This window comes from Amblyomma mixtum, chromosome 5, assembly GCF_055824585.1.
Source record: "Amblyomma mixtum isolate Tamu chromosome 5, ASM5582458v1, whole genome shotgun sequence".
Lineage (NCBI taxonomy): Eukaryota > Metazoa > Arthropoda > Arachnida > Ixodida > Ixodidae > Amblyomma > Amblyomma mixtum.
Window position 1 is genome coordinate 9,227,734 of NC_143016.1, and position 101,103 is coordinate 9,328,836.

The 101,103-nt window shown below is 49.3% G+C and overlaps 2 protein-coding genes across 7 annotated transcripts; one reads left to right on the top strand and one right to left on the bottom strand.

The window, feature by feature from the left end:
• The first annotated feature begins 1,439 nt into the window (after nucleotides 1–1,439).
• On the top strand, nucleotides 1,440–92,827 carry LOC149341289 (band 4.1-like protein 4). 6 transcript variants are annotated; one of them, XM_089543314.1, is made up of 27 exons: nucleotides 1,440–2,024; nucleotides 38,749–38,853; nucleotides 50,108–50,150; nucleotides 57,316–57,394; nucleotides 70,196–70,293; nucleotides 70,853–70,973; nucleotides 72,829–72,916; nucleotides 73,019–73,107; nucleotides 73,823–73,886; nucleotides 74,308–74,399; nucleotides 74,467–74,535; nucleotides 75,508–75,629; nucleotides 75,897–75,975; nucleotides 76,085–76,198; nucleotides 78,100–78,213; nucleotides 79,366–79,473; nucleotides 80,197–80,277; nucleotides 82,012–82,131; nucleotides 82,620–82,685; nucleotides 83,426–83,494; nucleotides 83,675–83,743; nucleotides 83,923–84,003; nucleotides 84,829–85,137; nucleotides 85,864–85,957; nucleotides 86,648–86,721; nucleotides 88,197–88,335; nucleotides 91,520–92,827. In XM_089543314.1, exons 1-26 carry the CDS (start codon nucleotides 1,938–1,940, stop codon nucleotides 88,324–88,326), a joined length of 2,565 nt encoding a protein of 854 aa, XP_089399440.1. In that variant the 5' UTR covers nucleotides 1,440–1,937; the 3' UTR covers nucleotides 88,327–88,335; nucleotides 91,520–92,827. The 6 variants fall into 6 exon arrangements, with proteins under 6 accessions (XP_089399440.1, XP_089399441.1, XP_089399436.1 ...); XM_089543315.1 differs by having other exon boundaries at nucleotides 78,103–78,213; nucleotides 85,864–85,961; nucleotides 86,619–86,721; nucleotides 88,197–88,311; XM_089543310.1 differs by having other exon boundaries at nucleotides 1,441–2,024; nucleotides 88,197–88,311.
• Nucleotides 91,821–94,063, bottom strand: Polr2F (RNA polymerase II subunit RpII18). The gene has a single exon (XM_089543316.1). The coding sequence runs from the start codon at nucleotides 93,871–93,873 to the stop codon at nucleotides 93,484–93,486; it is 390 nt and encodes a 129-aa protein (XP_089399442.1). The 5' UTR covers nucleotides 93,874–94,063; the 3' UTR covers nucleotides 91,821–93,483.
• Between the last annotated feature and the right edge of the window lie 7,040 nt (nucleotides 94,064–101,103).

Consider the following 101,103-nt stretch of genomic DNA (forward strand, 5'->3'; position numbering starts at 1 on the left):
AAGACAGTTGGAAAACTCTCTGCGGGTATGCGGCCCCTTTCTGTCGCCGATTTCATCTCAAAGAGATGCGAGCGCCATCTCTTGGGTGGTGTGAGTACCGCGTTTGTTTTCTATGGCCTCCGTGACCAGCTCGAGCATCGGTACGTTAACACCTCGCTTGATCTCAGAGGCCACGATTTCTCTTCACCGCCACGGCGCCCATTGACTGCGCTTGGTCACTGTTTGCTGCGCGAATGATTAGCGTTAGTTCGCGCCTCGCATCGTCTGCGCCGGGGGCAGCTGCTTCTAGCCGCGCTCATCTATGAATTGCGAAGTCCGTGTGCGCTCCACGTCTCGGGTACGTGAGGGCAGGATGCTCGAGGTTGAGCTTTTGGCTGTAAATATCGGAGAAAACTGGAAGCCCTTCTTTCCGCGGTTTAGAGAAACATGACGTACCGCTTGTCTCCTCGTAGTTTATGTTGATAATATTCCTCGGGTGGGTAATATTCCTTAAATACGTTGTTTTTTTTAACGGACGCGAGCTATCTCCTTCCGACGCTCCTCAAGCTGGGAGTAGCAGACGACGCGCTCATCCTAAAGCGACCGCAGCGACACCGCCTAGACGGCGATCGCGTGGGGCCGCTCTGCTCCCTGGCTCGCCGGCGCAGTTTCCCAACTGTCTTTATCTAGAAACGTTGATGGTGGCTGGAGTGCAGCGCCGCCAGCTTTCCCTCTAGGTAACAGTAAGAAACTCTATGCCATGCAAACTCCCATAGACGGGTTGCCAGCTTTCCCTCTAGGCAATAGTAAGAAACTCTATGCTTGCAACAAAAAACGGACAAGGAGAGATGGAAACTTGATACGCCCAGTCGTCCGTTGTGTGTGTGTGTGTGCGTAAGTGCCGCGCTGATGCACGTCCCATCAACGTTACTCTGCAGGCACAGGAAGGCTGAGGAAGGCGCAGTGCGGTCGATATCAGAAATAAGGAATGACCTTTGAAGTGGTACAATAAAATCTTTCTACTTGAGCTCATTTAGTTATTTCTACCAAGCTTCTCAACCGGTGAACCATACTTATGCACTTCAAATTGGCCGCTTTTCAATCGCTGAAGCAGGTGCTGCTTTCTGGCGGCATTAATACGAAACGCCAACATTGGTGTGAGCGAGAATAAAAAATAATACGTCGGATGAATAACAATAAAACTTAAACAATATTTTAAGTATTATTTAACTACTTTTTGAGCAGAACAAAGGCCAAAAATGTTAATAAAGAATCATTACTTTTTAGATTTGGTACATAATGGCGCTACAAACTCACTTCGAATACTCTAACTTCGAAGGGCGAAACACCTTTAGCATTTGTCTAGCGCTGCATTGTCGCTTCAAGGGCTACAGACGTTTAATAGTACGTCTATGAGCCCGCAATCTGTGCGCGGCGCTTCTGAAAACAGGTATGGCAGCCTTTCTCAGCCTTTGTACGTTCCGTCGGTAAAAAGTAGAAATACGAACAAGAGGCGAGTGGAGAAGAGAGAGAGCGAACGCGGAGGAGAATACTGTTGTCGCTGCCGACACGCCGCTCAGTGGCAAAGGCACCACCGCACCACTTCAGGAAAGGTGTGCAACAGGTTCGCGGAGCGTCTGATTGTCTCCGCCGGTCGTTGCTTCTTTTCTGGCTCTTGGATTCTTGGCCGCTTCTCGGAGCAAGCGCCCGAAGTCATGCCAGAAGAAGCGTTGACGGCTCCGCAGCTTCTGCTGCTGCCGCTGCCTTGAGCTTGGATTTCGCCGCTCGGCCCGTGCAGGGAGATAGCCCGTCCGAGGAGGCGTTGTCGCATTCTTGCCGGGGTTCTGCCCGGGGGAATCTGCTTTTCGGTGCCAACACCATCGCCGCCGCGCCAAGATCCTGTTTTTAGCCGGAGCCGGCGAGTGACCAACCCGCCGTGAGCGCGACCGTGTTTCGCCATGAGGTGCTGTTTCGGAGAAAAGCCCAAGACCTTCCACTGCAAGGTGGTCCTCCTGGACGAAACCGAGCTCATCCAGGAGATCCAGGTACGTCTTTTCTTGTGCCACGCGCGTCACGCTTGCAGACATCGCCCCCAATATTACTGACGCGATGTGGACCTGTCAAACTTGTGTTAAGATTGAGACTTCTTCAATGCTGAACTTGAAATGCTGCGTCGCAATTTTGGGGGATGCAAATCCATCGGCATACTTCTGGGAGATGGACATATAACGCCGTTCTAATAAGCCGCTTACAGAAACTTTGTGATACTGTAATATCGAGAAGCAGACGCTTGTGTATTTTGTTGTCAAAATAGTCACCGTGACATTTCTTAATCTATATACAAATATAGTCATCAGCCTCAGTTATATACTGTGTGGTACGAACCATGGGTCTCGGCACGTTTTGCGATCAGCGATGCGAAAGCCGAAACAACGCTTCGTTCTTGGCTTCCTGCGCATCTATCGACCTATTGAATGACAGTGGGGATGGTTACTAAGATCATTTCGAGAATTAGCGCAGGCAGCCGTCAGAAGTTGACACGCCATGATGACAGAGGTGTGGGCGCAACGGCGTAAGGCAAAACAACAACAAAAACAAGAAACTAACGGATATTATCAGCGGCGTGATATCTACTGGCAGCACGTGCGTTTCTTGGCACTCGAGATGGTCTATGGACTGTGGAGGTTTAACGTCCCAAAGCGACTTAGGCTATGAGGGACGCCGTAGTGAAGGGCTCCGGAAATTTCGACCGCCTGAGGTTCTTTAACGTGCACTGACGTCGCACAGTACACGGGCCTCTAGAATTTCGCCTCCATCGAAATTCGACCGCGATGTCACGTCGCCGCTGCCCTCTCAGCACCCGTCACGACGGCGCCATACTTCTCAGATACATTTTTTTTTTCTCGCGCTTAGCTCTAATCACGCGTGATCCATGTGGCGCGCCCATTGTCCATACTGTTTGCTGCTCGAGCGTCGCTGTAATCGTCACCTCCTTCGCGCGCGCCCCCTGCCCCACGCTCCAGCCTCCTTGATCGAAGGTGCAAATTGCGCATTATAGATGCAGGATACGGTGAGCGATAAATCATCGGTGCTTTACTGCGCTATAGACAGGTTCGCGCGCTCCGTTGTGCGGCGAAGAAAGGTCTTCCAGCTCGCTCTGGTCGAGCTCGCCTTTCAGACGAGGCGCCTGAGCACCGCCGCCTACGGCTGGGCGTCTTCCTTTGTTTCTGGTAAATTACCTCGAAGAGCACATTGCTAGTATTCTCGGAAATGGTGTTCAATACAGTATAACTTAGAACGACGGAAGGCTGGGCAAGTTAGCGGTTATTATTAATCATAGTGAGAGAAGAACGTGGGTGACGTACACTAAAGTGAGCTGTACAATTTGGCAAATATAAATTACGGAATAGTGAAACAATAAGCACGGTGTACAAGCAGGCAGCATGAGTTCTTTCGTATGTGTGCATGCAATGTCTCCAGTTACCGAGGTTATCTTTTGCATATAGAGAAATGATGAGAGTTTATTTTTATAATACGGGATAGGCTTGCGTAAAACAGGGAAAATTTAGCGGTATAGTTTCGCTTTTGAAGGCAGTAAAGCGAAGGTAAAGGCACAACTAAGGAAAGTCGACGGGCTGTACAAGTGTTTGGCTCGGAAGCTCAGCTCGAAGATGCGACGTAGAAGGCCAGTATTGCACGGTGTGTGTGTGTGTGTGTGTGTGTGTGTGTGCGTGCGTGCGTGTGTGTGTGTGTGTGTGTGTGTGTGTGTGTGTGTGTGTGTGTGTGTGTGTGTGTGTGTGTGTGTGTGTGTGTGTGTGTGTGTGTGTGTGTGTGTGCGTGTGCGTGTGTGTCATACTTCACGGTACGTATAGCCTCGATATTCTTCGCACCATTTTAGTAAAAGTTAGAGCAGCGTATCGACAAGTTCATCAAGTAAAGAATACAGAGGTGCAGCAAGAGTGCAGAAATTAACGGCGGTACATTCCCGCCTGCTGGCACTGAGATTGGTTTATGGTTTATGGGTGTTTTTAACGTCCCAAATCAACTTAGGCTATGAGAGACGCCGCAGTGAAGGGCTCCGGAAATTTCGACCGTCTGGGGTTCTTTAACGTGCACTGACATCGCACAGTACACGGGCCTCTAGAATTTCGCCTCCATTGAAATTCGACCGCCACGCCGGGATCGAACCCGCGTCTTTCGGGTCAGCAGCCGAGTACCATAACCCCTGAGCCATCGCGGCGGCTGCTGGAACTTAGAGGTAGCCGTCTAAGATAGGCATTTTACTATACCGGGCGCAATCATTTGACATTTGTCGGTATCACATGCAAGTGTGTGCTTTCTCTGAAGGCGTGAGCCTGCGTATAACACGGATATACCATGAAACAAGTCTGCGCGAAGCTTGCGGCAAAACACCCGTCGCGAGATCCAGACAGTGTTCCCCAAGTATATTCGCTACCACCTTCAGAAATATAGACCGCCGGGTTCATTTGGGTTTGGACTCTCAGGGACGCCACTTAAAACAAATGTTTTTGTCTCCTAATCGCCGTACACACGGCGTAAGATAAACCCATCGGGTGTTTCATTTTGGCATGTCTTCCTGTTTCGAAATTTGAACCGACAGTTTTCACCGTTATACCTTCGAGTGGGACACCTTTGTGGAGTGTCCTGTATCTTACACATGCCGAATCGTCTCGAGGCATCTGGTTGTATCCCATACACCCACTACAAGCCTGTCCTGCTCAGCTTAAAGGCGAGTCTCTAATGCAGGCAGCTGTAGCTTCATCGAGTGGACTCGGATATGTACTGCGGTCACGAAGCGGGCTTTGTATACCTCCGCGACTGGGGTACACGCGCTTGTCCGAGAACTACAAGTGGCCCCAGCTAATTCCAGACCTTTCGCATCCTCAATCACTGAAGAAGCGTCGCTTTTGTTCGTAAAGTACTCACAAATCGCCAGTAACAAGAAGAAACAAACATATGTGAAACTTTAATTGGTAGGTACTGTTGTTTGATGTCGAGACTGATTCTCTATGACTGCGCAAATGCGTGGCGTCATAGCTTTCAAAGCTGCCTGTCATGCCATATTTTCCGAACAGCCGTCAGCACTAGAAATTTAGTCAGTGGAGGCCAGTTCCACCTGAAGAGAAGAAGATTTACCTAAATATGCGCACACTACACATCGTATAATCGATTCACATTGAGAGCTCATTAACAAGAAAGTAATTAGATACTGTCATAATACTCTCAAAAACTGTTGTCGTGCTGTCGAAGCCTTCATCTTCGGGTGGAGGACCAGTGTAAACCAGCGCAATTTGTCACTCGCACAAATCCTCTTCCGTAATACCAAACGGCAGGTAGTCAATTTTTTACTAATTTATTACTTGAAGTGCTCACCTGTGCCTCAGACAAGCTACTGTACGCACCCTTGGATTGACCGCATAGCGATAAATTTAAACTCTTAAAAATCTACCGTACGAACGCGGGGTTCTTTTTTAGATTGATATGTTTCTTTCGCCCAATTTCGCCACCGAATTCTGACTTTAAGCATAGTTTTTAGCAAAGTCGCTGTGCGGTCATGGCGTCTTCCTTTCCTTGCTCTTGTAGTTGAAAGGTTGGGATAGTCTATGCGCTAAAATTGCGGTGTATCGAACAGGACCTAACGACCGCTGGGAGTGCAGCATGATATGCGTTATTTACACGCCGTCTTGGTGCACCGTGTAGCCAGACCCATACTTATGGAAATTACAGCTGTGTCTCGAGCCTCTTCTCCTCTTCTTTTTCACCCTTCCAAGCGCCAAGGACGCATTTAAAGCCTCAAAACGTTGTTTTGCAAGAAGGAGGACACAACGGCGAAGGAAGTAATGGCAGTCACTAGTAGTCTGCATTTGCAACCATTGTCGTCGACTGGTTTGCATCGTTTATCTGCTCCATCAGACAAGAGAATTGATACGTGTGCGTTCGTTAATTAACGGAAGGCGAGATTTTCCCGCTGTCTGCGGCCTTTGTCTTCTATCATAGTATTAGGTTAGCGTGCTTTGTGCTTTTCTTCTGCAACTTTTTTTTTGTTTTTGGCTTGCCAGTTGCTTCGTTTCGAATGAAACTGGCTAAAGCGCCGCTTCGTTTGTGTTGGCTTTTGCACCATCGAAGTGATGCGAGGCGATATTCCATGTGGCAGCTGTCTAGAAAAAAATCTTCTCTCGTTAATATAATTTTCATTTACTGCGTAGTTACGTGGTCGATGATCACATGTCTTAACTGGTTCCTGTACTGTCTATAGTGTAGGGTTATCACCCCGCGTTTTTCCTTCCACTAATAGGGCGCACGGTTCTCTGCGACGTTGCTGAAATTAATCAAAATGAAATCAACGCCTTGGATCGAAGAGATAGATGAATGAATGGTTGCTGATGAAGTAAGGTTCCTCAGTCGGGTACTTGGCGCTAACGAGGAAAGGGAAAAAAATGAATTTAAAAAAAGTATGAGCTCTGTGCAGTGTGTTGCGCTCGGCGTAGATATGAGCGACGAGCTGGCCGCTGTCGGGACACTTTTAACGCAAAGTAGGTCCTCCACTACGACTTCCCCGTTGGCTCATGCATGCGGCCGTTCGATTACGCCGGTGAGGTGGTGACTGCGAACGACTAATTTCCTTCAGCCTCGTTTATCAAGGAAACGAATGGTAATCCGCGCCCGCGGACCGCCGAACTTTGTGCCGAAAAAAAAAAAGAAACGTGTCCCCTTTCTGCGTGCTTTCCTTGTGCGTAGGCGACTCTCATACATCTTATTCCACAGTTCTAATTACGTTGTCAGAGTTACAGCACCCTGTACGCTTGGCTGACAAAAGCAGGAAGTATCTTCCGCCCATTGAGAAGTTTGGGAAGAAAACAAAAACGGTAACGCAGGGTACACACAGGCGACATTATAACTGGCAGAATAAGGCCTCCGCAGAGCCGCGAAGAAAACAAAGCGGAAAGGGAACGAGAGAAAAGTCGGGCGGCGACGACGCGTGTTTAGCTAGGTGACCGCGTCTTCCCGTCTGTCCGTCCCATGAAGTTGATTACACGCCCGGCGCGTTTCTACGCGTTGTAAGTGGCCGTAATGCGGGGAGCCCTGTTACCGGTTGCACACGCATGCATTGCGTGTGTCGGCCGGCTTCTTCTTCGCCGCCAGGCTTCCTGCGCAGAGGCAAACAAAGCGCACGCGGCGCCATTGATCTGTGCACACGCTGCACGAGCAGTGCACGGAATGGGGCCGCGCGCATCGGTCGAAGACGATGCAACGCGCCGCGCGGCCGAGCATTATGATGTCACGTCTGCGCGGCGTCCGCTTTATTCGCGGGGACGCTTTCTTCACGCCCCGAGGCGATGCCGGCGCGGAAACGCGCTCTTCAGTTGTGCTAGGGCAGCGCTCGCGCGGAGGTCGCCGATCGCGACCGACGTCCGTTCACGCGTCGTCCGTCTGCTGAGCATCCAGCATTGGCTGTGCTCCAGATATCTTAGTCGCCGTGCAGCAACTGCAGAACGTGGTGTACGTACTAATACAAACCGAGCCCTCTGTGCTTCTGCAAGAGCAACAAGCGGCGAAGCCGTGAAGGTCGTCCTTTCGGCGAGTTGTCCACTGCGGATGAGCCGGGGAGCCGAGTGGATGAGCCGAGGGGCCGAGTGGTCCCCGAGAACAGTCGAACAATACCGAAAAGTACCCGCTTCCCGTCGGCGCGGCATGCTGCGGCCATGGCTGCGGCCGAGGCTATTCGAAAATGCGGGCTTCCTTCGACTCTGCTTCCATGCTCCTTTGTTTACCGGGGTTGTCTGTGCGTTTCTTTCTCCTTGCTACGATTGTGGTTCCCGTGCGCCGCTCCAGGGCGCAATGTGTTAGCGTCTGCGACAGCCTGATGGGTTTTTCTTTGCGTTTATATTTCCGCTCCGTTTTTTTTTCGTTCTCCGCTGATGGTTGCGGCTATCCAGACGCTTGTCTCCGCTGCCCGCCTCGCGGCGGACTCGGCAGAACGTCACTGACGTCGTGGAGAACGGTGATTTTCTTCTCCGCTGTCGGTAAGCGAGAGGGGGCATCGGTCACTCCCCCTGCGGTAGCGCTCCGTCGTTTGCTGCCTGTTTTTTCTTCTTTCTCTTTATTGTTCCTTTTTGTCTTTTTCGAGCCGTTGGTCTCGCGACTGCTTTGCCCTTCAAGCATCGCAAAATGCCTCTTGCACTTCTGCTGCCTTTCTTTGCGTTTTCACGTGGCTGCAGCCATGCGGCAGCCAAACGGCCCGACTGGTTGGTCCCGCAGTGTCTGGTCACTGACACGCGCGGAACGAAAAGATTTCGCTCGCAAAAGTTGGCCTTCTGGTTGCCTGTCTGCGTCCGCCTGTGTTTGATGTGCGCTTACGTGTCCGTCTGTTTGAAATGCTGAAATAGGTCTGTTACCCGGACGATGATTTTGCAAAAGGCGACGGCGTTACGGCCACTGGTATTTCGCCGCCCTGACTTGTTTCACAGTTCAGATGGACGGAAAGAGCGGTTGCGTGCCGCACCGATGTTGCAATTGAATCGTTCTTTCCGTAGGGTACAACCGGGGTCACTGATGTAGCCCGTCGCATGGCGGCAGTTTCTATGGTTGGGTCGAAGCATCTTGTTCTGCGCATCCTCTTCTCGCGTGCTTGCCAAATGAGCTTGCCTTCGAAACAGTTGGACTCAATTCAAGGATGATGCGCGGTCGAGTGCAGCGATTAACCCCGCGTGACGTTGTGCATTAGTCGCAGTATCGGGCATTCTGAACTACAGCACAAGGACAGATCCTTCCGCTCCCGTCGTGAGTACGGTGGTACGAACAGCACCTCGTGACAACGCCAGTGACGTGTGCGCTTGTTGCTTTTACACGTGAGGTTACGATTCGAATCGCTCAACCTCTCTAGCGGAGCATTGTGAAGGAATGTGCTTAGCTGAGACCGCATGTGCGCGTGTGTAATAACACACTTTCCTGCAGCATGCTGAATTAATAGGTTAAGTTCCGAAAAATATTCTAGCTCTACATATGCACCACCTAGCGCTCCATCTCCTTGCACAAGAACTGTCTCGTCTCTTGCTGTCAAATGCCTCCAGAAGCAGTGTAACGCTTCTGAATCTCTGGAAGGCGGCCCAGCAATCGCTACGTTCAAACGCGAACTGGCCTGGCAACGTCTGACAAAACCTTCCATTTGCTTAGTTTAGGCTTCAAGAATCGTTACAGTGCAGCGCTTTGCTTTATCTGAATACGCACGCTCCATCAGAAGTCTGAATTAGCCCAGAGATTCGAGATCGGTGTGAGATCTGAATGTGTTGAGATCATGAACAGTATGCGTGGACTCGGGCACCTTATGGCGATGCATCACGTCGTAGGCTCCCGTTCTGGCTCGTGCACAGAGCCGCCGCCCGCATCCCTCGCTCGTGGCTCATTACGGCGCCGCCGCTCGTCCTGGCGGCCAGCGTCCCTCGAGGAGGTATGCGCTGCAGTACGGATCCGCGAAGCAATCAAGGACAACCCTTCGGACGACGCTGACACCGCAGCCGCCAAATGGGGAGGCGGGGGGTAGGCAATTTGCGCCTACGCTGGTCCCGTGGGAAGCAAATGACCGCAGCGGAAGGTCTCCGTTGCTTGACCGCAGCCCGCGGGCTCAAGTTACGACCTTAGAGAACGCACCGCGCGCCGCCGCTGCACATATTGCCGCCCGGCTATATCACGCTTCCAAGGCCACGAAGGCGTGCTAAAATAGCTGTTCACCGCCCGCTATGACTCCACGAAAGTGGTAATACGTCCTACCTCTCCGCTTCCATGTAGCTCGCCTGCTTTCTTTCTTTTTTTTTTTTTCAGCTAGTTTTCATCGAGTGCGTCGCTTAATAACTTCGCCGGGTGACAGACCGTACGGTGTCTTCATTGTGGTGCTGAGCGGGTGTATATATGTACGGGCTGGTACGAGGGCATACCTTCGCTTGTAGTCGTTTGTGTATGTATTCGTCCGGGCTGTGACGGTGGCAAGTATACGTACAGTCTTTGTCAAAAGTAACCAGGCTGCATGGTTTGCTTCTAGCTCGTACAGTGGAGCCTTTACAGCTTTCCTGAAACTGAAATGGTCATTAGGGGTAAGGACTGGGGGTCTTCTTACCTTCCAACACGTTTTGATCTTTAGGAAAGCCACAAGGGCTCCACTATACAAGCTAGAGGCAAACCGTGCAGCCTGGTTACTTTTGGCAAAGACTGTACGAGCCGTTTGCTCACAGTTGTTGCTTCCGCTCGCCACTGAAACTTCGACACGTAAAGAATATATGTTTTTCTCGACTGTCCAGTCAAACGCGGTTGTCGATTTAGCGAGTGATGTACGCCATTTCACGAGGCGGTTCTAGCTCTACCAATAAGCGCCGCGAATCCTCACGCACTGCCGCTACGACGAAGAGAGCATCTTATCCGATCGGGGCTACGTGCACTGTTCGAAAGGATGCGAATGCATGCCTTGCCCGCTGGGAGTGGGGCACTGTGAAGTCTCACTTTCGCGCGAAGACTTGCATTTAGGAAAAAGGGCTCCAGAACATCCTTCCAGTGCTGCACTGAGTAAAACGATGTGTCTAATGGACAACACTGAGAGCTTTTTGTAGCTCTATCGGAAATCATCAGAGCGAAGAAGTGTGTAGCAACTGAAGTTTCGCGTTTTCTCCGCTACTCCTTATGAAGCGTCCCAAAAAAGTACCGTTGTTCTGTCTCTTTTTTTTTCAGAAGCTTGTGTGTGGCAGTGATAGTGATTTTTTTTTTTTTAGAAGCTTGTGTGTGGCAGTGATAGTGAGACATATTTAGAGATTCCTGTATACTGCGAGTTGCTCAGTTTCCACTGTATCAAGCGCAACACCACGTATACGAAAGAGAAATAGCGGATGAGATCTGCCGCTGGTTTATCGACTGCCTTTGTTTCGCCTTTTACATAAGGCGACAAAAGAATCGGCATTAGCCTCGCAGTCTTTTTCCTGGGGAGCTCGGCTGCGGAAATTTTCCAGTACGCACTGAGTCTTTGTGGAACTTTTCCGCGTCTCTCCGCATTCAGAGGGTGGCCGTGTGACGAGAGGTGTCACGTGCGCCATGCTTGAGCGCAGAACATTACCGCCACAGTGCGGGCCGGAGAAGGTGGCGACAAGCGGATTATAAAAATGTGCAGGTCCTCACCGCCCATCTGGTGTCCAACGCAGAGTCATAATGACACTGGTGCTAGCTATGTTAGCTGAGGTCTAGCTCCTTTTACTGTTCCGTCTGCGTTACAGTGTCCCGAACAAAGGGATGACGCTGCGTTTACTCGTTGAACGGGACATGTTGTATTTAGTCCCCCCCCCCCCCCCCTTCCCCGGGCCATCTACCGTTTGCATAGGCGTATGGTGTGCTCAGACAACAGGGACCCGAACACGAGGAAGTCAGTAATAGTACAATCGCGCATGCCGTGGACTGCGCGTGGAATGTACAGTAGGTACGTGCTGTATATGTGTACAGCCGGCCCAAATCTTTAGCTGGCGTGCGTGACGGCCGCTTTTTCTGCGCTCCTGCGCTTTGTGACGAAGCAAACTTGGGGAAGGCTCAATATTAAGGAGGGGTTTAGTGATCCTTTGCTTAGATTTGAAATGTTAGCAAGTTTGCGCCGTCATAAGCTGCAGGAGCACGGAAAACGCGCCGTCACGCACGCCAGCTATTGATTTGGCCAACTGTACACTGTTTACGGTGCTTGGCTGCTGACCCGAAAGACGCGGGTTCGATCCCGGCCGCGGCGGTCGCATTTCAGTGGAAGCGAGATGCTAGAAGCCGGTGTACTGTGCAATGTCAGTGCACGCTAAAGAGCTTTGCAGGTGGTCGGAATTATCCCGAGACCTCCTCTACGACGTCCCTCATAGTCCGAGTCGCTTTAAACTGAAAACCAAAACTGTACCTTCGCTTCTAACCCTCATTCCTCCTTTTCACCCTTTTCATCCCTGCATTCACAGCGTGGTTCAGGCTTTCGTTGAGAATGGGACAGTTACCGCAACATTACTTTCCTTATAACTGCCTAACCTCCTCACGATAGTAGTTCGCTCTGTGTCGAAAACTGCTAACGCCAAAGAGGCCCCAAGGTTTAGTTTGTATACTCTTACTTCAAACTACAGTGCCAGAAAACGAAACAGAAAGGATGACAACAAGACTCCCTCTTTGCTTTTATTTTCTTTTTCAGTACATCCCTTTCTGGATGAACGTCCACAAACTACTTCAGTTCTCTCTTGCTTATACTCTGACGCGCATTATGTGGCGACACAGACCCTGATACGCACTGCATCAACAGTCGCTTAGGCACAGCGTCATTAAAAACCTTCAGAATTTTATTATTTATGTTATATCCCGCATGCCACGACATAACTGCCCTGAATTCTAGGCTGCAGCTATGAGGAGGAAACGGCGCCCCAACTCGTTGGCAAATCACGTGAAATGCAGAATCCTTTGTTGCTTTTCATTTCAGGCCGCTTACTTGTTTCCACACGCTGTTCAGTCTATGCAGCCATGCGGGCTGCCGTCGATCGGCCTGGCTTCGTCGATGTCGGCTAAACGCAAAGAGAAGGGAGACGGGCGCCACTGTAGGGGCACCGCCGCGCGAGGCGGAAACCGTTCGACGCCCACTGAATCGCTACCCCGCAAGGCGGTCAGCGCTGGCGGCGGCAGCACTGCGGAGGCTTTCATATGCACGCACGCGCCAGCCGCTCACCGAATGACGGCTGTCGGACGTGTTACGATCGCCGCCTCCGCGCGCTGTCCTTGCGTGGTCGCCCCACGGCGGACAGCCGTGCTGGCACCCGCAGCCCAAGGCGAGCGGTCATCTGCGGTGGTTGCGCAATCATAACAGCTGGCTGGCTGGCACGGCGCGCCGCACCCTTCGGTGTTCGGCCCGTTCGGTTTGCGAAAGAAAGGCGCGCCTTGTGATCCTGTCGACGATGAGGAGACTTTCCGTCGACGACTGGAGACCTTGCCTTCGAGTGGATGCATGCACCAGCATTTGTGTACGGGCGACATCTCAAGCTGCAGACCGAGACCCTTCTAGAAGCAAGTGGTTTGGACTGAACGGTGTTGGCAGCCGCGTGTACGAATACCGCTTTGCATAGGTGTCAAGCTTGGGTCCTGTCCAAGTTTACTTCGTGAAAAGAAGAAAAGAGATGCATGGAGAAAAATACAAGGTCTTGCGGTCAACGGGCACTCTAAACACTGAAGGCCGATTTCTCAGCCTCTTCAAGACAGCACTCAGCAGAAGGATCTGTGGCCTTGGTTCAGACAGGGAGTGTCTGTCCGCGGAAATTGAAGACTTGCGCGGGAGGCATCAAGTGATGTGTGTATACTTTGAAGTGTTAAAGGGAGCGCTGGGAGACGTGGGGTCGTCGATGGTTAGCCCATTCTACAGTGTCGCGTACAAAGCTTAAAAAAAAAAAAACGCGAAGACGGGGCATTGTTCTTTCGCGACGGACATCACATCCGCCTGCCGTATCGCACGAACCATAGCTTGCGTGTAGACACAAGGCAGCGCGGACAAGACTGATCGCCACGGTTCGTGTGCGCACCTCCGACCAAACGCGAAAAAGGGAAGGGGGGGGGGGGGGGGGGGGTTGTCCTCAGGCAGCGGTGCTGCATGTGTATCATCTAGATCTTCGGCGTGCGCGGGGGGAGTGCTCGTCCGGTATGCGCCGCAGCCGGGCGCGCGCCAGGGCGGGGTCAAGGGTCGAGGCGGTGGCACGCGCGATACCTGCGTGACCTCCCGTCGTGACCCCGTCGGCAGGGTCGCCGCCTCCGCCTGCGGGGAAGAAAAAGCGGCGCACTGCCCCTCCCACGCCCTCAAGGTCGCCCTGTAATCTTCGCCGACTCTCGGGTCTCGCTCGGGGCTTAACTCCCAGGTTTCGGGGGAGGCGCAGTTGTTTTAGACGGAGTGGGCTCTTATTTACCAATACCTCTGTGCTGTCCGTGCCTGTACTATACCGTCCGCCTCAATCGTTTGTTCTGCTATGGAACGATATATAGCTACTGAGCTGCGGGGTCGAACCCTGTGCCGTAGGGGTCAAACCCTGAGCATTGCAGTTGATATGTCATCACATCGGAAAGATCGCGACATCATCGCACTAGTGTTTACGTGACATTGTAGTGAAGCAGTGTAGCTGCTATATGCAACACATAAATGCTGCGCAGTTTTGCCAGTGTAGGCCGGATATTTATTGCAGAAAGATGACCGCGTGGGGTTTCCCCCACTGAAGCTATGTGCTCTCTAAACAGCTGGACATGCGCACCAGAGTTCTGCTAAACTTTGGGACGCGGCGTTACGGCGAGTTTGCGGGGTAATGTTCTCTTATGTGCAACGTGTTAATAAGTATTTCTTAACACTCTGGCGTGGTGCTGTTTTCTACCTCCTCCTCCCCCCCCCCCCCCCCTCCCCGCCTTCCTAGACACCGCCCCGGAAGTATGTGCCCTAAGGGAAGGCCGTGGTCTGGCGATTGTCACTATGGCACGATGTCCTTCACGAATGCAGCAGCGCTGTAATAAATCAATGTAGTATCCAGAAGGACACTTGTGTCCAAACAAATGTGTAAAAACAGTGTGCTGATGCGGTTGCTTTAGCGTATTTATAAGGTTGTGCGTAACAAGCAAAGCAAAGCAGGTCACAACCTCCCCACCTGCCTGGCCTCGAAAATATTTGAGCCCAATTTGCTCTTTCCCTTGTCCGGAAATCCGGAATGCCGCTGGGGCCGCTCCCATGCCGCTGTTGCCGAGAGGGAGGTCGGAGAGAGAAGCCGGGGGGCAAGTGTTGGGAAGGGGGACACGTGTAGGTGAACAGGTGAAAGTCGGGGCAGAAACTGTGGCGGTCCGACGCCGCAACGAACGGTCTCGCACGGTGCCCAGCTTGGCTGCGCATTACTAGAATTTTGGACGAAACTCCTACAGAGACAGAGCAAGAGAAAAGTAAACGGGCGAAGAGAAGGGAAGCACCTTGAGAGCTTTCGAAGGCGCCTAAAGTACCGGCAATGGTTCCGAGAAGCGCGCGTAATTACACCTGGCCAGTATGCCACCCTCCCCTCAGGGCCCTGCGTCGGTCCACTCTCGCTGCGTCCGCCCTTTTGTGTTGCGCGTGCGGCGATACCCGAGCGAAAGCCACTCCACTAGTTGGCTCTCCCGGCGCCTTTTATTTACGCTGCTGCTTTTGGTGGCGGAGGTCGCCGTTTGGGATCGCCCTGGGAGAACACGGCGGGAAGCCGCACGCACGGGGAAGCCGGGGCACGCTGAAATAGGCTTTTGCAGAAAGTCGTCTCGTCTTCGTGCCTGTCTGGCTAAAACTGTGCAGCATTGTGAAAGGTGAAGTTGCTGTATCAGCCAGTGAGGTGCGTATAGCGCAAAAAGTTTTCACGTCGCGACTAAGGACGGTTCAATGACTGGACGGCTAACCGTGAATCACCATAGTAGTGCAGTGCTGCAGCCGAGGCGTCGACTAATCGGGAGCTGTGATTTCGGCCGCTGATAAGCTGACGTCAGTTCCGGCTTCGACAGCGCTGCTTAGTTTTAGTGAGGCAGACGTATGGCTGTTTTACGGTCAATCCACCTCATTGTCCTCCCTTCTTCCTTTTTTAGAGCTGCGAAGCCGTTGGGTGCCATTCAGGGAGAGATAAGGGAGACTTCGCGTGAGAGGTGCACAAAGGCGCATTTTCTTCTTTTTCTTCGGACTAGAGGGCCTCGATGGCCAGTCAGGAGCCGAGCGGGCGTCAGGCACCCTACCTAAGCACGACGTTCTGGCCCCGCAGCGGTCTATGCGCAGAAACCCAGGCAGTGCCGTCTTTCACCGTGTTCGCCTAGTTGGCTTGCGCTCAACTCTGTGAAGAGCTCGCGAGCCTCTCCTGGTCTTCAGTCAGGCCGAGTGGTCGTGCAGCTGCAGCGCGTTTTTATTTCGACGTCAGTCGCCGGTCGTTATTTATAAACACGGGGGAGCTACGGCTGCAACCGATTGCGTCGCACTCAGCTGTAACCGCGACAGGCGGTCGGTAAACCGGGGCAGCATGTATGACTGGTCAGACGACGGAAACGAAACTCCGTGACTACAGGGTTTCGCCGGCATGTCGGCTAGACTTGCTTCCACATATGTGCGCTTACTCTATAGCAGCGGCTTCATCCTTTTTAATCTTTTACACATATTGCCCTGTCTGGACGACGATACTCTTCTTAAGCCGTGCTGGTAGGAAGCTCGGTGCTTGATAACCTTCTGGTAATCACCGGGTTCGGCGTCAGCTAATATCGTTAATCGGATGCGGAGGCCACAGCTGGCGCAGACCGGAGCTCATTGTCAAGCAATTGGACGTAATTGGACGTATAAAAATGGTCTAATTGACTTCCTATAAATATTGCTTTTTGTCTATTCATAGTCTATAGACTGTCTGTAGACAAAAGTCTACTAAAAGTGTATGGTTATAAGTCAATAGACTGTCTATAGACTGCCTATGGCATTTGTAGACTTTATAGACAGAAGTCTATAGACACTCTAACGCTGGTCTGCAGGAAGAGAGGCCGCTCAGCGGTCAGGGTTGTGTAGCTGCACACTCTGAAAGCGAATATACGCCTATATGGGAGTAAGTTTTCCTAAAGCGCAATCCCCTTTTATAAAAGGGGTGTGCGCTAGAGGACACATTACTCCCTTTTTACTCCTTTCTGTTCAAAGTGGCCGCACTGAGGCATTGCGATGGACAGCGGAAGCACTTCACCCCAAGTCCTCTTTGTGCTGCTACGACTTACCCGTGGCGCGCGCTCTGCCCGCTGTCTCAATTACGTCCGCTCGGCGGCGCGCTCGGACGCGGCGTCGTCCCGCGGGGTTTTCGTTACCCGCTATGCTCTCACCTTCGTTTTTGCCCGCGGAAGCGGCGCGCACGGGCTATAGATTTTCGGCGGCGTGGAGAAGTCGTTTCAACAGCGACGCCTACGTCGCACGCACTGGGCAGTGCGTGTGTGTATTATGCAGCAGCGGCGGCGCGTTATCGCCGGCGCGCAGCACGGGCGTTATTCGATCGGCGCGGCATATGCGCGCGGCGGGGCCGCCGTTCCAGATTGCCCCGTTAACAAGGCGTCGGAAGTCGTGACTGCGCTTTCCTTGTCCGACTTGCCCGCGAGTCTCCCCTCTGGGAATCGCGGCAGCTTCGTCCCGATCACGAGGTTTTTGCACGTGGTCGCCCCCCACTCACTCGAGGCGAGCTTTGGGCTCCGCGTGGCGTGCGCGGGCGAAGGCCTCGCAGGTACCACACGGTAGACAGAGAGATAGAGAGCCGAAACCCTGCTGCCGCGTGCACCAATTAGGCTGGATGAATGATTTTTATGACGTACCCTGAAGCGAAAATAAAAAAAAAACGAGAGAAGGAGGGAGGATGTTGCGTGTGGCTTTGTACCGGTGAAAATATAGCGCACGCGCGTGCGTTATTTGGCCTCACGCTTGCTTCTGTGTCATGGGCGACGACAGATAATGCTCAGAGATAAAACGGCGCGTATCCTAACGGTTAGGTGGGTTGGGCTTTACTCGTTGAGGCTTGTCTTTTCCTTTATTCGGCTCTGGTTTGGTTGTGGTGTATACACGTTGCTGATGCTGTGGTGTATTGTTGGGGGTTCCGTGCGGGAGCCCTTGAGTCTCTTTCAAACGCAAAAATAAATAAAAATATCGCTGTGGAAGCAGCTGCTTCGGTGTTTGAAATACCGTCTGTGTAGTGAGTGCACTTGGGCATAAAAAACGGCCGATGTACAGGACTTGGTGAGGAGGAATGTGTGCAAGAGAATGATGCGCGCACATGAGGGGCGCGTTGTCGAGAGCACGAGGCTAGAAGTATACTTCTAGCATCGTGGTCTCGGGCATCGCGGTGTTCACAACGAACCAGCCCCTACTCGGTTATCAATGCCTGTTATATATGATCCGAAAACGGCGAATAAATCCATTTCCTGCTACTCTCTCTTGTCCTTGCCAACTCACAAGCTGTTCGGCCTCTCCAAGTTCAAGCCGGTCACGTATAGCATGTCCAAGATTCTTAGACATCAATTTTAATTGTGAGAAAATTTTAAGGTACTGTTATGGAAATATTGAAGGTAATGGTCCACAATTCCTCCAATGCGTTGCAAAATCTTTCTTTTAAAGTTTTTCCATCGCTCGCATCGATTAGTTAGGACTGCCATAGAAAACTCATGGGGGCCGTTTTAGCAAAAATGCTAATGGCAAAAAAATGCAAGTCTGCCGAGGCGCGATCTGCGGATATATTGATTGTTAGTGAAATCTTCCGCTATAGGAAACAGTTCCGTTCATACACAATTTTTCGGTGTAAAACGCGCTTGTTCAGAATTTCGGTGTATGTTAGGCTGGTCGCGTAGGGTGCCGCTGTACCGCTCCTATGGGGTGATAGTGATGATAGTGTGGCCTTCCCTTTGAAACGGGTGGGCGCTAAAGAAGTGTTCTGGCCGGATACAGTATACACCCAGAGAAAAAGTACACGGCTCCGGTATGCTAAATCTCTCTGGTATCTCGCAGTGCCTCTTTATCACCCGCCCTGTCACCAGCATCACTTGCTTGGGGCCTGCTCCTTTTGCGCTGCGCGTTTGGCACCTGACTTCTCCTCAATCAATGCACTTCGCACCTTCGCGTGGCGGCTCTATTTCTGACCGAAGTGTAACGTAATGGACACCATGCACAACCTTCGGGCGTGACGAGCGGGCGTCCGGAGGAGGTGACAGCCGATAGCGCCGCAACGACTCTGTGAGTGGCCGCTCACGATCCGGTCCTGGGCATTATTCTCCACTATAGCTCGCTCCGAATACAACATGCATGGGCATTGTTACTCCGAAAGACGCCGAAACAAAGCGGCTGCATTGAGGCGACGCGAGCCCCCTGCCGTAGGCGTCCCGCGAAGGCTTCGAGACCGCTGTCGTGGCGCCTCCATCCATCACGCTTGCGACTGCTTTCTTACGCCCGCTTCATTTAGCGCACGTGACGCGCGAACGGTTTCTCTGCTGCTGCTGCATGCTGCCGAGCTTTGCGCGGCCGCCGGTGTTTATATGCGGAATGCGCTCAACGTGCGGCCTGCCGGTCCGCGCGTGGGCATTGGCGGAGTGGATACAGTCATACGCGGCCGAAACGGATTCTATTATGCATGATGGATGTGAGTGGCTTCGCGCCCCACACCCATGGCGAACACCGCGGGGCGAGAGCGCACTTTTACCGCGCGTTTTCTCGCCCGGAACCACGACGTTACTCGCCTGTGGGTCCGGGCCGGCCTTGATTGAAGGACGGACCCACCGCCGAGGGATAATAAGGTTCTCCGGGGCGGATTAGGAGCGCGTTTTATGCGAGCCGTGTGGCGAATTTCGCCTCGGGAGTAAAAAAAAAGAAGGATGTGAGAACCTGTGTGCAGCGTGTATGCGGTGAGCTGGGGAATATACGTCGTCAAAAGATGGATAGGGGACAAGGACGTCCGTTGTTTTCAGCCGGCCGTTCACAACGTCCTGCTTTAACTGCCCAACCCCTTAAGGTGATTCGGAGACGCAGCTCGGTAAACTGTGAGCAGTTGGGAGCTGCCTGTCACAGCGAATGCAAGAAATCGACGGTGCGGAGAAAAACAGCTTTCGGGGTGCGCTGCACCGGTGTTGTGGTCTCTCAGTTTCAGTGGTGCTTAACTCGTCAGGGTTATGAGTCCTGGGCGCGGACATAGCGTGACAGTCGCTTCTGAAGGCCAAAGCTTAATCCGCTACCGTTACACCGATCCCCGGCGCACTTTTTCGAGACTAATTAATGCCCGCTATTATGACCGGCGTGGCAAATATATTAATCCTTTTCTCGGCCGAGCTGATCTGTGTAAAGAGCGAAAAAGTCTCCGCCACTCGCTCACTCCCGTGTGTGCTCAGTGCCGAACCCCGACAGCTCTGTCCATTTCATGCTTCGCGATGCGTGCCTTTCGAGAGGGGGCAGCGAATATACACACACGCGCGCTCGCTTGCGCGAACTCCCGTCGCATAAGAGTTGCATCATTCAGGCCGCGAAGGCTCTTTCTTTTCTCTGATTCGATTAACGGCGCTCAGGCTCGCGGACTCTCGACCGCGCCGCCGAGAATCGCCCCGAGGCAGACCGAGAACAATCGGGGGAGCCCCCGCGCCTGCGGCGAAGAGGCGGAACGTGTACGGGGCCACATCACAAGAGGCTCAGTTCGCGGCCCCGCATTTGTTGTATAATAATCTTCTCCTGGTTGACGGGGACCGAGTGAGTCGACCGTCTTGCAGCCGCTTATCACCATCGTAGACGGTACAGCCATCGCTCAAAGCGTGCGCAGAGACGAAAAAAACAATAAAATAAACTGAGTGCATTGCGAGCGGACATGTCTCGCTGTTAATCGTGCCGTAATCGTCGTCGTCAAAGCTCTGGCTCTCTTCTTTTTCCCGGCCGGGAGCTCGCGGGGCGAGGCGCTCGTTATCGCGCGCTTGCATACACCTGTGCCATTCCCGTGCGCCGCTGTCCCGGTCGTGGCGCGGACACCTGGCGTCGCCAACTTCTCTCCCGCGGCGTGGTCCAATCTTTACGGCGCGGATGCGACAGGAGGCACAACGCGCGTACGCGTTTTGTTGTTGCTGCTGCTGCTATAATAGTCGAGGTGTGTGTCCGCTGGTGTGTGCGCCCGTTTCCTCTCCCCATCGTGTCCGCGCGAGGAGAGAGGGGGGAGGCGGCCGCATCCGTGCCTCGGAGCTTTGGGTGACCCGCTTCTCGCGTTGCGCGCTATCCCCCCTTGTCTGATGAGGGAGAAGTGGCGTCGGCTTCGTCCGCTACTAGTCGCCCTGGCGTCCAGCGCCGAGCCGATCTCGCCATGGCTCCACTAAAAACGTGCAGCGTTGCTAACGCTGCGGAAATCTGGCTTCGGCAAGTCGGGAGACCCAGCGCAGAATATGTACAGCAAGATGTGTATAGTTCCGCGACGTGCTCATTCGGGCTTGCAGTATTTCTTAAGCGTGCCACCGGAGGCTTACGACTCCAAATCCGAACGTCTCTCGCAGTCAGGTTTGAGCTCCAAGACAAAAGGCGGCGCCGCCTCTGCTGGCAGCGGCATTAGACTTTGCATCGGACCACAACCGGGCCGACCGGTGGACCACCAAAGTTCCTTAGAGGCCCCAGTTCTTGCCTCCTCCTCCTCCTATTCCATCATTTGAGTATTCCAGAGCAATCATTTCAATCGCCATGTGCGACATATTAAATGACGCATCTGCGGAATTCAGACCTGTCAGCGTGCTGCGTATTAAGGCAAGGTGACTGCGGGTAGCTTCGCTGCTGGCATGATTAAAGAGCCCTGATCATAACTTATTTATGAAGTTCGCTCTTCGGCACACTGTGCAGCAAGGGCCCAGCACGAGATGGAAGGGATCCGTCCAGATTCCTAATGCTTTATTGTCGAAGCCCGGATCTATTTTCGCAGCGCGCTCTCAGTCTGACTCCCGATTTGTCGGCGCTGACATGGTAGTTCAACCTGGCTAACATGGCGTCAGCAAATCAAGGGCCGGGTTCTCAAAGTTGTTCCCGCGTTAAGGACGTCTGCGAAAAAATTGGTTTTGAGGAAAGGAAAGGCGCAGTAATCATCTCACTTCTCGGTGGACACCTCACCCGCGCCGTGGGAAAGGGACGAAGGGGGAGTGAAATAAGGAAGAGAGAGAGAGAGGCGCCGTGTGGAGAGCTCAAGATTAATTTCTACCAGGTGTTGTAACGTATGCTGACATCTTCGTTGGTACGCACACCACACGGCTGTCTCTGGTATTGTGCTTTGGAGGAGGAGGTCGTCAAGAAAATAAATTGGCTATGGTTTCTGTCTCTTTCGAGGTCTGCACCCAGATGAAGCGAGGCTGTCACGATTTACAACGGGTGCAAAAGGACCCTTCTTACCAGCGGGATGCGTCGATATAGTTGGGACCCTTATTTCCCCGTGACGGCTGTGCCTAGCTTCCACCTCACTGGCAACAACACAGGGTGCAGTGGCCGGCCCAGGGCGGCTCGAGTAGCTTTCGCGTTGCTGAACAGTTTTAGCCGGACCGAGTGCAGCTCTCATCTGCTCGGCGTCGGTCCATCACGATACGGCGAGCGAGACAAAGAAGAGAGGCCGCTTTTAGAATATCTGGCAGGGGGACGAGGAACGTCGGAGGAGCTGGGCCGAGCTGTCGCGCCCAGTCAAAGGATGAAGGAAAAGAAGAACCAGTTGGCGCAGTTGGTATATATCGCGCGATAACCTGAACTCGCTCCGCAGAGACTGCCCTGCTCGAATGAAGAAGTATATATGTAGGAGACACGGTGCTCTCCGTTCTGGCTTGCATATAGCTGCCCTTCGTCCGCCTCTCTGGGCCAAGTTCGCCCGTCGACCCCCCTTAGGCGCCGTGCTGCGCCCGAGACGGTTGCTGCTGCCGCCGTCGGTGCTACCAGGCGCGATATATAGACATACGCTCCAGGAGGTTTACCACCACTTATAACTAGTTCGCTCGTTTATATACGCTGGGTGAGTACATGAGAGGCCGATACACAGCAATCGGGAGAATATTTTCGGGAGCAGGGTGTTGTCCCCGAGAACCTGTCTTCTAGAAAAGTCTAGCGCTGTGTTCGTTCTCATTGTTCGTCCCCTGTGTCTCAGATTTGCGCTGTTCATTTCATGATGCTTCGTAACCAACTAGCCTGACACAACGTCTTAACGCAGTTCTGTAAAGGTGTATGCGTCCTTTAGTTCGCCGCAAGCAGGCGTGCTATCGCTGGAGGCTTTAATTATACAACGGCCTCGTGCACACCTAATATTCAATTTCTTTTTTTTTTTCGAAGTTAGCGTGCAAGGTGGTATCCAAGAAAGTACACATGTGAGCCTGCACGTCAGCGGCATTCGTGCATAGCTACCTACGTTCGTGGTGAAGTGTTACCTCTGAATGCACGACGGCTTCCTCCGTCAGAGTTAGCTGTTTGGGTCGGTAGGATAAGTGTTGCTTCGCAGCTTCGATCCAAAACGACATGCATAGGAACTCTGAAGTTTTGTGCTGGGGCAATATGTGCCTCTAAATCACTAATTAGACGCCTAGAAAAGAAACAACAGTAACAAAAGTTTACAGAGACACCTAATTTCGTTATGTGCTGGCAACACGATAGCTTTAGAACCTGTTGATACATTTGCATCGAGTTTTGCGTCAGTCTTTCATGGCTGTGTTTACGGACCCCTAAACATCTGTCCGCACAAAACCAGACAACTCTAGCTGGTGGTTAGATATGTTTCCCCGAAGGTGTATAAAGGTAGCGACTCAGGCGCAACGAAGCTACATAGAAAAGTAGAAGTGGCGCTTCCTGTCTGGTGACGTCACTTCCGGTCCTGGGAATTATGTGATCGACGACTTATGTTTTTTTTTCCCTAGTGAGACTTAATTCTAATGCCATATCGAATTAAAAAAGGCTGTTATGGCAGAGTCCACATGCGAGTCTTTCTACCGGAGCGTATTGTTTGAGAAAGTTAGTACGTCATTATGGACGTAATAGAACATATATGTATAGCTTTGTGTATCTTCTTTCTACTTGATTTGTATCTCGGTTGATTATAAATGCGTTTCCTGTACATAAAAAATTTTAGCAGTTTCTTTTGTCAAATAATGTCGAGTGATAATAGAGGCATAACATCATGCAAATGTTAATTTATATATTTTGTGGCTGTATTTCTTTTGTGCTTGTGAGTGCGCTCTTCCACTGCTGTTGTGATTAGCTGCTAGGCTATACCGCCGGCAGAGGGCGCAGGGTGGCCCTCAAGCTGCACCAACGCAGCTTTTTGCCTTGCGTCCTCACTCCTCTGTTACTAATGTAACCTTGTGTGAGTTAATAAAGATGTATGTATGTTTAGTTTAGTTTATGGGGCTTAACGTCCCAAAGCGACTAAGGCTATGAGAGACGCCGTAGTGAAGGGCTCCGGAAATTTCGACCACCTGGGGTTCTTTAACGTGCACTGACATCGCACAGTACACGGGCCTCTAGAATTTCTCCCCCAAAGAAATTCCAGCCGCCGGGGCCGGGATCGAACCCGCGTCTTTCGGGTCAGCAGCCGAGCACCATAACCGCTGAGCCACCGCGGCGGCGATGTATGTATGTAAATAATTTCCTGGGCTCTACGTTCGGGTGACAGCTCCAAATTTCAATGAGCTGAATTAACGTACGGGTGTTACGGTATATTTTATGATGGCCTGGAAGCCATGCATGACTGCAAAATCAGAGTTAGTACGTTGCAGCTAGTTGGTTAGTACCCGTCTTCAAACGTGTTAAATGCACGCTTTCAGTATTACGACCTCGCTGCTTGTCGTGAACAGGTAAAGAAGAACGCACCTCTAGAACAACGCGCTTCGACGAGAAAAGCAAAACAAAAACATTCGGTCAAAGCGCGCGCGCGCACACACCAGCACGGCGTCTGACTAAATCGTAACGCAACAAATACTCATCGAAATGAGCAAGCGCACGCATGCATGTTTCCCGCATCGACCTTGCGTTAAAATTTTCGCTCTACACTTATTCTTTTCGCTGCCGTTGTTTGGCTTTCTTTGCTCCATTCTCGGCGAAGCTATCATCACGGCCGATCTTCGGCGCTCGGGTGATCCATTATCGATCAGCATTCCTCGGTGGGCGCACCTCCTCGCCACCCTTCGTTCCCTCCCCTCTCTTCCTCGCATGCTAATGGGGGCCACATTATCGGCGCACGCACGCACACCCCAGCGGCGCGGACGCGTTGTGTATCTGCGGCCGATCGGACGCAGCGGGATCAATACACGGCCGCGCGCTCTGCGTGCGCATACCGCTCCGAGTCGTGCACGATTTGATGGATCCAGCACGCGGTCGCTTTCCGGTTTCGCTTTCCTCGCCTATCGGCGGCGTGGGCGATTGGCCCACGCTGCGAGCGCGACCGGCAACCCTGGTCTCGGGGTGCTGATATAATTCGATCCAGAGTATCGATCGCAGGCCACAGAGCGTTGCATATCAACGCCACAAAAAAATCGCCTTATCCGAACGATGGCAACGGCGGCATTAATAATTAGACTGTGTGTAGCGCTATCATGCTGCGGGATGACAACACTATCTGATAGCTGTGCCTCATCTGCGAATTGATCGGAGAGAGGGCCGATAATTCACTATATATAGGCACAAGTTGCAACTTTTGTAACGAGCGACGTAAAATTAGGCTTTCAGGCCCTCAATTGGGTAACCTGCGTTGCAGCACTTAATTACCTTCTAGCTTTAATTCGAGCGTGTGCTGTCCCGGTTATGTGTCGATTTGCCGGCCGGTTTCGTCGGTGGTCATGAAGCCGTGAAGCATCGCGTGAGAGCGTCGGCATTGCTCGAAGGGTTTCAACTGTAAACAGCGCCATTAACCCGTCCTGATTGCTTGCCTAGACCGGAGGCGGAGGAAGAAGAAAAGCCTCGCGGTGGTCGCGGCTGAGACGTGCGCATCGACAGCTCGTTGCCCTGGAGCCACGGTGGGAATAGGCGGAAGCTCGGCGACGTTGAGGAGCCCTCGCCGCGGGGTTCCCTCACGGAATCGGGACGCGGAAACGCGTCTTCGACCACCGTGTGAACCTGTAACTGCCGCCCTCTGGCAATGTGGTCTTAATCGGCCTCTCCGTCGGTCTTCGCTTGCGGCTAAAACATTGTAACGCGCTGTCTCTGTGTTCGGCACGTCCCGTCTCCCTGCTTGCTTGATATGCACATCGTGCTGTTGCGTTGCGTGCGGCTTTACGTAATCGCAGGACGGGACCGCAATGGCCGAACCTCCGTGCACGCGCAGTAAAGGTCGCCGGAACGCACCCGTACATGGGGCAAGGACGGGTTTGCTATCGTGCTCTGTGAGATAACTTTTTTTATTTAATTTTTGGGCGTGTCCAGGTTGAGATAATCGATACCAATCGCAGCTTATCTATGCGCCATGCACGATCAATTTGCAGAAAGACAGAGAACAGTGCTTGCTTCACCGCGGCACAGCGAGTGACAGCGTCGTAATCATCAGCGTGATAACGTTCACCGCTGGACGTAATGCCTGTCCCAATGATTTCCAGTTGTGCGTGTCTAATATACAAGAATTGGTCATGAATTTGGAAGCAACACAGATGACGGGACAAGGCAAGAATTATCTGTACTTATCTGTGCTGGTTCTTTTTCACGATCATGCACCAAGTGTCCCACATTATAGATCTCTCTTCCCACGTTCCCGTGTTTAAGGCCCTTTTAAAAGAAAATAAACGAAACAATAAAATTGGAAGGAGCGCCCGCGCCCGAAACCGAGTCATCGCGGGCTTAAGCGAATGAAGTATAGAAGAATTAGTGCCTCAAACTGGGCAAAGCGGAAAATTTATAGAAAAAGCCGGTGCGAATAAAGGTAAACTGGGGCACGACAAGAGAGGTTCGTAAGGCGATGTCAAGGAGGGTAGATGACCCTTAGTGCGAAACTGTGATGAAAACCACAGGGGAGTAAACAAAGATGGTGACGGAGTGCATAAGAGCTCGGTGGCGCCTACGGAACAAGGAAGACATAGCGTTGTCCCGGCAAGGACGTCCGACCTGCGAAAATGAACGGTTCTTAGCGGTAAAGATTAACGAAACGCAGATGTCGTCGCCACCGTACTAACCCCGCGAACCACCTGTGCCCCTTTCTCGCTCTTAACCGTCGACCACCGGTGTCTGCGTCACTTGGCTTCGGAGAAATACCGTCCGACGCCACTTTCTTCATGAACTCCCAGCTCGTAACGGCTTCAGCCATTAAACGAAGTCGGCAAGTGGAAAGTGGGGTCGGCGGGGCCGCATCGGAAGAGCCTCTTTCCGAGGTTCGTGGAGGAACGAGTAGCCTCTTACGCTCAGGGTGCCTATCCGACCGCATAGCTTTCACGCAAAGTGCGCGGCAAACATTCGGCGAGGACAAACATTTACTTCCGCCACAAAGGAGAAACGAGGGCGCGCGTACGCGAGCCTTGAAGGAGCGAAGCTGTGTGCTCTTCGCGAGGACGCGGCACGCGCCCCTGCATCACCAGGTGCGTCTTCGAGCTGGCGCAACAAAAGGACATCTCGGCGTGAGCGGTGGCTCTGCGAAGCGGGGAAACGACGGAAAACGGAAGAAGGGAGAAGAGGTCGCAAAAGAAGTCGACGGCCAAGCCTTCGAGAGGCCAGAGGGAACGCTGTCCTCCGCGAAGAAGAAGGGCCGTCGAGAGAGCCTTCTCCGCTCTGCGTAGACGCGTCCTCGGCTGGGTTCGCAGTGTGCGTCTGGAGTAAAAGCCGGAGCATCAGTAACCCCTCCACGGGTCGCGAGGAGACCGCGTCGCCGCTCCGGACAATGGCCCTTTTACGAAACAGCCGTGTCTCTTTTCCTCCCCTCCGCATCCTCCTCTTCCTGTCCCTCGCTATGGTCGCTCTAAGGAGCCTTTTTGTCCCGGAGGTAATCGGCACGGTTTTATTCTCCGTCTAAACTCTCTCTCTCCCTCACCCCCCTTTTCTCCGCGTCCGGCTCGGCCGCATCTTTAGAAGCGCCCCAACGCTCGTCACCCCCCCCCCCCCCCCCCCCCCCCCCCGACGCTCGTCACCCTAACCCCGTGTTGCCTGTTGTATATGCGCCGGGCATAGGCCGCCTCTTTCGCTGCGCCGCTATGCCTTCTTCTCGGTGGACCGCCGGCGTTCCACAAAGGCGGCGCGTTTAGCTGCGTGCGTTGTCCGTGTTTTACTAAGAAGATCGCTTTGAGAAAGCCGTGTATTGTGTGTGCCCTCTTGGGTCGAAAACTTCGTTCGGTGAGCCGCGCGGGAGCGGTGCACGGGCTTCCTTACAGCCAAAAGCGGGTACCAGCGGAGCAGGGGCATCACGAGTGACCCTTATTTTGCTTTTGTCAGCCCACTCATTAGGCGAAGAGAGGTTGAGGGGGCTTGTGTGCGTTTTTCGCGAACCGTGTCTTCCTCTCTTTTTTTCTTTTTTTGTGCCATTGTCTGATAAGCGTAACGAGGGAAGTTGTAGTTACTTTCTCTTACGAGTGTTTAAAGCTGTTTAGATGACGAAGCTTTAGCTCTTTGCGTTTTTGTACGCGAGCTGTTACGTATCTCAGTCACGCACGTTAGGACTGCTCTTCCGTGGCGACCCTTGGTTTCAGACTACAACCGCCAGGTGGGGACCGGATAAAGTCAGTGACATATGCGTTTCTTCCGTAGTAAATCGGCTTCGGAACAGTGACTGCTTAGAGTCTGGTTAACGACTTCTTGCGTTGGTTAGCATGTTGAACCCATTTTTACCTCCACTACAACTCGCAGCAAACAAATGAGAAGGCGAGGTTTCCTTTCTCCTTGGAGAGAGAAATAACTTTTATTTGCACCTGTCAGAAATGGCGAGGGAGAAGGCTTTAGCCTAAACATAAAGAAGGGAATTGCGCTAAAAGGACACGGACGAGAAAGGGCATGGACGGGCACGGACGAGAAAGGGCATGGACGGGCGCCCGTCCGTGTCCTTTTAGCGCAATTCCCTTCTTTAAGTATGTACGACCGACTCGCCCAACAACGTGCTCTCTTGATTTAGCCTAAACCCCCTTTCATTCCCCTACTTGGACGTTCATTTTTAGGGGTAACCAGTGTGAACCGTTGAGGCGAGCAAGAAGCCGCGGCTTCGAGGCAAAGACGCCCGCATGTGCCGAGGTCTCGGGGCATGTACGAGGCTCAGCACGCGTATCAGAAACACAACTCATACGTGAGGTAACAGACACCGCCTTTATCGTTAACGATAGCAGTGCATGTGCGCACCTCACGTTCGCGACGAATCATGACGATGAGACTACGTTTCTGTGCGCACATCGAGTTAATTTTGAGTGACAGAGTGTAATTTCTGCGTATTGCTCTAGCAAAAAAAAAAAAGAAAGTACATCGATAAAGCCTGTCTTGACCATACCTGCTTTAAATGCTGTTTGTTTAGTTCGCATAGAAAATATCACGTTTGCATATTCCTTGGAAGCATTCGGAGGTCGCGTCGGGCATTCTTCTTGCGTCTCGACTCCAAACTGCCCTTTCTGCGTCCAAGCTTAAACCTTTCGTCGTTGAGCACGAAACGGATTGGATCGACGCATGCACCCGTACTGCCGTAACGCATCGTTCAGGCGCTCACGGACGCGGTTTCAGCGCCCCAGCAGGGCCATGGAACCAAGGAGGCCGCGGCGCTGCAAACCGGAGCAGCGACGGCTTTGCCGGAGGGCAACGGCAAATAACAATTGCCCGCTCGTCGTTCATCAGGGCTGGGTGGGGGCCGTCCTCTCCGCGGCTTCCTCTCTGCCTCCAGTTCGTGTGTACGCTCGCTCATCGCGGCAGCCGGCCGGACGAGCTTGGGGGGCCTCCCTCGAATTACGCTGGATGCTGCGTCCACGACGGAGGGGCGCCCTACGGGGGACCCCGTCGCAGGGACGTACTGGTCGCGAAATCTCCCTCCGAGTGTGGCGCACATGGCTGTACGCTCGTGCCCGCTGGTCAGGGCGAATGTGTGCTGCGCTCGGGGGTCAATGCACAGTGCGCACACGGCACGCACCGTGCCCCTCTCTGTCACGATCACTGGGACTCCCGAGACGGGGCATCGCGTGCAGCCTTGGCACTGAGACAACAGGTGCTCGAGTGCAAAGAAAGCCGTCGGTGGAGCCCTTGCTTGTGGCCCCCGTTCTGAGCAATGTTTAATACTTCGCTCGAAGACTAGGATATAGCACGTATGTTTTCAGATATGACGAAGTGCGCTTCCGCGAGGAAGTTTCGTGCTGTTTTTGATTTCCGCGCCCCCGCCCAGTCCCATACGTGACGCGACTGCGAAAACATTTCCTATTCTCTGACACGGGCCTAATAGCGGCCGAGCACTACTGCATAGCGGTGGAAGTGTTGCCCGAGGCTTTGCTAAACACCTGTAGTACTTCTAATCACCTCGATGAGCGCCGACTTAAAGCCGGCGGCCAAGCCCAGCCTCTCCCGGATCGGACGCTATACTGCGTGCGGAGGGCTGCTTGACCTCCCGAGAATGGATGTAAGGGGGTCATTCATGCATACATGCAACGCCTCATTTTTTCACCACGGTGCGTTCGACCGACTCCCACCGAGGGCGTTCTCTGGTTGCACGCGCGCGAGCCCGGCGGAGACTCAGAGCCTTTTTGTTGCCCTTGAACCTGCAGCGGTGTGTGCCCGTTGCTTCGCCCCGATTAGCCGTCGTCAAAGCTTCCCTCGATTGCAGCTTAATCGTTTGCGGTCATTCCGCACGTCGCGCGGTTGAAACCATGGCGTACTACGCGACGAGCGCGCACGCGTATGGAGCAGGGGAAAACGAATAGGCGGCTGCTCCGCTTATAACTAGCACGCTCCACTCAAAAGAGGCAAAAAGACGATGCAGAAGTTCGCTTCCCGCACGAATTAAGCTGGTTCATATGTAAACGTGATGATCGTTCCAGATAAAATGTTTGAGACAGATTTTAAGAGTAGCGTTGTACACCCTTATAATATAGTCACCGTTCCACACAGGCTTCATTGGCATCATGTAAGTTCCAGCCAAATAGATGGAACTTAAATGGAACCAATCAAGCCTGTGTGGAAACGCGATTAAGTGCGAGCGCTTCTCTCACGGCCTGCTGTCTTGAGTGAGTTGAGTTTGTTCCATGCAGGAGCAGTAGCCATATGTTACACGTTGCGGTCATCGGTCTTTCAACAGCGTGCCAGACGTTCTCGCTTTCATTGTTCGTGGTGCTATAGGCTGTTCATACTGAAAACTGCGCAAAAAACGAAGACACAGAACGAGAAGGCACGACACGGGCGCCCGTGTCGTGCCTTCTCGTTCTGTGTCTTCGTTTTTTGCGCAGTTTCCAGTATGAATTCCTACCAACTAGCCCAGTTTACCGTTCTTATTAACTGTAGGCTGTCACGGTTTCTACGGTAATAACCTTTCTACCGTCTTTATATATTGTCATTGTGTTCTGAGGATGCTGCATTTGCTCCCGAGAAAATGTGTTCTGCTGTGTCGGTGTGCTACGGGTCAAGCTGAACTGAAAACGACGTGTCATCAGCACCTAAATGACAGTGCTTTCAATGGCAGGCTTCATAATGGGTGTGGAAGCTGCAGAGTGAACTGGCGCGTCAAATGTCGATCACTCACCGCAGTCACGCATCTTTGGCGCGCATCTTTGCTCTTTCGTTCCCAAGCTATTTTCGCACACAAGACGCGCCTGTCTGTCGTGACCCCTCGTCCCCTACCATATACACTCAGTGCATTCCGTTCGTACGGAACTGCGGCTCTAAATGGCAAAACCTTGCTTAGCCCGAAGGTTCTTGCTTGTGCTCCTCCAAGTGCAGCTATTTACTCGATACTCCGAGAGAAAGCTACTAAAAGTACTGCATAACACCAGCTCAAGCCCGTCACAGAGCCCCTGCAACTGCGGCCGCAGCAGTGCAGACACACTCGACGGCTGTGCGCGCCTGGCTCCAAACAAAAGACGAGAGAGGAAGCAGCAACCCATGACATGGCCTCCGAGATTACCCGCGCGCAACGAGTGCCTGCGGGTGATCTCGGAGGCCAGGCCCATGAACGAAGAGTTCGCGCGGAGTTCACCAGAGCAGCATGCGCTGTGCTACCTCTGGACTCGCATACGGCACACCGGCGAGCGCGCGCGATCGTGACTCTTCTCGGAGAGTGAGCCCGCGCTAGCAACTCGTGGGCTTCCCGGGACCGAGGTCCCCCTCTCTTTTTTTCATTTCTTTCCCTGCCGTTAATCTTTCTTTCTGCACCGCTCGATCGTTCATATAAGCACCCTTGCACGTGTGCCGTGAGTCGTCGTCCTCTCGCTCCTCTTTTACTTGTGCGTTGTTGTTTCTGCCGGCACTTCTTTCCTTTTGAAGCCTGGGCGTCTCGCAGCAGAGCCGGGCGTCCAGGGGACGTCAGCTGGGGCGCAGCAGCAGCGCAGGTGTTCCGTTGATGAGTTGCTCCGGGGAGGCTTGTCGGGGAAGCAGTCGCGGGAAGTGCGCGCGTGCGCGAAACTGGATTCCACTGCGCGTAGCACATGCGCCCGCGATGAACGGGTTACGGGACGCCGAAAAGCAACCGAGGCCAGGCACGATCTCTTCGCGTCTTTCCGGGAACGGCGAAAGCGACGCGGCTTGCGCTGCTATACCGCATCAAAACTCTTTTCGTCGCTGAGAGAGAAGAGGCACCGGGTTCGGGTGCGTGCGGCTGTGCGGTTACGGGAAGTGATCCTGCTCCGTGAGGGACACAGCGAAACTTCACTGTAACTAAACCGGATAAAACGAATGTAAAAATAAGAAACTACTATAGCTTTCGTTCATGCCTAAGCTCTCCGGCATTTTATACGGCTGGTTCAGCGTACAGGGGTTAAAATTAAAGGTCATCCGATTCTGCCCGACGTAAAATTGGCTTCACGTTTGTCGCATTTCCTGGACGCTCGCTTTTCGTTTGTGAATGCTAAGGAATGTCTTATACTGCAGATATATCCGCTGGTGCGGCTTTTGATTCGCGCGATTTGTAGTGTGCCATATAGAGTGGACCAACATGAAAGCCGAGGCAAGTTTAGTGCGCGTGCTATTTACTGCCAGCGCAGCAGTGAAACTTTGAAACTGCGTCGTAGCCGCAGGTGGAGCTTAAGTATGCGATGGCGAAGTATATACATCACGCGAGCCACATTCTACCCTTCGAGTTCATTGCCGCTAAGCGTCTATACATTCAGGCGTTTCGGAAGGGGCGAATAGGCGACAGCTTGTGAACGTTCTCCTGTGCGAGGGCAAGCCTTAATCCTTTTCCACTCCTCTATCGAAGATACCGAACAACACACGCGATGTTACGGTAGTTTCACTTTAAAAACTCGCTGCTGGAGGCTTTGCGCGCTCTCTGAGTTGAATTGGAATGCGGTACATCATAGTAAAAGAGCTGCCAGAAGATTTAATCCGCATCTGGGCGCGAGCCGCTGACGGCCCGCCAGTTCCTGTCACCGGACGGAACCGTTATTAACTGGCCGACAGTAAGCAAATGAATACACATTGGCTGTTATTAAGCCCCAGGTTAAGTTTATTGTATGTTCCTGGAGAACAGCGCTCAAAGACGCGGCATTAAGTATAAGCAAACAGCCCGTAATAACGCGCTGATCAGCATTTAGGGATGAATTCCCGGATCTGCGCTTTCCTCGTTTACTTGGTGCTGGGGTGCATTACGGTGTGCCAGTTTGGGCTGCATCGCGTTCCTTTATTGCATGCCGCGACAGAAAATAGCATGCATACGTCGCAAAACATTTACCTGTACTTTTGCCTGTCCACTATTGTCATCAAACACACGGCTGTAACCTATAGAAAATAAAAGCAAGCTTCCCTCAGAGTTGAAAAAAAAGATATTTCGATTTCGACTTTAGTATAGTCATTTACAGATCTCCAACGTCGGGTCATCCAGCGTTTTATTTCCGCGCTAAATCTGTTCTGAATCGCCCTCCGCCATAAGCCCATACTACTGATCGTATACTTATACAGCAGAGTTGTCTGGCCAAACCATTTTCTGTCAGTCCTAAACCAAAAATGATCCGCACAGATAATTTTTGGTAGCGTTATGGCAGCGGCTTTCAATGACGTTGGTTTATTCAATGTTATTGTGCTTTCTTTCTTCTTCTCTCGTTTCACCGATATTTCAGCCGCAAAAAAGCCATCGCAGAAAAATCATCGCGCGGTTACTGGTTCTTGCGAGTAGTCGGGATTGCGCTGGAGCTCAGAAGAGAATGCGCACACTCACGGAGAGGGAGAACGCAATGAACAGGAAGCCGAGAAAAGTTGGAGGAAAACGAACGGAAGCACTGCAGAAATAGCACTCCGCAGCTCACTCTACACTCGTTTAAACCAGTAAGAAACCGCTGGGTGCAATCTGTATACAAGAGACGAGGCTTGCAAGGCGGCTTCGTTTCAGCGCATTCCACCGCGATTGGGCGCGCGGTTTCGGCTTTCATAGAAACGACGAGCGTTTATAAAATGAAATGTGAATTATGGGTCTTAACGTACCAAACGTGTGCGTGAGCTGTGAGCGACGCCTAGTGGAGGACTAAAGATGAGTTTAGCCCACCCGGGTTCAAAAACGCGTGCTGGCAGCGCACAGCACGCGGGCCCCTTTTTTATTTCCCCTCTATCGAAACACGGCCGTCGCAGCCGGGATGTTTATAAGATGAAAACATCCAGGGGCGAACATTTTAATTCGCTTACCCATATATGGAGAGGCGAACGAACAAATCAGGGCATGAACTGCATTTACCGTCACGAGCTCTGTCGGTATACTCCGCCGGGCAGCCACGCACGGAGCATCAGCACCAGTCTCGCATACGTGTAGCGTACACTTACTGCTTGGACGTAAAGTGGACGTCGGTCCGTGCATCCATTTTTCTCTTCACCGTGGAGGTTCACTACAGCGTTTAGTGGCGGTAATGGACTGCTCAATGGGGTACGCATAAACACCGCGGCCACGCGCGCCCCCTGACAGCTTCCCGAAAATAGGCCCCGCACAGGGCTCATGCAGGCACGCGACAGGCAGGCATAGCTAGCAGCGACCCCGGGTACAGTGAACCGCGGGAGATCACGCCTGCCCCGCCCCCCTCGGCGGTTGTGTACGCACTACGCTCCGCGTTCCCTCGTGCGACCCGCGTGCGTTCCAGCTGTACAGCGGGCCCCCACTGCTCTCTGCGTGGCCATTATTATCGGCGTGCGTGCGCAAGGTTATCGGGGTGGTCGATCGGTCCATCACCGATCGCGCACTGCCGGCCGCCTTCTTCGCCCGTCATCGCGCGAGCGTGCGAGTGGCTCTGCCGCCGCGTCAGCGGCGTCGTCATCGTCACCGTGTCGTGAGCGTCGCTTCTTCCTCCTCCTCGATGACCGCGGCGCCGTCAGCGTTGGGCCCCCCTTTTGTTCTCGCCCTTGTCGACGTTTAATCACGGCCTGACCGGGCTTCCCTCCCCGCATCCGCCTCCTCTCCGCTGGCAGCGCTCGACGCCCGAGCACGGAGCCAAGTGATCGTCTCGGGATGCTCGGTGCGACGCTTCGGCGAATGCCGGCTCTGTGAGGAGGAGCAGCAGGTGTAATTACGGCGCTGGCGACCCGGAGGAGTCGCGCGGGTCGGTGCTAAACGCTCGGCAGGTGCGCGGCTTATGCCGCGATCCTGATGGAGCGAGAGGCTAATAACGCACGACTTCTTTCGTTCGGGAACTAAATTCGTGGGGTGTCTGAAGATGCGTACTCCAAGTGCGGGCCGCGCGCGGTGACGTCGGCCTCCCTGACCGTGAGCTGATGAGGCGGGATGCCATTTAGGTGCTCCAGATTGCCATCTATCGTAAGTGGAACGCACGTTAGACTTTTCTTCCTGCGGCTCCAGTGTAGATGCGACCTCTGTTCTGACGCGTGTTCGTCGGTATTTTGCTGCTCTCGCCGGAGACTGCACTGCGCGAGCTGAAGGGCACAGCAGTCGGCTCCTATCGGGTCGTGATGCAGTCTATTCTCGGAGGACAAGGGCATTGCGGCATGTTCTGTCTCCCGCGTGCGCGCGGCTTGTATCGGAGGTGACGCTCGGTCACGAACAATGCGAGAAGTCGCGAGACCGGTCACGCGTCTCCTTATTCGCCGCTCCCGTTAATTCGCTTCTTCTGTTTCTTTCCTCTCCCTCTTGTTCGCGCTCCTTTTCTCCTCGTTCCAAAGGGTGTTGACGATGCGCGCCGCTATGATGCATGTATAGGACGTGCACTTGTCCACTGCCCTGACATGAGATATGCTCTGAGGTAGCGTGCCGAGCGGGCGCCGCGAAGGTTCGAAGCACCGTCGCTCCAAATTTATATACCCGGAAGCCCCCGCTGGATATTGATCCCGTGCCTGATCTAAGGAGGTTAAAAAAAAAATGGTTTTTATCTCTTCCGCTTTTCTGTTCGAGGGGGCATCGTAGTAGGAATATCAAGCGAAAGAGTAGCATGCCACATAATGTCATTTAAATCCCGCCGCGGTGGCTCATTAACTTCGCCGTTTAGCTCTTGATCCAAGAGTTGCGAGATCGAATACCGGCTGCGGGCGACCGCATTTCGATGAGGGTGAAATGAAAAGACGCTTGCGCGCTGTGCGGTGTCAGCACACGTTGATGAAGCCTGAAATTAATCCTGAGCCTTTCACTGTAGAGCGTTTCTCAAAGCCACGTTCACCTGGGGACGTTAAACCCCACGTACCGGCCTCTTCCCTTAACTCTGCACATGCCGTACACCCCGTCGTATGCCGTGCCGTATCGTGACACATCGTGCAGAATAATTCCTTTGCTATGTCACTTCGCGCGCATTATTAACTCAAATGTTTGCAAATGGAGCTACTTTTACTTCGGCCGCGAGAAAACGCTGTACATTGAAAAGAATCGCGCTGGATCCAAATCCCGATGTGATCGCTGAATTTTTTCGGTCTTGGCTAATTTCCTTTTCTGCTGCTGTCTGTTTGTGTGATATACACAAATGGGCTCCCTATGCTTCTATTGGCTTTCTATGCGCCGTGTACTGTGGGAACAGGTGCTATGGCTGCCTGTATTTCTTTTTTTAATTTTCTGAGGCAGAGATGCATACTCGGGCTCGCATGTGACATTTTTTGCTAACCCACTTTTGCGCCTTCACAACAGAATTGCCAAACAATCGAGGGATTTAGGATAATTAAAGCTCGTCTGTTCTCCAAGCAAGCTCGCAGATTGAGCTGTTGTTTCAACTCTTACCGCACAACAAACGAGCATTTGTCAAGACACTGGGCACTTCGGGTGCCCTACAATTTCCACTGCCTTGACTGCAGTGTTCGAAAGCATAGATTTATTTCGCCCCGCCACTTCGCCAGTGCCTATAGCCAGCCCTTTCGACCGCGCATGTCGTGGTGTTACTGTTGCTTTCTTTCAAATGGCAAGCTCGCAGGCGCACGCGTGATGTACGGGGCATTGTTTTTCGGCCTGCACCGAAAGCTGTTTGCGCCTTTTCGAAAGCGCGCGGTGCACGAGCGCGGCGAATGGCTGTGCACACCGTATGGTGGCAGCACGCTTAGCTGAAGGTGCCAACGGCGTGCCAAAGTTCGCGATTCTTTCACGCTGGTTTTGTTTGCCTCCCACTATCTTTACTTGCATGTACTATAGCCGCGCGATTATGTTCGCGGTGCTGTCACCTCACCATTTGTTTTTCTTTACCTTTTAACGCCCTACATGCGTACCAGGCTGAAAAATTCTACATAATTTGCGAGTTCATCTTCTTTTTTTTTTCATTATTGAGCGTGACAATGGACTGCTACAATTAAGGAAAAGGTTGTTATATGGCACGGCGGAGCAATCTGCCTTAGTGCCTTTCTCACCATTAGGTTCGCTCTCCCTTCTTTTTCTCTGCAATTCGCCTCAGTGCTGTATGGGTAGGGTTATGGTGCGGGTGACGTGGTGGACACCCACTGGTTTGCACATTATTTAATTCAAAGCCCGTGAAAAGACCAACAAGTTTACCTTTAAAAAAAAAAAAATGCTCCCTCATGATTGGCGCAGCAGCGGAATTGTTGCAGTCGCAACCTCGAGAGCCTAGGCGCGCCCGACTAAATAGCGAAATTGGTTGAATTGAGTTATTTACCACATTATTTACCACAGCGATTTATTTACTTACCACAGCGATTACAGCGTAAGGCTTTTCGGACAAACGGCTGCTTCTAGATTTACGGTCCCCGCTATTGTCAAGCGAGAATTTTTTGGCAGCTCATGTTATATGAAGAAAATAAACAGTAGACGCCGTGCACAAAAAGGAGGAGGTATCTGCCGAAAAGTAGGCCCAGTAAAATGTTGCGGCAACAAAATCCAACGTAGAACAGACAAATTGTAAAGAGCATGGAAAACAATTATGCACAGTGCAAGTAAATGAGGCTGCACAGATCTCCCGAGTCTTCGCACTTGAAGATAAAATCAATCTTACTTGGATGGCGCGATTGTAAACGCTATTGTTCCCCTTTTAGAAACCGAAACCAATCTTTGGAGGCTCGTCCAAACACTTACCTCGCTATGTACACCTTTCCAGTTTTTTAACGGTATCACGCGAGCATCGGCCGTTCGCTTGATCAACGCCCTATGACGGAACGAATGGGCAAACTCGCCGAGATTTGCCGCATGCGCACGAAGCTCAGGACGCGGCTGCCGTCATCCGCCAGGCTATTCCTGGAGCTATTCCAACCCCTTCCTTCGCTTATCGCACGACCTGGCAGTTTTTATCTCCCGCTTATCAAAATTGTGGGCCACAGCCATATCCACATAGAACTGCAAACAAAATAAGAGCGAACGAAAGCTTCATAACAAGGTCCATTTGAGAAACGCTGAGCAAAGCTGTTAGCAGCTGGGCGGCACGTGGCTTCAGTGTAACGATCGAAGGAAAGGGTCGGGGGCGCGCGCAGCTCCTGGAACAGCCTATAGCAGACGACGGCCACCGTGAGCTGGTCTTCGTGCGCATGCAGCAACTCTCGGCGAGTTGGCCGATTTGTTCCGTCAGGGCGCTGATCAAGCGAACGGTCGATGCTCGCGTGATACCGTTAAAAAATTGGAAGGGTGTTCTTGCGCTTTTGGCTACTTCTTGAATACAGTGCATTGGGTCACGACTGATGCAGGTGATACACATATGGCGCTAATAGTATTGCCAGTGCGCTTGCGCTCCTCTCTGCCTGACGTGGTCGTGTCCTTTCCCCGTCCTCCTCATTCGCAGAACACATCCCGTGGGCAGGACCTTCTGGACGTGGTCTACAAGCACCTCAACCTGCTGGAGACGGCCTACTTCGGGCTGCGCTTCGTCGACAACCTCGCGCAGACGGTGAGTATAGTTCCTTGCAGCATTGCTAAAGCTGCTATGAGTGCACAGGCAACGTTCTGACGTTGCGGAATGCAGTGCCAATTTAAAGAAGGCATACAGGCATACGGGTTAGCGTACCTTAAAGTGCGCATGAGCCAAACGCTCTTTCATATCGAGCCTTCACGTACGATCGCTTTACGTCGATTCTTGCGTGCTCTAAAATATTTATTCCAAAATGGCGGCCCCCTTCGAAGCAGGACCCCTCGCCTCGGCCTGAATTCGTCGCTGTTAAGCCGTTTTCAGTACGTTCACTGACCATGAATGGTGGGGCACCAGGCTTTCGCTTCGGCTCATGAGCGATAAACTTATGTTTTTCGTTTGGAGAGATGATTCTACCGCTTCTAGTCCTAACTAGGGCCGTCGGTTTGTTTATAAAAATGCTTCCCGTTCTAACAATCACATGACGCCACTAGGCTGAGCTCATCATCATATCGTTGCGTCTCCGTTTTCATACGCTTTACTAAAAGTGCCATTGTGATAAACGGCGTAACGTCCAGCAAATGCTTGCGTTTAGCGTACGTAAACGTAGTAGATACGCTTATGTTGCACAGCGTCGATTTATATCCTTTTCTAACCATATCTGTGTGCGCCGCGAGCAGAAGACACGCAGATGACTGTGCGCGGAGGAACACGTTTAACGTGCTCGCCTAGTTGGCTAAGGGGGTCGCTGCCTTTGGCATTGCTGCAAGTTATGGGATGGAGTGTACACTATGCGACTCTCTCCTGCTATTGTGACGTCATGCGACGCAATCGGTCGACACACAATATGAACATAAACGCGGTAAGCTAGAAACTTTTAGCTAAGTTATATGTGAGTGCCTATCGTTATAGGTTTCAAAAGGTACACAGCTTTCATTATAAACGTACAACCCACCGGAGTTTATTCGGGGCCATACGTTTTGACTTCGTTTGCATCGTCAGCATTCCAAATCTCCAGAAGGCGGCAAGAGCACTTCGAAGCTCACGACATCCAGGAATTCTAGAGTCCAGCTGCACGGCTTAGAAGAAAATCTCCTGGACTGCATGCACGTGCCAGACCTTGTTATGTTCTGGTCGGATCGAACGAGCATGTGCAGAGCTGTCATCGTTCGTGGGCCATTGTACAGCATCGACATATGGCCGTGTTTTCATCAGTGCCCATAAGCGCGCGCTGCAATCTCTTCTTACTTTTTTTTTTACGTGTGACATCACACCTGCGGAAGAGAGCACACAACTCGTAATTTTACGATTACCGCTACCTAAGGTCCGCACACGTCGGTGTCCTGCTGATTTGCTCGTGTGGATAGACTCGCCCTACGTGCATGGTCACTGCAGTTTCTTTTTTATTTATTGACGGATGGCCGCTGGACTAACGGCACAGTGTTTTGTGGAAACCCGGGCTCAGCCTCGATGGTTGGGAGAATGGGACGAAAGAAGAGACTGCTGAGAGCACGCAGGACAGGTCCGCGTGTTTGCTTTTTCCTGCCCATTTGCTGGCGATCGAAGTTTGGTCCCGTTACGCCAACCCCCTACGCGTAACTTAAATCTCCGCCTGTAATCTGTCCCTTCCTTTAAAGCTGCCACTGTAATAACAGGAAAGAAAAATGATTGTTTCGACAAGTGATGAAAGATCTGCCTCGTGGCGCTTTCCTTCGAACATTCGCTTGACAAGTCGCTCGTTCGTCGGTGAGGAAAACCGCCGACTCCTTCCTTCGCGTTCGCGTGTGCGAAACTCCGCCTCAGTTCCTTGCCATTGAGTCGGGCTGTGAGGAGCGTCGTTTCCGGCTGGATGTTTCCGAAGCGACAAGGGGGCGAAACGAAGCGCCAAGTCGCGCATCGCTGCCCCGCGTAGTGAGTGTGTGTGTGCGCAGCCTTCGAGGCGCGACCGATCGCCGAAGCTGCCTAGCGGCCCCATTTGCTCTCTTTTCTCTCCGAGCGTGACGCTGCGCTGTCGTCGCCGGCGGTTGCTTCACACGGGCACGGGGTGGTGCGTCCATTGGTTCACTATTATTGAGAACAGAGAGAGAGAGAGAAAGATTATCTAATGCGCGTTCTTCCGTCTTCTCTGTCGCAATCGAAAACCACCGCGTTCCCCTGTTGGCTCACATAAGTGTTGCTCAGATAGAACTGGGCCATAATGGCCAAGCCTTGGCCAATGACGTCACCCCTGACCAATGTATCCGATCCAGGACTGTGGTGTGTCCAATGAGAGTGTTCCTTAATCTGGATGAAGTACCATCTGGGGTCATGCGGTTCGAGTGGCCTAGGTCGGGGCTGTGCGCTCTAAGGAGCAGAGCTGCTGACGTCACTTCATCCCGGAAGCGGGCGAGAGTAGGGGAATTTTCGCTTGAGTAGCAATTGTTTGCTTTCTTTGGGGGAACTGGAGATGGATGTGTTTTGAGGAAATGGTAGCGATTTTCAGAACTATCCTTTGCATTGGTTGTGGTAGCGAAAGCAAGGTGCACGACGAGGCAACAGTGAGCTAAGTTTAGTTTTGGGCGAGTATGGATAAGGCAACATCAGGCGGAAACCTGGACACCTGCCTGGACGTCATTAGGATCATAAAAACCGACGGATCTGTATTGAAGACGCCGTTATCATGGTAAACAATCGCTTGTGCGCGCTACCTGAGGTAAATATACGGTCGGGCTTCGCGCTTTCCACAGGATATTCGTGAGATAGGAGCCGCGATACGGACGTGACGGGAACGCGTCGTTCTCGACGGGCCCATGCAACAAAGGCGCGAAAGAATCCGAATCCGCGCCACGGTGATGACTTCGCGCGCCGGCCATGGTTCAGAGCTTGAAATGTAGCTGCCCCCCTCTCTCCCTCTCACTCTTTCCTTCATAGATGGACAATGCCGACAACTCTCGGCGCGGCGGTGAAGACGCGAGGCGCAGGTCGCGTTGTGTTTACCGTGCGAACGCAAACCAGAAAGCCGCGCGCTCGAAGGCCACGCGTTGTTCAACACTTTGGGCGTCGAGGCCGCCTCTGCGGATTTCAAGAGGAGGCCGAGTGACGAAATGGGTCCCAACACCGACGGAGCGGACTGCCAGGCGCTTCCGCGGCAACGGCCTCGCTTGTCAGCCCTCGTGGAGACGGCCGCAATGGACAGCGGTCGTACGTGGGCCATGCACTTGCACATACATCGCTTGTGGCTGGAACGCGGAGTGCTGCGACAGGGACCTTACCCGTTTGGGCAATGACTATATCAAGACCTATCAAGACGCGCGGCAAGCAAATCGAGCTGTATACTACCTCTCGTCATTTATTGCAATAATCAGCAGTGTAAATGGAACTTGCTGGAGCACTTAGTACCCCCAACGTACGATTAGTCCTCAGGGAGAGTAATTCTGGCTGATGGTCCCTTCGTAGCTTGTTTCTGAGGGAGAGGTGTTTAGCCTGGGAACTATGCAGCGTTGGCCTTGGGGTAAATCATCCGTCTTGCGTGCAAGAGGGCCGCGGTTCGAATACCATTGCCGCCGCAATTCTCCTCCAGATTTCCACCAGAAAACTTTCGGGGCGATCAGATATATGATGCAGCAATTCTGCGAAGAACTTTCATGGATATACCCTTGATAGTTACTTTGATGCTTTTACTTATATTGAATGCTTCTACTCTGAACGGAGGCTTCACACACGTGACAGAATTTTTTCTGAAGGGGGAGGGGGGTTGCCGTCAGAGGTGTGGTGGGGAGGTGGCGGCGGGCGGTGCTACTGGGTAGAATTGGGTAGGTGACTGGTGGATGGCGGTACTGTAGGCTAAAGGTGGGCGGCGGTGGGGTGGAGGGAGGCATTTGTCCTGCAATGTACGAAGTGAGGCTGCTGATGATTATGATGACTAGTGGCCGCGAGAATGCATCTACTCCCCTAAATGAATCCATACACCCCTTTTTTTTCTCCCGTCTGGCTACTATTTCTCTGCGTGTATCGACAGGGGTGTTTGACAGACTTCCAAGAAAGTCGTATACGTATACCCCGCAAACAGCAGGACATAGGCGCGTTTTCCGCCTCTCGTGACTCGAGATAGGAGCGGTTGACCGTGCTCTCTGCGGGGGCTCCAGTGGAACCCGGAAGAACGCCCTCCCCCTTGGCCCTTTCCTATACCGTTTCGATGAAGTGAACGGCAACAACGCTACCTCGCCTCCTCGGCGTTGTCCGTCGGTGCTGAAAGCTCCGGACAGATTCGAGCGACCCGTGCAGCGGGTCGATAATGGACGCCCCGAGAGCGCAGCGCGGAAGCCGCTATCCGCTCACGGCCATACCGAGTGGGGCGTGAGCGTGACATATGCGCGGCACGATCTAGACTTCTGCCGCGCGGCATATGCTCTCGGGTCACAGCGCGCTCGGCGCGTAGCAGCGCAATGCAGCTGATGGCTCAGCGTTCCCCGCATACTGGCGCAGTATATTCGCCTTTACTGCGGCCGTGTGGGCGCACCATTTTCATGGAACCACTTCACGCCTACTGCAGCCGTGTGGTCCGTTCCCGCACGCGTTATTTGGAGTGAACGAGAACAGTGCATACGCTGTGTGGCGAGCGCGGTAAAAAATTAAAGCGCATGAGTCCGCATAGCCGAAGATTTGCGGGAAGCACGGGTAGAATCCGTGTCATTATGCGAAGTGTGTACGATGATTTCCACAGGTACGTGCCAGCGGTCTTTTCTTTGCCGGTGCCTGTTTGAGGGCGCAGTGAGCGGGAGAGAAAGGGAAGGGCAGCGAGATGCAGAGAGGTGCAGAGAGAGAGAGAAAAGAAGTTGCGGGAACTATCCGCCTGTGGATCGTTCCGTTGCTCCTGCCGCGATCATTGGCCTTTGTATATAGCCGAGAGCACCGAAGGCAAAGCCCGAGGCCGTCGCTTTTCTTCTATCCCTACAACCTCGCGGCGCCGTCACTCTCTACATGTGATGCAATACGGATGAGCTCACGCCGTCGAAAGGAACCAAGCCACTTTAAGGCAATTTGCCGTAGTTATGTTTTAATTTTTTTTCCTCCTTATCATTGCCCTCTCGCCCTCACATTTTTATTTTATTGCTAGCGTAGAGTTTTATGAGACTGAAAAGAAATTCCATCAATAGTCATCGCACCTACGCTTATAAAACCCTTCCGTCCGACCTGCAGGAAGCGAATACGATGCTTTTACGAGTATTAAAGCTCGAGCCTTGCTGCGTGCCATGAGGATTTTCGCTCGCACGAAGTTCTTGACGCCATAGGTTCTCAGACGAGAGCGTGTGTGTTACGGTCAAAGAGGAGATTGCTAGAGAGCTGAAATTATCTGTTTCCTGGGTAAGGCATCTGTAGGAGGTCACCCGTGCTTGCCTTTCGGGTAGCGCGGCGCGAACTCCCATCATCATATGCGGGGCTTCTACTCGGGCTCGCTGAAATCAATCCATACTGCATAGAGCCGCGTACGGGGTTACTGACGCCTCGCATACACACACCGCTGCCTTGTAGCGCTGCGGAATGCCGCTGCGAGGCTCTTCTTCCCCGTCCGTTGCCGCTCGCTGTGCCCCTCCTCTCATAACCGCAGTGGTCAGCAGTGGGAACAGTGGCAGCGGTTCATTGCGTCTGCCCGGAGGAGGGGGAGGAGGAGGATTCAATAGCAAGAAGAGGAGACGGGGAAGAGGAATGAAAGCGACGGCGGGCACGCACCTCCGCAGCGGCGGCCGGTGAAAACCCGGAAAAAGACGGGACCGTAAAGAAGGGAGTGGAATCTCCGAGGGGGAGATCGCGTGGCCGATGGAGCTTGGTGCGGACACGCGCTGCACCGCACGCAGGCCCTGCGTGTGTCGGCGTGTGTGCGGGTACAGGAGCGTCCAGCACGCGTATACGCGGCGTTCCTGGGGCGTCCAAGCCGCTGGGCTCATTTCCACGGCGCTGCCAGCCGCTGTCCTCTGCGGGCGCAGAGAAACGGCCCGCATTTGGCGTTCGATTCCAGCGTAGCTGCGGGTATGCGGCGGCCTCTCGGGGAAAGCATCGAGGAGCAGCCAGGCGGGCCCCGGGGTGTCAGAACGGAGATAAAATGCGAGGCAGCGCTCCTCGGACGTGCCTTTCGGGGAAGTGTAATTATCCCCTGGCAACGGGGGCGGGAGCGGCCCGCCTGTGTGTGATCGTATAGAGGCGGTGTTCTTCTGGAACCGAAGGAAGCCAGCCCCTCGTGGGAGCGCTTCTGAGGACCGAACGTTATTTCCCGAGCACCCTGGGGGGCACAGTCGATTTCTTCGCGATTCTCGCGACGTACGTAAAGCCGACCTCGGTATTGTGCACTGCAGCTGCATAAATACAGTCGCATCTCGGTAAATTCGTAGGCCGAAGGGGGTCAAAAATGTGTTCCAAATACGCGGAGCTATCGTCGCGGATACAATTTTAGAAAGAAGCAGTAAATGGCCCTCAAAGGAAGCCCTCCAGGCAATGGCGTCGATCGATTCTCATGACATCCTGGTTAATCCCCTTGGACCTGCTAGAGTGACTTCGCACGGGGTGGCAGATCAAAGGGGATTAGCCACTTCTTAATTGGGTGAAATGCGATGTCGTGAAAGTCGGTCGACGCCATTGCCTGGAGGGCCTTGAGGGACATCTGCCGCTTCGTTCTTCAGTTGTATATCTGACTGAAGTACAGGTCCGGCCATAATATTACGGGGCACGCTCCGGCTATCAGTCTTCTCAAGCCTTACCTAGCGAAAATTAGGAAGCGCTTTGAACATACGTTAGTACATGCCGCTTGTGCGCTCATGCATACGTATGAGCTCAAACAACCACTATAGCTTCTCTATGGAACGCGTGAGTAAACTCTAAACGTCGAAGAGTTCTCCGTAATACTTTAGCCGCACCTGTACGCTATATATTGACGGGACCAAAGAGTCACTTCGAGTAAACCGGGAGTTCGAATTAAGCGACGCCGATGGCTGATATCTGCACTTGAAAGATTGCAGGTCTTAACGCATGTCATTAAATGTAGTACCAGCAGTATGTACCCTAGCGCAATTCGTATAGAGGAAGAGCCACTGGCTATGCTAACAGCCTACGTCGTACGTGTCATCGTACGTGCTCAAATGAAAGTGCGCTCTCCCGCTTTTATTCTCGCTTCTGAGGAATCGAGACACACTTGAGCAGCCCATGTCTCAAGCTGGATCTCCCCGGACAGAAACACACTTGCTCGTGTACAACAGCGCCTAATCCGAGCAATTTTTCAAGCCTTGCGCGAGCAGCGGCACGTCACGCACATCTCGCTGCATCTGCAGCGTCCGTCCTCTTGCGTGCCACGTGTCCGTATAGAGGCCCCAGTGTATGCGCCGTCATTCCAGGACCTTTCATCCGCCGTGCGGCTCCTCCGCGCAGCTTGCTGCTGCTGCTGCGTGGCGTGGCTGGCGTAGCTTACACAGCTCTCGCCGGTGCACGCCACTCGTTGCATCACGTGACCGGTGTGTGCCGATCAATCTCGCTTAGGCGGGCGTGCACGGACGATGGAGGCGGCAGCCACGTCCTTCCCGGTGGCAGCGAGGCCTCCTCGTCTTCCTCGGAGCGCGCTGTGTACCCCTCTCCCTCTCGTCTAGCTGCATCTCTCCTCCTCACTCGCGCGCTCTATTCGTTTTCCGTCGAGACGTGAGAAGTCGAGAAGGCACGTCGCAGTGAGCGCTGCCGATGGAGCGCGAACGCCCGCCCCGAGGGGAGGTCAACGCTGCTCTCCGAAATGCCGACACGCCTGCCTCTGCGGTGCGCGCACGTGTGTGTACAGTTGAGCAAATCATTGCAATTTGCCTTCCTCGCTCCATCGTCCACCTCTGTTTTCCCTTTTTGCTTCTCACTCGCCGAGATATGGCTTTCACTCGTTGCGGCCGTTTAATATTTCTCTTCCTCTCCGTCGTGCCGTGTTCGTGCGCGAATGTGCCGCTTCTAATGGCGTCCATTAAATGCAAATGCGCGCGCCTTGTTTGTCCAGCTGCGGTTGGAGCTCTATACCCCGCGCGTGTTCGTGCAAACACGCGCGATCCCCTGCCGGAGATGTGGAGATGAAAGGCAACCTTCAAGCTGGGAGCTCGCGTCCCGCCGAAAGCTCGGCGTTGCGAGGAGCTGTCTCGACGTCTGCGTAATGTGTATCGCAGGGCGTGTGCACTTTGCAGCGCGTGAAAGATGGCGGCTGAAAGTGACGGCTGCCGATATTGCGACGAACCGTGCTGTAATTGTTCTCAAGGAGATAAGCTGGAACCTTGTGCTACATTTTAGTCTACTAGTGTTGAGGTGAGCCGGGCCCCGGGCGAGACAGATTTTGAGCAAGGGATTGAGTGCGACTAACATTTGCCGCCGACGCGAGGTCCGAGCCCATCATCAGGTCTCAATTTCTCTCCAGCTGAGTCAGCTTAGAAAAGTTAAGCTGCGCTTTCTTTTTTAGTGGTTGCACTCACACCAGTGTTAATTGAAATTATCCAGTTGCGTGCGCAGCAAAACGTGAATGGCAATCTTTTCCTCATTACAGACATGCAGTGCAGTGAAGCTACAAGTGCCGGAAGCCTTTTCTGTATGCACACGGCTTACCGACGCCGCGCTCAGTAATTAAGACACTTGCTGTGCGAGGCAGCGCAGCCGGATTTCATGGCTGGAAAAGTACCTCGTTTGAAAGCTATAAATCTTTGACACCGCTTGTGCAAGTGCCCGGACTAAGCAGTTCCGCCAAGGTCTTCCACTGCTTGCTCGGTCAATCTTTGTTTCCTTCCGGCCGTGACCGGGAGTACTAATTGGCGGCCGGCACTGATGATTCTTATTCCGTCCTTAGCACAGAAGCAAGAAGATCGGACAGCGGAGAAAAACGCGCAGCTCCATTCACGGCGTCGTGCAGGTTCGCCGGGCGAGCAGCTTTGCGCGAAACGAACGCAGTATAATCAACCGCAACTGTGCATGAGCGTGGTACCGAGCTCTTCGCTGTGTAAGCCGTAATCTCAGCTGGTGTACGTACATACTCCTAGCTTGTGTCGTTGGGTTGGCTAGCTTGGATTATTTCTTAACCTTGCCCGTAGTGTGTAATTTGTGTCTACTCGTTAACGAAGAGAAAACGCAACGTATGTTGTCGGCCGCAATGTGTGTGCTTTGGTTGGCAGGCTTTGTCCATGCTGAAGAGTTGGTTGCGATCGAGTATGTCCATGTGTCAGGACTTTTGTTGACGTATCGGAGCAGCCAGTGTTTCGGTGCAAGAACCTGCATTACAAAGGGATAAAGTATGCACTCGCAAAATTAGGAAGGCGTATAGTTCTGATCTCTCCGTTTTCGCACGATCGCTACCGGCTACTTACAAGCTCGTCGATAAAACAGTCGCTCCTATGACGAAAAAAAAAAAAAAAGCCAACAGTCCTCTAAATCGAACAAGACATTCATCAAAAGGAAAATGGGTAGATGGTGGTGGGTGGGGATGCGGAAGTGCCGCTGCTAAATATATAGCTCCACACAAGTCCTTTGCAGTAGTCACGTCAGTCACTTTGCCTTCAGCCCACTGTAGACTCACCGCACGAGAAATATAGCCAGTGCGGTCGGCAAGTACCGTACACCGACCGCACCTTGATCCGGACCTTCTTCGGCGTGTCTTGGCTGGAAATCGCGGTCTCGCAGCTCGTCTTAAGCGGCGGTGTTTCTCAGCGCTCGATACGCGCTGGGTTTCTTTTCTGTTCAGGGCCGTGACCACAGCGTGTCCTTGCCGACCGCACGCTGAGCGCTCTCTGCCTCGCCGCTTCGAGCCAGCACGACCGTTGTTCTTACACAGGGCCGCATCGACGGGCTTCGAGGCGGCGTTTGCGGTCTAGACGGACCGTCTCCTTCCCCGTCTCGACGGCGGTGTCCCCCGATCGCGGAGACAGTTTGGGGTCGCGTCGGCCGCTCGCGCGCTTACAGACCGTCGGTCACGTCTTGCCGCGACGCGGCGGCCGTGTACCCCGCCTCTCTCTATAAGCGTGCAGCTTCGTAAAAGGTAGAACTTTTAATGGGCAGCCGCATGCACAATACAGCTGCTAGACAAACTGAACGGTCCTCGATTATCCGGAGCGCCTGCACTTGCCGAACGTTTGAACCGACGACGCGACGGCCAAGAACCATGGTCTGTTCTAATACGCGAAAAGCTCCGCGAATTCAGTCGGCGGCGATCACTGGCTGGCGCCTGCCGTCCTGCTCCCACGACGCTGCACGATTCTAGCGGGACCGAGTGCGTGTCGTCATCCCACGCGCTCTTCGCAGGCTGAGCTGACGCCCTGCGCTGCGTCTGCGCCGCCGCGGTGTCTCCAGTTGCACGAACTACTAGGACTACAGTGAACTAGTACACGCACGGTGTCGAGTCCGTGTTTCCGGACACGCTGCGGGGCAGTGGCCATCGCGGCTCGTTATCGAGCCACGCTGGACAACGACTGCCCGCCGCCGCCAAGCGCGTCATCTCTCCATCTGCTCGATGAGCGCGACGCCGCCGCTTTAGCTTGGTGACGCGTGACAGGGACGACACGGCGGTGCGTAGCGCGCGCGGTGTGAATTGATATGGCGTTGCACTTGCGCGCACACTGCGGAGATGATTCGATTACTGGATGTCAACCGGACGAGTTGCACCGCCGTTGTTTGCTTTGCTCGGCGACTGACGTGAGCGGTTGCATCAGCGCTCATCTTATAGGTAGACCCGATGCCAATGGTCATATTAAAGAATACCGACGGATGTATACAGCACGGCCCGCGGAGCAGTAAATTAAAATGTGCAGGAATGTAAAAGCCTCTGTATACAGGAGCACGTTACCGTGTTGTATATTATGAAGGCGCTTTTTATCAACTTATAACAGCGAAGCGTGGCAAAGTCGACTCGGTGATCATTGAGGTATAGTTAAGAAACTAAAGTTTTGCTCGCACCTCTTGAGAAGTGCGACTTGTTGTACCGTTGTCCGAACGAAGCTGATGCATTTCACACTGCCAGCGTTGGTAACTTCATTGACCTTCGTGTGGAAGAGTGCGTGACCATTACTGTGCTTCACAAGTAAACGATGTTCTGTAAGCTCCTGAGCATGAAGGCAAAAGCTTTCATTTCTGTTCGCGATCACCTCATTGAATGCATTACGTGGACTCGAGTGATGACACATTAGAGAGATTTAGCATACCGGAGACGTCTACGCTAGTATACATCTTCGCTACGCTAAACCTCTATTCTCTAGCCTGAGGGATCTCACGTGCTACTTATGTCTCTGTTGCACCAGCGTCCTCACCCTAGCCTTTCTTCGTTTTCCAGCACTGGCTTGACCCGAACAAGAAAATTCACAGACAAGTAAAAGGTGAGTCTTCATTCCTTATGCCTCGTTGTTTGTATGTGTGTGTGTGCATGCTCTTTTTGTGTGTTAGTTCGGCTATGCTCATTCAACCCTTCATCTAATATTGTGGGCTAAGCACAATCCGCGAAGGAGGGAATGGAGCCAAACAGGGAAAATATCGCCCTACGCTAGTGTTAGATTAATGTGCACGACATAAACAGTGTCGGCATGCGGTACACACAGAAAAAGAAAGGGGATAGAAACTCCGAGGGTGGAGACAGCAGAAGCACATTGCGCATACGAGAAGCAGTTAGCGGAGAGAATATAAGAGGCAAAGCATTCCAGTCAGCCTCGGCGCTTGTAGCGGTTGCTGATGGAGCAAGGAGACAACTGCACTAGTTTTTCGAATTTTAGATAAATTTCTGTATTTTTATATATTTTGAAATACAGAAAGATATTCTGTATTTGCTCGAATATTCTATATTTTTCTCTATAATTCAAGGAGGTTATAGCCGCCGCGGTGGCTCAGTGGCTATGGTGCTCGGCTGCTGTCCCAAAAGACGCGGGTTCGATCCCGGCCGCGGCGGCTGGAATTTCTTTGGAGGAGAAATTCTAGAGGCCCGTGTACTGTGCGATGTCAGTGCACGTTAAAGAACCCCAGGTGGTCGAAATTTCCGGAGCCCTCCACTACGGCGTCTCTCATAGCCTCAGTCGCTTTGGGACGTTAAACCCCATAAACCATAAACCATCAAGGAGGTTATACACGTCTTCGAAATAGTCACTGTTGTCGAATGTCGTCCGACGACAGGGTGGGGCGTAAAACACCGCATAAGAGGCAAGGACAATGTTCGGACTAACACAAGGAGTTAAGAATAAATGTTCCCGCCTGTGCCACAATGCCGAGAAATAGAAAAGAAAAACGACCGGGGTGGACAGAGGTTGGATGGAGAAGACACCACTGGTATTTGTCATGTTTGTTTAATTCCATGTATGATTGTCTTGTATGATTGTTTCTACGTACACATGGATGGCTGATATTAGATGTCCTGAAACCTTTCACCTGCTCACAAAGGGGATGCGCGCGTCCTGAAATTCTTTACATTTGTGGAAGTAACCTTTTTGTGCGCTCATTATGTCGATAACTGCAACCTTTCTTGCTTTGCTCTCCAGTCCATATTTCTGTCGCAGATGGGCTAGGCAGCCTGCTATGGGAAAGCATTAGGAGGGCCATGACTGCGAAAACAAATGTCTGGTATCGGTGTTGGCATCTGTTTAAAGCCTCCACCAGCCGTGGCTAGTGGCGTGGCAGGTGACGTTTAGGGCAAGTTCCTGCTCTCCACCTGCCGCCTGTAACACCGCCTATAGAACGAAACACCGGCTATAATGACACACCGGCTCTAATGAAACACCTGCAATAGCAACTTGGTAAGGACACTTCAGTGACAGATGATAGTTAGTGGGTTCTGTTGATGATAGTGGCTTAGTGGAGTTACAAATAGCGGTCCTGGTCGTCGTGGCGCACTCCAGGCCGCAGGACGATAGCTCAAAGTAAAAGAAGACAGAAGTGGACTGCTCTCACATTTCGTCCGCATCAGTCCAATTGATCGACACTCAATTTGTTGTGTACGGGCATCTTTGGATCCCATCCGAGTCGTAACTGCCGCCGCGGTGCGCGTTCTAACTCGCGACATCTAGTGCCCGCGGAGCCAGCATCTGCGTGCACTGAACCATACAGTGTCAATACGTGAGCCTGCTCGAACCGGCGCCTGCGTGGATTACATGCGTGGTAAGCTCGGTAGTGACGCTTTAACAGCTGAGGGACTGGACGTTTGGTCCACGCCCCTCCCTGAGTCCGTCAAACGCTGTCGGAGGCCGAAGAGCTTCTGACTAAACATGAGCAGACATGAACTAAACATGAACTAAACATGACTGGGCGGCACTCGTTCATATTCACGTTGCAGTATAGTTGCTGTCTCGGCCGTACACGTCGCAACAGCGTGCTGCTCTAGCTCGCTTCATATCTCCGCATAGTTTGGCTTATATCAAAAATGGAACTATTCCGGCTTGTGTATACGTGGCCACTGAAGGATGGTACAGGCCCCTTGACCCAATTCTTTCATTCGTTCCGCATTGGGTTCAATCCGTCTGTGTGATCTGCGGCTTCCAGACGCAAGGGCTCAGGGCTGTTCATACCTGCCGACTGCCACGTCTTACAGCGACCGAGGTGAAAATAAATAAAAGAAAAAGGAAAGAAACGATACCGAACGCATTTCTATTACAGGTTCGTCGCTCCCACTGCGCCTGCGTCTTCAATCGCTGAGCGAAGCCCGCACGAAAACGTCGTTTGAGTTCGCCAGCGACATGCTCGCCGTGCCCTTATCGCGCTGGTGTATCGGCGCAGAGGATCACGCCTTCTCGTTTCCATCTTCACTCATTCACCGAGCCCCGATCGACGCAGTGTCTGCCTTTTCTCAAGGCTCACTGCACGAGGAGCACTGCGCTGGGTTCCCGAATCGACCGCGCCACGGGCCTCTGGATGGATGCGAGGCGCGGTCGTGAGCAGAGGCGTTATCCCGCAGATCTGCCGAAGCGCGCTCGCCTCTCTTGTGGTGCTGCCCCAGAGATGCGTGGACACAACCGTTCGTTTCCGATGTCTGCGGGGAAGAGGGCCTCCGAGACGCCCACAGTACTGTCGCCTAACCTTCACGGAGAGAGGCGCGCAGACAAAAACAGACGCCTGCTGTTGATAGAGGTGTAATGGTACGGAGGCTGGCTACATTATATATTCTACGCGCACCGCGCTTGCCCCGCCTATCCGTTATCTCCACCGTGGCCCGCGAGTGCGGGGAGCGATAAGACGATGCGAGAGGAACGCTCGTGGCGCATCGCTGAGAGCGTCCAGGGGACTTCGGTGCGCCCGAAATGGACCGCCCGTGATCGCGTGCTGGGCACGCCTTTGCTCTGCATTGATGCGCGTGGTACGGACGACTCTTGAGGAGCATTCCGTGCCTACATTGCATTCCTCTGCTCCACTCCCACATGCGCGCAGTATCGATATGCGCGTCCGATTGTGAGGCACACACGCAGCCTTATTGTGTGCCACGGACCCTGCGGATTCTTACGGCGCACGTCCACTACAACTGATCGGTGAAGAGCAGGCGCTTTCGTTGCACATGTACCCTTTACTTATACTGTCCTTGCCAGCTGCTATATGCTAATCGTGGGTGGCTAGGCCAGTTTTAATTCTTTAAATTGCTCACCGAACCTCTGCCTATTAAAACCTCGCTTTGCAGAAAGGGTATTTCTGTCTTCTCTGTAATAACTATCCCTTGTGCGACGTAGCGGAGACCGCCGAAAATGTTTTAGTATATGCAAAGGTGCAAGTTTGCTTTGCAGCGTCCTGCAAAGGACACTGAAGAATGATTTTAGCTCCCACAGCGTGCGTCGTTGCACGCAAATTTTTTGTTACGGCACGAAGTCCGCTGACGGACTGTTTTTCGCCTGTACTACGGATATTCTACGAGACTTCACGAGTCGCCAAATCATCTGAGGTCCAGGAGAGGTGAAAAGGAACGGTTCCAAACCGAAAGGAACGACCACGGAAAGAAACTACGGTCGAGCAAGCACGGACAAACGAGTGCCCTGTCGCGGCTAGCCGGACAGGCGCGCCGTGCACGTTCCTTCGTGGCCGGACCGGATGAATGACCAACGACGCTGTCGCCGCGCCCCAATGCGGCTGCTGTCCCCGTCCTCGTCACGCTGGCCTGGCCACGGCCTTTCGTTTTCGGAGCTGCAGAGGGGAGTCCACGCGCGCATTCGTTCCGTGTCGTTGTCTTTGCGTGAGAAAAACGCAGGCGCCGAGCTCGTTAGCGTATCAAAGCTCGAGAGAGTTTCATAGACCCGGCTTGTTGGGACTTCGCTCCTCATTAGTGAATTCGGCGGCTTGTCCTCCGCGACTGGTCATTCCTTCATAAACGGATGTACGACAGTTCCTTACGACGCGGGGCTCCGTGGAGGCACTTGACCTTTGGACAGCATTGACGCATTTCCCCTTGAGTTGGTGTTATTCGTCCATCAGATGATTGAAACGCATTCGTCTTGGCCAACTTTGCAAATGGACTTCCGTTCTTGAGCACACTGCGCCGCCGGCCGTAACGGCGTCTCGTGGTCAGAGAAACGTGCCGAGGAGCCGTTCTTTCGCGTTTGGCCACGGAGTACTCGTTTCTCGCAAAAACTCCACTCAGACGACGCGAACTATTAATCTGGTTTACTTTCCAATAGAAAAAAAAAGAAAATCTCTTCCTAGGTGCTAATTCTCACAAATTTTATAGGTTTCTTTTCTTTTTCTAATGTTTCGAGTTCACTGAGTTGGAGCTCTAGCGAAAGTTTCATGTGGAGGGGTATGTAACTCCTGACTACGTTCACAAAACCTGACGGACGATCTAGTGTGGTTAGGCCGGATGCGAATTAGGCGCGCTAGAATTTCGGTTTTCTCTCTCTCATTGGCCGTTCTCCACTTTACATTCGTAGATCCCTGGGAGTCCTCGCACCCGTACTGCTGCTGGCCGTAAAGCCCGACTCGGCAGTCTGGGTCACATCGGCGTTTGCCGTTCTTCGTATACGTGCCCTGCGGCGTAAGCAATAGTTGATTTCAGGTCGCTGTTGCCAAAACTACACTCGGTGACCATTTGCATTCGCCAAAGCTTGTGATTCGCTCTTCACAACAACCGCAATCACAGATCCAACCCGGCGGACTCGCTAGGCCTAGTCGTCGCGGAAGGGAAGGGAGCCGTCGTCGACTGAAATTAATTTGGCAAGCGCTTATCGCTGGTGAGTGTTCAGGTGTGCACATGTGAAATGTAGCCGTTCGTATCGCTCATTTAGAAGCGCGAACATATTCACACGGCCGCCTCATCATCGTGCTTTCGCTCAGCCGCCGACAAGGCTGACCGTCCGCCGATCGGATTCGTCGGTGTCGTTGGCCTGACAAATCTGTCCCATTACAATGATATTATAGTAAACTAGATATTTCACTATAATGACATGCTGCTGTTGAGCGTGATATATAGTGTCGTTGTCGGACTAGTGTGACCGCCGCCGTCGTCGTCGTTCTACACTGAAAACGAGCTGAGGCTTTCGAATGCGTTTGGAAAGTGTCGTGTAGCACCGCGGGAGTCCGTCGAGTCCGAATGTCATTCCAATTCTCGAATGTCATTCGACTCGGATGTCATTCGAACGTTGCCGTGTAGCACAGGTATTACTGTTCCTGAGCAACCTTTCGCGACTAATCATTATTCAGTCTGCCACCTGCCATGGTGGGCAGTTCGTTCACCATCCGGTGGACAGGTTGTGATGAGAGGAGGGCCTTCGAAGAAATTGAGAGCGTTTCATATCATTCTGTACGGAGCGCTGCTGGCCTGACAGCTTTAGGGTGCCTCGATGCCACGGCGCTGGCATCGAGGCACCCTAGACAGCTTCACTAGGAACACTCTAGTAGGAGCATTTATCGACTCGGTCTCACAGCCCCTTTATGTCTACAAAAAGGTTCGCGCAGTGGGTACTTTGCCACAGACAAAAAATGTATCGATCTTTTGTGTATCAGAAATACTCTGAGGAGCGCCACATGACGACAAACAATGTACCGTTGGTTTCGCTCAGCTGAGGTTTCTAGCTTTTTTTTGCTTACATCGGATGACTTTCGCTAAACGCATGAAGAAAAGAAGAAAATAAGACTAAGTAACAGGTTTATAATTAGGCCGCGGTTTCTTTCAAATGACCTTGGTGAGATATACAGAGTGAAAACAACACATTCCTTTCATGTTGTTGCAGCAATGAGCGTAGCGCGTTGCGCATTCGTGTGCCCAGCCCGCCACAGGCGCTATCGCTGAAGACCGCCGGGCTCGTTCGTTTCACAATTTCGGAATCTAGCCCGTTGTCCAACACAAAAGGGCCCGCGCCGAGGGTCAAAGGACAGCGGCCCACAGTCATTCAAAGCGTGGCTTCGAGCGTCGTCAATGGTAGCGCGCGCAGGTAATCACGCGGAGCCGAGCTATGGCTGGGTTCCGCCGCAGCCGACTGCTGATGGTGACCCAGGGGCCGATTGTCGTCGTCACGGCGGCCACGCCGGGTCGACGACGTTTCTCTTTCGTCACGCCGGCGTGACGAGAGGGTGTCTCTCCCGAGGGAACCGGAGAGGGGCACCGTCTGATCCCGCGGGGACTCGCGGATGCCGCGGTCATCCGCCTTCGCCTCCAAACGCGCGTGCGAAGGCGCCCTCACGGAGCTCAGCACCAGGCACCGTTGTCTGGGCAGTGTTCGGGGACTGTGTCCGCGGTAAGACGGACGGTCGGTCGTTCGGCGCGCAGCCGTTGACCCCGATTCACGCAATGCTCGGGTAATCGATGGCCGACGGCCGATGCTCTCGCGGCGGCGACCGCGAGAGCACGCGTTCGACCGTGAACGAGGAACGGGACGGCGGCGCGCCTTTCCCGCGTCGCAGCGGCTACCGAGGCGGCTCTTCGTGCCGCTCGGGTTTGCGTGCCCCGCGTCTGCCGCATGCACAGCACGCGTCGACTGCCACGCCCGCCTTGTCGGCGCGGGCGGATCCTGTCTTCCTGGCACCTGTGGCGTGTGCTCGCCTTGGCAGGTTATTTGTGCTTTGTGCTCGCGTTTATTCGAGCCACTTCAGTGTAACGTGCAGTTGGACCGGCAGCACTGGAAACAGGATTGCCGAGAGTTCCTGCTTTTTACGGCGATAGCTGTACAGCTGTATAGAGCTACACACAATATAACTGTTATATTATTATTATATGCCGCGGCGCTTTTTTGCTTGAAAACCTGTCCCTCACTTTTAGATTCTGGTTCCGGACTGGACTGGATTGTATTGGATTGGATTTGGTGGCATCACCATTTGTAACCAAAATGTTGATTTGTAACAGACGGGCATAACGTAGTGAAAGTTGTAGCGGGGCCCCTGGCTTCGAAAGCTGATCGATCCTCGCAAGATTACGGCGCCTGTTGGCATTCAGAGTTGCCACAAAAGATCCTCTGCCGCCCGCCAAATCTGAGAATGATCAGGGTCTATATATCTGACGAGGCAGCCAAGATTTTGACTTGTTTCAGATGACATGTGCATGCCCTCCGTGCCCGAATGCGAATAATCACGTGTGCGCGGTCTTACCCGTTGCAGGCATGCAGACTTTCACGTTCTACTTCGGCGTCAAGTTCTACACTCCGGATCCTTGCAAGCTGCTGGAGGAGATCACGAGGTGAGTGCGCGTGCCTGGATTGTTTATGCAAGCGGCAAAGGCAGGTTCAGTGCCTTACGGTCAGGTTGCACACAAAAACACTTTGGGACCACGCAGTTCTTTGGAGAGAATTTATTGTAGGGATCGAATCATACCAAAGACGGGATTGCCAGATGGCGGTGATCGTGTTCCTCTCGTAAAGCAGGCCATTTTGTTCACATTGTTTTGCACTACTTTCAGCTTGGCGTCTATATGTGAACACGTGGTCTGTACGTAATGTATCTGCGTCTTTGCCAGCGTGCAAATATTTGTACCGCAGCTGCAGTGACATTGACAAAACTAGCAAGACATCCTTCAGCCATATTAAGCAGCTATAGGTGCTCCTCTGCGTCTGCCTAGTGTGAGATGTGCTCGATACGTTTGGAAGTGGACGAAGGATTCTTGTACCCTACAAGACCACGTACTTGCTGCTCCGTACGATTCTGCAGCAAGACCTAAAAAAAGCGCCTGGCGCTAGGCAACAAGGATTCGGCCATTTTTACTGGCTGATGGGCCTATCGGCAAGGCATCCTCGTCAAGGGCGTCCGCAGAATTTTTTGCAGGGGGGGGCTCCATTGGTTCTTGACGCCGGAGGGGCGGGGGGCTATGTTCGTAGGAAAAACGCACTATTTGCGGAGTAAATTCATTTATATATATATAAATAAAAAAGAAGGGAAATACACACATGAAAGAAAAATTATAAACAGCAAATTAAAGCGTGGCTAGGAGAGATATATTGGAGTTTATCAAGGGAGAAACAATTAAAATTACTAAAAAATGCAAAAAGGTACTGTCACTTCGTGCAGAAGAGTGCTCAGTCTTGCTGCATACGGGTTCTCGACTCACCCGGATTGATGACCAGCACACAGCACAATATGTTCACAAACACGCAACTACAGTCACTCAGTCAGTCTTCCTTGAACAGCAACTGTAGGCGCCTCGAATTTTTCTGGGCGAATTGCGTAATTACACGGGTGATAAATTCATTTCCGTGCTTCATTACACGCTCTCGGTGCACACTCATCATACACATTGATTGGGAAAACGGTTGAACGCGTACTTTGAAAACAAAAGATGACTATATATACAACGAAAACTTATTTACAAGATAAATGCACGCTCGCCGCTTCAAACACCTCGCTCCATCTTGATCGCGCATCCGCACAGTCGAGCAACCGCACACACACTGCTCGCCGCTCGTCGTTTTCTCGTCCGCTGTCGTGGTTGTTCTCACCTTCGTTGACAACCGGCCACTAAAGACACCGAAGCACGAACACAGAGGCGCGCACACGTGCAAGGGCTTACTTGCCGCAATATCCCCGAATGCGCACTCTTGGGGTGAAAGGAACGCCGCGCGAGACTTCCGAGGGGAATGGACACTCGCCACTCCGGTCGGAAAATTTGTTTTTATTTATTTATTTATTTATAAATACTGCTGTCTCTGAGGAGAGACATAGCAGGAGTGGGTGAATACATGAGTAAAAACAAATAACATGGGTAGCATAGAAATAGATAACACAGAAATATTAAAAACAGATCAACGGGTCAAATTGTCAGGCAACTGAACAACAAAATCTTCAATTGGCAATGAACGAAGTGAGCCGTCCAATCCATTCCAAATTTCAACGGTTAGAGGGAAAAAAGAAAATTTAAAACAATCTATATGCGGTTTGAAGGGAACAATGTTTAATGGGTGGTTCCGTCGGGTTGCACGTGCGCTTGATGACACAAATGTGAAGGGTGCCTGAATGCCAGATGATGTGTGAACGATCTTGTGCAGCATAATGATGCGTTCACGTGTGCGCCTATGTTCTAATGTTTGTAAAGATAAACTGTGCATATGGGAAGAAGGTGAAAACTTGCGATCATACCGGCTGAAGATGAATCTTATTGCTTTTTTTTTGAACTGATTCTAAACGGTCAATGTCGCGCGCGTAATGAGGGGACCAGACAATTGAGGCGTACTCCAGGATGGGTCGAACTAGTGATTTGTAAGCAGTTAATTTACATTCCTTCGTGGCATTTTTTAAGGTTCGTTTGAGATAACCAAGTTTGCGAAGTGCTTTCCCAGATATGTTATTTATGTGAGCATTCCATTTTAAGTTATGCGAAAATATAACGCCCAGATATCTGAACTTTATGGGGTTCAGAGCCCCAAAACGACTCAGGCTATGAGGGACGGAGTAGTACAGAGTTCCGGATAACGTCGACCACCTGGGTCTCTTTACCATGCACTGACATCGCACAGTACATGGGCGCTGTTGGGATTTGAGGCCCAGCCAGAGGTGACAGGCGAGCCAGGCAGGCGCCATCGGGCTGCGTTGACCAAAGGCGCCGGTTTTCGAAGAAGACGCAAGGAACGCTGGTGTGGGGGCGCCTCTGGAGACTGCGTCGCCGTGAACAAAAGCAGCTAATCCCCTTTGCCGAAGATTCTGAAAGCGGCGCTTCTACCGAACTGCGCTCTCCCGTGGATCCGGCGGCGGCGCCAACTCATCGCCCGCTTGCCCCTGAGCAGCCCGACAAAGCGGGGGTGGACATGGCTGATTTGTCCTTCCCTCCTGAAGAGTTCATCGGTGGCCGGCGTAACGAAGGCGAGAACAAGATGCCCTGTGCCCTGTCTGCCTCCGTGTCGCATCTGTCTAGAGATCAAAGAAACAGACACCCATCTCAAGGCGGCTCGAAACACATGCTAGCCGGTGCCGCTGCATGTCTGCAACAAGTCGCCCTTTTGTAGAGCTAACGATGGCTTGGTTTGAAAACGGCGGGACGGCGCGCGCCCGGACGCGGCATTTCGCAGATGTGACCCAAAGCGTGGAAGCGGGGCTGCTTTTACCCTTTTGGCTGAGCGCACCACCGCCCCTGGCGTGCGGCCATCACCCACGGTTCGAGTGAGTGATTTTCCAGGGGGGTGCAGCCGCCCCCCCTTGCCCCCCCCCCTCCGGACGCCCATGATCCTCGTGTGTTGCGAGCCCTCGCCCGCCTATGCATGTCAACAGGAGGAGGTCAAGCCGGCGCCGGCTATCTTAATCATGGGCGCGGACAGGTGTTTGGCAAATGCGATGACTCTTTTTTTTTTTTTTCTGCATGGTGCTTACACTTGGTCGCGGTTAAAACCCAGAAAAACAACACGCTGCTCATGGGACTCTGGTTGATAAATAAGCAAATGGTTTACAATGACCAAGAAAGATACAAAAAAGAGCTGGTTCGAGTACGCGCCCTAAATGGCACTAACACCGCTCAGCAAGCCGGTATTTTTTCGCATTTCTCATTAATCGAAACATGGCCGCCGCGGACGCGATTTTGCCACGCGTCCTTATGCTTAGTTGCCGAATACCACAATATACGTAGGGTTATTCGTTGTCGGGTTTTATATTTTTTCAAATTCGGGGGGTAAAAATCGGGCGTTATTTTTCGGCTTGATAATAGGGGAGAAATCGGGTTTTTTGTGGAAAATCTCCGAAATTCGGGTTTTATCGGGTTAAATTTGCAAACTAATAATTTATTCCATTTGCTCTAACGGGTGGGTAACAATTAGGGCTATATTTTGGGCTACTTTCAAGAAAGTATTGAAAAATTTGGCGTTTCTTTGGTAATTAATTATTACTCGCAGTGAGAGGCAACTGTCAGTTTTGAGAAAAGAAACATTTTATTCATGAGGGCTGGTCATCCACGTTCTACACGTCCTTATTAACATACATAATCATCTGCATGCGCAACATCTCGGTTTCCATCCGAGACCTGTCTGGCTTCTGCAGGTATACCATAGCTGAGAGAACGTTCTCTCAATGTCACAGCTGCCATTAGCTAGCACAAGAATGACAACGCTGCATTTGCTAGCCTGGGGTAACGCACAGTTGCGTCGTTCCAATAGTCCATCACTTCAACACCTTCATTTGTGGGGCTTGCTTCCAGCAAGTAGTGGTTAAACTCCTCGCGAAGCGAGCCTACATCGTCCATCACGGAAATAAAGAGAGGTCGGTATAGTCATCAAACGATCTGACTCAGCAGCCGCTTCTGGAACAGCTCGAGTACGGCTCCCAGTTTCCACAATGTCAACTGCTTTTCTTTGTCTGAGACTGGAGGCACAACAATTCCGTGGGCACAATTGTTTCAGAAATCGGGAAAAATCGTGTTTTACCCGATATTTTAGGAACACGTTCGGGGTGCAAAAATCGGGTAAAATCGGGTTTTACCCGAAAACGAACAACCCTAAATATACGCTGGCAAGCTCAGATATCAAAAGCCTTCGCAGAATTGCTGTACTCGCTTTCATCGGTTAAGCTTTCTTTTCACGTGTTGCGCAAACGATGCGCCATGTGCCATCTTACCATGGGAAATGGCGATAGACGTTGGCTTCACTCTCCTGGCGCATCTTCCAATGTTGGGACGCTCGGTTGCGGAGCCCGAAAACGCTCGTTCGATCCCGGCCGCGGAAACGTTTCCATGGAGATGAATTGCGAGACAGTAGCGTGCTGGGTGGTGTCAGATGCACGCCAAAGAAGTCGAAATTGTTCCGGAACCCTACACCACGGTATCCCCTTCTCTCTCTCCCTTCTTTCACTCCGTCCTTCATCCATTCACTCACGGTGCGGTTGAGGTGTCACCTAGAATTGAGACAGTTACAGGGCCACTTCCTTTTCTGAAAACCAATTTTCCAATTCTTATTTTATGCTTTATGGTTTAATAGGTGTTTAACATTCCAAAGCGACTCAGGCTACGAGATGAGGGACGCCGTAGTGAAGGGCTCCGGAAATTTCTACCATCTGGGGTTCTTTAACGTGCACTGACATCGCACAGTACACGGGCCCCTAGAACTTCGCCTCCATCGAATTCAGCCGCCGCGGCAGGGATAGAACCCGCGTCTTTCGGGTCAGCAGCCAAGCGCCATAACCACTGGGCCACCGCGGCTTTCATTCGTTTGTTGTGCGCAGCGACAAAGATATGCGTACTAGACCAAGCGTTTGTAATCTGAATGAATTCCTCTTAATGCGTGAGCATTAGAACGGCCATGCGAACGAAAGCCCGGCGTCCGTCGGGCACTGATACAGTGGAGTGGAGAGGAGGAAACGAGGAGGCGGTAGAGGTTCCGTGACGTCACGAAGAAGGAAGCGCGCAGATCGCAAAGGTGCGCTACGGGTTGGGGGAGGAGGAGTCAAAGAACTGGAAAAATTGGAATTGAATTCGGTTTGGAATTGAAATTGGAATATGAATTTTAACCGGAATTAAAAGAAATGGAATTGTAAGAATTATAATTGCAGTAAAAAAAATTCAAAAATATGGAATAAGTAATTTGTCGTAGCAAAACTTAAATTGACATTCCTAAGAGTGAATTCGGTTCGTCAACACAAATTGCTCACAATATTGGCAGTGGCTTAGCTCGGCTATGCCAGGATATATGTAGGGAAAGCAGGACTCCGGTCTCTCATCTGGCTGCTGTCGCTGCTGCTAGCGGTCGAGACATCGGACGTTAAACGTGCCCATCTCGCGTTGGCATATTCACGGCGTTTAGCTAGTCGCTCGGCGCGCTGTTGCTCTGTTTCCTGGGCGATTCATTTCCTCTTCATCTCGTTCCGATGTCGATTCCAGGCTCTCCTTCTGCTTAGTAGACTTGTCGCCGTCCATACTGCCGCCTCAACTGTGGTTGCGGGGCACGCGAACTCTCCTTTTCAATTCTCTGACATGTTATCAGGCATGCGACACAGCTGGCGAAGCGAGCGGAGGCGAGCGCAACGACGAGGCATGCGGTGTGACGTCATACCAAACGTCGGCAGCGGCTCCGCGGCGAGACGCGCGGTGTGACGTCATGCCAGATGGCGCGGCGAGCGCGCGGTGTCCGCCAGCTGCGGCGGTTGCTAGGCAACGGCTCAAGGTCGGTCTCTGTGCCTCCTCGTAGAACCGCCACAGCGAAATCGCAAGTTCGTGGCTAATGTTGCTTTCGCTACAAAATCAGAGCCCATATGCTAACGCACTGCTCTCCTCATCAATCTTATTGATCGTCCGCGTTTATCGGAATAAGGATGAATCGGTTGCTTAGTTATTGGGAGTAGGAGGAGGGGCAGGATGATTACATTCAGTGGCAACGTCAGGGCACCAGGCGAAGCTGTCCTTTACTTCTGAGCCGTCGGGCACTTTCATTGGGTGCTGAGTCGCCTGCAATGCCTTGAAAGAAACAGCGTTCACTAAGCGCGTTCAGAGTGGCCTCAGAAAGGAACACATAAAAAGGGAAGTTAACCGAGGAACGGTTGTCGAAAATTCTGCTGGACACCGCGCGAGCTGTCTTTTTACCGCAGGCCTCGCGCAGCGTTTCGTGCAGCTCGCGCGAGTACGGTGCGTGCGTTGCTTGACGACTGCTTTGCGTGGAGCCGCCCGCGGCGATCGTGCCGCTTCGATTTCGCGTGAAAAGAAAAGAGCACGCGAAAGCACACATTGTCCGCCTTTGTTGCCGCAACGCGGCCGCCTATAAAGACGCCATTGAGTGCGGTATATATACCCGGCTGTGCTTGTCGTCCCGCGGCGGTGGTCTGTGCGCCTCCAGGGCCCCGCGTCCACTGACACGTGTGGTCCGGCATCCACTCCGACGCCACACAAAACGCCTGAAGTGCTTTCTCTAATGACGCCCGCTAAACAGCGCTGTTCTTTTATTGAGGCGGCAGTTTGCTCTTTTCGTGACTTGAAATTCACGTGTAGCTCTCCGAAAGGCGAACCTATATGGCCTCTTTAAAGCATCGTCAGGAGTCGAGTACATGAAGACTGGAACTTGTGTGGAAACTGAGTGCACGTTTTTAGTCCATCGATCATTTGGGCAGACAATGACCTCTTTGACTAGAAACAGCACAGGTGCGGTCGGGAAAAAGAAAGAGTACAGGAAGCTGGCCCGTCTTTTAGGGCCTTTAACCTTTGATGGTTGGCGGTTGATTGAAGACTGAATACCGAAGAAAATTTAAAAAAGGACGGACGGTATTACAGTACCAGTGAGCACATCGCCGCGTCACGCCCGCTTCCGCGATGTCGCGGATGTGTCGCACTCGTAGTTGGAAATGGTTGCATATTGTTCTCCGTACGAAGACGATCGAGCGTTTATTCTATGATTCAGATTCGATACGTGCATGTTAAGCACTCCGAGTCGGCGGTCGCACTATGTGTGGCGTAGCGAAAACATAATTTGAAAAAGAAAACATGGAGATAGAGAGGTGAAGAGCAACCACATAGTGGATTAAGTTGTATGTACTCAAGCCCTCTCACAATCCCATATGTGCGTGTTAAGAACCATAATCGCCAGAGGAGTAGAAGGAGCGCGCGGCCATGACGGAACGACAATGCGGCGCAGCTTAACTATAAAGAGTATAGCTGAACAACTAAAAAAAATTTAATAAGCGAAGCGGAGAGCGAGAACACTCGTGAGGGACGTAAGGACGCCGACAGTAGACCAAGCGAAGCGCCAATCAAGACAAAAATCAGCTATTATGCACCTCCGCAAGAGCAGACGACGCGCGCGGAGAAACCGAAACTATGCGAGCGCCGGATCGTGAAGTACGTGGAGCGCTGAGGAAGGCATATTAATACTAGTTATTTCTTTCAACAAGACATAATCGCAAGCAAAATGTTTTTGTAAATCTCAAGAGGTTGCGCCACCTCCCCGTACGCGTCTATTTTCAATGTGGCACGAAATTTCGAACACGCGATCGCCGCCGTACATGTACGGCAGTGACTGTCGAATGTTTAAAAATCAGCCACATATTTGAGCCTGCACGCTACTGAATCATACTGTAGATGCGCTCGTGAAGATAAGAGGAGGAGAGACGGCTGTATTAAAAGAGACCGCTGCTTACATCGTGTGGTCCACTGGTGGCAGCAGGGCTTCCGAGGGTCTGGCAAGCGCAGTGACTATGCTGGCTTCAGGAATAGTGTACGTAGGCCGTGTGGTTTAACGTTGATTTGGCTCTCATGAAAGGAAGTCGGCCTTCAAGGCTCGTGCTGTAGGCCTTCTTCAAACAAGGAAACAATGATATCATATTGACAGCGTTGTCTGGTTGTGAATGGTATGCTTTAGATTGCCTCACTGCTTGTTTATTCATCATGCTGCTGTAATTGGACGCAGAGAACGAAATACGAAGTGAAGTTTATGTGTCTTTCGTTTGAGGTCAGCGCAATAGAAAGTGGCAAGTAAAAACGCAGAAGCTCTTGACGCCTCCGTCTCCCTTTCCTCCTTCCAGCGCCAGCTATCAGCTGTTCAGAAAGGAATAAGAGAATAAACGTCTGGAAGTTAGAGCCAGGCTAGAGACCGTCGACTTCTCTTAATATGGGAGTGAACGAATACACCGTATTCACTAGACGCGCCTTTGTTCATTCCAAACCATCGAGCTGGAATGGCGGAGTGGTTAGCGTGCTCAGCTCGCACTCCGGAGACCCTGGTTCGATTCACCCAACTCGACCAATTTCCTACTAGGTTTCATTTATTTATCTGGTCTGATTAGAAAGATTAATTAGGCTAATTAGTTAATTAACCAAACTCAGTCCCACTTACATGGAGCATCACATACCATCCCTTTAATTGGTTGCATGGCTACTAGCCAAAGTACAATTGGCCCCGTTTGAAATTCACGCACTGTGACGTCACGACCATTTCGACCAATTGAAAAGCGTGACATTTCTGTCGACAACTGCTTACAACGATGAGGCATTAAAGGCTTCCGCCTTAATACATACAACATGTGACACCCCCAGCTTTTTCTTTAACTCACTCACTATATATCCAACACCCCCATCCCCGTCCCGTTGTCCTTGAATGTTACCACGCGCTCAACTTGTATAAAAGACCTATAGCTTTTGCATCAAACTTCCCACTCTACCTGAAAGGGTAAAAAAATTCGGAGTCTTGGATAAACCTTTTTCCGCAAAATTCCTGCCTCTAGGTGTAAGTTTTGAGGAATAACTATAGAGGGCGTAAACTTTACACCCCTTTCCTGAATGAACTCGACAGCGAAATGGTCGTACGAAACTCGCCCATTTTCGAACCCGACCGCGGCGGCCTCGTTTCGATGGAGGCGAAACGCAAAAGGCGCCCCTATGCTGTGCGATGTCAGTGCACGTTAAAGATCCCCAGGGCGAAATTATTCCGTTGTCCTATACTACGGCACCTCTCTCTTTCCTCTCCCACTATAGTAGTATTAGCTATAGTTAGCTATAGTTCACTATGACTCCAACCTCCCTTCCTTGCCTCGCAGCGCGGTTGAGGTGTCCGCCGAGAAGCGAGACAGTTACCACGCCTTTAATTTCCTGATAACCGATATTTTCTTTTTTAAGGCGCCCATTCGCTCGGAGTGGGCCTTTTTTTTTTTCTTTCCTTCTTTGAGTCGCGTATGACGCATCACTGTCACCTTACGACTGCAGTCTGCAATCTGCTCGTTGTCAGTAGTTGTGAGGCGCGGCTCGCGTTTCCCTTCCGCATGGGTGTTGCGCTCATGAGGATGGGTGTCACGGCTTCAGCCAACCTTGAACGTTGCGAGGACGGCGGGCGGCAGTGCCGCATTAGCGGAGCTGTTGTTATCGTTCCCATTGTCTCGCGGAAAACTAGCCGATCATTACGTGCTCTAAGGGCTCCGCCGCCCGCATTTTCTTTTGGAACCTCGCGGTGCTTTTGCACACGTTCGTCTATATACTTGGCGCCTCAATACCTTCCGCTGTTCGCTAGGAACGTACGGATAATTTGCCACGACGGCTCTCCACTTCCGGTTCGCGCGTAAAACACACGCCTATATATATATATATATATATATATATATATATGTGTGTGTGTGTGTGTGTGTCGCCCTAATATCTGGCCTGGCGCCCAACGTGCACCTCTGCTCCTCGCTGAACGAAAGAAAAGAATAGAACGATACGAAGATCGGGACTTCTTTCTTTATGCTTCTGCCTCGCTCGGCCGAGAGGAAACAGCTGGGGTGAGGGATCTCTGCCACGATGCACGTGGGTCCCTCAGAGAAAGCGGAGAGCTCTGTAATTTGGCCCATTCATGGCCAAGGTGTCCGCTGTTGAGGGGTTTGCCGCATGCGTGCAAGGCACCCGGTCTTGGCGAAGCGAGCAAAATGTGGCAAGAAGAGAGGAAGTGCTCGCAGTGCGTCGTTTATTTCTTTCGCTGTTAAGGGGAGAGGGTATGCGTACGCGACGTGACAAAGGGAGACCCTCGAGTGCCGTCGACGACCGCAGAGTCAGCCGAGCGTAAAAGAGAGCGCCGCAATCTTTGCCCTCTCATGGAGGAGGATGTGGCTGCGCGGAGTCATTACTCCGCTTTTGTTTTGACGCGTAACTGGCTAAGTGCCGACTGTATGGACTCCTTGTGGCGTGGCTGGGGAACATATTTCGCTTTCTTTCTTTATTTTTTTTTCATCAAAACTCGTCTCTCTCATCTCTGACGAGATGGAAAGTTCTATGCAGTTTCTCTCTCGACGGTTTGGAGAGAAGAACGCGCACGCAACCTTTGACGCCTGCATCACGACTGTAATATATGTGCCAAGGGAAAGAAAGCGAGTGATGTATAATAGAGAGGGCAAGCGAATTAATGCTACACAATCCATTAACCTCTGCAAGGTGACATGTTGCAAGCCCATGGTCATTCTGACTTGCCAGTGCACTAATTTTACTTTCGTTTTGTGCGCATCCTTTTCTTGTGATCTCTGTCATCCCAGGCAAAAAAAAAAGAGGTCCAATTGGGCATTCCATTTGCATCCAGTTGGAATCAAATGGACCTAATAGGTCATACAGTGGACTGATGAAGAATCCAATTTGGTAGCCCAGTTGGTTTTCTTACTTCCAGGTGAGCAGTCCAGTTGGTTCCATGGTACCAATCAGATCATCCAATCGGGAGGTCCAATTGGAATGTCTAATTGGATATTTCAGTTGGACATTCCGATGGAAGCTTCCAACTGGGACTTACAGTTGGAGAGTACATTTACAAGCCAATGATTGCTCTGTACAAACACAGAACAGCAAACTAATTAGGCTCTTGCAAAAAAGATAATAGCTACTTAACATAGTTGTTTCCATTATTTCCACCGTAACTACAGTCGTGTTTAAATAATTACTTTGCTCAGTGGACAAGCGTAGCTGCGTGCAGCTCTACGACAACAGTACAATTGGAGATTACACTTTGGTGTTGTCACCTCTTCATGCTTGTAGTGTTCCTATTTATTTTATTTATTGAGGTTCTGGTAAATACACTTTTGCCGTGGTACTGAAGCAAAAGGTGATATACAATTAGTCACCTGTCTGGGCCTCGGGCATCGGTTGATATGTGCAACAGAACAAGTCAGCAAGCACGCAGCAGCTACATATATGAAACGGTTTAAATGTGAGGCATTCTTGCCTATGGCCCACTTGGAGCTGTCACTTGAGTTAGGAGCCAATAGTTAACCTCCTTTCAGGTGTTCCAATTGGAATGTACCCGGCCAATTTTTTCACACTATCACGTGACCATCAACCTGACGGCCTGTCAGCACCTTGCCATGACAGGGAACAATGAAACAAGCGAGAATAAGCGGTCGGATTAATTTCCACAAAGGCAGATAGTTGTCATAATTTCGGTTCCTTTGTAAAATTACTGGCATAGGGCAAAGTGTCACCTTCGAAAAATTGGCTGTGGCTTAGCTAAGGTTAAGCCTGGATAAGCGAAAAGCTCTCGCTGCTTTTCAGCCAACTCCCAAGCTACCACTTCTAGATAGGTGTTTCTGCGCCGTCCGACTGTTGCTTCTTCTTTTCCTTCCAGTGTCTGCGCCTGTTCTATGGGCAAGCGCACCTTATATACCCCTCCTTTCAAATGTGCACTGCGCACGGCTGCTGCGAAAGGTCAAACGGTGGCGAGGATGGCCGCCTCTTCTATGGCCGCCGCTGCCGCTCACGCGTTCTCGCAACGCTTTGCGAAAGAACCTTCTCCTCTTGGGATGGCGGCGGCGGCGACCGCGCGGCAGCGGCAAAGGGGAAAACGGTGGCGAGGAGGAGACGCGGCAACGCTCAGATACAGTGCTCAAGAATATTCTAGAGCACTGTAGCTCAGACGACGGAGTCAGCGCGCGGCGGCGACGACGGCTGCGGCAGCAGCGGCCACCTGCGCTCCGCGCGACGTCGCTCGGTTTCGCGCATGCGCAGCTGTGGCTAAAATTGATCACGGCGCACGCCAGACCCGGTGTTGACGAGCCTAGTGAAGCTTTTCGCTTCAAAAATCAGTTTTTATTTTGCACATTAATATGTCTCACACCGTGTATTTTGCACAACTTGATTTGGAGCTGTACATTCTGTGAATGTTTCCTGCCTGCATACGACCTAATGGGTGAAAATGGCAGAGGTCCAGATGGCTTCAATGGCTGCAATTGTGTACTAATTTACAACCGGAAAATTCCAATTAGTTTCAATTGAAAATTACCAGTGGGAACAAATGGCTTTTTTTTTTGCACTGGGATGTGTGGCTGCTTTTGTGTTTGCACATCTAGTGTTGGTTGCTAAATGGGTCACATGACCAAATTAAAATTTTAATGCAGTTTCCAAGAAATTGTGTTATCGTGAAACATATTAACTGGAAGAAAAACAGTGAAAGTCTACGGGATACTTATACAGGATACTTATATAAATCATGCGAGCCGCACATTGCAGCTCCACTGTATGTGATAGTACTGTACAATTCTGCTAATCTCGAACAAAAAATTTTTATTAGTGAGAGAAGGAATTTCATTTTGCTTAGTTTTCTTATTTTACATTTACACATGGTTTCCCTTAATTATGATGCTGCTGCAGGTACCAGTACTTTCTTCAAGTGAAGCAAGATATCTACCACGGCCGGCTGCCCATTAGTTTTGACCTGGCTGCTGAACTTTTTGCCCTGGCCATACAGTGTGAGTCTTAACATCAAAAATAACTGCTGTTGCAGTTTCTGCATAGTACAGCATCTGTGTACTTAGATAATATCATTGTGCATATCAGAGCAGCGGTTTTTATTTTAGGCAGGACAGTGAACACATTTATAATGTTTTTAACTATAAAGCAATGGATGCAGCTGAAATGAGGAGATTGCGAATATCATACAGTATACGGATACAAGGTTCCTGCTCATTGCATCATGGCATTTTAACCACTTATGTGAGCAGCTCCCACAGTCACAATTAAATGAGCTAAAAGCAGGATATTTTTAGTTTAGTTTAGTGTGTCAGAATTATGTTAGATTAGACTATAGTATCTTAGAATTATATTAGAATATAATGATAATGTCTCACCAATGGCTCTTCTTTTGCTGTAGAGTTACATAATCGATGATGTGATAGCAAGATGGCTTCACTCTCCTTTTACTCTCCACCCCAAGAAATTGCCTGTTAGGTGCTAATTAATTCCTCAGAACCCCACCTCCCACATCTGTGGAGCTTTTATTAAAAAGTAATAATTGCATTTATTCAACAGCTGAGCTTGGTGACTATGATCCAAGGAGACATCAACCTGGCTACGCTTCAGAGCTACGTTTTCTGGTGAATCAGACGCCGGAGCTTGAAGAAAAAGTTGCAGAGTTGCACAAAGGACTAAGGTAACTATACATGTTGATAAGATAGCTGCTAGTCCAAGTTGAATGGCGGTCACTTTAAGCATGTTTCTTTTTTAGGGCTTTATTTCTTCATCACTTTCTTACGTCCCAGCAAATGAGGTTAGGTGCAAAGAGATGCATCCTGTTTTTTCAATAAGAAACAGATTGTCTGTATAAACATGTCACTGAAGCCACCAAATGTGGGCACATTATTGAGTATTGTTTCATGCATTTTGAATGTGCTTCCACTGTAATGTTATCAGCACTAAATATGCCAGTTGTGTGCAGATGTACTGATAGTCATATGCAGAATCAAAAGCTACAGAAGCTACTGTGTTGCAAACAGTCTGTTTGTGGCATTTTTCATATGTATTTTGTTGGTAATAGATGAATTTGCACTGAGAACTTAGGCAGTAATTGCGCTTTTCTGTCACATGGGTCAAATATATAAAGGCCACTGACAGGAGCCTTCAGAATTCTATCTAACTCCCCTGTGCCCCTTGGTTTCTGTGGCTGTTGGCTTCTGTCATATTTATAACGAGCCCCTCATTCCCCTTCCCTTGTTTGCTTAATTGCTTAGCGAGGGCCTCGGTTCTGGCAGCCTTGACGCCATAGGAAGCATAAAAGGGTTCTCACGCAGCTTCCACCCTCTCCGTTCGATGACGTTCTACGTCCGCCGCTTATGAACGTGGGTGGCGCTGATGAACACTCTCAAGCTTAGTTTACTTGTAAACATAAATACCCCCGAAAAGCAGAAGATTTGACAGCCGTCGCCGTAGCTCAGAGGTAGAGCACCAGACACGTAATTCGGAGGTCGTGGGTTCGGATCCCACCGGCGGCATATGGTTGTTTTTTCTTCTGCTTTTCTAATCAATTAGCTTTAAGCGATAACATATTCAGTAATATTCTAAATTGATCAACACCACAAAATAAATAAATAAATTAAAAACAATCCCCTGTGCCCCTTGGTTTCTGTGGCTGTTGGCTTCTGTCATATGTTTTTAGTTACTTTGTGTGCTTGCATGTGAGAAACTGAAACTGAGCTTTGGAGGCTGCAAATGTAGAAGCAATACAAGTAATGCATACAAGAATGCTTATTATATATGTATCGTCACATTCAGCTACACCACGTCAATTCCAAAACTCATAAAATATGCATGAACTTACTAAGTGAAATTATCTTTTAAGAGCATCTTCAAAAACAGGAACTCAAAATCGTAAAAAGTTTTTGTTGGAATCTTTATGAACTTTGCTTTATTTTTGGTGCAATTAACAGTACCACCATGGAAACATTATAAGAGGGTTAACTGCTGAGTTAGTTGGTTTTCAGACACAATAAATGATTTTTAGCGCAACGGGGACACAACACAAGAAAGACGACAACACGGGCGCTTCGAATCCCAAGTACCTAGCACGGCATGTCGCAGACACAATGTTTGTCAGGAGCGTGTTGACGTCCTGAAGGTCAGTAGAAGGAAGAAAGGAATGCGAGCTTGATGTAGAAGAAATATACTTTACGAGGGTTAACTACTGAGCTAGTTGGTTTTCAGCCATAATAAATGATTTTTTGCGCAACGGGGACACAACACAAGAAAGTCGACAACACGGGCGCTTCCTTTTAATAGTTGTTGATATCATATCTTGGGACCAGAGAAAGGTGTGCAAATACATGCATTCATTAGTTCTGTTCATTGGCACTAGAGAACGGCTCTGTAAAAAGCTGCTTGCTGCATGACTTTTCATTGATTTTGTTCATTCCCGAAATTCTGTTCTTGCTTCTTTTTTGTGAGTATTGTTTGTGAATTGATTCTGAGATCTAAATTACAAACACAAGCATTCAATTTATTTCATGCACCAGAGGCCAAGTGCCTGCAGTTGCTGAAATGAACTTTCTCGACAAGGTTAAGTGGCTGGATATGTACGGTGTGGACCTCCATCCTGTTATTGTGAGTGAAACTGATTTTCTATTTTTCAGTTCCCTCTTGACTGCATAGTTGGATGGTCCCGTTCCTTTTTTGCATCTAATATGCCTTACATTTTTATTTTAGGGTGAAGACCACACGGAATACTTCCTAGGGCTGACTCCCAGTGGTGTCGTAGTGCTGAGGAATAAATCCAAAGTTAGCAACTATTACTGGTGAGCTTGGCTCTGATGTACAAGAACCGGCTGTGGTACAGGTTGCATATGTCATATTTACCCAGTTAAAAAAAAAAAAGGAAAATACATGTGCAGTTGAAACTTCTGAAAACATTTGGCTTCACTAGGTCTTCATTGGATCCAAGTGTATGTTTTAATAATGTTAATTTATTTCCATCACCATTGCATAATGATGGAGGGGGTAGAATGAAAAGGGATTATCGCTTGTCAGTGTTCCCTTGAACTGCAAGCATTGGCATGCGATGACACTTCTATCACTTTGGCATATACATTTCCAGTGCGCTTTCTCAGTTCTTGAAAAAAGAAAAAAAAGAAGAAAATTGGGACAAAAGGCATAAGTATGACATCAACACAAAGACAAGCATCATTGTTTACTGGAAAAAAAAAATGAACGGGGGAAAAAACCCAAAGAAAGCATGCTTATAAAACGGTTGCTCTACATGCACTGATTTGTAGGTGCATAATAATGGACTAGGAGGGGAGGCTTCATGGAGAAAGCAACGGAGGTTTGAATGGCTACTGGTCTCTCAGACAGTATATGCATCAATTAATTTATTAAGTAGTGATGGAATATAAGTCTGTATGTTAGCATTTTTCCTCCATAGTTTGCTCTTCTAATCCTGATTTTGTGATTAGTTTGGATTTTGCCATTTTGAGAAAGCACACATTGTATTTTTTTTTATTACCGCTGCAGGCCGCGCATCACCAAAGTCTATCACAAGGGATGCTACTTCATGCTTCAAGTTCGTGACAAAACAGTATGTACGACTGCATGTCCAATTTTCTTCATTTGTCCTTCAGTTTGCAGTACATCTATAGAGACCTGCATACTGTGCTGTGTCAGTACATGTCAAAGAACCCCAGGTGGTCGAAATTATCTGGAGCCCTCCACAACGGTGTTCCTCATAGCCTGAGTTGCTTTGGGACACTATACCCCATAAATGAAACCAAACCAAATGAAACCAGTTTGCAGTATATATAACATCTGCACCATGCATCCTTGTATTGATTTCATTATGGTATTTGCAGTATTGGGATTAAACAGTCTTTACTATAACTATTAGCTGCCTTTCTACTTATACAGGATTTACCAGAAAAGACTAGAAGAACTCTTTCATTAGCGGTGTTGGCTACATGGCACGGCCTTTATTCCTATCTCTCTATTGCACCATTTGGCAGAGTGATGACAGCACATATGGATTTGAGCTGGCCACCAAACAGGCATGCAAGCACCTCTGGAGGTGCTGCGTCGACCACCACTCTTTCTTCAGGTACGAATTTTGCCCTCTTCCTGACATTGAAAGGTTTGTGCCTCACCTACTTTCTGTTTTCTCTTAGGCTTACCCAGACATCTGAAAATCCCATAGCATCAAAGTACTTTGGATGGGGAGGAAAACTTCGAGTTAGGTGGGTGCTATTTTTCCTTCTCTTCATAAAATAAGCGCATCACAGTTTGTAGAGCTTGTTTATGCTATGGCTTTTGCATGATGACTAAACAGAGTTTTTCCATTTGTAAATAAAATGTGATTAGATTTACTCATTGGCATGAGTGTATGTTGATGAGGTTCCCTTTTTGCTTCCTATTTAATCTGAACAAAGTATGTCAGTTTAACAGCCAAGCCCTTGCATTTTCATTTAACAGAAACTTTGTATGCACAGATCTCTGCAGTAACAAAAGTATGTTTTCATGGTATTTTCAAGCAACATTAGTGCTAGCAGTTCCTCAGTTTAGGACCATTTTACACCTTCATGGTTTAATGGATGGTAGACCTGTATATTGCCCAGCGTATCATCCTTGGTCTGAATTTTATTTTCTTAAGCATCACCTGTTAGGTGCACAGAATAATCTTTTTGGTGAAAGGCTGATATGGGTTCAGCCCTCTGGGAGGGGCTGAGGTCATCAGGAAACTGTGTGCTTTATATTCAGTCAGACACATATTTCAAGAACCACTTTAGCTCTGTGTTAGTCCTGGCTTCTCAGCATTAGTGTTCCGTAAAATGAAGGAAATAATTAATTTTGTTGCCGCTTATGTCTATGAGGTCATTTTGGGACGTGAAAATCTATATACCATCAGTGTTTATTTAGGATGCAAGCATCTGCAATACACATGGCATTGTAAATGGCTAGTATCTACATCTTCATTACACTGGTTAACTTATTCATTAGCCCACTTCCAACTGGTAGCGCAACTTTTCTACTGGATATTACTGCTGCTGTTTCAGGAGTAATTGTAATCCACTTTTTGCTAGCAGGCTTCAGGTGTTTTCACCTGAAAGCCAAACAGTGATCCATCATCACATCATTTCATTATCCAATGATTAGCAAGTCATTTTCGTCTCTTATGAATTAAGTTTTCATCTTCTACATTTTGTGTCCAGCACTCGGAGAGATCGGCCAAACCCAGCCTCTTTCAAGGTACAACCTCGGCCACAACCAACATTTGTACGAGTGCCAAGTAGGCGGTATCAGCGACGACTTGGACAGCCTGACGGTGCTGATGGTATTACCACCTCATATACTGATTGTTCAATACTTTGAAATGAAACATCTCTTTACTTGGTGTGAAATCTCGGCTTTGGGCAAATGCAGGACGCAATGAATTTTTTGGGAAGCTCTAGTATTAATGATGCATTGAGTGTTACCACGTTATGTAGGCAAGTCAGCGGTGAACCAGCAGTGTAGAGTGGCAAATTTCACAGTGCAGCAGAAAAACCAGCGAACAGTTTGCTTTGCACCTTGCTGATATTGCATACTCCTTACTTTGCAGCAGGAACTCAGCTGAAGGAACACGAAAAGCATGTGACTGATCACAGGAATGGAAGCCATTGGGCACACTCAGCTCTCCTGTATGTCTGCGAACACTCGGCTTCTTTTTCTAATTACTTGCAGCATGATAACAGTCAGCATTTCAGTCATAAAAGGTTGCATAAAAGACATTGCTGGGTTTTTGCACAGGTCACCGTCATCTACGTCACTTCATCACAGTTCTCCTGTGCCAGCCACTTCAACGCCAGTGACTTCTGGTAACCAGTCATCTTCAGTGCCACCTTGGGAAGATCCAAAGCAAAGGTATGAATACATTGCATGCGGTAGCTGTTCCTATAATAGTAGCCATTTATACTTGCATGAGTGTAAAGTTAGCTGGCAGAAAACATGAAAATAATTTCTTTATAGCATCAATAATTTTGTGAATGAGTGATGATTTGTGATTTTGTGAATGAGTTTAGACACAGTTTCTGCCTTGTGATCTTCCTGTATATGAAGGTCACGCGTGAACTGGGTGTCACATCCTTGGCAACGTGCCTGTAGAGGAGAAAAGTAGAGGATGAGGCAGCTTTCTCACAGACAAATCTTAGATCTTGATCTTACTTTCGGCTTGCTGGTGTATTTTTAGGTATACTAATACACATACAATATATAGACTCTCATTATTCAAACTTCAAGGAATCAGAGATTTTCATTTAAATTATCAGAAGTTTTGTTTATCAGAAGTGCACCTTAATATGATCCAAGACTAAATTTGATTTACTTTATGGGCATCTATGCACACAAATAGTCCATGGTAGAGAGAGGGTGTGGTAGATGGTCCTTGGCGATCACAAAATGAACAAGGGAGGGGAAAACCTCAGGTTGCTTGAGCCAACATTACGACAAGGGGACTTGTTTTCGTCTGGCCAAAGCGTTCATGAACGCTTTGCCCAGACGAAGACAAGTCCCCTTGTCGAAACGTTAGCTCAAGCAACCTGAGGTTTTCCCCTCCCTTGTTCATTTTGTGATGCACACAAATACCTAGTAATTTATAACTATTTCACTATGCAAACGTAACTAAATACTTTAGGACAATATAAAATATGGGTGAGAAATAGGCTCCAACGGGTGGTATGGTTGAAAAAAGTTGGTGATTGGTTTTCCTATAGAGGAGCGCCACATTAATGGGGATATCATGGGACTGAAAAAAAAAAAAAGGTATATGATGTTCTGTGAGTGGAATTGGCTACAAAAAACGTTTGTGAAAGCAGTTTTACAACACAGCAAATTTAACTAATGAAAAGATAAGCAGTAATCGTCTGCTTGTAAGTGAAAATTGCGCAACGCCGATTTTTCGTAATTCCACCATGGTGTATACTGCATGCCCACTGTCATGAATTTCAAAGCACAACTGCTCCATAATAGTAGCCTTCCGCGGCCTCCTTCACAGGTGCGCATTTTTGGCACTCACGACCTGCAGATGGAAGTGAGGGGACGCACATTGCCAGGAACAACGAGATTTCTAAAAAGAAATAAAAAAAACAGCAACGCGTCAGCCACCGTCTGAAACGGTGTGCAGCTGACCCTGGCTCCCCAGCTGATGCGCGGCTGATAGCGGATATCGTCACAGGCTGGTAGTGAAGCTTAGAAAACGAAACTATGTGGCAGTGTGGAAACTGCGACTGACACGCCCCTGCATCGGCCCACATCTGAGTTAACCGGTTGGAGGGGGCCGAATTTCCAGCTTACGCGGCACTGCGAATTGAACATGTTCGATCTTGGCCGCCAGTTTTTTATGCATCAGGAATTAGCTGAAAAGTGTAAATTTAAGCAAATTTAAGAGAATCCACGGTACTAATTAAGCGCCTTTAAAATGCATTGAAAATATATGACAAGGCAACCAAAATTTTGAAATTCGTTTGAATTAACCGAAAGTTCGAATTATCCAAGTTTGAATTGTCGCAAGTCTACTGTACTTTTTCAGCAGTTTTCAAGGCTGCAAAGAGTTTCCACAAAGTAGAACTGTAATCATTTTGCACAGAATATGATGGGTATATATGGTTTTACATTTACGGATCCTTAGGTAGTTATGAGTTACTGTAATGCTGCTCATATATGAAGCATTGAAACACATGTCATCAGAGCCATTTGCTTCTGCTTGCTGCCCCATGTGTCTTTGTACCTGTTTCCATAAGCTGATGATGCGCAATGGTTTTTCCCAGCAGGGGTCTTTACTCAAGTTCAACAAATCCTTCTCCACGATCTGTTCGAAGCTCTGGGTCCAGGCATTCCCACTGTCGCTCATCATCTAATGAGGGCGACTGCAGAAGACGCCGGTAGGTGGAACATGCTTCTTTGCACATCATCATCATCATCACCATCATGAGATTCTTCAGCTTTGACAAAATACATGTCCTGAACAAGAACAACTGGCTCAGGAGAAAGGAAAATGGCTACGAAATTCTTCAACTGATAAGCTATTGTTCTGTTGTACAGTCATCCACAGGCCAGTCTAGAGTGCTCGAACTCTGTGCCGTCTGTGCTTCACAGAGCGCAGAGCGATAGCGCACCTCCAAGCATAGTGTGAGCATCAGACATGCATTATCTCGAACCATGCGCTGCCGCTAGATGTCGCTCTGTGCGCTGCGGAGCACAGACAGCACGAGGTTCGAGCACTCTAGACATGCTTGTGGACAACTGTACTATTGCTTTAGAGACACACTGCAGATCAGCTCTGTTGAATTACTATTGCCAGTAAAATGCTTTTCCCTGGCTCTTTATGGCTATGTTCACATTTGTCCAGCAGCAAAAGATGCACATTGTCGTAGAGAAAATAAGTTGTTAAAATATTCCCACCAGTCAATTTAAGCTTGCAACTTTCTTAACGAAGAAGACTGGTTGCCACTATTTTGTAGTGAATGGCAGTGAAACTTATGTACCCGTCAGGTTTTGTAGAGAAAAAAAAAGTGCGATGATGACAGCTGTATCTGCTTTTTTGTTTTTTCTATCTTATAAAAGCTCTGTTTTGCGGTGCCCTTCTGATACAGGCCTACTGCTATCTGTTGTGAATGTTCCTTTGAAGTTATGTTCACACTGCTAGGCAACTTGCAAACCAAAAGGACATGAAACTTACAACGCCCAAAACACAAGAACTTCTAATTAATGTTCTTTGAAACACAAAAAAATGCTTTTGAAGTTCACAGCACCATGCATGCCAGAAAAGTACTAATGAAGTAGTTTTGATTTGGTTATTGTTCACTTGCATAGAACTAAATAAACCCCCTTCACATAAACTGACTGAATATATTTGAACCTGCCGCATACCTACAAACTGTGGGAACAAAATGAATGGACAGCCTTCATTTAAAGGCTTCAGGACAGGCACGTGTACCTACCATAAACCTAACAACATACAGTGCTTGTGACTGCAGAATCCATGTGTAAAGGTCTGTGGTAACCCTACAGTTTCAACTCGTCTGCTTGTGCAGGCACCGTAGCCGACGAGGTTCAGACAATGAAAGCGAAGTGTCCAAGTCATCTCGAGGGTCCCGAGCATCCAAGTGTTCAAGAGCAAGCAGTGGAGGCTGTCGTCACAGGTGTGTGGCTTGTAACTGGTTCTTCTGGTTCTTGCATGCCATTCAGTGACATGAAGTTTGGGTCAGTTAACCGTTTCGACTCTGGAAAGTGTAGTAAACCACCTTAACCTCCACCGTAGACAGAGGGCTGGAAGACGGGTTTCTTGATAGCACAAATTGAACAAGCAGTGAAGACAAATCTTCTTCTCGAAATATTAGCTAGTCGACTGCGGCTTCCCTTTTGCCTCTTGTTCATTTTTGTGTTCTTAATTAACTTATTCTAGTGTAATACTTTCACACCGAAGTTAACGACCACCAAGTTTGACTCCTACTTTTCTGAAATGTACAGTGGAAGTACAGTTTTGGTAATTACAATGAAAAATGAACCAATCTTGAATGCAATGTGTTTTTTTTTTACCTATGCTGCATATGTGGTAACTGCCACAGCGTTTCATTTATTTGTATAGTTAACAAAATGCAGATGTGGACACAGCAGGCGTTCTTCTTCTGCCTTAATTTCCACTTAATGCCGAGCTTTGTAGCTATATTAATTATTTTTTTTTAGGGTATGTGGATGCGTATCCACAGCAGCAGAGAGGAAAATGAATGCTAGAACAAAGGGTTGCAGAGGAGAGCCTCAGGCAGAGATCGAGCCGTGATCTTTGCTGTTGACGTTCAAGACCTTAGAATAGGCTAATGCTGGTGCACAATTTTAATGCGATGATGCTGACTGATTTCTTTCAGCTGCCATTCGAGAGACAGCGGCAGCGAATCTGATCACCATCATCACCATCGGCACAAGCACCGGCATCACCGGAGACACAGGTGAAGTTTTTTTGCGGTGATGCAAACAGAGGCAGCTGATTGGAGGCCAATGGCTGAGGTTTTTGTTGTCCCGTAGTGGACTTTACGTGGCTTACAATGCTGAGGATGACCTTTCCCCATCAGTGATGGAGATAGTGAAAATTTGTGTTTTGTTGGGCAAGGAGTGATGACGTGGCATGCAGAGAGGTTTGGAACCAAAACCTTGGTGTCTTTCGAACAATGCCTAGATAGAGCTCTATGACTTATTCTGATAGTCGCTTGTTATTCCAGAAACATTACAACTTGTACTCAATACAGACGAGAATCCCAAAGTCTGACGAGTGTACCAGGACCCTCGACAGAACATCACAACTTAAACAAATAATAAAAGGAAAATCAGTGGATTAGCTACTACACACAAGAAGCAAGATATGAGTAATGACATGCAGAAAAGCAGTCACACTTTATAATGACACTGGTAATAAAATTATACAGAAGCAAAAAAAAAAGTCAGTTTTGCAACAGAATGACCTTCAGATTATTCTTGGGAACGTGTAAAGATAATCAGGTTTTCAATCAAAATGACATTTTGTTCTAAAATGAAATGGCTGCAAAAGATGGTGTCATTTTTTCCATAATTAGGATGGACTTTAGAAGTCGAAAATTATTTACAGTTGCAAATATAGTATATTTGGAGTCAGCGCACAAGATGGAATTGATAAATTGGAAATGTGGGGTGTTCAGATAAATTTGGCAGCACTGAGGACACTGCAGTGCAACGCTGCAGTGGAGACTGAGTATGTTCTTTTTCAAGTTGCATTATTTTTTACAATAAGCCATATGGTAAGCATTCTGACACCTGCCATGGCAAGCATCACATCTCTTGTAAGGCATGTTGTTTCAGGACAATATCAGTGGTAAAAGGGTAAAAGCAGCATTAGAAAGCTATTAAGAGTAGTTCTTGTGATGTGTTTCTTTGCAGCAAGGATGTTAACAGCTCTGGCTGGCTACATACCAGCCTTATTGAGATCACTGTGTCTTAAGTAAGAGGTTCCAGTTAATTATGTGTATTTTTGAATGCAAAATCATTCCTCTGGATACCTCCCCTCATTTTGCATGGACCTATTGCAGTTGCTCAGTGGCTTTGGCATTCGGCTGCTGATCCCAAGGTTGTGGGTTCAATCTTGGCTGTGGCTGCCATATTTCGATGGAGGCGAAACACAGAATGCCCATGTGCTGTGCAATGTTGGCGCACATTACAGAACCCCACGTGGTCTAAATGATTTTTCGGGGCCCTCCACTCTGGCATCTCTATTAACCTGAGTCACTTCAGGATGTTGAAACCTCACAATCCAGAATCATTTTGTATGGCTATGCCACATGGGGTGGGTGAAGTATCCGTCTCCATGTTTTCACCTGAGCAACGACATGATCTCTTGGTATATGAAGTCGGTGCATATTGGAAGTATCTACTGGTTACAGAGATGTCTCTACCAATGTCGTCTTATACAGTGCAGCTGGATATAAGAAAAAATGCACATATTTGTTATTCGCAGTGCAGTTAGCTGATGGCTATGCTTGCCTACTGTACTCAGAATAGCAAATACATTGAATCAGTGTATAAAGTGAGTGTTTTGTGCTAAAGTTACAGCTGCATTATCAGCCATGTTAATGCTGGAAAAGCATCGGTACTGCTGATTTTGGGTGCTTTGTTAGTTTTGCATCACAGGTCTTATATTTCTTCATTTCCTGTAGGTCATATGAGCTCGTCGATTCTGAAGCCCAGTGGAAAGAAGTTCAGAAGCAGCAGCAGACTGCCGCTATTAAGCAGCCACAGAGTGCCGTTGTGCGGGACTTGTCAGGAAGGAAAAGCGGGTAAGAAAGCTGAAAAATAAAAGTGCGCTCTGCTACTTTGCTGAGAAAGGCTTTCAGCATCTGTAATGATTACTGATGTTGTGTGGTGCACAATGTGTGCTCTTCGTACTAAATATTCTTAGTTGTGAAAGTCCCCAAGCCAAACCAACTATGCCTCATGTGAGTGTGGGGCCTGTGGCAGCACAGTGATCACTGCCCCTGGCTTATTTTGGAACTAAAAGTGTCAAGGATTACCCCGCAATTGCTGTCAATCTTAGACAAATCAATGGGCATGCCTACCTAAGAACGTTCGCAAGTAGTGGCACCTCCCTTTCAGAGTTTTCTTTCTTACAGAAAGGAGTTAAAGCATGATGCCTTGCATTCTGTGGACTGTGCTCTGCAGAAAGCAGAGTTGTTCACTTGTGCAAACACTACTGCAAGCTATGGTCACATGAGAGACCATTTTTCAGACAAGGGGCGCATTATTTTGTTTTCGTTTCTGTCTTCAGGTACATTCAGTCAGGCATGGAAACGGAGTCAGAGGCCCAGTATGCTCTGAGGAAGAAGCATAGAAGGTAAGGCAAAGAAATTCTTACGTTTTTGGTTTTAGGTCCTGCAACATTGATCAACTCTCGCTTATCCTCTTTGAATTTCTACATGCTCCATTGTAGCAGTGCAAAACTTCAAGAAACCAGAAGTGTTCAGCGGGAGTGATTGCAACGCAGTGTTGTTGTAAGCCATCTCACACAAAAAGCAGTAACCTTTGTCTCATAATTTACTAGTGACAATATGTATAAGCAGTCAGTCTTTAATCTCTTTAACTTTTACTCATGCCCACTGCTTCAGGTGCAGGCTTAAGTTTAATTATTAAATTGTAAAGAGTTAAAAAAGAAAGACCAAGTATTGGTGCCTTTTCTAAGAAAAAAAAAATGGCTTAAAATATCTTATCTTTGCCCAAAGTTTTTACTGTTGAAGAAAACACACAATTAGCTTTTTAATATTTTTCTTTTAAATATTAAACTTCTAATATATTTTTACTATTTTTTAATTTGCTGCGTGCCGCTATTACCTGCTATTTACTGCTGCCATGGCGTGCTCAAGTCGTGCAGTTACAGTCACACACAGTGCGCATGTGCACAGTGCCTCCACTGGCAGGTGGCATGTCACAAAGACTCGCAAAGCTGCCAACATGTCAGAATGACTTAACCTTGTCAAAACTTTACCAAATTGCATTTTAGCTGCTAATGAGTGAGGTGCAGCAGTGGTGGTTTGCACAGTTGAACTGCAGGGCGCCTTGGCTTCTTTCTTTTCACAGGACTCGGTCTCGTTCCAAATCTCCGGATGTCAAGAGAGCTATACCAGAAGACGTAAAAAAGCATATTGAGTGAGTGCCACAAAGCACCCAGTGCTCTTTTTAAAAGCATAAAGACCTCATTCTTTAACTTACCTGCGCTGATCTTCCATTTTATAAACTCAAAACTATACAGCTGTGAATGCATGAGCGTAAAACAACTGTGAGCAGTTGTTATGAACAAGTTTTTGCCTATATTCCTCCCATACACAGATATCATTTGGTTGATCCAGTTACACTTACTGAGGAGGAGAGAAAAGACATCAAGTACACCAAAGTGGAGTAAGCTTTGCCTTGTTTTTTCTCTTTTTTTTTGCAAAAAACTTTTAACAAGTATTGTACATGTTTACACAGTAAACTTGCACTTTGTTGCAGACACTGTGAACCATCTTGGTACCATAAATGAATTCCTGAAGTTAAATATGTTCATATATCTTTTTTTGTCATACCTTGCAAAACAGAACGGACTCACGACTGTTCAAGATTCGTTACTCACCAACAGCAGGCCGTCCAAACTACAGAATGGCCAAGATCTCTTCAAGGTAGTCATTTAAACTTGCCGATATGTTTTTGATCATTTTCAATGTATTTTCATTTAATTTTTGCTGTAAAATATCAACATAAGTAAGCATGTGAAGCAAGGAGTGCTTTATATCTTAGATGTAGATTATACAATGCGGGAAGTGCCAAAAATTTTGGTTATACAGAACTCATTCTTCAGTGTTCTTACTGACACCTAATTCATTACTTTCCAGTTTCAATGTACTATCGTTGTCTAAAGTTTATTGTACAAGTGTTCTCAAGAAAAATGCTTATTGTACATAGCCAGTGGATAGAACCTGCATTTTCCCTCATAAGTTGACACATTTCAGGCAACTGGATTATGTGACTGTTCCAAAACAAATTTTTTTTCTGCACACTCATGCCCTTTAAACTTTTGATCCTGATAGTACTGTTAGATTTAGCTTCTATGAGTGAACTGCAGAAAATGGCAGTTGAAAGACAATGCACATTGGATGAAGTATGTGAATAATAATAAGTGCTGATTAAAAGCAAAATGGCCATGCATAAATGCACATTCCCAAGCTTGCACGAATTTTTATCTTTTTTTCATGAAATAGCATGAAAAAGACAGGTACACACAGACTAGAAGAAGCACACAGCCGGCTGTGGTTCAGTGCTTTATTTTTGCTTTCACAAGGGAACAGATGAATTTCTTCCAGAAAATAAATCTTGCTATTTCTGGAATTAACAACGTAATTCTTGATTCCTGCATGCTATTTTTCTGCTCTCTTTCTTGTGAAATGAATGCATTTCAACTTGCCCAACTGTCTACGCTTCTGCAAGGCTGCTCTTTTCTTGCTCAGTCGTGCAGCCAAGGAGACCAAGAATGGCCAGGAGGAAGAAGATGGGCCCCCTCCACCTTACTCCACTCTGCACACATCACCAGCAACACGGTCAACAGCCGTCACGTCCACCAAGTGTGCCGCACCACTTGACCTGCCCCCAGCGACGGGACCCTACGAGCCATCACCCAAGATGACAAGGGACACATTTCCACGACCCTTACTGACTCCAGTGTCAACGTCGAATGGTTGTGGGTCACCAGTCGTGGTCTCCAGCGGGGGCATCAAAACTCCTGCTAGCAATGGGAAGCTGCCAGTCTTCACATCTAGGTTCTTACCTTTGTTTCTGACCTTCTTAGTTTCTGAGTAATTTTTCACTCTTGTCTTCTGTGCATTTTTATTCAGGCATCATATACTGAGAGCAATGCATGCGACTGCTGACATAATTGTGGACTGAAAGTGTAAAAATTGTTATTTAAAGAAAATAATATTTCGACAAACATTGCTCAAGCCTTTTGGGCGCATCTCTATTACACCACAATCATCAACTGTGTATTACCACTGTCCTGACTAGTTGCTCTTTCTTGTAAAAAGCATCACATACCTACCTTTGAATGCTGGTAGTCCGGCAGTATTTTTGTCGCATCTTTCAGCTAATTTTTCATGCATGCATGCTGCCTGCACAGTCCACTGAGGGGCTTTGGTTTAGGTTTATTGGTTTATTGTGGTTTAACGTCCCAAAGCGACTAAGGCTATGAGGGACGCTGTAGTGAAGGGCTCCGGAAATTTCGACCACCTGAGGTTCTTTAACGTGCACTGACACCGCACAGCACACGGGCCTCTAGAATTTCGCCTCCATCGAAATTCAGCCGCTGCGGCCGGGATCGAACCCACGTCTTTCGGGCCAGCAGCCGAGCGCCGTAACCACTGAGCCACCGCGGCGGGGCTTGAGGTGCTTTCCAGTTCTAGCTGACAAAATCATTGTTGTGTATGATTGCAAGCAATTTATTGTGTGCTACTTCCTTGTGCACTAAATACTGTTATTTTTTCTTCTAGAGCATCTTCCACGAGCAACCTTTTGGCACCCACAACCATGTCACCTTGCATGACAACCTTGGCCAATGGTGGCATCTCTTACAAGTCAATCGCAGTGGGTCTCTCTTGATTTGTTATACTTTATTATACTCTCTTTATCTGTGCTGACTTAGCTGGTGAGCAGACGATATTCCCACTAATACATTATCTTTTTCCTGCATATAGCTCTTTGTTGCCTTTACACTAGGAAGCTTGATACACTCATGTTCTTTACGGAAATGCCCATGCACAGTGGATTCTCATTGATCCGAGCTCTCATTGTTTGAAGTGCTGGCTTATTCAAACTAATGCTTTGGCCCTGTAAATATCATGTGCACTAAAAGGGCTTCCCTTAATTCAAACTCTGCATAATTTGAGCTAATCGTCAGTCTCCTTCGAGATAAAATTATGGAGCTGCTTATGCTGATATTTGCAGTCAAAACTATAACTCGGACATATCACTGCAACACGTTTCATTGCCCTTTTGTAGCTTCGAAACTGAAAATATTTGTATGTTTGAAAACATGGTATGCACATTTTCAGTATGCTTTATAGTGCACTAGTAGCTGAGTTACACAAAAAATGTCAATGAAATGCATCTTAAAAACTTAAACATTTTTGCAGTTCTTTACTGCGAACTGTTCTAATGGGCTCTGCGCTGATACAAGCAGCCCTTGTTTTACATGTAGCTTTTGTCTATCTCGTCATGCCAGAGTTATAAAAAACTGTCACTTTAGTTAATGTTGCATGTCACTTTTGCCTACAGGAGTCTAACCATGTGCCAGTGAATGGAAGTCCCAGACCAACGTCTCTAGGACCACACCTTATGGCTTCAACAAGGTTTGCAGAACATTCTTTTTCGAATTTCTTGTTGCAGTCTCAGCTCAATCTTTCTACCACTTTGTAATGAAAGAGAATCTACAGTATTACTTTGAAAGTTTTTGTTGCTGCTTCTTTTTTTGCTGTTGTTGTTTGGGGGGGGGGGGGGGGGGGGAGTGTTAAATTTATCAAATAGAAAAAATACAGATCTGTATTCTTCCTAAAGGGTACATATTGTGGCTATCTGTCAAGCTTCTAGTAACAAAACCAATGTAAGGAATCAAGAACTTGAAAGTTACCAAACTATTTCAACTGCAGCACCCTGATCTACATTGTGCAGTGACAACAGGATACACCATTGCGTCATGGACAATTTGTGGGTCAAAAACCGAGAGGACAAAGAAGCACAAAAAGCAGTTGTGCTTTGCAGTGGAAATCATGAAACGAGACTTCTGTACATGACATTACAATTTTCAACCTTACTGTTAGCTCCCGATTGAGGCCTGAAGGATTCTGCTGCGTAAGTGGTTAGTGTTCCCTGCAGATACTGAGGAATACCATATGCATGTGATGTGCTTTAAGCTACTGTAGTTGTCACTTGGAAGATGATTGTGAATGGTGCCTGTGTTGTACTCAGATTGAGCTCAAGCATCTTTTTGCTTTTCTAGGCTTATCTCACCATTACTAGCATTTTTATGCTCGTATTTACATTACACTGGTGCATGTTTTCATAGATGCTATGAAAGTAAGCTTACCTACTGAAAAACCTGTAACCAGAGCGCACGAACACAGGTATAAGAACTGCACCAACGCGGTATTAATTTACATCAGAAAAACTTTTTTCATTGACATACTGAAGCAGTGATCTGCAACTTAAAGCATTGATTCGACCTTAATGCTCCGTCTGCCTTGCTGTCAAAAACCATTTTTACGTGCATGTTCCTCCATGTGTGTTTCTTTCAAGTACTTTTAAATGAATATTGCCAAAATGCACCTGCACATGTGAGCCCATAGCTGCGCATGAAAGCAATGTGTGCTAGTGTGGTGAATATCTGTAGTAACCTTACTTGCATTTTTCCCAGTGTTTTTAAAGGTACATGGCAATTTTTTTTATAATGTCTGTTTGTTGTATATGGTATATCATATGAAAATGCTGCCTTCCCACACCAAGAAGACAATATTAGGTGGAATCACCTTGCACTGTTCTGTGCAATATTGTTATGGTATTAAGCAACCCTGCCTTGACACCTGGGAAAACAGAATGTCGAGAATGCATGCCGAGATCCCATCACAAAAGCTCTGGTATGTAACTACCAGCGCTATTTTTCAAGCACGTGTCACTGAGATGAGGGCGATGTGCAAGGTGCAGGTAACTTCTTGTGGATGATTTCTATTACGTTTATGCCCATTGGAGTACCGGTTCACCACATGGTGCCTTAATGTTTCTCTAGAACATAATGTGGCAGCAGGTGAAAAGCTTTCTCTCGTACTTCCAGATTTGGCAGCTGTGAAGAGGAGACTGCGAGTGCCTCACACGAGTTGCTGACACCGGTCACCAGCAGTGGGCCACGTGTCACCTTCCAGACCCCAACAGTGGCCACTTACTCTAGGGTCGGTCTCTTCTGAGTTATGAGTGTGCGTGTCATTAACTCAACCTACTTTGCTTGCCTTGCAGTGTGTGTTTGTGTGTAGCTGTGCTGTCTTCCACGCAATCACAGCTATGGATTTTCTTTGTACGCACAATGACTCACTTTAATGAAGCCCTAAAACGTTTCCCTGAAAAGTCAGAACAGTCTGCGCAGACGGGTACGGCATTACAGAAATACCAAACAAAAGCAAATGATAATGATGAATTTTTTTGGCGCAAGGGCATCTGTGGCCCAAGAGCACCACGTCACAAGGTTTTTTCATTTACTCAAAGTGGGTTCAGAGACACACCTCCCAAGAATTTCACCACAAAGAAGCCAAGCACAAGACCAGGGGAAATGTAATCCAGTAGGGCCTTTTGGCGAGCTAGTTGGTTTTGCACTGTTTCCTTTCACTTGACCAGTGGGAAGATTGTACCCCTTGCATCACTGGTGGTTACCCAGCGCCACTGGGGATTGAACCCCGCACCTCCCGCATGCGAGGAAGATGCTCAAACAACTGGGCCACCGCTGTGGTCCATACAAAAGCAATTAAAGACACCAAATAGTGTATAACAGACAAATGTATAGACAAATATTGCGTGTGTGGTATCCTAAAGTAGCAATGCCATTATGCCTTTTGCGCATAATATAAACTCAAGACTACAATAAACCAGCATTTGTTAAAGTCTGAACATGCTGAATTATTTGAGGCCTTTCGAAACACCTCAAGCATCCAGTGCTAGTGTCACAACAAAAAAGTGCATGAATGCTTTCATAGTATACTGTTAGGCTAATTAATGCTTCGACAGCGTGACAAAAAGTGCACTCAATGATGAAGGACAAGCAAAATATTTTTGTGCTCAAAATAGCGAGTTCCTTATGTGCGTTGCTGTTTTGCACAGCTCGACAGCCATAAAGTTTGTCTAGGAGCAAATAAAGAATAAACAGTGTGTTTTTACAGTAGTGTGGTCATTCTTAAGTGCATCCTTCGTCCCGAGTGCAGTTTTCATCGCGTGCTCAGCCATAAAGTCTAACTCTGCCTACACTTGGGAAAAGTTTTGAATTGAGTTGGCTACACGATGTTTGTAATAAATGGACCCCTCAAAAATTACGCTGGGTATAAGACCTCTTCGTTATATTTGTTAGTTATGGTACAGTTAAAATGTTTCACAACCGCTCGGGGCATTGCTGTACTTTTAAACAAAGTTGCAGAACATTGACCATATAAGAGCACCACCTCACAAATCTCTTGTAAAAATTTTTTAAAAGGGACACTGAGTGCAACTCCGTCCAGTCGTTGTTCCAAGTAAAAATTGATTATCTGGCTCTTTCTGGCTATACTGACATTTGTCCAGCAGCAAAAGACACATTTATCGGTGAGAAAATTGGATATAAAAGTCTTCCCGCCAGTCGATTCAAACTTGTCAGTCACACCGAAAAAGTCAGGTTGTCAGCATAGCCTCCAAGATCCACTGCAAAAATTCACTATTGATGCACTAATTTTACTTGCAAAACTGGCCTTTGGCGACGACAGCTATATTTCGTTTTTTGGTCTTTTCTAGCTTAGAAGCGCTGTTTTCAGTGGGAGTGGTGTCTTTGCAGTTAGTATGCAGGGTGTATCAGTACTGGCCAACCTCAGTTTGCCCTCTGTCCCTTTAAGGCATGCTGCACCAGTGCATGCATTGAGTCCATAGTTGCACTTCGTTGCCTTTGAGGCTCTCCTTTTGCTCTGGTCATTTCCAGCATATTGGACACTGCGATGCCCTCTGCCAGTGCAAGACCTGTTACAAGCACCCTGTAACAAGAGGAAAAAGTACAACAGTCGCTGACCAAAATGCACAGCATGTGATGTAATGACTGCATGTAGATGGTTGCATCATCCCTTCCTTCCGATTCATAGTATCAAATGTCGTTTGGATGAATGACGATTTGAGCAAAAAATGCGTCTTCATGTTCTGCTCTTTGGATAAAATTGCAGCTCTGTCACAGTCAGTTTCATGCGTGTGCTCGGCAATTACACTGGAAGCCAGTTTGTAGTTTTGGACATCGCGTTGATGTCCATGGCAATGTCCAAAACCACAAACTGGCCTTCAATGCAATTGCCAAGCATATGCTGATGCTCATGACTCGTAATGCAATGTCCAAAGCCACAAAACACAGCATGCACAAGTGTGCATGCACACGCATGATATCAACTGGACAACGCTGCAATTTTATCCGAAGAGCAGAGTAATAGACCGTGATGTCTCAGTGGTGCTCGGCTGCTGACCTTAAAGACGCAGGTTCGATCCCAGCATCAGCAGTCGTATTTCAATGGAAGCGAAATTCTAGAGGCCACAGTAGTGTGCAGTGTCAGCACACGCTAGAACCCCAGGTGGTTGAAATTATCCGAAACGCTCCAGTACGACGTTCCTCATAGCCTGAGTCGCTTTGGGATGTTAGACTCATAAACACAACCAAAAGAGTGGAACTTGATGACACATCTTTTTTTCAAGTCGTCATTCATCCGATATCGTGAACCAGAAGCAAGGGACAATGCTGCCCACCTACATGCAACTATTACATCGTATGCTGCTCATTTAAGTTTTTGACTGCGTGTCCTCTTAGCCTCATTGTGAACGAGGAACCTGCACAGGTTCCAAAATGTCATTTTTACTTTTTGTTCAACTAATGCCTGACCAGTCAAACATTCATTGAACCCTTGACTATACCCCGAGATATATTGCCACGCTACTCTGTCATCGAATTGGTGTCTTTGCCACTTTGCTAGTCATGATTCAGCTTTCCTACCTGTTCCATAGTTTGCTTTTTTTCACCACTCCACTTACTATGGTTCCAGCAATACATGTGCTGACACGACATTTGAGTCACCAATAATTGTTTGGCTCACGTAAGTCAGTGTGTTGCCCAGAGAATGATGGAAATTTCAAACAGCTGCAGAAGAGGCAAGCCACTTGTTGAGAGAGATTACATGCTCTCTGCTCTTTGTGCAGATGCAACATTCGCCCTAGATGTTCACAGCAACAAGGTGCAACGAATGGGCAGGCTTATTCACCAGTTGTATAGGAGGGGTCCCCGCTCCGAGAACATGATGGCACGGTTTTGTTGGCTTTTAACACACTTTCTGTGGTTCCACTAAGGTGAAAACGCATAAGTGCTATTTGCAAGTACTCTTTATGTTGTCCCCGCAGGTCTACTCCTCACCGCCATCTTGGAATGCTTGGGGCCCAAAGGCGAGCACCGGTGACACAATTCCAAAGAGCCCACTTTCTGGGTGCCATGAAATGAGCACAGAGTTGTGACATACAGCCTCGATTAGAGGCTGTTTCACTTGTTTCCAATCTACACAGTAAACACAGGAAGGGGAGGGTGCTGCTGGTAACAAGCAATAGGGCACATGTGCTGCGATGTCATGGAGTATTTTTTCAAATGGGAATTAAAGAATGCAAACTGTTACTGTATGTCCAGCGCTGGAAGTACTGCCACCAGGTGTCTGATTAATATAAGATTTTATTGACCACCAGAAAACAACGGAGAATAGCTGTCCGAGTGTATAAAAAGCAAAATATTTATGGTAGGGGTTGTGCCGCTGAAACGCACATTCTTATCTTTGAACAAATGTACATGTAAGCTTCATCAGAAGACCGTTTAGCTAGCAAGTTGTGTGCCTTGAACATGAAATTTAAGGCTCATTAACTTCAGCATACTGAGAATTTAAGGGGTTTACTAACATGCTTTTGGCCACAGAATTCAGTCTGTACGAGAAGCCCTCAGCTGTGCATAATGAAGCGCTGTGGAGAGGATGGTAATTATGTGCGACATTAAATGTCTCTGTTTTGAAAAGGCTTGAATGTCATGTTCTACGAGAAGTGTGACCGGTACACTCTAATGCCAAGTTTAAATTAAGACTGTTCCTTGCTGTATGTATTGTAATATAAGAATCCACACTGTAACACCTTTGAACTGGTCAGTGCAATGTTTGCATGGCTATGACATGTATGTACTAATGATGCTTCAAGACAAATAAATTTCTGCTTGCAAACTAGCACATTACGTTCTTCCAATAAAGAGGGACAAGAATGGGGCACATCAGTAGTGGCAGCATATTGCAGCGCTCCTTGTCGACTGAAGCTTGGAAAGACTGAGTCTATTCAAGAATCTAATGCATACCAAGAAAAATGGGAGCTGTGCTCATAATGTGGGACATGGTGTTAGAATAGGTTTCAGCACCAGCTATATGTGTAATGAGGGTGCTGAAAAAGAATGTGCAAAGGGGATTTGTTTGGGAGTTCAGCTGAGCCAAGTGACTTTGACATGTGACAATAATTTAATGCGGACAATGACCACAAGGTCTCCGGCAGGGAGTCCGGAAAAAAGGCAATGCTTGCATCAGTGACACGTCTTTGCCTTGTACAGCTGAAAGAGGTTCCTTACAGAAGAACTTTTTGTTTGTTTGGCTGTGCACACTGCCTCAAATTCCTCTTCGATATTTGCTGGCATGCGTCAAGAACACATAATAAAGACAGATGAAAGTTGTATGTGTCTCGTCCTCCTGCTTCTGCATTCACTTTTTGTTCAACCAATACTCTTATAATGAAATAACTGTCGCAAAAAACCAAATAACGCCCATCTGCCTGAACAAGGGCCTAGGCAGACATGCATGACTTTGACCATACATTCGACATGTCAACCAACATCAACATACCCAGCTCATTTATAACTAGATAGAACACGCTTTCGTGCAAACAAAAATTGGTATGTGTTATGAGAGTTCTTACATTCGGCATCGGCCACATGAAGCTAACCTGCATTCTTTAGTGCACGGTCCACCACTTCATGCGCAACAGCGAGCAGACGTTGCACTTTCAAAGTAGCCATGAATGCTATTGTGTAGTCTCAGGAAAACCAATATTCCCTAGTCTACAAAATAAAGTCTAGACTGAAAATGACGCAGTGCGTCGAAATGCCACTACGCCTGGCAACAAGATTAGCGTAAGACCGCTGACGGCCGGCTTTCGTCGACAGAAATAGCACAACAAACGCCATGCAGAATGGTAGTTTGGACTTAGTAGTAGTAGTAGTAGTGTGCAGAGGTTAAAAAAAAAAAAAAAACTAATCAGGCGACAATGTGACAAAGGCGATTTACAGGCAGGCTTCAGTCGGTGATGATGAGTTCGTCGATTCCCCAGTCTTCGTAACTTCCGTCAGGAAGGTATCTGCGGATGATGATAGGGATTTTGCGGGCCTTGAGTTCCTTCATGGCGATCTGCAAAGGGTCAGTCTCCCCCTCCAGCTCCACCATCACAGGCGCGCACATGGCAATTTGTAAAGCACGTGTCCCCAACACTCTCGCCCTCTCGTATTTTGTCATGTACATAGTAGTGATGCGTTTTTGATTCTGCTGCGGCTGCCCGTCTGCCGCCTGTAGAAGCTCGATGTTCTCCTCCTCGTTCTGGTCGATTTCGTCGAGGTTTTCATCCTCTTCGACGTCGTCGAAGTCGTCGGCACCACCAACGTCATCACCATCATACTCGTCGTCGGCCATTTCTAGTTTTCACAGTGAATCGATGTAACCACGCAGAGGCAAAATACGCAGAAATGCAGCAAGAACAACACGCTAGGCCCACACCGTTCACACTTTTAACCACAATGCGTAACGTAAGCACGACAGAACGGTCCACACACGCCACGCAGTAAGCTTGACCTGAACATCGAGAGAGCAAACTCCGCAGAACTGCGCATGCGCGCCCAGAGAGCAGGTGGAAAGGAGGACGGTTGGCGGATGTGACGCCGGAGGGTTTTTCGCTTTTCTGTTTTTGCGGCATGTAACTCTCAAACCCAGACGCCTAAAATTATGCCGAGGCCGAGGATGGCGCGCGTTTCAGAGAACGGGCGAACTCGTGCATGCTCCAGCGCCTCGTTGCGCTATCTGCGCTTTCGTTTCTCTCTCGTGAATCGGCCCGATGCTGTTTTGGTAGATGCGAGCTCGGTGAATTTTGCTCTCAGTTCATGGTTTAGGCAGTCCTACCTTCAACCTTTTCCAGACTGAGGTGAGTGCTGTCAAAATAATTCATTGTGCACGCGCGATGTTGTTTCGTACTTGCCCGCCAACTAGATAAAAAGTGTTCGTCGTCGCTCTGTCACCGCCTTGTGGCTTGTTGAAAGAGCTGCTGCACGACTGCGTAAGTGTGTGACGGTCTCGATTATTAATGCAGCGTCTTCTGATGTAAATTTCGCGACATCGTGCGGGTGAAGGCGCGCGAGGAGACCGCGGAGTGGCGTCGATGAGGTCGTTTTTTCGCGCTTGAAAGAACTGTTGCATGTTTGCTACTGTGCACCTATCGATGGTCGGTTGCCTCTAACGAAGGTTTGTCTTTTTCAAGATTCATCTCCTTCGCTCATGGCCTCTGTACAATTTGGCCGCAGCTGTTATTTCTGTGTGTGCCAGCGTAAACGCGCTGGACTGTGGGATTTTACTGCCTTCCTCGCAGCTTCAGCAGATGGGGGGTACGTGATTGCGCTATCAAAGCGTCGGGATTCCCGACAGGTAGGTGGCGTTTATCTGTGCGGACCAGTTGTATGTTTTCCTTCCTTTTTCACGCGGTGCTGCAATGCAGGAGATCAGCTTCTTTGTGATACTTCCGAAGAGCGAAAGAAGGGGTTGCTGGCCAGCGGGGAGCCTAAGTTTAAATATGAGCTGGCTCAGTGTGAAAAAAAACTGGCGTACCTCGGAGTGCCACGAACCTTCTGTACAGCATGAGACTGCAGCAATGCATTCATTGTGCTTATCCGCTCAGGCCCGTCACTGCCAAGTAACTCGTGTAAGGCGACGGATGCCGCAAGGAATACGTGACTTCATTAGCCTTCAGCTAGCACTAGGTCGATGCCCATGGAAATATTTATCGTTTTACAACCGAAATAACTGCATTGGCATAATTCTTTGAGTTTGTTTAAACATTTGGGATGCCTGTCCCTACCATAGTTTCCCAACACTTGTTCTGTGTGCTCCAATGCATTCGAGGAAGCTATGGGAAAGATTTCCAGAAAAAAATTAATGCATTCATAAGTAACAGGCAGTGCGTGCCTTTAAGCCGCTGCCAAGGGCACTGAGAGGGTATTCAGACAAACCAAAGATGACGCTGAGCCAGCATGTCCTTTGGAGGAGAGCTAGCGGCCGCTGTGTGGACTTCACGTGGCTGTCAAGGGACAAGGCAGCAGCTGCTATAACCACTTTCCAGAACAGTTCATCCATGCAAGCAGCATATGCAGCATTTACCGTATCAGTGAATCCACTACACTGTTTCGTTTGTTGTAATTAATTGTCTTGGGAATGCACATCTAGTGCATTTACGAAACAATTAATTCATGTGTGTATCAACCAGCAGCTACCAATGTCGTTGCTTTGTTTTTCTGCTGCAGCAGGAGCCCTCACTTGCTTTACTCAATTCTGGGAGTGAGTTTGTTGAATTCATCTGTGCAAACTGGCTGTGTTTGTAGCATTACTCTGATCTGCAGCGTGCGCCTTTGTTTATTTGCAGATCCTTCCACCAGCTGGATTCTACCTTGACCTCATTACCACAGTGAGCTGAGATTGGTATGGCGTAATGCATACTTTCGCTGTTTCCACAGGTTCAGAGCGTGCTCCTGGTTAAGTTTTAAAAAGTATGAATTTCTGAAAGCATGCCCGCAATGTATTTACTTTTATTGTGGAGTGTGTATTTTGGCACCTCTGCATTTTACGGTACGCTGTTGTTTGAAAAAGTTATTCTGAGCACTTTCGGCTACATGACTTACAGAGAGAGAAGTTGGGGAAACACCAATGTGCGTGTGCAGTTCCCTGCCAGGTTCACAATGAATGGAAGATTTAGGCCTGCGCAAATCTGCACTGGATTCATAAGCATACAGTGTGCCATATAAACAAGCTAGACTCGGACTCCTTTCAAAGCGGGGGTTTTGAAAATGGGCTCCTTGGAGTACTTTTTTGGTTCCCGAGATCAGTCTCCTTTCTCTGCCCTCTTCCCTTTGCCCACTTTATTTTGGGACTGATTAATAGTATGGCTACTGATAGCAGGATATTTCGCTGTTCATCCAGTTGTTACAAATAGCATTTGGGTATTTTTGTCCATGTTAGGTAGGAAGGTGTGAAGTCGGGACACAGGGTTCCGCAGCAACTTGAGGACCCTTGTTCAGTATGAGCACTTTTACAACTGATGGGTGCCTACAGAAGTGACAATCTTTTTTTTCTTTTCCTGCGGCCCTGCTCGCGTTTATGACCTGTGTTATCAAGTCAAACACTGGCCCGAATAAGAAGAAATGTTAATGCGGTATGTGGCTGGGCTAAGTAACATGAGATCCTCTATTTATAATGTTCTCATCAAACAAGGGAACCGCCGCGGTGGCTTAGTGGTTATGGTGCTCGGCTGCTGACCCGAAAGACGCGGGTTCGATCCCGGCCGCGGTGGTCGAATTTCGATGGAGGCGAAATTCTAGAGGCCCGTGTACTGTACGATGTCAGTGCACGTTAAAGAACCCCAGGTGGTCGAAATTTCCGGAGCCCTTCACTACGGCGTCCCTCATAGCCTTAGTCGCTTTGGGACGTTAAACCCCATTAAAACCAAATTAAAACCAAACAAGGGAAAGCGATAGAAAAACAAAAAAATCTTGTTTGAGCAAATTTCTGGGCCAAAGTCTCACTAATGGCACATAACACATTGAAAACATGTAAACAATTAAAAAGAAAATGTTGTATGTCGGCAGAAAATGCGCATTTGATCTTACCTGAAGTGTAACAGCATGAAGTGACATTCGTCGCGACGTACTGTACAGTGACAACGGCGATTGCCTACCGTTGCCACTGCCACTGGTACACCCGTGTGAAGCGAAACTTGGCAGCAGAGCGGCGCGTTCAGCAGTGTTGCTTGGTTGTGGCTGCTTCAGTGACCTTGTGTTATCAGACACCTGCACTAGTACACTGCACAGTGGTGCCTAATTACATTTCTGAGGTGCTATAAAATGTAATAAGTGAGAGGTGCAGCCTATACCCCCTTCAATTTTCCAAAGCTCCTACCAAACTTTCAGTGAATTGTGTATGCATGTTGGCAGCTTGTTTGCTTAAACCATGCTGAAAACACAAACTCTTCTTGCAAAATACGTATCATTGCTGGGCTTGGCGAAGTGAATTGTGGATGCAGCTACAGAGAACAGTGAACTATTGTCTTTATTAAATGCTGGAATCCATGCCTTTTGATCCAAAGGGGTTCGGGAATGGCGAATGACCCGACAAACAACGCAGGTTCAACAAAAAAGGTGCCTTTATTATGGCAACAAAAGACAAAGCACAGCATAAACGCCCGCGCCTGCGCGAGTTCGAAAAATGAAGCGCCTAGGCTAGGCAATGGTAACCCGTTCGAATAGGCATAAGGAAATTGGGCATAAGCGCCCGAGCACACACTTATGTATGACGCAATCGGGCAAGCACTCCCGCCGTCAGTAGTCCTCTCCCCGCGAAAGAGCCCCTGACCTTCCTTTTTTAAAATCAGGGCTATGGCCGCCTCTGTGCCTGTTCCGCATCTCTGCCTTTCTCGTGGCACTTGATGCAACGCGGCTATTTTTAGTGCACTCTATACGTAAGAAGGCGAATGCGTCATCGTGCATCCGACAGGGGCACACTCCTGACTGCTGGAGCCCATGACTGGCGCACATGCGTGCGCTAGCGCAAGCAGATGTGATAAAAACTAGTCACATTTGTACCCGAAACACCTTTTTCTGTTGGCTACTTTGACGAGCCTTTTTTTTTTTCGGGTAATGGGCGATAGATAGATACAGAGAGGGCGGAAAGGCACGGATGTTAACCCACATCCTACAAGTTCTGCAAGCGTTTTCGGGCCTTTTGCAGGGAGAGTTTGTTGATCAGATGTTCAACATTGACCCGCCTCAGAATCTCCGTCTCCACGCTTAGCAGCGACAAATCGCTCAGGCGGCTGTCAGTCATCGTTGATCAAAGCCTGTTCTTGATGAGTTCTAGCTTGCTGTATGCGGTGTTTATGGTTAAAATGCAGATGATGCAGTGTCATTTGTTTGAGAGCAGGCAATGATACACCAGATTTCTTAGTAATTCCCGGAATAGAGAGGTGTGCCCGAGGTTCATAGACTCCATATGGGTGAGCATGGTCTTGAAGCATGAGTGAACTGCGAAGGAAGATAGGCACGATGAGCTTGAATTGCTTTTGCCAATGCAGTATGTGGTCTGAGCATTGGAAGAGCTTCAAGATGACTCAAAACTCGTGTGACGTGCCGAATGTGTGTTCTCATGGTTTCAACAGCAATGTATGAAGTAACGGGATGCCCCCCAGCAACAAAAATTGTGGCTGCTGTTGAGGCACATTTAGGTAGTCCAAGGCAGATTTGTAGAGCTCGCGTTTGAACACTATGAAGTGTCTGAATGTTTGTCTTTCTAATATTGCTTAAAATGGGAAAGGTATGCCGCATATATCCCAGGGACAGCGAACGGTATAGTAGAACCATCGAGTGCACAGATGTGCCCCAGGGCTTTCCCCCGAGGTAGAGATGGGGACTCCATGAAAGGTTCCTATCGATAATAGTGCCAACGAAGCGGTGACTTCTCTCATAGGGAATGGCGTTGCCATTAATATATATGGGGTAACTTGTCATTTTTTTTTTCGTGTGAATGCCACGAGGGAACATTTCTCTGTCAAAATATTTAGGCCCTGCTGACAAAGGTATAACGTCAGTATCATTGCCGCCTTTTGCAGTCTCGCATGAGCTTAGGGACGGGTCACGCTTGATGCCCAAATACAGATATCATCAGCATATATAGAGATCTGGACAGATTGTGGCAATGAGTCAACCAAGCTGATGAGAGCAAGGTTGAAAAGTATTGGGCTCAGCACTCCACCCTGTGGGACTCCGCGTGAATTTAGATGCAAAGAGATTGGTCAGTCTTGAGTCTGAACAAAACACGACCTCTCGACCAAATAGCTGCGTATCCAACTGAACATGAGGCCTCAAATCTCAGCAGTTTCTAATGCATCCAAAATGGCCTGTGTTACGTTGTTGTAGGCGCCCTTTATGTCCAAGAACAGCGCCACGGCCAATCTTTTCAAATTTTTTTGGTGCTGGACGGATGTTACAAGGTCAGCCACATTGTCGATGTAAGAGCGGCCACGTCGAAACCCAGACATAAATCCAGGGTAGATTTGGTATCGCTCCAGGTACCATTCCGCATGTGTTAACAACATTCTTTCCATGATTCTCCCGACACTGCTGGAGAGTGCAGTTGGGCGGTATGCTGAAATGTCGAGTGGTGATTTTCCCGGTTTAAGGAGTGGAACAAGATGACTGGGCGATGGGCGAAGTTTCCTACAAACCCAGAACCTGAGTGACAGTGGTTCAGCGGCCCTCAGCTCATTGCTGCAAATCATCACCTCATGCAGTTAGCGCTTTACGATAGAGTTGATGAACTTGAGAATAGGACTCCAAGAAAGAACTTGGTCGCGCATAGTTACACGTTGGCTTCTCAGTTAAAAGCAGAAAAAGTTTATAACAGTAAGCCAAATAGATTTTTCAAATTATACTTTAATTGACAAAGGTCACATCAGAATATTGACATGGATGCCACAGGTAGGCATCCATTGGGTATCCTTTACATGGAATCCCGAGAGAGAGGGAAATGCAAAAGCCACGGGTGTGTTGAGGCGACGGAATGTTGGACTGAACAGCACCATTGCACATCTTGACACAGTGCATCACGACCTCAAACACACAGGTAGCCAGTGCCAGAGATGTACATAATGTTACAGGTAATTGATTACCTGTAATTTTGTAATTAGAAGTAATTACATGCTGACCCGAAAGACGCGGGTTCGATCCCGGCTGCGGCGGTTGAATTTCTTTGGAGGAGAAATTCTAGAGGCCCGTGTACTGTGCGAGGTCAGTGCACGTTAAAGAACCCCAGGTGGTCGAAATTTCCGGAGCCCTCCACTACGGCATCTCTCATAGCCTTATTCGCTTTGGGACGTTAAACCCCATAAACCAAACTAAACCAGTAATTACAGTGGCCGCAACTGGCGAAGGTTAGGATCAATTGGAGAGACATGGGAGAGGCCTTTGCCCTGCAGTGAGCATAGTCAGGCTGATGATGATGAACCTTTAGTACGCAAGACACGCAATTTGGCAATGGTTTTGTTAGAAATGGCATAGCATTTTATGGGTAAAGTTTTGTTCAGCGGTTACAGTTGTTTGTAGTACTCCCAATGTTGGAAACAATGAATGGTGAGTGCAGTAGCAATTGCACACTGACAAAACTAAGGAATCAGAAACTGAGCTTGGCAATCAGTGTTAACCTGCCTCTTTGCATTTGAAAGCCAGCACACTCACGTATGTCTTGCTGATGAGTTTTAGCACACTGACAGACTGACTGTGACTGACAGATGCAAAACACAGTGGCACTTTAACTGTGGCCATTTAACCACATACAGGGTGATTTTTTTTAACCTTTACAGATTTTTTTTTTCTTCAAAAAACAGATTTTTGGTGGTCTGTTGAGCTACATTAGTACAGTAAGGCGGATATTAGGTACCTCATATGGATCAAGAATTAGACGATTAGTTAACCTAGATGAACTATATAAGTTTTCATTTTAGGGGGCAAAGTTCTATTGCGAAATTGCTGGCCTTCAACATCGAAGGTGAGTCCTGTTTTTAAATGTTCTTAATATGCGATATCATTCGAAATATCGTCAAAAACATGCATTTGA

Coding starts and splice junctions, on each gene's coding strand:
- LOC149341289 (XM_089543315.1), top strand. CDS start 1,938: ATGAGGTGCTGTTTCGGAGAAAAGCCCAAGACCTTCCACTGCAAGGTG. Junction 79,474..80,196: donor AGTGGAGGCTGTCGTCACAG/GTGTGTGGCTTG, acceptor GATTTCTTTCAG/CTGCCATTCGAGAGACAGCG. Junction 82,686..83,425: donor CTGAGGAAGAAGCATAGAAG/GTAAGGCAAAGA, acceptor TTCTTTTCACAG/GACTCGGTCTCGTTCCAAAT.
- Polr2F (XM_089543316.1), bottom strand. CDS start 93,873: ATGGCCGACGACGAGTATGATGGTGATGACGTTGGTGGTGCCGACGAC.